The 144,179-nt window shown below is 34.9% G+C and overlaps 1 protein-coding gene across 1 annotated transcript; it reads left to right on the forward strand.

Moving 5' to 3' along the window:
- The first annotated feature begins 494 nt into the window (after nucleotides 1-494).
- On the forward strand, nucleotides 495-65,669 carry LOC138707847 (dynamin-1-like protein). The gene is made up of 13 exons (XM_069837826.1): nucleotides 495-770; nucleotides 9,903-10,047; nucleotides 12,560-12,768; nucleotides 17,828-18,038; nucleotides 19,215-19,315; nucleotides 19,406-19,552; nucleotides 23,270-23,433; nucleotides 34,490-34,640; nucleotides 40,245-40,460; nucleotides 40,535-40,741; nucleotides 53,583-53,832; nucleotides 55,549-55,760; nucleotides 64,346-65,669. The coding sequence occupies exons 1-13, from the start codon at nucleotides 669-671 to the stop codon at nucleotides 64,400-64,402; spliced, it is 2,172 nt and encodes a 723-aa protein (XP_069693927.1). The 5' UTR covers nucleotides 495-668; the 3' UTR covers nucleotides 64,403-65,669.
- The last annotated feature ends 78,510 nt before the right edge of the window (nucleotides 65,670-144,179 follow it).

The following is a 144,179-nucleotide window of genomic DNA, read 5'->3' on the forward strand; positions in this document are numbered from 1 at the left end:
GTGTACTGTACTGTTTGGACGTGACTGTACAAAAACAGGACTGTTCTCATTAAATTTCCCTTCCAAAAAGGAGCATTTAATCGTGAATTAAAATAAGCTTATTCAACTCATATAATTAATTAAATTTCTTTTTGTTGTGATCACATGGTTATGAAAATATTATTTAATACTTTGAATATATTTCGTGGCTGCCTAGTAGCTCAGTTGGTAGAGCAATGACCTACTGTCTATGTAAGTTCCCATGAGGTTGAGGGGATTTTTCTCGTTGCCAAAACCGTCAGAAATGCCCCGAGTTTCAACCTGCTATCAATTAATTGTTTACCCACCACCTCATTCTAGTGCCGAGGTCATGATAGCAGGGAGGAGCTCTCTTTCATGCCCTCCCCCTCCTAAGCGCCTCATGCAATGTAAAAGTAATATTAGTTCCCTTACCTGAATTGTACATACATAACTTCGTTCTTTAAATTATAAAATTCGGGCGTGTGTTGGCAAGCCTGTAACGGACCTGACCGACGACCAGTAGATGAAAGAAGCTAGGATTATGATTAGAATGGTCCTTGTCTGAAATGTTGAGTGGGTTCAAAATTCATAGGAATGAACAAATGATAAATTTGCACTGTTGATTTGGCCATAGTGCTTCATAGAAGTAAATATTTGATTGATCAACTATGGAGGCATTGATACCAGTAATAAATAAATTACAAGATGTATTTAATACTGTTGGTGCAGATGCAATACAGTTGCCGCAAATTATTGTTGTTGGAACTCAGGTAACTGTTGTTATTTACTTACTAATTTACTTTCGATCACAATATGTGTTATATACAATAGCATGTTGTGTATGTATTTCCTCATGTATTAGGTTATGGTGCGACAGACATTACATGATTACAGGAAACACTCTGTGCATGAATTTGAATTTATTGTGAAATTCCTTCGCACTCTCTTCTATAGTCAAATTGATGACATAATTATTAGTATAATTTGCAAAACATACGTTTTTGACATTACAGAATTTTTAGTTTTCTTCCAGGAAAGTAGACTATTAGGTGCTCGTCATGGCATGATTTTCATCGAGATATTATGGTAGTGGTAAAGTAAAATTAATATGTAGTGACATTTTGTGGATATTTATTGAAAATATTATTCAATGTTTAGCTGTATTAACTGGGTTCAGAATAATAAATCACGTAATGTAAAAATGAAATTTAAAGTACACTATCCAACTAGTCTAGTTTAAGTGCGCTGGAATCAGAGTTATTCAGTCATAGATTCATTCGACATGTAGCAAAGGTTAACTACAGTGGTTTTATCAATATTTGCACAGATCGATATGCATATGTTACATTTTAATGTACCCAGTTTGATTATTTCTGTGAATTACAATATGAAATATATCCCAGCTCTAACACACAAGGACTATTGCTAATGTTACAACGAGACTAAGAATTGGTCCAGGGAAAATACTTGTCTTTATTTATTGAAGGTTGTAAAGAAGGAAATGTCTAAAGACAATGTTGCCAGCATTTTAGTAGTTGTTTCCTTATTTGTATACAGGTTTTCATTATTAAAAAGGGGAATAGGCCTAGACGTAACAAATTTCACAAGATTGGAAAATTTTGGAACAATTGCTTTGCGGAATAACTTCACCCATTTGTTGTCGGTATTGCTTTCTGACCTCTTCTGCAACACTAATGATGATAACCAACACGTTAGGATTGTTGGAGTTTCTTTTGGTCTATTACTGTAATGCCAAAAATTTAACCTCGAAGAAAGTTAATGGAGGTTAGAAATGGACAGATTCCAAAGTGAAATAACTTTTTATAGGAAAAGAGATTTGTTTTCAAAATTTAATTAAAATACGTGCGTTCATGTTATATAGGGTTTCGAGCGCCCCCAATACATAATTACTGGCCATTTTCTGTTTGTTTTTTTTTGTGTACTTTTCACTCTATGATTAAACGGCAGTATTAAGAGTGTAATTAAATTCCGTCACTGCTTCATCTCGTTTTAAATTATAACAAATGTTCGAAATTATGTCCGTCTGCTCTGAGACAAGCTTTTGATTAATCCAGAGCTGCACTTGGGCATTTGGTTGATTTCTGCTTGGGCTGATTACCTGGTTTGTTTTTTTCCGAGGTTTTCTCCAACTGCAAGACGAATTAGAAGTAATCTGAAGTGAATACACAGCCTCATCTCGCTATATATCATCTTGCTATGACGAAATACTTTGACGATAAATAACCTAGTAGTTGATGTAGCGTCGTTAAATAACCAAATAAAAAAAAGTTTGCATTAATGAATAGATTGTTGAACACAAGGCCCAGTGTTCCTTGTGTAATAGGCCTATTATGAAGAACATTACGAATGTCATGTGCTGGCCATGGCTTGGTGGGGGCTAGACCCAGAGCGGGTCCTTGTACTTAGGCATACGTTGGCCCATGTCCAAGTCCGATAGGTGGCTTGGGTGGTATTTGTGAATCCGTCACTGACAGATGGGCCATCCTGTCATCTCCTGACAGAGTCAGGTCCCATTCTCAAACAAATAGCCTGATAAGCCCCAAGCCTGGAGCCCCAAGCTCTTCCTACATCAGCATCAGAAACAAGTACTACCCCCACTACTTCACTGCAGACTATTTTTAAATTTTGCAGATGAAATGAGTGGAAGGTGGAGTGAGTTTGTGGAATGAGAGAGGGAAATGGGAATATCCCGAGAAAGGCTCTCTCCAACCTCTGCTTTGTCCACCACAAATTTCATCACGACATGGCCGAGTATCGAATCCAGACAGCCTGGATGGAAGATTAATGCTTGAGACATAGATGCGGCCATGTAATGTGCACTCATGTAACTCATGAGATGCTTCCAAACTTTGGTAAACACTTATCTTGGAAATTCGCACATTCTGATAATGTTACCATGCTTCTTCAGTAAATAAATATCAGTTCTGAGTTCACAACCAGTTAAGATACAGGAATTAATTTTAGCATTTCTATCGAGATTAGTCAATCTTCAAATGACTAAAATCTTATACAATCATAATTCCAATAATTCTGTTGCTGTATGTGCAGATCCATGTGAAACTGAACACTGATCTCCTAGACGATTGAGAGATTTCTTTGGACTTCTTTCTAATTATGATGTAATTTCGTTTAATTTCTCTTGTTACAACAGCCCTTCTGTTCACTTTCTTGTCCAACACGTAATCAGTAGTGCTGAAGTCTTATGAAATCCACATCATTGACTTGCTTTTGCATTTACACCAAGAAAATTTGTCACAAATTTAAATCTTCATTCATGATATGAGCCATATTTAGCAAAAGTGTTCTCTAATAATTCCCTGCCCCACACTCTACTTCATATTTTGAAGCTTGTCTCGACCTCCAATCAACTGGACTGCAATAACCACAGCTGATCGTCTGAAAGAGTAGCAAGTATCATGTGATAAGTGCAATGTCAATCTGATTGCCTGAGTAATAGGAATTGTGTGTGGAAGTGCTGTAGTTTGCAACTCAACATAAAAAATATTTCAATTAACAATGGAAGGCATGTAATGTTGCAAACGTTTCTTTGAGCATCTCAATCATACCGCTGGATTTTTGTCGTTCAATGGCTAAATAAGAATTCATTGAACAATTTAATTAATTTATTTTACTATTAAGTCACGTAGGACCTGTGGCAACACTAGACAATATAATTTCTCATTCACATCATTGAGCCATGAAATTGTATAGTTCACTGGAAGAATTTACAGTTTCATCTTCATCGCTTAGGAAAAAAGCAGAATTAAAGATTGTATTATCTCGCAGAGAACTATCATGTCATTGGTCTTTTCACCTAATTAAGTTTCATTTTTTTAACTGTTGTGAAAAATGTATGACAATATTAGTAACACTAGAATAGGACCATCATCATATGTGAACATATCTGGTCTACTAATTGCGTCCTACACAGATTGCCTGTGTGAGCTCAGAATAATGTCTAAATTGATGTAAGATTATGTTAATTTCCTGTATTCATTATTCTATTCACGGGATGATGATTAAAGTTGCGTTCACATTGTAACAATACTACAGTTAATTTAATATCGGTATTACAAAGTGTGGATATGAACGATAGTAAGGCGATGCTCAATGTGAGTCTCATGGCAACTGACACATTTTTGCGAATCGTTGTCTACAGTCACATTGCATCTTGTAGTAGTTCCTGTAGGAATTAAATTATTTTGTGTATATTTATGTACAAACCCGGAAATAAAATTTGGGCCACCTGAATTTTTCAAGTTCCAGTTATAACATGCATGCCCAGTATGTTATAACTGGAACTTTGGAAATTTCCGGTGGCCTGAATTTTTTTTTCTGGGTCTGTATAGCTGTCAAAAGAAAAAGTGGCCGCTCTCTAGATACTAAGTTCTCTTCAGGTATCTCCACTACAATTCGGAGACAGGCGATGTTACATGTTATTGGACCACAATGCCTGCTATATACAATTATAATTAAAGTATTCTATGTGTTACACTTGTAGTGTAATGGTAGCGTTTCGGGCTGGTAGACGTGAGGTCATGCATTCGAACACCACCGAGTGCTTTTTATGTTTTTTTGTTTTTAAGATAGAGAGAAAATATAATTGCTGCTCTCTCTTTTATGACTGTTTTAGTAGGTATAATTAACATCAGGTTCATGAATGCATTATGCCATGACTTTATCAATTTATTATGACATTATGGCTGCAAATGGACAGAAAGAAAAATTTTATACTCAAAAAAATATCTTTCGTGGCATAAACAAAACAAGCATACTGGCATCTGCCTTAGAAAATTCAAACAATGAAATGACGATTCAATATTTAGTCCATCTTCCTCCAATCTCAATCACATTTTGCAGTCGAGTGGACATATCCTGGACGAGCTTCCACAAATCATGAGGACGTCTTGGAGGGGGATTGGGCCAGTTTTTCCGCATATTATTATGCTTCTTTACTTGTGCCCCTGTGGCTCAGTTGGAAGAACGTCTGAATTCAGATGTCAACATCTCAGGCCAACAATATAATAAATATGTCATGCATTATGGAATTTTAGTATTGATTAATCATACCTGGAACAGTTTTAGTTCACACATAGTAGGTCTACAGTATCATTTGGTCTGTTGTTTATATCTAACACGACACTCTAATTTGTTCATCAAGTTCTCAATGTTTCACTCTGTTCTTGAACATCACTCACTCAAAACATGAACAAGTGTAATATCGGAGATTTTACCCTGGAGAACAGTCTTGGTTTTGTTCATCATCATCATCATCATCACTGGCATGACAGCCCTCTGTGGGCCTTGGTCTTCTGAAGAAATTTTTTCCATTCTTCCCTATTTAGTGCCGAGCTCCTCCAGTTCTTAATTCCAATTATCTTTACATCCTCTCTCGCATCTTCTTCGCATCTTAACGTAGGTCTTCCAACTTTCCTGGCTCCTACTGGCACTGCATTAAATATCCTCTTTATCATTCTGTCATTGGCACGAAGTACATGTCCTGCCCACTCCAGCCTTCTAATCTTCGTACATCTAACAATGTCTGGTTCATTATATAAGTTATATAATTCATGATTGTATCTCCTTCTTCAGACCCCTTTTTCTGCCACTGGCCCAAAATTATGTATCAGGATACTTTTTTCAAATATGCCAAGTTGCCTCTCATCAGATTTCAGTAATGTTAAAGTCTCAGCATCATATGTTAATACTGTACTTATTAATAATTTATACATCATAACTTTAGTTTTCCTGAACAGCAATTTGGACTTCAAATATTTTTGAGGCCATGATAACATTTGTAACAGACATTATCCACTTTTGGATTTTGGAACTAACATTGTTCTTGGCATTAACTTCTGATCCAAGGTAGGTAAAGCTACATACAACTTCAAGATTATACGAGCCAATTTTAATAGAGGAGGACTCATTGGAATATTCTCTCTTGGTTACAGGCATGTACTTAGTTTTTCCCTCATTAATCTGTAAATTTATCTTTCTTGCTGCTTTTTCAAAACTTTTGAATGCTTCTTTCATTACTCTTGATGTTCTTGCAGTTATGTCAATATCTTCTGCATTATGCCAAAATCTGGATTAATTTATATAGGATGGTTTCTCTTGTGTTGATCTTTGATAACCTTCTCCAGTGCTGTGTTAAACAAAAGGCAGGATAATGAATCTCCTTGTCTAACCCCATTCTTGGTAATTACAGTACTTAATAATCTATTCTGTATCTGATTTGACTTCGAGTGTTTCATGGTAGCTTTCACTAAGGCAATCAGTTTCTTGGGGATCTCTAATTCTGTCATTGCAATATAAAGATTACTTCTGTCATTGCTATCATAAGCTGATCTAAAATAAATGAAAAGATGGTGTGTCTTGTTCTTGTTCATCACACTAAAAATGTGCTCTCACATATGTGATACCAAACATGGCCATAAGTCGACACCCAAAATTCCAACTGTTTGAAAATTATGTTTCTAGTAGCTGTAAATAGAGTTGCATTCCGAAATCTCTTGCTTAGCTTTAAAAGGCTCATAGATAAAGGGACTTATGGACAGTATACATTCCTTTTCCATTGATGTCAATTCACTAATTTTGTCACTAAATTCTTTCAGAGTTGTTTTATGACCAACTTGTACTTCACTCTAATCTTTTAATTAATCATCTGTTTTCATTAGGTACCAGCTTTAAAGATGGGAAGTGGTATAAATTATTATTTTCTATCTGATGAGTGAACTGTTTTAATTTACCCATGAATGTTCTTACAGACTAAAGCAGGGGCGGGAAACTCGTATTGTAAATAGAGCACTCTGCATAACAGCAACTAAGACAAGGGGAGAAGCTAAGCTCTCTGAGAGTGGTTGTTTCCCGGCCCTGTTCTAAAGCATATTAATTATGCTATTGTCCTTTCCTTGCAACAGACATTTAGATGGTTAAGGTGACCAGTCAAATCCGTTAAAAGACCAAGATCACAAAGCTGTCTGGGATCAGTCAGCTCTGGAAGTCTCTAACTCTTCTTTTTCCTGAAAGCAAATGATTTCCTCACGTAATACAAGGAACCTCTGTAACATTCTGTCTGCACTCCGCCATCTTACTTTGATGCAATAAGGAAGATTTATAATCCTAATTCTTGTCCCTGAGAAATTCCTGAAATTTACCAAAAGTCTCAAAGCATGATCTCTGATTAGGTTGACAGTTTTCACTGTGACATTCATCAAATTATTCAAAATGGCTTCTTTGGCATAGCTCCACGATGTATGATGCAGTGTATGACTATAAAGGTACGGTCACACATCGCTACATTTACAGCGCTGCAGTACAAAAAACTGCGCAACTCTTGTACTGCGACGTGTGAACAACGGTGCAACCTGAAAAGTAGCGGCTGCTGAACCTGCTTCCTGCTACTTTTTCGTGCTGTGCGCAGCTTAAAAGTAGCGACGTGTGAACAAGGTTCTCAGGGTTGCAGCCGCAGCATTTTTGACATCGGTTTTGTTGAAACTTTTGCTGCAGTTGGAACCAGTGTTGCCACCCAAATGTGCCAATGATACTTTTATTGTTTGGATATATTTTAATGTTAGATGTGATGAAAATAAATGATTTGTAACAGTTACTAAATGTACAACCAATCTTGAGTATATTTTCTGACGATATAATTCATTTTTTTAATTTTCCGTAGCATAGTTTCAAACAGGAAAGTTGCCAACATTGATTATGTGAATATGCTTTTGGTTATCATTTAAGTATATAGGTGTTTTTAATAGCTTTATATTAAAAATAATGCCAATTTCTGAATACTAGTTAGGACAGAAAAGCAAATAATAGATAAGTAAGCTATCGCATGAGTTTCATAATAATGCGAACATAACCACAAAAAGTATATTGAAAAGTCAACTTGGAGATGGAAACCTGCACCTAGACTGCGGCTGCAAAAGTAGCTCCTTGTGTGTGAACAGACTCCCAACCTCCAGTTGCAACTTTTGCAGTGCTCAGGTTGCGCAGCACGAAAAGTAGCGTGCAGCATGCTACTTCCAATTAATCCAGTTTCATGTCCTTTTATAGCACCATCTGTGGCTACCGAAATAAGTTTTTCCAATTTAACTCAAATTTTGTCATAGTTTTGACCAAAGCTTCAAAAATATTTTCTCCTGATGTGCGATACTTTAATAATAATAATAATAATAATAATAATAATAATAATAATAATAATAATGATTTATTTAACCTGGCAGAGTTAAGACCATACGGCCTTCTCTAACACTCAACCAGGATAGCAATAAAACATTGGATAACTCTTCATTTATATTAAATTTAGAATCGATGCTCCCCACAAATATAGTTAACTGTGCTATGTCGCAGTCGTTGCTTTCATTGATGGCAAGGAAGAACCAAATGAGAGATTTTAGTTTCTGTATTAGTCGTTTCTTCAAATCTTTTCCCATTTGTTGTATGCATTTGATTACAGTTCGCCATGATAAGGATATAGATTTGAACTTATCGAGTACATGGTTTGATTAATTCACCATCTAACAATGATTTAGAGCTTGTAACAATAAGGTTAGGAATTCTAAAGTTAGCAGAAACTGAGTCTTTTGGGTTTAGTATATTACAGTATTCTGCTTCCAATTTGAACTGCACTTTTCTTTTAATTCTTACAAAACTTTTTCCCGAACTGTGCCAGAGAGTTTGTCTGCACATACAGAGAGTTCCTATGCAGACTGGTTCCAGATAGTAATGTTCTTCAGCTTAATAACAGTTGTGAGAAGTGCCTGTTCTGAGGAAGCTAAGTGGTAAGGGGTAGAGTGGGACCAGTCTGTGTTGGGAAGTGTGCACGGACCTGTCCTAATGCTGGCATACGACTGCTGCCACTCAACAACAGATTTTGATAGTAGAGATTGAAATGGGATCGGTCCGCATAGGAACTCTTTGTATTTGCGACTTGAGTTCATTAAAGTGCACCTTTTCTAAGAGCAACTTTATGTGGTTGTATCTTCCTATCATTTGCACTATATGACCAATTCATATTGAGTGTTGCAGTTTTCCATTATTGAGAAACACAGCTTTTAAACTTAATTTTGAAGAACAGCCTTCATTCTTCTGAGACATATATAATATCTATTGCTTTTATCTACCCAACAATATTTTTACAATATGAGAGCAACCCATCCATCATAAAGTAAGGTACTGATAACAGATTATGTTGTTATGAACAATACATGGATATTAGAGTGTAGACTTTCACGGCTGGCGTCATTATAATTGGTATTATCCGGGCTAGAGGGCCGTGGTCTGTTGGCAATGCAACCAAACGTTTCGTCCACTACTTCGGTGCACATCTTCAGTGGTGTGGTACACGGGAGCGGAGAGATCTGCTGTGTGTACCAGTGACTGGTATTGGGACTGGTAGCACGTCAATATTTAAGGTGTGGGAGTGTTGTGGCTGGTCGTCGCCATGGTCCGCATTGGTGGCTTCAGTGTTCTGATTGGCTATAGTAGTGTCCAATTGTCGGAGAAAGGGTTTGGTGTGTGTGCTTCTCAGGGCCGAGTACCTTGTTGACCTTGCATCCTGACTATTATAGTTGTTTTTATGTTTGTATATTTCAATCGCCTCCCAATGTAACCTGGCATAGAAGTGTGGCGTACCACTTAGGATGTTGGTGTCCTTGAACTTGATTTTGTGATCCCTCTCTTTAAATGCTTGCTCGGCTACAGCTGACTTATCCACATGACCTAGATGACAGTTTCTTCTATGCTCGGTGGTTTGGGTCTTGAAACTATGCTGTGTTGTACCTATGTACACTGATCCACAGGAGAATGGGACCCTTTCATTTGCAAAGAAAATTTTTTTACTGTTTTCAGTGTTATTTGACTTGGTTATGTTTCAGAGTTCCGGAAAAAGTTCGGTGATAGAGAGTTTGGTTGGACGCTCATTTTTACCACGAGGCACAGGCATTGTAACTCGACGTCCATTGGTGTTGCAATTAGTGTATTGTCCCAAGGAAGACAGAGAACACAGATCAGCTGAAGAAGGTAAGAATTTGTTTATTGATCGATATTAATATGAAATGGGTGATTAAGTATGAACCAGTATTTTGTAAAAAAAAATATAATGTTGAACAGCTAATATGTTCCACCAGGAAGAGTGGATCATTAGGTGAAAATAAGGACTTGTTTTATGATGGCATGGAAGACAGTAGACCTACACCGAGAAGATTCACACTAACATCTTTATTAGTCATCACAAATTCCGCTCTAATGTCTGTGGAACTTAATCCTTTGTGTGATTAATACTTAAAACTTAAATTTAAACTCTGAACTTACATTCATAAACAATTTCTAATACTAACATTCATACTGTCTGAGAAATTTATTTTATAGAGTCATGGTAGAACTTAAATTGAACATGAATGTAATTAATTTGGTGAATTATCTTGTTTTAACTTGTGAGAAACTAGAACTTCATCTACTTGTATACTCACATAAACACACATATGCACACACAAATATGCTAATGGTGTATCAGTGTAGTAAAAATAATGCTATGAATTAAATTGGTTGTCTCCAGAATGCCTACTGCAGGCAGTAGTTCACACGGAAGATACAGTTTTGGTGATCTACTAGGGAACTGCACTGTAATTGCTGCGCTAATATTTTAGTGAAATTTCTAAAATGAAACTTTAAATTACTTCCATAATAAGGAATACATACAAGGGAACTGTTAGTGAGAGTTTTGTCAGAAGAGAGCATATTTCGACATATTTAACAATCTCTCTTATTGCCACTGGCACTGAAAATGCTTCATTGCTAGTGCTGTCTAGGCCTCCCCACTTTCCAGAAATTTGCACCTCAACAGGCATTAAAAATGTTTTCTTGCGGATGTAGTCCAGGGCTTGGAACACCCACTATTCAGAAAAAATTTGCACCAGGACTTCTTGAGCAAACTTAAGTACTACTTAAAATTACATGTCTCATCAGCACGTGCCATTATGGTGGTGATTCATCCATTAATTAGTACGTACAGCAAATGAATAATTTCAGGTTAGTCTGTGGAAAGTGGTGTTGGAAAGTAAAGTCACATGTTTAGTACTTTGTACTATTCATAGTACGCAATTTGTTAAAAAAGAAAATTAGCCTCCTTTGGTCTAGTTCTTCTGTAGAATTACCACATTTTGTTTAGTTAGAATACGTTACATCAACATACACCACTTCTAACTTAACTCTTTTAATCCTGTGATAAATTTATAGAGAGTTTTTACTGCAGACAGTAAGCAGAATCTAATTTTTAATATTACATACTTTTTATTTGTGCATTATTTTCGTCTGTTACATCCAACTTACAGAGCAATCATAGAACTTTCTGGCTTTTGTAAATCGTGCATTTTTGGGGGGGGTGGGGCATAATTGAATTTATTATTTTTTTTTTATTTATTTATTTTTTTTATTTTTTTGTTATAGCATCATCACACACACTCTCATTACAAGAGCTCATTTTGTATTGTAAATAGTTGTGACCTATAAATTGTCAGATAGCTTAATATACGTAATAGTAATTTATGCAGATATTTTACACATTAAATGAAATATTGCAATTTATACAGGGTGTTAAAAAAGTATCCAATATTTTAGGAGGTGATAGTATGCATCAAAACAAGAAAAAAATGTCTAATAAACATGGGTCCTACAGCACATACTTTCTGAGATCTGAACACTTGTTCATAGGAGGTGCTCAATGTGATGTCCATTTATGACAATACATTTCTCTGCCCTACAATACAGCAGGCTACCAGATAATCATACCATAGTTGACACCCCTGGCATGGAATACTGATACGCCACAAGGAATACTGAAAAGAAAAGTTTGGTTTCGGATATGAGCGGGGTTCAGCAGAGATGGTGTTGTGAATTTTCGTAATCAGCATATGTGGGCTGATGAAAATTCCCATGCACTTGAAGGAATAAGGCATCAGCACCGATTCTCAATCAACGTATGGTCAGGCATTCTTGGTGATAGATTAAGGGCCATACGTGCTACCATAGAGATTAACTGGGGCTCGTTATCAGGACTTTCTTATTAACATATTGCCTACCTTGCTGAGTATGTGGCATGTCAGCAAAGACTACAGATGTGGTTCATGCATAATGACACACCAGCACATTTTTTCTGCAATGAGCGTGAACACCTGACACTGACATTTCAAGACTGCTGGATTGAATGGGGAGGCCCCACACCTTGACCTGCATGTTCCTCAAATCTAAACCCCTAGACTTTTGGTTATCAAGAACAACCGGGTCAATTTTAAAGAGTGCGTGATTCTTTATGCCGAAGGGCAGAGGAATGCATTGCCATGAATGGACGTCACAGTGAGCACCTCCTATGAACAAGTGTTCAGATCTCAGAAAAGTATGTGTTGTAGGACCCATGTTTATTAGAAAATTTTTTTCTTGTTTTGATGCATACTAGTACCTCCTAAAATATTGGATACTTTTTTTTTAACACCCTATATATAACAGAATGAATACTAATATTTGTCTCATATTTCAGGGACTCTGGACTTGGAAGAATGGGGAAAATTCTTGCACACGAAGGGTAAAATTTACACCGACTTCAATGAAGTGAGAACTGAGATTGACAGAGAAACTGAGAGGATGGCGGGCCATAACAAGGGCATTTGTCCAGAGCCAATCAGCTTCAAGATTTTCTCAACGAAGGTTGTGAACCTGACATTGGTGGATTTGCCTGGAATTACAAAGGTAATTACATCTTAGGGAACTGCACTGTAATTGCTGCGCTAATGTTTTAGTGAAATTTCTGAAGATGAAACTTTAAATTACTTCCATAATCAGAAATACGTACAAGGGAACTGTTAGTGTTCACTCAGCTGGAGCAGAACGTTGAGTTCACAACCTTAACTCGCATTTCACATGGTAGGGTAGTGATTCACGTATTTAGTATTAGTATTTATTTATTTAACCTGGTAGAGATAAGGCCGTCAGGCCTTCTCTGCCCCTCTACCAGGGGATTACAACACGTAGTATGACAGCTCAGCTGCTCTACAACAGGGCTGGGCAAACTACTGCCTGCTGGTCAAATATGGCCCTTCATTGAGTTCATTATGGCCCATGGGATAAATAACTTTCCAATTGAGAATTTTTAATATGAAATATGCAAATGTTAGAAGTTAGCAAGAGGCAAAGTTAATGGTAAGTTAAGGACAAATTTCACCCTTTTTGTCTGTCTTAAATAATAATCGTGGAATAGTTATTGAAAAACACAAGAAGAAGACATACGTTTCTATTTCAGTTCCATATGATTGGTATCAGTTGATTCATACAGTGGGGAAGAAGAAGAAGAAATTCAGAGTGGTCGAGCTGAAGCATGCTGATTGTCATAATTTTTCGTTGTTTTTATGTACTGCATTAGTGCTTAAAAAAAAAGAATAAGCAGAATGAGATATTTCGTTGGCTTCAAGTTTAAATGGCCGAGGTATCATAGAGACGAACCTAGAAAGATTCTTTACGAAACAAGCCTGAATGAAGATGAAGAATTTAAGATCCTGAACCTCTTTCGTCAGGAAAATTCAAATCTCAAACTATCACCATCACATCACTAAGAAAGACTTCTCCCTATCTCAAAAGAGAAAAAGGACCTCATGAATCTCCTACCACTCATTATTCTCTTGTTCCCATGAGTTCTATTGTGCTCTTCAGTCTGATGATATTCAGAAGAAGATCCAGATCTTGTTGACAGTGGAGATGAGAATTAACTTTCAAGTTAAATGATAGTCACTCAGTGATTATTTCATGACTTTTGTGCCTATTTTTATTAATACAAATTAATCCTGGAGTGAATTAAAAAAAATAATCACAGCAAAGCGATCATTGTTATTCAAATCAATATTACATTGTTGCTTTTGTGTCTGTTCATATTAATGTAAACTAATTCTAGTATGACTTAATTATTATTTTCTTGACGTTTGCAGCTGTTCTTATTAATGCAAATTAATCCTGAAGTGATTAAAAAATTTAATACTATATCGAAGTCACTATTGTTATTCACATCAACATTATAACATGTCATTTCTTTCTTTCTGTGCCTGTTCTTTTTAATCTAAACTAATCCTGAAGTGACTTTAAAAATTAAAATCACACCATGAAATGATTGTACATATTCAAATCAACATTACATTGTGATGAAAATCATAAAAGTATGTGTTTACTTTCATAATTTACATATAATTACGTAAGTTTGCTTAAAAAATATTAATAGAATTAACTGAAGAAAATAGTATAAGTTGATAAATCTGTTTGATCAAAATAGTGTAAGTCCTTAAAATCGGCGTAAATATTAAAATAGGCCTAATGAATTTTTATTGATTTAGTTGAATTCAGCAGCCTTAAAATATTCAGGAATGAATTCAGTTCAGTAAAAAACATTACCCCATGATCTGACATAGTTCTCTAAACTTTTAAATGCTTGTATCTCAAAATATACTTTTAGTGAGTTATACTTTGCCCTGGCACCATAGATATATGAATGCTGGTAACTGTCAACCATTCATATTCTTAATAAAAATCACCATGCTTTGGTTTTCACATCTCCACTATATTATACAAAGTGTAAACTTGCACACAAACTTGTAATACATCTACTGTACGCCTTAACCAGATTTCCTGTAATGGAGCAATATTACAACTAATAAAAATCCTCTTCGTGGGATTCGTAACTGTGATATTAAACTGTACATTGACATAAACGAAAGAAATGTAGGCAAAAGTTCTTATTTTGTAAAGAATTTGAAATAATAATGTGTTCAAAAGTTATCTTTTGTTAACTCCAGGATAAGGACGTCAGAATTTACCAGGAATTTCATTATAACTTAAAAGGATGAACAAAATATATTCATGTCAAATAGGATGAAACCAATAGTAATCATTCTGAGTTAAAAACCAGGAACTTGTTCCACATTGTAAATTTGAAATGCTCTGATTTTGAGAAGTTTCCTTGCTCCGTCCACTCTTTGCACACCATTTTGAACTACTGTTGTACATTCAAACAATACAATTACTCTGACACACTTGGACAAAACATTTTCTGGCATCGAATATCCTATTAGTTATGAAGCTAAAACACTAACGGATTGCCTGAGAAAGAAATGCATTTTTAGCTCAAGGGATTTTGTTTTATGGGCTGTGCTGTTAAATATTTTCATTTGTTTCATTTGCAGTGCTCGTGTAAGAAATTAATTCTTGTTCTAAAAATCCTGAGCTGCATGTAACGAAGACACATGCACTTCGTCTCTCATTAGCATATACACTATAGTCAATATTTATTTTCTCCGAAAATGTTTTCTCTTTTTTTCTCAACAGAAGGTTTAAGTGATCTTGGTCCTTACATTGTGTAGATATAACAAAAATATGCTTCCATAATTACTTTTATCTGTTGTGTTACAATTCAGTTTCTGTTTATACTCTGTGCATTATAGAGATCGATTTTAATTGAGTCATGTAACTGACAAAGGGAGTCCACATTATTTCAGACAATGTGTTTTGGAACTTTCGTGAGGTTATTTTACATAAATGTTAAAGTAATACCCATCTGAAATTTTACCTTCTGAATTTTCATATAGATTTTGTAAGCCAAAGTGTAAGGAGATTTAGCTTGAAGCATTCGCAAAGCTTAGTGGATAATGAGCTGGACTACTAGTAATCGTAGCCATTCATTCCTACCAAGTCTGGTGTATGTATGTCCTCGTCATGAGCCCTGGATAATGCTAAGACATGCAAGGGCGAAAAGTGAGTTTCTGACGCTATAATTGGGACCCATCAGCTAAGGAAGAAAACCCTAACAGAAAAATCATGGCCATCCAGGATTGCTGGCTGGTTGAACTTGGGGCTGACAATCCTAACTTGTAAAAAAAAAAAACGAAGGGTTCAGAATCATAGTGGGCCAAGTGCCATTTAATAAAACCGTAGAAAAGAAGGGTTAACATGAAGTTATTACCATAATTCAATGGAAACATATAGCAAGTAATATAAAGTATACCCATTAAAACTAAATGATATGCCAATCTTCATTAAACTATGAATTCACTTAATTTTAACACTTGCTTTCTCCGTTTTTTTTAATAAATGGCTCTTGGCCCACTATGGCTCTGAACCCTTATTGTTACGATATCCAAAGAAGTAATAGCCAGACAGAATGATCTACGAAGACCAAGGAAACGAAATAAGGATATGATTATTGGAACATGGAATGTACGCTCACTATACAGATCAAGAGCCTTAAATATGTTACTGAAACAACTTAGAGTATATAAAGCTGACATTGTATGTATATAAGAAATACGATGGAGTGTGGAAGGAATTATCGAAAAGAAGGATCACACCATATTTTATAGCTGCCACATCAAAGAACATAAATTGGGAGTAGGCTTCATCTTCAATAATATAATGAAATCAAATATATTAAAATTTGAAGCAGTAATTATAGATTATGCTGGATAAGAGTCGAGGAAAGATGGTTCAATTATAGCACCATAAATATTCATGCACCCAAGGAAGAGAAAGAAGAACGAGAGAAAGATAGTTTTTACCAAGTACTTGCTGATATATATGACAAATGCCCCAGACGTGACATTGAAATCGTCATTGGTGATGCCAATGCCCAAGTAGGAAGAGAGGAAGAATATCGAGACATAGTAGGCAGATATGGCCTACATGATATAACAAATAATAATTGAGAAAGACTTGTAAACTTTGCCGCCTCTAGAAATATGCAAATAGGATCTACAACCTTTAAACATAAAGATGTACACCTGGCCACCTGGAGTACACCAGACAAACAGCACTTCAATCAAATCGACCACGTCTTAATTGACGAGACATGCCTCGAATTTGATGGATGTGAGAACATTCAGAACATTTGTGACGTCACAAGTCTCTGCTCTTGTGCTCTTCGAGAGGGGTAGCATAGGTGAAAGAGCAAAGTAAGGGGAGTGGCAGTGGAAGGGATATAGATGTTTAAATAGTGGAGACACAACATTATCCTTCCTCATATGCTCTTCAAGATCTGCTCCTAGAGGGGAAACACGCTCGAACATCACAGGTTGGCCAGTTGGGAATGACTGACCGAAGATATAACTAGAGTTTGTAATACCTGCATGGTCAACAATTTCTCTTTATTCAATGCCAATGGCAGACGCAAATAATCGATACGAACATGTCAACACTTGTGTCAGCTATGGATGCTGAATTATTTCATAATTTACTTCTTACAATTTATAATGCTAAGATGCCATGCAGTGTTGTATCCAACTTGTGGATAATCTTATTATGACACTCTTGAAAATTGTCGTACTCAATATTGTTTGTGACAAACATTCACTCGTGCCGTGATTATCAAGATTATCCACTTGTTGTATAAATAACTATTATAACTATTGAATTAGTAATACCTTCATTTATTATATATTTTAATGCAGTGTATTTCATAAATATATTTCCATTATTTTGAAAAATATATGCATTTTTACCATGATATTAACATGCTGTTCTGAAACTAAACGAAATCAAAAAGATGCCACTTACTCTCAGTGAGACAGTAGTGAAAGGAGGAACATTGTACTGGTTTTCCATTTGCTGAAGTCCAAAATGCTTTAGGCTTGACTTGGCATATAGTATTGCAAAATTTGTGCTCTCCAAATATGTTCGTCACCTCTTGTTTTCTTTCTTTTCTTTCTCAGAACGTGTTTTTAAGCATAAACATTTTTGTGTACTTGATTTTTGTACATAAATCTACTCTTATGTTCAGGTACCTGTCGGTGATCAACCAGAAGATATTGAGGCTCAGATTCGTGAACTTGTGCTGAAGTATATTAGCAATCCAAATTCTATCATACTGGCAGTTGTGACTGCTAACACAGACATGGCCACCAGTGAGAGCTTGAAAATGGCCAAAGAATGTGACCCTGATGGCAGGAGGACTTTGGCTGTTGTTACAAAACTAGACCTCATGGATGCAGGTCTGTTGGTCTTTTGAGATAGTTTTAGCATAATACTAATTATACACATTATTTTATTGTTTTACCCATTACTCTCATCGTGTGAACAATATGGAATGTGAACCACCAGCATAGCTCAGGTGGCGGGCTTGCCTGCTGATCCGGGGCTGTGCTTGTGCATGGTTTCAATTCCCGCTTGGGCCGATTACCTGGTTGGGTTCTTTCCGAGGTTTTTCCCAACCATAAGATGAATGTCAGGTAATGTATGGTGAATATTCGACCTCACCTCGCCAAATAACATCTCACTATCACCAGTCCCATTGACACTAAATACCCTAGTAGTTAATACAGCATCATTACCAAGTTAAAAAAATATGGGAAGTGAACTAATGTAGTGCATATCATTCATATATTTAAATAAATACATAGAAATGTTTAAATATTAGAGGTTATTGACATTCTGTTTGAGTGTTTAACAGGATCATAATATTTCCTACACCCTTTGTGACCAGCATTTGTAAAAGACTCGTAAATTAATTTTAATATAATTTATTTCTAGAGAAAGTCAAGTGGGGTTGTACTAGTACTACACTTAAAAGTTGCACAATAAATTTACAAAGTTTTAATTCCGTTCCACTTGACATGTGAAGTTGAAAATAATTGTCTCTCTATTAAAAAAAAAATTAACATACTTCCTCAACCATCTTGTTGCTGTCTTGATACATATCCTGGATAGAAGACCCTATACAAAAAAATCAGTATTTCATATTTCGTGGGAACAGATTTTATTTCAGGAAAATGTGTTTCTTGTAACGAAATTTTGAATATACATTAAAAAATTGTAATTTGTATGTGATATTATATGTAAATTTTAGGATTGACAAATCTTTAAAAATGGTGAGTCAATTTAAAATGTTGCAGTAAAATGGAATATATGAAAATAGCATAAACTTGTGAAAGCATGGAAGTAAATTTAATTTACAGACAACTTTCTTGGTAAATTTTACTATACACGAACTTTTCTTATAAGTAGGCTTTGGAAACTAATAAATTCATTATAAATCATAATGTGAAGGGACATAAAAGATTCATAGACTTATACATTATTTAATTAAAGGATGAGTCTTTAATATATGGATAACTTACTATGGTTTCTTATGTAGTATATTGACATAATGTTCTCTGTCCTTGCTATAGGTACTGATGCCATAGATATTTTATGTGGCCGTGTGATTCCAGTAAAACTTGGAATAATTGGAATTGTAAACCGATCACAACAGGACATAATGGATAATAAGGTATATAGTTGAATATTGTTACTTCATTATTTCAAAATATTTGCACCCACGAATCTGTCTGATACAAAATAAAGCTTTTTTGTTTTATAGTCTATTGCAGATGCCCTGAAAGATGAAGCAGCTTTTCTACAGAGGAAATATCCAACATTAGCCAATAGAAATGGTACTCCATACCTCGCCAAAACTTTAAACAGACTACTGATGCATCACATTCGTGATTGTTTACCAGATTTGAAGGTAAAGTTTGTGATACTTCCAATTTCATGTAATTAATATAATCTTTGTTTCTAATAAAAGGTCTGTGATAAAACATACGAAACTCTGAAATAAGTGTAAATTTTGAGTACACAAGAGAACTTGCAAATTAAGTCTATGGATAGCAGAAGAAAGGAGTATCTCATGATTTACTCAGGGTGTTAACTGATATGTAGGAAAATTTTGGGGAATGGATAGAGAACCTCAAATCGATAAAAAAATTTCAAGTATATATGTCAATTTCGCTTTGTTTTTTAATTAAAAGTAGCCTACCAGTACTTTTATGTTTATACACGTTTGCTTATTGAAACATTATTTTTATATCTTAGTTTACAAAGTCCATTTATAATTCTACAGAGAGTACACAAAATGGACATCATGAGTTCTAATACAGACTTCTAAGCACCACCTCATGTACTGTCTTACCCTTCCCATATTCCGGGCGTCTGTAGTATCTGCCGATATTCTTCTTCAACATGCTGGCAAGGAATTTCAGTGTTCTTAATAGATCTTGAATACTCAGTTGCTTTTAATGTCCCTATAAGTAGAAATCCAATGGATTGAGCTCAGGGGAACGAAAAGGCCAGGATATTTGTCCTGCATGACATATTCATTATTATTAAGAAATCTATGACTTAGTCATTCTAGCAGCGAAAGAAAAATGAGGCAGTGCCCTGTCATGCGTGATCTACATACGGCAAATTAAAAGTAGTGGAACATCTTCTAGCAGAACATTTAAATGTTACATTAAAAATTCACAGCACGATACTCCTGTGAATGTTGCATAACTTGAATGTTCAAGGTAAAAAAAAAAATTCTGTACTGTATCTGGGTTACTGGTACATGAAATATGTCGCCCAATTTCGGGATTGAAACTACTACAATTATGTTAGTTTGAATGTTTATTTTTCTTCTTTTTCTTTTGGTTTACAAATTGAGAGTATGGCAAGAGAAGTAATTAATTAAGGGCATTTAATATATCTTCTCTCTATATGAAGCAATATTCCGAAATTAGTCCAAGTTCACAACAAAATTTTTTATTGTGATTTACTCAGAGTGTATAATATTTTCCTATATTATCACTTTAATATTGCATAACTTGTGATTACAAATCAAACAAGTGGTCGCACTGTTCTATCATTCCTCTCAGTGCCAAGATATTATTGAGAAAGTGTGCCTGGCATGGCTAATTTTATAACCAAAGTCACTGGTTTTGGCGCGTGAAGTAATGGGAACCTGGCTTTCTTCTTAATGAGGTGTTCTGGTGCTCAGTGACCTTTTCTTCTGTATGAGGTGTTCAGGTGCTCAGTTGGCTTTCTTCTGAATGAGGTGTTCAGGTGCTCAGTTGGCTTTCTTCTGAATGAAGTGTTCAGGTGCTCAGGGGCCTTTTCTTCTGAATGGTGTGTTCTGGTGCTCAATTGGCTTTCTACTGAATGAGGTGTTCTGGTGCTCAGTTGGCTTTCTTCTGAATGAGGTGTTCTGGTGCTCAGTGACCTTTTCTTCTGTATGAGGTGTTCAGGTGCTCAGTTGGCTTTCTTCTGAATGAGGTGTTCAGGTAGGTGCTCAGTTGGCTTTCTTCTGAATGAAGTGTTCAGGTGCTCAGGGGCCTTTTCTTCTGAATGAGGTGTTCTGGTGCTCAGTTGGCTTTCTTCTGAATGAGGTGTTCTGGTGCTCAGTTGGCTTTCTTCTGAATGAAGTGTTCAGGTGCTCAGGGGCCTTTTCTTCTGAATGAGGTGTTCTGGTGCTCAGTTGGCTTTCTTCTGAATGAAGTGTTCAGGTGCTCAGGGGCCTTTTCTTCTGAATGAGGTGTTCTGGTGCTCAGTTGGCTTTCTTCTGAATGAGGTGTTCTGGTGCTCAGGGGCCTTTTCTTCTGAATGAGGTGTTCTGGTGCTCAGTTGGCTTTCTTCTGAATGAGGTGTTCTGGTGCTCAGTTGGCTTTCTTCTGAATGAGATGTTCTGGTGCTCAGTTGGCTTTCTTCTGAATGAGGTGTTCTGGTGCTCAGTTGGCTTTCTTCTGAATGAGATGTTCTGGTGCTCAGTTGGCTTTCTTCTGAATGAGGTGTTCTGGTGCTCAGTTGGCTTTCTTCTGAATGAGATGTTCTGGTGCTCAGTTGGCTTTCTTCTGAATGAGGTGTTCTGGTGCTCAGGGGCCTTTTCTTCTGAATGAGGTGTTCTAGTGCTCAGTTGGCTTCCACGATCTGAAATTCTTTTTGCAAAATTGCCTCTTTCCACAAGTGAGTCGTGTATTATCTGAAAGGTCTTGCTGGGTAAACGGAAACTATTTAGCGTACAAAATGCCTTGTTTCATTCGCATTGCAATTAGCACGCCCATACATGAGGTGCATATCTGCCATTTTCTGATTAGATTACTTTTTGACCCCAAGTGCAGTAATAAAAAAAATACAAATCTCAGTAGAAAGTAACAAGCCTCGAAGTTTCTACTATCCCTTGTTTTCAGTTGCCAATGGCAATAATGGGTAAATATATTTTTTTTTTACAGGGTCTAATGGTTTAATAAACACGATCCATTAATGTAAGAACTAAATCGCATAGAAAATAAGTATTTGTAATTAAATAGGAAAGCGAAAATTCATTGACTATGAATTTACATTAACTCTTCTGCTTGTAATTAGGTCCTCTATCCATTCCCTAAAGATTTCTCGCATATTTGTTAACACCTTCTACAAGAGAGATTGTTGTGTTTTGTTGTTATTATTATTGTTATTATTATTATTATTATTATTATTATTATTATTAGTATTATTATTATTATTATTATTATTATTATTGTTGTAGTTATTGTTATTAATACTGCTTATTTTGATATTATTTGGAAACAGGAAGTCACATCATTTTACTAAAGTATGTGTACTTTGGTGTTAGATAAAAAATAATATTCTCCTTGATTTTCTTAAAATGATATTTAAGTTTTACCACCTCGGTAGCTCAGTTGGAAAGCACTGTCTTATGACTGCAGACCCAGATTCAAATCATGGTGATGACAGGCTAGTATTTGTGGTGGACAAACCAAAAGTTTTCCTCGAGGTTCTCCCATTCCTCTTGATAATTTCACCGTCACTCTCCATTTCAGTATTCATCATCATAATTTCATTAGTAACTACCAGAAGTCCACACCTGTGGAGTAACGGTTAGCATGTCTGGCCGCAAAACCAGGTGGCCCGGGTTCGATTCCCAGTTGGAACAAGTTACTTGGTTGAGGTTTTTTTTGGGGTTTTTCCCTCAACCCAATATGACCAAATGCGGGGTAACTTTCGGTGCTGGATGCTGGATTCATTTCACCGGCATTATCACCATCTCATTCAGACGCTAAATAACCTAAGATGTTGATAAAGTGTCGTAAAATAACTTACTAAAATAAAAATAAAATAACCTACTAAAAAAAATAAGACTCAGGCTGCAGTGCAAGCCTTCTGGCCTCTCCTCCACATAAAGGAAAAGAAATTTACCTTTTGTCTAACATGATGATAGTATTGAAGGAGACGTTTGAGGTTTACTCAGGTTTGTAATATTTGGAAACACAATTTGTTTGATCTGAGGTATCTTAAAAAGACGTGCACAAACATGTATTAATTCAGGACAAGTCTTCGGTCCCTTTTCTTGTTTACAGTTTCAGTAGTTGAACAGTAAGCATATACAACATGAATATTTTGACATGTTTTATCATATTTTCTTTTCTAGACTAGAGTGAATTTGATGGTGTCACAGTTTCAAACACTGCTCAATTCTTATGGGGATGATGTAACAGATAAAAGCCAAACATTACTTCAGATAATTACCAAATTTGCTGCAGCTTATTGCTCTACTATAGAAGGAACAGCAAGGAATATTGAAACAACAGAACTGTAAGTTTGTGTACCTTACCTTGTTAAATAATAAGAAGTTCAGATTGTTATTTGTATATGTTCAAAGGAAGTTGTTTATGAGTGAATTCTTTTAGCTAAGAACATATAAGTGGAATTTAATTCCAAGGAAAGTAAGAATTTTTCCCCAATTCATTTCTGTGTTGTAAGTAACTGATGCATTGTGAGAATGGTGAAAGGCCAATGTAATCAACATTGCATGAACAAGTTATTGTAATCCTTCGCACAGTTCATCATGTTTCCAAGTACAGTGAAACCTCTGTTAATCATTTTTAAAGGGACTTCAATGGATGGAAACTATAGTTGTAGGGAAGTATTAAAATCCATGAAGCATAATAAAACAAAGTAATAATATTATAGATTTAAAGAGCATGCTTGCGAAACAGGAGAAGTGCATTTTTCCTACTCTATAAATACGAAATTTACATGGTTGTTTACAAACATAATATGAAATAAACGACATATGCGAGCTATTGATTTTTGTGGTGAATGCCTTAGACTGGCTCCAATTTCATCCAGTTTTTCCTCTGTTAAAACTGTTCATGTTTGGGTTTCAATTTCTGTTCTTCCGTAGTAAGATATATCTTCTGTTTTACTTCTTGTAGCCTTCTTTGTAGCGAAATCTCTTTTGCTGTTTGTAGAACTTTAATATGTTCAATCCTGGTTGGGGCAAGTTACCTGGTTGAGGTTTTTTCCGGGGTTTTCCCTCAACCCAATATGAGCAAATGCTGGGTAACTTTCGGTGATGGACCCCGGACTCATTTCACCGGCATTATCATCTTCATCTCATTCAGACGCTAAATAACCTAAGATGTTGATAAAGCATCTTAAAATAACCTACTAAAATAAAAAAAAAATATATGTTCAATTTTGAAATAAAACTACTTTCCACTTTAAAAAAAGTCTTTTTCATCATACAGAACTGATGCATCGTCTGTAGAATTTTAATATGTTTAATTTTGAAATAAAACTATTTTCCATTAAAAATGGTGTAGTGCTTTCTCTTGTCTTTTTGCTAGCACTGTTTGCGAGGTTATGGTGTCAGATGGTCCAAAGACCGATTTAATATAATTCATAAATAATGATTTTGTTGGCGTTTATGTATGCCATTCTGCTGTCTGTGAACTTAGATGCTTGGAGGATCATATAAGGTGCAGAAAAAAATGGAAAATCTGGTTGTTTTGTGGTTGGTTGCTAATAATGTACTGGCAGTTGGATGCTCTCCATTTGCAGCCTTGCATCCCATTAGTATGACGTTAGCTGAATCTGGTGATTCCCGAGCACTGGGGATGGTGGATATTCATGATGAAGTTATCCTTGCACAGCATGCAAGGCCGTGATGAATATACATAAACATATTGCCAATCTGTTGAGATGAGCAGCCAGGCAGTCATGCCCAGTGTATAATCTGAACAGTGCGATAGTTGCTTTCCTGGGAAGATCCGGAATTATTTTTGTTTTTAGTAAAATATTCAATTTTTTTTTTTTTTTGTTACTTCTCCTTTGAAATTATTCTCTTTATGACTTTCTGAATAAGTAGTTTTGATGGATGTAAATTGATGGCTGTGTTATTGAGTTGTCTAATCCGAAAAAGAAACTAAATATTGAAAAGCTAAAATCTCTCAAAGTAATTCCCATTCAAAGGGGGTTTTCTTTTTTTCCATACAACTAATTTACCTGATAAAATTTCAAGAAAATGTTCTCCTGAACACTGTGTACTCACCATGAGTCTCTTAGCATAGTAACTTGCAGAGCTTTCTTTTTCGGTAATCAAATTCTACAATTTTCCAGCAACCGAACAACTAGCTGTTGCAAGCATAATTAAATTAATGGATTTACTGTACTGGAATTGCAGGAATTTGGTAAGAGTGTGAATATGAAAGAATTCTTGAATGAACAGTCAAAACTGTTGTTTTAATTTGAACAACCATTGAAATGTTTTGTCACATCATCCATAAATGAATAATGGAGAAACTGAGAAATTATGTTCGTAACTCTAATAATAGAAAAATCTCTAATGCGCCCATTTCCTCCCCCCTTCGGTTTTAAATAACTAGTTCAATTAGATTGCAGTCTCAGCCAGAAGGAACAAAGAAAAAAATGACAACACATAAGATTTTCCTAGAATAAGCTTATTAGCTTCTGCACTAGTGTTATAAGTCTCAAGTTGTATTTCCTAATGACTTCATTACATATTGTTGCCACATAACTCAGAATTATTAAATGTCAATTCTTTGGAAAACCTAACCTTGGACCGAAATGTTGACAGGAGTATTTTTCACTCAGTTTTGGACAATAGTCAATGTCAATTTGGAAAATTTAACCTTGGACCAAAATATTGACGAGAATATTTTCCACTCAGTTTTGGACAGTGTTTCCTTGTGTGAATTACTAACCATGTGTATTTGCAGGTGCAGGTCTGCATGCATGAGTGTGCATTTGCATGTGGGTGCATGTTTGTTTGTTTTTTTTTTTTAAACAAAATTATAAAGTGCGATCATTTGGCAAAAATGTCATTCTTAGAACAGGAGTGGTAAGCATAACAAGCCTCAGGCTGAGGTGCAAGCCTTCGAGCCCCTTAAAAGAGGAAAGAATAAATATATACAGTAAATTCTGGATATAGTGAACCTCTGTGGACTTGCATATTTCGTTCACTATATGCAAAGTTCACTGAATTCGGAGTGTCTCTCCCCTAACCTTAAATGACAGGAATGAATGAAATTGTGAACAAGAAAATAAAATACTATACAATAATTAAAATATTTCATTTATGTGGAATGGATTACACTGAATACTGTATACTGTTACTCACAGTTGATTTACTTAAACTATGCTGTTGACCCATGTCCGCTTGCGAAAGACCACGTTCAATGTCACTTATAATATTCGCCTATCTTCCAAAGAAAACACTTTACACTTCGACATTTTTATACAGTACCTTCCCTGTTTGGACGCTAGAAACAGACTGAAGAGGCAGAAATGACAAATGCTGTTACAGTGTGACTGCGTACTAAGCCTTGGAATTTTCCGGTCACTTAATGGAAACTGAGAGGGGTTGATAAGAGATTGAAAACCATCGGAATCTTGCCTTCATTTATGCTCTGGATATAATGTCCGTCCCCTTATTAATGAAAGAAGGCAATTTCATTTTCCGTTGTTTCGATGCTATCCTTCATAATGGAAATGTTTCTGAGAACAAAAGGCAACCCTTTGACGGTGGAGGATTACATATAACAGTAGAGTAGTGTGTCTGAGAACAGAATGGAAACCCTTCGATGGTGGAGTGAGGCAAGGTCGTCACATATTACCTGGATTTACAGTACAGCTCCTTATCTAGAAATTGCTAATCCTACCTTTGTCTTTTCACTAAAGGAGTAAGAAACATAGAATGTTGTTCTCAATTCATTCCTTCAATTTTATACAAGAAGGTCTGACCTCAAATAAGAATTTGTTGGGATACAACTCTTGTAACTTCAATTTTTAAGGTTCACTATAATCAAAGCGAGGGTTCAGTATAAAGGAAAATATCAATGTACTTTTTAAATCATGTGCGTCAAGACCAACGATTTAGGTTCACTATAGCCGAATGTTCACTGTAACTGAGTTCACTATATCCAGATTTGACTTTAGTACTATACATGAAAATTTATTGTAACACATTCCTTCCAAACATAAAACAGGAGTGCAACTTCGTGTCAAAAGAGAATGAAGAAATTAGGTAGTGATATGAAACAATTTTCACTTGTATTTTATCACATCTCTCACTTTCATGTTGTAGAGTGATAGTTGTGTTGTGATGATGCACAGTCACGCCTGCCTAGCTTATCAAGAAATAAAGTTTTGTCAAGTGTATATGTATCACTGTCCTTCGAAATTGTTGCCATAGGAATACGATTTAGCATGATTTCAAGGACTTTATTTTTCGACATTGCAATGATTAGGGTAAAATAAGTTGCATGATTAGGCTTTGGCTTGCTGAGTTCGTTTTCTGTTAAACTTCATTCTCATTATGAAAACGAAAAATATGTTATGATTATTACCTAACTTTTCACTGTTTTATCTCTGGTATTTGCAGCTAGTCTAACTAAAATAGAATATATATGCTTGCTTTGACATTGAAATAAGTTCTTTAGAACTTAGATCTGTACATGCTTCTCATACAAGTTGTAGTCATTCCATCCTCAGATGCGCATCTAAAACAAAATGTTCAGTAGCAATAAATGTTTTACAGCTCCTGCATTGGAAACTGTTCTACCATAAATTAAATGTATGAGATATCCTAAAAAAATGCTTGAAAGGGCTCTTTCTCAATTTAGTCGAACTTACCCTGATCATTTGTTTGCTGGCGAAGGACCCCTGTATAGTTTTCACAATTTTCTGATCTCAATGCCCTCAGTTTTTGCTTTGAGTTACTGCAGACAGCTTGAATATGCCACACCAGTGTGTTAAATATTGTGTGTGATTATTGTTGGTGGATGTTACTGCATTTAGAATACTGCTGGACTTTCCGAATATGTTGTTATTAATGTAACGTAGTGCCAGTACATAAGTTTTAACCTGGCAAACACTATAACTCCACTGATGCAAGCAGTGGGTGTAGCAGGGAGTACCTGGTACTTGTCAGCCAACAGAAATGCAGGGAAATTATGCTGGGACTTGCCATACATGGTGGAAGGGAACCAATGCACCCAAATTTAAGAGGTGATTGTACATGTAAAATGTAACAAAACTTTTATTACTATTTTTTTCAATGAAGCACCATTAAGCAGGAAAAAATAGTCTTTGCCCAATGTTTGCAGTTCTAGTTCGGTATTGGCCCAAGAGAAACAGCTGATTGCTATACAAGCAGATAGATAAAAATAATGTGAACAGTTAATGTCTTGAATATTTCTTGCATATGAACCTGTTTAGTTATGAATTTAAATTTAATAATTGTGAAAATTGTTAAACACATCTTGCAACGCAGTACACTGTCACACGTCACCAACTGAGTGCAGCAGAGGAGGAGGGGAGGGTAAGGAGTGCAGGCCGCACTTAGTGGAGTTACTGCAGTAGCTGTGATGTTGCCAAATGCTTCATAGAGACAACGATTTTCTCTGAAACAGTGAATGTTAGAGAAAAACTAATGTAGATTTTTCAAATCTCTCCTCATGATCTATCACCAGTTTCATTTTGGTTCAGAGGTTACCATCCATCCTGTATTCTTTCCGTATTTTTCATTTGAAAATTATATTACAATTTAAAAAAAAAAATTGTGATTTTTTTTTTTTTTTATTGTAATGTATCAACATTTTTGGATAGACTCTGATTGCAGAGCCATTCTGTAATTCTCCACTGAAGAAGTGAGAAGCTGGTAAATATTACTACATATTTATGAGTGTGATATTTTAGTACTGCCTTCGAAGAAAATGGGGTATTTGAGATGTACATTAGAATGACCAAGTGATATTGAGTTAATGATGTTCTTGAAATGTCTTTCTCTTACACCAGATTTCATTTTAAAATTATAATGTTGGAGTGCATTAATCTTGATTAAGAGCATAGTAACTATGGGTTATGAAGCCACTGTTAAAAAGTAATAGTAATTAAATGTAATTTCTGTGCACCATTCATAATCACTTGTTACTTACACCATGGTTAGTTCACACCTCATTTAACCAGGGTAAAGTCTGTCATGGTATACTATTTCTACAAAGTGACAAAAGGGAAATATCCATACCAAAATTGATAGTCAGTGTCTAAATACGACAAAAACAATTGTGCTTATTACATTCTACTGATATGTACAGTTACCCTTAAAAGGAATGAGACGACTCTTGGTTGTCGGAAGTTAAAGTTCTACAGCGCGGTTCACTCGATATCAACGTAACGATACGTAACATGTCAAATACAGCAAGAATTGTTACGAGGACCACAACAAGGACAAGGACCAAAATAATAATCACGAAGAAGACAGCCATTTAAGGCCACGATTTCACAACATAGCTCGGGTCACAAACTATCATCGCTTCTCTGTACCGAATGGAAAATGCCTGCTATGGGATCTACATTCTAGACTGCTGTTGTCACTGTCTTGTCTCGGTAGCTCATATAGTAGCGTGTCGGTTCCACTGGTTAACCGAAACTTCTCGTGTTCGATCCCAGGTAAAACTTTTTTTTTTATTGAGGTGTAATTAATTTCTTCAGAGTTCCTAGACTGTCTAATTTGTCGAAAAATATGAATAATTTATGCCCAATTTCTGGGCCTTACAAGTGGGCTGAACCTCGTCAAAAAAATAAATTTACTTGGAAGTTAAGAGTATTCTTCCTCAAACAAACATCATAAGAAACAAAAAGAGACCTGCCAACTTAAAATCTTGTCCACATGCCATCAACTTCTATTACAGCTCTAAGTCGGCCCGGCATGGATGTCACGAGATTGTGGAATAAATTCTAATCCCCGGCGAGATCTTTCCAGGTTTTAACAACTTGATCCCACAATTCGTCTCGATTTCGAGGGCGTAGGTGGGCATAGGTGGCTATCCTTCTCTTTTTCAATTCCGCCCATAAATTTTCGATGACATTCAAATCAGGTGACTTTGGAGGCCAATTAATGATTTTGATCTCGGGTCTCCTTTGAAACCATCTTTGAATGCTTGCGGCATAGTGCACGGGATGGTTATCGTGTTGGAACAGCAATGTTCCTTCGGGAAAACATTCTAGGGGCGGAAGGAAGGAATATATTTTCCAGAATATGCTCGTAAGTTCCCGCATTAAACCGGCCATCGATGTGTTCTATAACACCAGGTCCATCGTAAGACATCCACCCCAACACGATATCACAGTCTACTATGTACAGTCACGAAGCTTGAGTTTTGAGGGTGCTAGAAACAATAGACTGTGACGGTACTATTTTGCATTGCCTGTAATGAGGTGATATTAGCAATCCTAATGGTGAGCAACTATCTAATGTTTGCATATTTACTACGTATTGAGCTTCGCGAGTGTATATACTAGGCTGTGACGATATGCTAAAGTGCCCCGATCTTTCACGTCGGTGCACATAGCACTGATCATGTCGTAGACCATCCTCACAATACACACGGACAGGACTTTCGTAGTCACTCGAGATGGTTGTTTCGTCTGAGAAAATTACATTTCTCCAATCGAAATCCACTCAATTGGTAGCAAAGGCAAGACGATCGACAGCTTGTGCTTCCCCCAATATTTCCATTTGTGCTGCCCTGCGGCTCCTAATACCACGGTTCCTTAACCTGCTGATCACAGTCTGTGAAGAACCAGGAAAGTTAGATGCTGCTCTTATTTCGTTAGCAGTCCGAAAGGGGTCCTGTGGAACTGCCTCGAATAAGAGAGCATCCTCTTCCAATGAAGAAATCCGGGGATGCCCAGGAATAGGGCGATTTTCGACCTCCCTTGAATTTTGGTAACGATGAACCCACCTCTCGGCTGTACTTCCAGGAACACCGACCAAACGGCCAGCAGATCTAGCACCATATCCAGCCTCAACTAGAGCTATAACTCGCTGTCTCATGTCACGTCTGTTCACTATTAAGATGAAAAATGAGGGATGATGATAACACTTTAATGTAGACAACGACTATTTAACGTGATAAAGAATTATTGAAATAAGGGTCATCTTGCACAATAAGAGTTAATAAATCAGCTCTAACTTAAATATTTAAATAACAGGATATAACAGGAAGTCCAATTGTTGCAAAGCTAATCAAATTAAATCTAATTACATTAAGTAAACAAACCCAAAGTTATGACATCACATTCCTACAGCTAAATTGTAGGTTATTAACATAAGCATTGAATAGATCCGTGCTTATGCGTTGGACGACAAAACCAAACATCGAAATATTCGAATCTTGCCGAGGAATGTAACTTCTTGCTTTTTATAATGTAAATCAGACTTCTAACTACAATCATTCATATTTCTTAATATTTATTAATATTTATAACCAATATTGAATTTGTAAAGAAAAGACGTTAGAAATCTCATATGGAATTTGTGATCTGTAGTGACATAAACATAGATTACCTCTCGGAACTTTTCCATAAAAGTAAATTAAATTCACTCCTTGAAACTGGAAACCTTAGTCGTAGACTCATTTTCCCACCAGCATACAAGCTGAAGTAGCACAGCCATTGATAAAAGTTTTGTACACTGAATTAGACTGAATTCCTATTCGACAGCACCTATAATCAATGGCTTGTATGAACATGATAAATCCTAAGTGTTTCCAATGTCACTGAACAATTTCAAAATATTAATTTAAAAACTAAAAAAGTATCGTAAATGCTGTATCTAGTGATTATTTACATTTATGTCTACAAAATGAATCTTGGAAAAACGTATATGTTACTGGTACTGCTGATATTAAGAGTAAATGTATTGTATTTTTCACTTCATTTCAGAATCACTTCAGTGGATGTTCTCCACTCAATGTTGTGAAAAAATTAAAAAATAAAAACATGTAGATAATGCAGGGACTTAAAAATTTCATGTATTAAAAAGAAGAATCTATATGTAATGAGCTGCAATGTAACTATCCTCGTATTCTTAAATACTACAAGAAGTACAGTGCAGTTTATCAAAATTAATGAAAGAGGGAAATAGAACACATTTGAATAGAAAAGCACAAAATCCAGATAATGCAATTAAAGCTATTCGGAATATTATTAAAGTTAAACTTGTAGATATCCTAAGAAAGAAAATATTTTTTCATTAAAATTAGTGATTATAAAGTAGAGGATCCCAACTCTATTGCAAATTCTTTTAACGTCTTATAGTATATAGTACAGAAATATTATTGACAACTTAAACATTCAAGATTTTGCAAAAGATACTGCAATTAGTTACTTAACACATGCATTTAATAGTTAGTATTAATATATGTAATTAATCAATAACTGCAACAGTGCTTATTCATTCAGTCATAACATGAATGGAATTGAATGCACATTAAATTAAACACTATTGAAAACACGTAGATAAAATAGTTAAAATCAGCTGAAGGGGTGAGAATGAAATAATCCAAAGCCACACTTTTAACAAAAATCGTTTTGTGCGAGTGCATTTATTACACATATGAAGGGTACACGGGAAAAACGATCAAGGTCCATCAAAAATCGAAATTGAGTTAATAATGCTATCTTACAGTGGAAAGGAAGTACTATCATGTGGACTAGCTAGTAATAAGAAATCATCGTTCTTGACATTCCACTACGTCAATTTCTATTAAATACACACATAACAAAGTATTAAGTGCTTAAACTTTAAAATTCGTTTTTCTCGCAACTTTCTAAAATGGACCTTGATCGTTATTCCCGTGTACCCTTCATATGGGAAAGCTACTAATAAAATATTGTAATAATTACTCAACAAATGACATAGCCTAAGGACTCTAAACCTTTGTAAACGTTTGTCTGTGTGTCTTAGGAATATTTTTTTAATTTCATTTTAATTGTTAGTTTTTAATATATATATATATATATATATATATATATATATATATATATGCATTTACATTGTATGTATGTGTGTGTGTGTGTGTGTGTGTGTGTGTGTGTATAAATGCATTCATTAGATTAACGTTTATAATATTATAACTTGTAATTTTGTAATTTCTGTGATCATAACACTTAATCTGAGGACTTTGTAAAACTCTATTTCAACGTTATTTAGAAAAAAAAAATCGTTGATATAGACTAAGAATCGAACTTGCTCTCTTCTACACAACACGCAGAGATCTTAGCATCTGAGCTATTGCAACAACACGAAAGCTTTACTTTCTGTGCGGAGTGTCGATCTAGTCATGAAGGTCCATTGTCGATTTAACTACACGATTTACGTATATATTTATCTTTTATTTACGTAATATCATATTTTTTGCAGTTTTTGAAGTGAATTCTGGAACGATACTATTAACAAACCAAATAGCTTGAATCTAAGTAACTCAACATTTGTTATCTTGTGTATCAGTGCTCTGGTCTCTGATCATGCGCAGTGTTTTACATCTGAGACTTAGGAATATTCAATTGTCTCATTCCTTTTCAGGGAAACTGTACATCTGTTATAAGGTAGTACATACGACGATATATTTTAAGAGAAAGAACAATTGTTTGTATGCATCTGAAGTCTGATTAGTGTAATATATAACTAGTCAGCGATGTATGCAATAGAGGGGGGGGGGAAAGGAACTGGCCAACCTACCCCATTATCTCGTGGCCTTGTCTCATTCGTAGTGCTATGTTGGTATCACTTGTGGGGTTCAGAGCTGTCTTCTGACAGTTGACTAAACAACAATAGAAAAAAGATTGATGGAATATCCATAAAGGAAAAGAATGAAGCATAGACCACTTGGAGATTAATGCGAATATGTGTACAATCCAGGATCCCAGTTATACCGAGGAACTGCAATATTTAAAAATCCATCCATAATCTCTCTTTGTTCAGTCTGTGACATAGGAAAGGAGATTCTGTGTTCACTCTCAAAATACTGAAAATCAGCTGCACAGAATCATAATGTTGTAAGCAGCTGGTTAATAAGAAAAATAGGCCTGTTTCTGTTTGTTGGTTATTGCAAGTGATTCATCTGTTGCAGCAGAAATGACACTGTAGATTTCAATGTATGAAACTATTCTGAAATTTTCTGTTAACTAATTCCCCTTAAGAATTCTCTCTTTCTACTACCATAACTTCACCCTCACAATCATTCTTACCCAAGTAATTGTAATACACTAATAATCGTCTTCAAAATCATCACCTGTGAATCTGGCTACTATTTTATATTACTAGGTCTACTAATCACTGGTTATCTCCATTAGCCATTGAAATGTGATCAGTTAGAGATTACCATGATTAACCTCATGTTCAAGTCCTAGACATGGTCGATGCATCATAAAAATGCTTCACCAGGGTTAGGTGGCAATTTTAACCTTTGGTTACATTAACCGACATTGATATATGTGGTCATTATTCTGCTTTAAATTATGGGTGAGAGGAAAGTAATGATGCGATTTTTGTTTTAAGGTGTGGTGGAGCTAGAATATGCTACATATTCCATGAAACTTTTGGGAGAACCTTAGACTCAATCCATCCTCTTGCTGGTCTTACAAAAATGGATATTTTAACTGCAATTAGAAATGCTACAGGACCACGACCAGCATTGTTTGTTCCTGAGGTAAGAGATAATTATTACATGAATAATGTTGTGGGTAAGTTATATATTTTCTTCCTGTTCTGAATGCACCACTGCTCGAAGGTTTATTGTGCTTGTCAGAGGAATTGGCGTTAGTGAGATGGTATTTTAGCATGATCAGTCTAAGGATTTGCTACGGAAATACCTGGTATTCGCCTTAAAGTTCGTAAAAACCCCAGAAAATCCCCAACCAGATAATTTGCCTAAGCATGAATTGAACCAATACCTGAATGCAGCAGTATATTTATTCGTGGTTTTGTGGAGTATGATAAGGTTGGTTATTACAGCGCTGTGCTCAGAACCTTTACTTTCTGTTACCTCTCTGTGATCTCTGCAATATCTGAGGTTACTATACAAGATCAGGATTGGTAGTGGAGCCTGTATGGTGTGGCTATGTTGCAGTTTTTTCAATATTCTAATCTACTAGTATTTAGCAATTCTTTGACTTCTAAATCATCGGCTGTGAATCTGGTTGCCATTTTATTTACTACTAATCACTGGTTATCCCCTTTAATCACTTGAGTGTGACCAGTTAGAGATTACCATGTTAACCTCCTGTTGTAAGTCCTAACCATGGTTGATGCTCCGTGAAAGTACTTAACTAGGGTTTAGGTGGTAATTTTAACCAGTGGTTACAATAACCGACATTGTTGCACATGACCATTAACCTTGTTTCACATAGATGATGAAGAGGTAATTGAAATGAGCTATGTTTCGAAAAAATTAATTATTTCATATAAAATTATTGCTACATTTCATTGCGGATTTCCCTAACTCCAGCAAGTCCCGGGAAGTTCAAGCTAGACTGTCACTACTCACAGTGAAGAGCACCTCATTGACATAGGATTAGCATCTTTTGTCTTGAAAATATTTCTTGTATGTGATTGCACGAAATCAAAGTGTAATATAGTTTAAGTTTTACCTTAAAATGCCTATTTTTCTAAATATAAAAATATAATAGTTGTTATCATATACATATGACTATTTTAATTAAAGATTCTGTTATCTTGAAATGGGTATTCATAATAAAGATTTTGTTTAGAAAAATATAACAGTGAAACCACATGTTTCTAGGATGCTCCGCTCTCAGCACGCATCAATAACTGGTACTTCATCCCTCCCAAGATTAGCTGAGATTCACCTACTGTTAATTGTACTCAACCCGTGATTACTCACGCTTATTGTTGTCATAAGATAACTCCCGTGTTTTCTAACAAACTTAATTTTTTCCTTAGTTTATATTTGCATTAATAGATATATTGCTACGAAAGAAGTCTTTACGTTATTGTATCTATGTTTTTAATTATGTACATGTAATAAATACAACATTTTTAATAATTTTATCATCTACAGGTTTGTAATTAAATCTTGGATAAGATAAGGAACATCATTTCAAATCATATTATGTCCAAAAAACAAAATTTTGCAGGAAGAACGAAAAACTTATTACTCTTAATCTGTATGATTTTTCACTAAGTGAAAAATGTGAAGTTATTATGCTTGAGGAGTACTTCAAGGAATTGAAAAAATGAAATAAAATCACTTTTAAATTCTGTTCTTAAAATTGAAGAAAAATGTGTTGCACATAATATGGTTTGATCCAATAATTGTACAGCAGTTCGTAATTAAAAACCCTTAATGAGGCAAATGCATAAAATAACCAATCATTATTATTATTAAAGATAAACATTAGCTGTTAATATAAAATTACAATTTCCATATTAAACATTTTGATATATAGAGTGTACATAACTTCTTTCTGCTTTAATGTCTTTAATGAGATAAATGAATGCATAAAAACCATTATTATTGTTAATATTAAATAAAACATTATTTTGTTAATACAAAAAAATATATATACCCATTAAACAAATTTTTATGTAGGCCTACAGGGAACATCCATCCGGCTGGATTCATGATGTTAGAATCTTTTTCACATTTTTTTCGAACCCTCCTCCTTGTACTAAGCAGCCACAAGTTGCCATACTACCATCATCCTTATTGCCAGTTACCACAGTAACTGCATCGATAATGTTAGCATAGAAATGTAAAGCTTCGCACAATTGCGTTTCTTTAACTATTCCTTTCTGCCATAAGTTACTATAGGTCATGGAAAGAAATGAAAATTCGAGGGTAGTTTTGAGCCCATTTCTCTTCTCCGACATCAACTCCCCCCCCCCCCCATGAATTAGTAAATACCCTGATGTGTAAGAAAGAGGTAAAAACCTGAAGATTTGAATGTTGACTTAGTATTGTATTAAATTAAATTAAAATTGTAGAATTTTTACATTCATTAAAATATTGCTGGGGTGTGATAAATGTTTGTAGAGAGTCTCACAATTCATGCATTCTTCATTAAAATCTATTTTTTACGTACCTAGCCTAGCCTCAGATTTCAGTTTATGTGCATGTTTTGCTTCCTTTTACTTCTTTCGGCACCCTCCTGAACTGTCAACTACAATAGTTTCTTGTTCCATACTGGAAACAACTTCCATCACACACAGCTCACAAGGAAAAGACTGTATTGTCCATATTGAATATGTGGCATTGTCGAGAAAAGTGCGCCAGATTGTCAGCATAACAAACATAAGAAAGTAGTCCTAATTAAATAATTTCATTGATACCAATTCTATAACATGAATATTTGATGTAATACAATATGAAACAGACACTATAAAGGACTGAATACGATTTGAAGCAGCCATTTACACTGTTAGGGAATACAATTTGATACAATCAGATTTTACAGCGTGAAAGATCGCATCCGAAACTATACGAAAATGTATTAAACTCAATTTTGTCCATCAGTGGACATAATACAATTTGAAACGATGCTCCTCAGATAATCGCAACAATGAAAATAGAGGTATAAAAAAGGCATTGTTGGAGTAACAGCTCTACATCTATAACAATGATTAAGATTGTTAGATTTTATCTAATAGTACGAGCAATAGCGGGTTAGTTCAGTTTTCATGGCTGTGTCACTTGTTCTGTATTATTTTCAGGGTTGTGAAGTTCATGCACTATAGAGTAGTATTGCTGTTTTGTATATATATATAGCTGTGCCCTCATACGCATCTGTATATGGCAAAATTACATCAACTATATTTTGGTGGGTGTAGCATACATTAAGATTGAGAAAGCGTGGTTTTACAATGTTACAAAGTTCAAATCTTCCAGTTTTTATCTGATACTATCTAAGGGAGGCAAGTAGTCACCTATTGAACTGCGTGCCGAGCGTATTACATGTGCAAGTTACCATTACGGTGATTATCAAGAGATGCTGCACTTAAATTTGTTTTGTCTTCTTTAAAGGTTTCTGTGATTGGGCATAATATGCATTGCTTCCCACACACAGCTAAGTATCCAGAAATATCTGATATCAGATGTATATGAGAGCATTGTTAAATATGTTCCAAGTAGCAATACTACTCTATAGTGAATGAACTTCACAACTCTGATTATTTTATACGTGTGTGTGCTGGTCTATCGGAAATGTCTCGATGTTGTGTTACTGGGTGCTTAAAAACTACAAACACAGACCTTGGAAGAAGCATTCATGGATTTCCTAATCAGGAAAAATCACCAGGTAAATTCAAATCATCGTTCAGTCCAATAAATCGACATAATTTAAACCTACCCAGAATTCCGTCATTTGTTTTGAACACTTCGTAAACAAGGCATTAGATTGTGTGAATGGGTTAAGCATTGAACTGGAGGAAGGTCTTTATGTGGCCAAAATGTTCCATGATGTATCGCTCCAGTGGACCATCCTGAGTCACTGGACCTGTAAAGAGCTGCTCTTTCTCAAGATTCAAGGATCTTTAAAGGTGGTAATATCTTTGTCCAATAAAAACTTCTGATACGTATATTGCTATCAAATATTTAATACTCGAGATACTTTGTACAAAAGTCATTCGTGTTTTGCTATCAAACATATTAGTTAAAACTTTGAATTTATTTTAAAAAATCTCATTATTAGAAGATTTTGTAATAGATTAATAGTCCCCCCCCCCCCAATCGACTAACAGTGCAATAAATATTCGAAGATATATTTGAGAGGTAAAGTTATTAAAAACTTCTAAAAAGAAGGGACATTTGGTAATATTTTAAAATAGCTCTATTACTATAAGATATGAAGACCGTAGTTCTTTTTCTTAAAGGTTATGAGTGATGGTTGAAAGAAATCAGTAATAATGATTGACTATATATGTTTCTAATCTAAACCAATTTACAGTTCTGGTTCTTTTTATTATTGTATTTTCAATTATTGACATAATTTATTACTATTGTCTTAAATCTATTTTCACTGTTGAAATTTATGTATGTATATATGGTCCTAGTTACTTGTTATCCTGTGTCGATATGGTGAGCTCAGCTATGAGTTAAGACTGTGAGAACAAAATAAAAAACTAAATTTTCCTTTCCAGCAGTTTGAAAGTGTCTGCTTGTTGTTAGGCTCAGGGTATTATTCACGATTTTTATTAATTATGTCTTCTGTCCTCTTTCAATGGGGTTCCAAGAATTAATACAGTAAATAGTCTCTAAGAGTAGTTACAAAGTATGTATGTGCCTTTTGTTTTGGCAGTGTTCAGTGTGTTTCTGTTTAGTACAAATTATAAAATATAATGCACTCAGCACTTCACTTCTCATCTCTTATCATGACAATTTCACAACAGCAGGAGCAATGCTGATGAGTTGCTGAAGGAACACATACACCGCAGACATGCCAGTCTGTGGTTCCTTGACTGTGTATGCTTACTGGTTTATTTCCATATTCTTATAATATGAACTCTTCTGGGCTCTAATTGATACCCTATGCTTAATGCTGGCCACAACGTGTGAAAATAATTACTATCATATATGTTGCAACACCAAGCACTTGAATTAGGAAAGCCATACTGACCACTGATGCAGCAAACAAGCTTAGCGGATCTGGATGTGTGATGTCACTACTCCAACTCCTGCAACTTTTAAACGTGGATTACGAATGTTCTATTAATTGTACAACATTCGGATTTTCACATAAACTAATCTCTACACGCTTTCTTATCATTTTATAAGTTAACAGGGCCTTTAAATGTGTAAAAATTAATTATGTACCTATGTAAAATGTAGAATTTATGAATAAAATGAAATATCTTAATTTTGGAAATAATAGAGAATGTGTGCAATCCAGAGAAAGAACGTTAATTTCAGTTTGATATATCTTGAATAAATTTTCGGGAAAATGATGTGTGAACAGTCATATTATTTGCAACATGATAAAGGAAGTCTATTAATGCAAAATGCGCAAAGTGTATAATGAGATTATGTTTCACTTTCATGACAATAATTTTGTTAGCAATATGATGGGTAATTTCGATGCCAAAACATGTTTGAAATATCTGCGTAGATTATAATGGGAGACATGAGTATTTTTACCAAAAGAGCAGTGTCACACCATGATATCTGTCAGACATATTGTGTTAATAACTTTAGTCCAAAATGAAACAATACTACACAATTCATTACAATCTACATGAAGTAGAAATTTTATGAATAGTTCCTTGTTTTGTAGATTGTAATGGAAATATGCAATTTCAGGTTTCATTTGAATTGTTGGTTAAAAGACAAATCCGTCGCTTGGAGGAGCCTTCTCTTCGATGTGTGGAGTTGGTTCATGAAGAGATGCAACGTATCATTCAGCATTGTGGCACGGAAGTACAGCAAGAAATTCTGCGCTTTCCTAAACTGCATGAGCGGATTATTGATGTTGTGACTCATCTGCTCAGGAAACGGCTGCCTACAACAAATTCAATGGTAAGAGTCATACACTAATTTAAATTTATGTACCAAATCTTGGTTCAGATATACTCTTGAGTTCATTATTACAGGTGGAGAATATAGTAGCTATTGAGTTGGCATACATCAACACAAAACATCCCGACTTTCACAAGGAAGCAGCTCTTGTGTCTTCACTTCTTAAAACAATAGATGAGGATGAACGAGTTGCAAGACCTGCTAGCAGAAGACACAATCCACCAATACCTTTGAATCAGTCATCTCCTGTTACAGGAGATAATGAGAAAGATGTTCCCAAGGTAAGGTTAATTTAATTGACTGATTGTAGTGTAGACCATTTATCTTTTCGTGACTTGTATTTTTTACTCTGAACTTGAGGTAGCGAGCAGAGAAATGGAATCAGAAACAGGAGCTTATGTACCCTGTAATGATGTAATTACGAAAAATGTTCTTGCCAGTTAGGTGGAATTTATTATAAATATTAATGATCTCATCTGGTATACATGGTAGAGAAAATGAGATGATATCTGATAACATAAAAAACGAGGAAAAAAAATCCATTAATTGTAATGTTAGAGATGGCCAAAAACAGGTAGGAAAGGCCAATAAGAATGGTGCCTGAACCTGAAAGTAATTTGGAATTGAAAAGGAGAGGACCTCAGCTCAGGATGCTCAACCCCAATGTTGGTTTGCCACCATTGTGGTTATAATTCTAGTCCTCAGTGCTTGCTTCTCAAGATAATTTGCCTCAGATTTGAGAAGGAAACCTAATTTATAATGCTCAAGCCTAAAGGTGTTTTGCCACTAATGTGGGAAGACTCATGATGCTCGAACTCGAAAAAAAATTGCCATCAATTAGAGAGATGAGTATTAGAATATTATCCATGATGCTCGAATCTGAAATCTACTTACCAATGACTTGTGGAACTAGAAGGTAAAACAGAAAAGGTCGCAAAGTGGAATCTGTGTCCCCATGAGGAGAATTTGAGGAATTTTTTTTAGTGTATGAGGATGGCATTTAGTGATAATCTCTTTAAAAATTACTAATCGTCTTATGTTTGCTAACAAATGATATTATGGCCTGGTAAACCATTTCAAATCAAGTATGTTGTCCAGAAAAATAAAAATTCTGTTACATAAATATTAGTAAGATATATATTGGAAATTAATATCTTTTTTGGGAAGTAAAAAAAAAAAAAAACTACGAAGTGATCAGTTCAAAATAAGCATTGACACCCTCAAAGTTCACAAGCGACAAACATTTTTATTTTTCACTTTTAAAAGTGGTGCTACTCAAAATCCTTACTGGTTTTCGAGTTTTGGGGAGTTAAACATAGGAGTGCTTGGCGGACTTCCATATGCAGAGAGACTAAACTTTTGTCTGTTAAAACTGTGGATTCTCATAGAAATAATCGCACTAATTTCAAATTTGTTTTCAAAATGTTTCCATTGCTTAAGGTTTTCGAGTTAATCGTGAGTTTTTAAATTTAAGGATGTACTGGAAGGAATGGTGATCAGAAGAAAAGTTCAGGACAGAAAAAAGTATCAGATGATAGACAATATTAAGATTTTTTAATTGTATGTGGAGACCAAGAGGAAGGCGAAAAATAGGAAATTGGAAAATGCTTGGTTTGTAGTGAAAGGCCTGCCCTTGAACAGAAAACTATGAAAATTGAAAGTGGAATTTTTTGCTAATGATAAATAATATAATTTAATTCATTCATTCAGTATTCTGGCCAAGGGCAGATCTTTCACTGCAAACCCAGCTTTCTCCAATCTTTCCTATTTTCTGCCTTTTTGTCTCCTCATATGACCCATCTTCGCCCAGTCTTTCCAACACAACTTCATTTCATATTCTGTCTGTCCACTTCACATGTTCCATTCTTCTCCATATCCACATTTCAAATGATTCTAGTCGCTTTTCTTCACTTCGTCGTAATGTCCAAGTTTCTGCCCCATACACACCACACAAAGCACTTCACTAGTCCCTTCCTTAGTTCTTTTTCCATAGGTCTGTAGGAGATGATCCTTTTTCTATTAAAAGCTTCGTTTGCCATTGCTATCCTTCTTTTGACTTCCTGGTAGCAGCTCATGTTACTGCTTATAGTACACCACAAGTGTCTGAAGCTGTCCAGTCGCTGTATTGCCTCATTTAGAATTCGCAAGTTTACCTTCATTATTGTTCTTCCTATGACCATGGTCTTCTTCTTATTCGCATTTATCTTCATCCCATATTGCTATAATTTAATTATAGTACATTATTCGTATTAGATGTAATTGTTACCTGAGAGATACTACCAACTCTCTTCAGTAGTAAATGGTTGCTTACGAGTATGTACTGTATGTGAAATTTTAGATTTTGCTAGGGTCGAGATATAATTGAAAGTTGACTGAGACATCATTAAATATTCGTACAATCTATCTGGAAATGTCTTTAGTTGTTGACACAAGTGACACAGTTCACCAAGTGTGGTGTGTTTCTTACAACCCATATATTAATGTTTATTACGTTGTGTTCTCTGAAAAGAACTAAGTAACTGATTGAATTTTTCCCACCATATTAAACAGTGAGAAGCATGGCGAAGTGAACTGCTTCACTATGTTCTGCTGCTGCGAGATGCCTGGCGAGGTGTGCTACTCGGAGAGGCGAGATGAACAACTCCAACATGTTTTTACCCTAAAAATACGCTTTTGTTACTTGAGGTAGTTCATTCATCATGATCGCGAAGAGGCAGGTTGCATGCTCCACAAATTTTAATACTTAAATTATTTTAACAAAACATTATGGTCCTCTTTTTTTTTTTTTTTTTTTTTTTTTTTTTTTTTTTTTTTTTTTACTAAATCTTTATGAACACTGCCAGATTCTTTGTAAACATACTCAAACTTTCGGCATTATTACATATCCCGAGAAGTTGAAAACTGACGATATTTTGTTGATTTTTCATGCTTTCTTATCTTTTCCTGAAGGTGTTTTAAGTCTCACATCCCTTCCTTCTCCAGCAGTCATCACCTCCAAACAATAAACATACAGAACAGTACAGACAGTGTTTCTCGTCGCAGCCACACAAGCAGTAAGCCCTGTCTTACATAACAGTATCAAATTTGCACGTAAATGCACCTTCGATAAAAGCAGGTTGTATTTTCCCAGTATCTTGTTCAGGCATTTGGTGACCACTGTCTTTTATTTCAGTTCTTTGTGGTAAGCTCAAAGAGCTAAACACAGCTTGTTTTAATTCAGCTACTTTAATATTTCCATACTCCGTAACACACATTGTTTTGATTCACTTCAGCACTAAACCCGAGCATGGAGCTCAGAGTAGGGAGAGCCTAGAGCGACCATACACTGCAGCTTGCTGTAGTACTGTTGTCACGCCAGGAGAAGGCGGCTGAAGTAATTAGACGGGGCCGAGGGGAAACAGTCGCGCATGCGCACCGCGCTGTTCGCTGCAATATTCCTGTTTCACAAACATCTACTACACGTGTCTATGAGCCTTTGCAATGTGAAAATAATAGTGCGGTTTTTATTGTAGTGTTTTATTAGTTTCAACAAGACAATTATTTTCAGTATACCGCAAATCTTTGTATTGCTTTAGTTATCCTTTGCTTTTCGTGTTAATAATAATATAGTTAATAGAATTTATTGTATACTGTTATTTAGGTTTATAGCAGTTTTTTGTTTATTGTAAATATATCGACAAAGAGGAAACAAGGATTGACAATCTATAGCGAAGAAAGGAATATTATTAGAAGTGCAAAATAATTCTGCGATGAAGAAAAAGAACAACAGTGCCTTTGCATTCCTCTTACGAAACCTACAGAAAAGGTAGAAAAGTACTCTAATCTATCCACAAGAACAATACAGCGTATAAGGAATGAAATGAAAGACTGCACAGAAGAAAGTGCGTTGTCGACACCTGAGGGAGAAAAAAAAACGGAAACGTCCAGACTAGCGAAACGCAAATGGAGATGACTTCGACGGGAGATTGAAAAAAAAGATATAATTGAGAATTTTTATTTGAAAAAGAAAGAGGGCCATCGGCGTAGCTCAGGAGGTAGCGCGTATCCCTGCTGATCTGCAGTTGCGCTCGGGAGTGAGTTCGATTCCCGCTTGCGCTGACTACCTGGTTGGGTTTTTTCCGAGGTTTTCCCAAGCGAATGTCAGATAATCTATGACGAATCCTTGGTTTCATTTCGCCAAATACCATCTCGCCATCATCAATTCAATCGACACTGAAGAAGCTAGTAGTTATTACAGTGTCGTTATATAACAAGTAAAAAAAAAATAGTACCAAGCTGCAACAAACTTCTACCCTTTTACAAGATAAAATTGATTTGAAATGAAAGACGAATATTGAAGAAAAAGGATTTCAGGTGGAAAAAGTGTGCAGAAAAAAAACTGAGGAAAACACTGTAAATTAGAATACGTGAAGATATCTACAGCAAATAAGAAAGCTTAGGAAAGTGGAAAAACCGATTTTGTATCTGGACGAAATGCGGATAGATAGGCCTACCAATTTAACGTTTCCCAAGTGCTGGCACGATAAAAATATTACGGGAGTTTTGACTACCGTGAATGTGTCCAGGACACACATTGTTGTCCATGAGGATGGGGGCGGTGGGGCTAATGGCTTTGTTGAGAGATTCGAATTAATATACACGGCTGGAACATAAACAGACGATTGTCATGGACAGATCATTCTCCAGCAATTTTGAAAAATGTGATGATAGTCATAGCGACAACACCGAAGATGCGGAATCTTTTATGTCTGACTCCGTTCCCATGTGGCCAAGTAAGTGGACGTAGTTTTCAGGTCAGAGTGTAGCGTAAAGTTCCCCCGTCCCGCCTATCTACTCCCCGCGCCAACTCGTAGCGTGAAGACAGTATGTAGTGGGGAAAGTGTTGCTATTGTTGCTATGACAACCATGCGTTCTTTGGGCTTAGGAGAAACTGAGCCCCTACAAACATCAGTACATGTCACACTGACTGTGTAAAGCGCTGTACAATGTGGTCCTGCATTAGCTAATAATCAGGCATTTACAGTGTACAGAGTATTACATAGTAGTTATTACTCATTAAGGAATGTAATATATATATATATATATATATATATATATATATATATATACACACACACACACACACACACACATATACATACATACATACAACTTACCAGATAGTAAAAACAACAGGGAGTTCAGAGCCCCAAGGCCTATAGGCAAGGGCCACCCCTATATTTAACCATCCAGACAGATGAAACTTCCAATATATGATGCATGTACAGTTACTTACGTTACTCATATATTGTTGCTATATGTGGCTTTTAGTGTCCTTGTTGAGAGAATCATTTCTTTTCTCTGCATTCATAATCGAACTGCAGATGGTTTAACATTGGTTCTGAAACAAGAATTAGAACTGTACAAGCTAGAAGAGAAGTTGTGGGTTATAGGTTTCCTTGCTTCTGCCATGTTGTCTTGGTTTGTAGAAGTTGACGTTTTGACCATCTTAAGGCTCATTCACAATGAAAATTAAACATAACTTAAGCTTTAACTTAAGAATATAAACATTACTGTAAAATCAAGACGTCATACGATCATTCACGATGGGAACATAAACATAACCGCAAACATACTTGGTAACCATGGAAACATAACGACATTTCCTCATATTCTGTCATATACTTCAGCGCTCCACGATCGTGTTCTGTTTGCAAATCACGTAAGCATAAGCATGAAAGTTTGGAGTTTGCAAACTTTCATGCTAACGTCTTACGGTAATGTTTATGTCAATGCTTATGTGAATCATTGTGAATGATCCCATTTGGTAGCCTGGGCGCTAACTTCTGTGTTTATGTTACGCTTATGTTTAATTTTCATTGTGAATGGGCCTTTACTGTGGATAAGTTCTGATCCATTCACAAGGGTGTTACATAGCTGCTCCTGGTTTCCTGCCAGTTGCTGATTGGTTGGTTGGTTGGTTGGTTGGTTGGTTGGTTGGTTGGTTGGTTGATTCTCTCTCTCGTGATTGGTTCGTTGGTCATCCATTCTCTGTGCGTATTCCATAGCGTTGTAGTAAAGCAAGGTGAGCAAGCCGTTTTTGCTTCCTTGAACCATCATCCTTGTCTGCTGAATGTTGCATTATGGCCGATTCTTTATGAGGGGAAATACGGGGTCCAGGTTATAATAAGAGACTGCACTGTCAACGCCCATCAGCTGAACTTTGTTAGTGTGCTCCACTTTCAAATCATAAGGACGCTCTTCCAGAGTGTTTTGAAGATGGTTGGGATAATGTTGCAATTAGAGAGGCAATTGGGCTGCCTAACTTTCTGACTTAGGAATTCCTATATTTTCTCTTATTTTCTAATTCCATTCTTATACAAATTGAGACTTTGTGCAAGACAATAAAGAAATAGTCAACCAGTGCCCTAAATATTCGTACTGCTATTCAGCATTTGGAAATTGCAGTAAATGACATCAGTAGGAATTTACCTGACTTTGAACAAAATTCCCAATACCCAACAAAATGTGTGCAAGAAGAAGTGAACCTAAGTGCCGAAGTTAAGGAATATTCATAGCACAAAAAATTGCTTTTTCGAGTGAACTTTTAACCAGTGCATTGAAATATTATCCCATGCTTATGAAGGATAATTTAGACAGTGAGCTCACTGCACTTTATAGGAATGATACATTTACGAGTGTAAAGAGTGTGCTTTCCCTTTGGATTCTAATAAAGGAAAACAGTCTGGAAACAATTCTCTCAGAAGTACACAGAGTGACAGAAATTGTACTCACAACCTCAATTTCAGCCGCAATATTACAGCATTATTTTAGTACTTTAAAACAACTTCAGACTTATCTGAGGAACTCACTGGGCCAAGAACTATTAAATACATTAGCTGTGCTTAGAATTCATAAGGAAGTCATTGCAGAGATTTCGGAATTTAACCGGAAAGTGACTGATTAGTTTACATTGCAATAGAATAGACGAGCGCATTTCCTTTATAATGTTTATAATTTTAAAAATATATTACTCTTAGCTTCAATTAGAATCAAGCAACTCTACTTATACTGTCGATAAAAATGTAACAACAAGATTTTATATGCGAGTATATACTAGAACAGCAACATTAATAATAATAATAATAATAATAATAATAATAATAATAATAATAATAATAATAATATACTCATATTAACCCCACCTGCCACTTAAGTCACTAGCTGCTACTGACATATACTATAATAATGAAACTATATACAGTACGAAATGGAAATATAAAAATTGGAAATTTATCCTTAGATGAGGTGGAAAAATTCAAATATCTTGGAGCAACAGTAACAAATATACATGACACTCGAGAGGAAATTGAACTCCGAATAAATATGGGAAATGCCTGCTATTATTCAGTTGAGAAACTTTTGTCATCCAGTCTGCTCTCAAAATAGCTGAAAGGTAGAATTTATAAAACAGTTATATTACCAGTTGTTCTGTATGATTGTTGCACTTGGACTCTCACTTTGAGAGAGGAACAGAGGTTAAGGATGTTTGAAAATAAGGTGCTTAGGAAAATATTTGGGGCTAAGAGGAATGAAGTTCCAGGAGAATGGAGAAAGTTACACAACACAGAACTGCATGCATTGTATTCTTCACCTGACGTAATTAAAAACATTAAATCCAGACGTTTGAGATTGGCAGGACATGTAACACATATGAACAAATCCAGAAATTCATATAGAGTATTAGTTGGGAAGTCTGAGGGAAAAAGATCTTTGGGGAGGCCGAGACATAGACGAGAGGATAATATTAAAATGGATTTCAAGGAGGTGAGATATGATGGTAGAGACTGGATTAATCTTGCTCAGGATAGGGACCAATGGCGGGCTTATGTGACAGTGGCAATGAACCTCCATGTTCTCTAAAAGCCATAAGTAAGTATTGAAACTATATACGACATTAGTGAGTTTAGTTTTCATGAAATAATGTAATTTTTGTGTTATTTGGATACAGGTAAATAGATTACTTTAATGTTTTATAATAAAATTTCCTGCTTCCATATTTTGAAAATGAATCCATTGTTAGAACCACTAATTGCTTACATTGCTTTCATTTCACTTAATAACTAACAAAAACTTTCTGCATACACACTCCAAAACATGCAAACTGAGGCATAAAATGTGGGTGCGTATTGAAGTAATTTTATACTCATACATTATAGAAGATACTGAACATGTGCAGCATATCTGGGGAAGAATGACTGAAATATTAAAACAGCATGTTTGTAACATTTGTACTGCAATTAGATTTGATCAAAGCTTCATTACTGATCAACAATGTCCAGAAATATGGACAAATTTGTAATGCAGTTCCTTTGAAAACATAGGGAATGCATCCTTGAAATCATATTCTCAATCGACGTATACTAATTTGCTTATCTTCAGAAGACGAAGTCATGGCGTCCATCTGTAGAGAAACTGTTGGATTAATTTCCAGTGTTAAGATGTATCATCTCCTTGAACAGCAGTTAATGGATTCTACATGTGTCCTGATGTTTGGAATGTTTCTTGGTCAGGAAAGTTGAGGCAAGCAGGCTCTGCATGTTCTGCATTGACTTATTAGCAAATCTGGTACAAAACTTGCATTTATATGCACGAATTTTTAAACATATTATACCATATATTGTACTTTGTGGGATGTGATACGTTAGGTTTTCACAGTAGTTTAATTTTTTTGGAGATTTATTTATTCATGTGTTGTGCAGAGAATTTCTTTAGTTTTTCACAACTTGTTACATTTTCCAGCTTCAGGGAGAATTAAATTATTAATATTCACTTGACGTGACTGAAAAGATTAATATTTTTCATGTGATCAGATATTAGATTTCCAAGACTAACTTTCATTATTGTAGTCGATGCTGAGCTCGTGATTTGTCAGTGGTACCAGTATTGCAGTAATGTGATAACATAATGGCTGGTGAGACGTTTACAGGACACAGCTATTCCTCTATGAAAAGAACATATTTACACCAGTCTAACATCTGAGCCAATTCAGAATCAGAATCCGAACTCACTGTTCCGCTTCTAGATGATGAGAAATCATCACACCTATGCTCAAAAAAATGAATATACTATCAATAACATAAGGCACATTGCTATTCTTATCTCATTATTCGTTCTCTAGTTTTCCTACATCTCTATAATATCCCTATCAGTTTGCTCTAGTAACCTCACAAATAGACTTAATTGTAATTTCTCAGCTTACTATGGGATAAATCTCCAGTTACGTTGTTTTCTCATACCACTCGTTTTACTTTCGCCCATGCGAGCTCTAAAGGAGTTAGGTTGCACATATAGGGTGGCAAGCAAATGGCAGTGTGATCCAGGGACTGGAAGTGTGCGTCAATTCACGAACATTTTTATTTTGGTTTGACAGTTCCAGTTCATTAATAATTGAATGTTTTATCATGCATTCCTCATATTCACTTGCTTCATTTCCTTACCGAGTTACCATGGATGATTTGATTGCATTTTGAGAAGGTATCCATCTGTATGTACAGAGTGATATAGAGCAGTGTCTAACACTGTAATGGATGAGGGAGGAAGAGTGAAAGCAAATTTTTAATGAGTCCAATTTTCAAAGTTCCCCTTCATTTATCATCATTAATATTTGTTACTGTACTTTATACAAGAAGAGTGTGTTCCAGAAATCAATTCGCACTGCCAGCATAGACTACTATTAGCCAAATTACACTTCTTTGCACTTCTATTTCATTATATCCTGCCAACTCTTTTCAGAGTTCAAATTATTATCCACAAAATCTCGTCCAGGTTAAAAAAAAGTTTATTTTGTCTACTATGAGTTCTGTATTGTTATTATTGTTGTTATTATTATTGTTGTTATTATTATTATTATTATTATTATTATTATTATTATTAAATAGTAGTAGTAGTAGTAGTAGTAGTAATAATAATAATAATAATAATATGGTTTTCAATGAGCACTTTTCTTGTTCGGAAATTTTTTCCAATTCAAACCCATATTCATCACTCTTGACAATATACGTATTGTTGGATCTCATTTTTCATATGCTTAAAATGTATTTATTATGAGATGAGACATGATATGATATGATATGATATGATATGATATGATATGATATGATATGATATGATATGATATGATATGATATGATATGATATATGATATTATATATGATATGATATGATGTATGATATGATATGATATATTTATTTATTTGTCAGCCAACTTTACAATTCACAGTTATGATGGACCATCACATTTCTGCTTTTCGATCCACCATCTGTTTAATCCATACCACTCTTTTCTATTAATATATTCATTTGCGAAGTATTTCTTGATTACTTCCTATTCATCTGTTTTAACTGAATTGCTATCTATCCTCTCTCCTCTTCTATTCTCTCTCATACCTACCATCTCCCTCCCATTTTTCGCTTTTGTATTAAATATTGCATATTGCTTTCCTTAATAATTCACATTATTTATCATTTTCTTCTCTATTCTTAAATCTACCTACTCTTAATCATTCTTTTCCAGGTATTTTCTCCTGAATTAATTGTTTACATTTCTCTATTTAACAACATTTACATAATTTTTTTTTACTATTCTGTCCTCTTTTTATTTACGTATTTATCTCTTTCTCTTTGCTTCACTCTTAAATTTCCTATTTTATTATCTCTTTCCATATATTTATTTTTGTAACACTCTACAGTTATAGTACCCCTGATACTACTCCCAACTCACAACATTGAAAAACATAAAATATCTAATTCACTTACACTTCCAATTTCTCTCTCTTCTACTTCACATTTGTTCAGATGTTTTTTCACTTTAATTTTCTTTTATTCATTGTTTGTATGTATATCTTCCTACACCCTTACACTATCTTCTTACACTTAACACTTTCTTCTCTATTCCTATTCTATCACTTTTGCCAAACCTGACTTTCTTGCACTCACTTTTTAACACTCTCCTTCCATGCTAATTCCATCCTCCTCACTATTCTGTCCTCCATTTCGCCATTTAATAACCTCTCAAAAGCCCTATCTATTCTGTCCTCATAATCACTAATATCTGGTAGTCGCGTTATTCCTTCGCTCGTTCTTATCATGTCTTCTCTTGTCTTATATTATGAGATGTATTACTTGCTTATTAACCGAAGTATATTCAGGTCTGGTTTTCCTTCCTCCCTTCCCAGGAGTGGGCAAAACTTACTTTTATCTTGATCAATCAACAATCTTTTATGACTACCATTTCTTTTCACAAATATCTCTGAAACTCCATCGTAATATGCGACACTTTTAGTGGCCTGACTCACAGTTTGTTTCCTAATGCCTCTTCACAGCACTTCTCTATAATATTAGTAATAATGTTACGCCCTTCAGAATTCACAACTGTTCTACACGTTTTTCTAGACATGGTAGTATAGAAACTTGCTTTAAGATACAACTAAACTCTGTCTACACACATTGCTGTGACTGACTGCATCCGAGAATGAGAATGAAAGGAATGTTCAATAAGTTACGAAATGAGATATTTTTTGTGACAGTTATTATCAAGCTGTTACACATGAATTGTTTTTTCATGCTCTTTTCCTCTTCTCATCCCCATAGTCTCAATAGTCACGAGGCCAGCATATGACAGTAAAGTAATTTGCTGTTTTCTTTAGTTCTTAGACCATGACCACATTTTCTAAATTCAACTTTCTTTCCAAAACAACACTAGTGTTGAGAAAACTGTTGTTGAAAATATTGGTTATTAATTAAAAAGCATAAACGAATGAACAGATGGATCGATTGATGGATGGATGGATGGATGGATGGATGAATGAATGAATGAATGAATGAATGAATTAATTTATTAATTAATTAATTACCTGCTTGATATGATTTTGTGACAACTGCATAACATGTAATGCATTTTAAGTCCTCTGTCCCTGAAGATGGAACTGGTATTAAGTTCATTGACACAACATGTGTCCAATGTCCAAAACTCACCATATTTCAAGAGGACTTTCGAGCTATTGATCTGCTCTTAGCACTGCATTCTGGATCTTTTTGTTGCTGAATTTTATTACGATTCAGTGGCCTTCATTATTTTTCTGCATTACAGATTACTTCACAGATTGTTTCTCTTCACGAGTTGACCTTTCAAATAGAAAGTTTTTCACCATTTCGTCCTCATGAACTACAATTGAATGCATGCCACTTAAGTTTTGGTTCTGAAAATCAGCTTTCTGTAGTTAACTAGTATGGATATAATGCGATATGAATTCATCTCACATGTGTACTCTCTTCTGAATTGGAGTATGTAAGGCATAACTCTACTTAGTAAACTTTGCATGTCCACATCATTATTGCTTTTCATATTATAATCATTCTTCCCCAAACACTGTTTTGCTATGCAACAATTTGATTTTGAAATGCCACGGGAATTCACGTTTTAATCTACATATTAATCAATCAATAACATTGGTATATAATTATATTCATCTTGTACAGTGTCATTGTTTGAAATAATATCAGACGGGTCTAGTTTCAATATTTCACATTTAATTCAAGATTTTGAGTTCTCCAGAATTATAACACATTAATTTTACATAGTTATACGAAATAGAAATATCAGTTATTAAAACTCCAGCGACCTTATTTTCATTTTGTTTTGAGATTGTTTGCCCTGTTATCTCTTTATATATCATATTTCATTTGTGAATTTAATTATTCTAGTGTTAATTTTTATATGATAAACGTTCAGAATTTATTTTCATTGGCCTTTCATGTAAAAGGATACACATTTTATGCTACTTTTGTAAAATATGTGAGACATTTGACAGAGAAAACCTAGATAAGTAGACAATTTTCAAATTCTTACATAATAAATAATTTTGTACGAGAAGTATGTGTGGGGGGGGGGGGAAAGAAAGAAAGAAAAGAAAAAAAAAGAAAGAAAATTTAACATGTTTGTTGACATTCTTTCAGAATTTGTATCACTTTTATTCTTTACTGATTTTTGTGTATTGTTGCTAATATTGATATGTAAAATGGAGGGATTAATGTTTTGGGATGTGTGTATACAGATAGATTTTTTAAAATGGCTTCTTGCAGAATCATGCAATTAATCGATACAACAACGAACCGGTTACAAATGCAGTGGCTTGGTTTACGAACTATTTGCCAACTGCTAGACAAGAAAAAGAAGCATCCACAGAAAACTCTCCTTCTGTGACACCGACACATCAAAATGATGGAAAGGGTGCCCTTAGCCCTCAGAAACCTGTGAATTTGTTGCCGGAGGTTCCAATTCAAACAAGCAGAAAACTCTCGGAAAAAGAACAAAGGGATTGTGATGTCATAGGTATGTTAAACCTATATTTATTATTGATTTTCTGGTAGTCATGGATTACTTTGATATTATGCAGTTGACTTATAATCTGTGTTTTTATTTCCAGCTATATTGTATGAGAATGTCTATTAATCTCTTATAATTTTAATGTACATAAGATTTGTAGGGTAACTTATTAAGATAAACAGAGAAAGTAGTTGCCAGTTCTTGTTGGGAGGAGGACTCAAAATTAACTGAATGGTTAGCACTTTTTTTTAAGAACAAAAAGTAATGGTTTGCTTAATGAGAAATGACCACGAAAGTTCCAGAATATTTGTTCATTTATTGTCCTGTCGCTTTCTGTTTTTATTTACACTATAACTATTATAACTAGAGACGAAAATTTCATGCACTATAAAATCCCAAAATATGCATGCATTCTTGCACTATCAAATGACGAAACATGCACGATCAAGCAAAAAATACTTTAAAATATGCAGTTTTATTTTTGTTCCAAATTTCTTATTTCACGGTTTTTTTTTTTTGGCACAGTTAACAACTAGCAACATTTCTAAATTGGTTTCTGTGAGGTTCCTGTGCTTGTCAGTCAATATGTTTTTGTATTCTTGCAATATGTGAAGCAGATGCGACATGCTGGTAGATTTGAAATTTTTCAGTACATTTTATCTGAAATTATAACAGACCTTACGGTTACCTAGATATGATTAAAAATAGACATTGTAATTTAATTAATTATTTTAAAGAAGTTTTGTAATGTTTTACGAAGAACAACTGGCATAGAAAATATTTGGAAACAGAATAGCAGTGCTTACCTCTTTCTGCAACAATCGCAGAATACGACATCCCCATCTGATCTAATAAAATCCTTTCCTTTAATCCACTGTGCAAAGAGTACACTTTTGGAAGCTTTAATTGGAGGCATAGTAGAACCACATTAACACACGCAAACAGAATAAACCAACACATTAACCGCTTATGAGGTTCACACACTGCAAAGACAGTTTAGCGAATGATTCCAATTTTAGAAGAATCTAAATTGTTATTAGTGCTGGAAAAGGGAGAGAATTTACAACCTCCCTGAAAGAGGGTGTTTTGGACCTAAATTATTTGTCGGCAGTTTCCTTGAAAACTCTATATTTTCTCTCTACTATTCTCAAAATATCCAACATAATAAATCCATTTATGAGATGCAGTCTGTAGAGGTTCGTTGGTAATGTATTGTAAAAGTGAACTTTCGTCCAGGGAAAGATCTTCTAACGTCTTATTGTGAAAATCTTAACATTTTATTTCATTTTTCTGTTATTTAGTTTTTTTTTTTTTTTCTTTTTCTTCAATCCTGATTCCTGAAGCTAAAATAAGGGACATAAAAATCGAGAAACTGAGGTATCCAGTCAAAACCATTAAAACATGCATTTAAACTGAATATAATGCATATTATATGCATGATTAAGCTAAAGATTGCTTAAATATACATTATACATGTTTTTATCCCTCAGAAGGTCAAAACATGCAAATATGCATGGAAAAAGTACACGTTTGGAACCAGAAAGTAATGAAATGGATAAGTAAAAAATTTGAGCTATGTCCTATGTTCCTATAAAAACATGCATTTGCATGGGATTCTTGTCTCTAGTTATAACATTGTATCAATGAGTGAGAGAACTTGAGGTAAGTGACATTTTATAGATGTGTTATAACCTGTATATTTTTTTGTGCTTGTGTTCACAGAGCGATTGATCAAATCATACTTCTATATTGTAAGGAAGTCAATCCAGGATAGTGTACCCAAGGCTGTGATGCACTTCTTGGTCAACTACGTGAAAGACAATCTCCAGTCAGAACTTGTCACTCACTTGTATAAATCTGACCAAGCAGAGGAACTTCTAAATGAGTCAGAACACATCGCACAAAGACGCAAGGAAGCTGCTGATATGCTCAAGGTCAGTGATATGAGAATATTTAGTGGTAATTGTAGTCATACTACTGATTTTACCATCCTTTAAAATCCATTATGCTTGGCTATCATGGTAACCACTAAGAATGACTCAACATATTCACTTTTGGTCTTGTAAGAAACAGGAAGTGTCACATTGTCCAATTAAGATATTCTGGTAAAATTATCAACTTCCCACTTATTGGTTTCGGACTTCAGTAATGTTGTGTAAGAATCTCCTGTATTTGTCATTATGTTGTGATTTCCACGAGCTGAGGTTTTCCAATTGGTCCACAGAATAATGTATCAGATGTCTGCATTTGCATCCTGGGTTATGTATAATTTCATAATTAAATGACATTTACATTCGGAATCATTGTATCTGAGCTGTTAATTCTTCATTAGGTTTTTTACTTAGCACTGTGCAAAGAGGGTGATGATCTGTTTGAATTAGCCTACGAAGGACAACCTATCAACACAAGCCCAAGTAACAGTAAGGGCTTCCCTCTCAATATTTGAATATCTCTATTCAGTACTGGTATCTGTAAAGGTACGGTCACACGTCGCTACTTTTGCTGCGCAACTTTTGTATTGCAGCTGCAAAAGTTGCATGTCGTGTTCACATGTAATCCAAAAGTTGTGCGCTGCATGCTACTTTTCGTGCTGCACAACCTGAGTGCCGCAAAAGTTGCAACTGGAAGTTGCGAGCCTGTTCACACACAAGGCACTACTTTTGCAGCCGCAGTCTTGCTGCAGGTTTTCATCTCCTTGTTACTTTTCAATATACTTTTTGTGGTTATGTTCGGATTATTATGAAACTCATACAATAGCTTACTTTTGTATTATTTGCTTTTCTGTCCTAACTAATGTTCAGAAATTGGCATTATTTTTACTATAAAGCTATTAAAAACGCCTATATACTTAAATGATAACCAACACCATATTCACGTAATCAATGTTGGTAACTCTTCTGTTTGAAATTACACTATGGAAAATTAAAAAAATGAATTATATCGTCATCAAATATACACTGATTATGTTGTACATTTAGTAACTGTTATAAATCATTTATTTTCATCACATCTAACATTAAAATATATCCAAACAATAAAAGTATCATTGGCACATTTGGGTGACAACACTGGTCGCAACTGCAACAAAAGTTTCAACAAAACCGATATCAAAAATGCTGCGGCTGCAACCCTGAGAACCCTGTTCACACGTCTCTACTTTTAAGCTGCACACAACATGAAAAAGTAGTGGTCAGCAGGTTCGGCAGCTGCTATTTTTCAGGTTGCACCGTTGTTCACATGTTGCAGTATGAGAGTTGCACAGTTTTTTGTACTACAGCACTACAAAAGTAGCAACGTGTGACTGTACCTTAAGAGTTTGCAAATCATATATTACAGGTTTCCAGTCAGCTGAATCCAACTTTTGTTCTAATATTACTCCTAAACCAATGGTACTCGAATCAGCTGATACTCTAGTTTCTCTGTAATGATTGTAAAATATCGAAACTTGATCGGAGTATAATAGAGCTTTACTGTTCTCAAATATTTTCTCGTGAGTCATATCCCAGTACTATTCAACGTCATTTCATAGGAATTTCCGTAAAGGATCTGTCATTGTTGCTGTTTGAGGGGAAAATTTCATATGGTGATTTACCTTGCCCAAAAATCGACGACATTCTATTACGTTACTAGGACTTCATTTTTACAATGACCTTCACCCTATAATGTGACCTACAAATTTCAATGCAGAAACTCCAAACTCACATTTTTCCTTATTCAAAGCAACTTCTTCCTCTTCCAACTGACTTAAAACGAGATGAAGTGTAATGTTATGTTGGTCTAGCTTATTACCATAAATTAATGTCATCCAGTAGTATAAAAATATCCTCATAGCTATCAAGAGTTTTTGTTATTTTTCTGCGAAAATCCTCTGGTGCACCTGTAACACTCATTGGTAATATTTGTAAAAATGTCTTCCAAACGGTGTTATAAAACTTGTACAGTTGAACCCCGATTATCTGTCATAATGAAGGGTAGAGGAAGAACAGTTACTCGATAAAGATGGATAATCCGTTCTGTTTGTTTTTATCTTATACTTATGTTCTTTTAAAGAAGTCTATTATATTTTTCTCAACTTCATTACATGCACTAATTTTCTGATGTCCATTTTAATTCTCCGAAATAAACAGTGTCCAGGAATGAAATGTCATCTTCTTGCTCCTAAAATCTCATGGGAATCTCAGTGTTTCAAATGCAGTTTGTAATGGGACACTCAATTCAAGCACTATCGCTTCTTTTGCTCCATTTTCCTCATTGTCACACTTGTAACTTCATATGCAAGGTCAGCATTAATGTCATCATCTCATTTTATTTCGTGCCTGGAATGCGCCAACTATGTATCTAGCCACTGAATTGATGTTTTATTCATTCACATAAAAGAATTGGTAATTTTCCTCCACCAAATTTGTAATGTCCCCCATTAATATGGTGTATTCTTCCATTGTTCTTCCATTGTCATCATTTTCTTCAAACCCTTGAAATTCATTTGGAAGTTCCTATTTTTCAAGTTTATAGCCCTTGCATTGGAATGTGAGGAGTGAGTGAGGGTGTCAACTGCTGTGGATGGCAACAGAATGTCAAAGGAAGAGGTAGTTGTACACTCTTCTATTTTGACGTCCTGCAGCGCAAGTTTCTTGCTAGAGCTTTTATATTGAATAATACATATCGAATTTTAGCTACAATTATTTCGTGATGAATTAGATGGAAAAAAGCAGGAAGACTGTCAGATAATCCAATGATCGGTTAATCAAGGGATGGATGATCGAGTTTCTACTGTAAATTCTTGTCATTCAGAACTTAAAGAAATTCGATAATAACCTGATCGACAATAAATTTAGAAAAATATTTTACCCCTCTGAGCTTCAAAAGAATTACATCAACTGTTGGCAAAATTAATCTTTTTCTCTGTTAATAGAACAGTTGAAATGTGTATACATTCATTCATATGTAGCAGTACAGCCCATAAAGGGCCTGGGCTTCCTCAATCAACTGAAACCATTCGTCTCTGTCTTGTGCCCGTTGTCTCCATCTCCTACATCCAACTCTGCAGGTCATCCTCCACGTCCTGAAGCCATCTCAACTTTGGTCATCCTCTTCTCCTTGCTCCTCCTGGGTGTCCTTATAATGCTCGTTTGGGTAATCTGTTTTGGCATACGCTCAAGATGTCCCAGCCATCTGAGTCTGCCTCTCTTAATAAAGGAAACTATGCTCGGCTCCTCATGCATAATTCTTTATTGGTTCTATTTCTGAATTGACCATTTTCGAAATGAGGGCCATATATCTTTCTGAGAACTTTCCTCTTCCAAACTGCTGAAATATTTTCATTATTTGTTGTTAGAACCCAAGCTTCACTGGCATACATGACTACCGACATTATAATGGTTTGGTAAATGATTTTCTTTTTTTTTTTCAGATAGTGAGCTAAATTTCAATAGTTTTCCGAGCCCAAATAGACATCTACTGTATTATCTTCCATTATTCTTGTTTTATTTCTGTCGTTATGTCTTTATGATTTATTATCATTGTGCCTAAATATTTGAAACTTGTGCTTCTCTACCAATCTTCTAGAAGTTTTCTTATATTTAGTTTCAATTTAATTTATTTCCAAACCTAACTTTCTTGCTTCTTCTTCAAATTCTTGTAATGATCCTGCTAACACTGCCTTTGTTCTTGCAATTGAGGCAATATTGTCTGCATATGCTATGTGCTGGGTTAAACAGTTATAAATCGTGCCTCCAGAATTTGTTTTGATGGCTGTAATTTCTTTTTCAAGAACTAAATTGAATACAACTGGGGAGAGTGGATCACCTTGATGTACTCCATTATATACCACAAAGTCTTCCGATAGTTCTTTTCCCATTTTCACTTGACATATAGAATCCTTCCATATCATTTTTATTAACCTTATTAACTTTTCAGATATTTCCAGCCAGTTCATTGTTTCCAGGGCCTCTTATCTTATAATGGTGTCATATGCTTGTCTAAATTCTATATATAGATGATGTGGGTCTATATCATTTTCATAACATTTCTCTAGAACTATTCGAAGGTTAAACATGTGATCAATTGTGGATCTCCCTGGTCTAAATCCACTTTGGTATTCTCCAATAGTTTTTTCGGCTCATTTAATTAATCTGTCAAATATCTCTATTGACAGTATTTTGTATGCTACCGAAAGCAATGCAATTCCTCTGTAGTTATTACAGATAATTTTATCTCCTTTCTTTCTGTATATTGGACATACCATAGCTTTAAACCATTCACAAGGCATTACTTCTTTTTCCCATATTGCCGAAATCCATGTATACCTTCTACTACTTTTTGTCCTCCAGATTAAAAAATTTCTGCTGAGATATTATCCAATCCAGGTGATTGGTTATTTTTCAGGCATACTATAGTCACTTCGATTTCTTCTCTTTTTGGGAGCTGGGTTTCTTTCTTCATCTTCACCATTCTCAAGATTTATCCACCTCATTTCACTAATTCTACTTCTCTCGTTATTAAGTTTTTCACGAAAGTATTCTGCCCATCTATCTAGCATTTCCTTTTGACCTGTCACAATATTTTCTTCCTTATCCTTTATAATGTTCATTGTACTTTGGAAACCTGTCTTTATCTGTTTTATTTACTTGTAGAACTTGTGTTTTTAGCCTCATAATGATGATGTACTTCTTTCAATTTATCTAGCTCATATTGTCTCTTTTACTTTCTACATATTTTCTTTGCTATACTCCTTTTCTGTGAGTGTTCTTCTGATGTTGACGTAGTAGTTCTTTGTGGAATTTTCATCTGAGCTTGATTCCTCTCTTCTGTGGCTTGTTTACATTCTGAATCGTGTCATTCATTCCTCTCTTCCCTCTGTTTCCAGCCTAATACTTCTTCTGCAGTTTGTTGCATTACTACTTTCAAATCTTTCCATTTTCCTTCAATATCACTACCATTCTTTTCTCTTATTCTATCACTTATTTTCTCCTTGAACTGTTCCTTAATTTCTTCATCTTCTAACCTTCCTATATTATAAGTATTGATTTTCTCCTTTGTACAATTTGTATTTGTTGTTAACTTCTATCAATAGGCCGCTCTTACTAAATAATGGTCAGATCCACATTTTGCTCCTCTGTAACTCCTTACATCAATTATGTCCATTGCCTGTCTCTTGTCTATAATTAAATGATCAAATTTGATTTCTATTGTTCCCATCCAGAGATACCCAAGTTTCTTTATGTATTCCTTTATGATCGAAATATGTGGTACTTACTACCATGTTTCTTGTAGCGGCAAAATCAACCATTCTAATCCCATTTTCATTTGTCATGTCATGTTTACTATGCATCCCTATTATTGGTCGGAGTGAGTCTTCTTTGCCAATTTTTGCATTGAAGTCTCCTAATACCATTTTCACATCATGTTTTTGTGTCCGATCATATGTTCTTTCAACGTCTCCAAAGGAATTATTCTTTACTTCTTCAGAGCTGTCTTCAGTTGGGGCATGTATGCTAATTAGGGTTATATTGAAAAATTTCCCCTTTAATCTAAGTACACATATTCTATCGCTGATTGGTTTGTATCCTGTTACTGAACTTCTGAATCTGTTTCTAATTAAAAAACCTGTGCCTCTCCTATTATCTTTACTATCACTATTGAATAGTACTGTATATATTCCTTTAATTTTACTACTTCTATAGTTCTCCACCTTATTTCTTGTAAAGCCACTACGTCCACCTTGTATTTAATTAATTGTTCAAGGCTTCTGCTTGCCCCTGGCTGAAGTAAACTTCTTATATTCCATATTGCCATTTGCATTAATACTTTCCCATTCCTAGGTCGTTTCCATTTATCTGTCCAGCTTCTTCTTTGTTGAGGATTCATAACCTTTTTGTTTTCCAATATAGAGGAGTCGACCCTATGATCAACCCCCAACATGGAGGACCAGGTTATTTTTTATCAGGGTTTTCTTCCCCTAGCCTTAGTAGAACTAACTACTAACTGCAAGGCAGCAGTGCTGATTTTGGTCCACCCCGTGTATTTTATTTTCCCGGTACATGCCATGTCTGGTGAGCATTCTCCTATCCATCACCTGGGGAGACGCCCGATAGGAAATCAACTCCACATGGATGAAATATGTATTATCAACACAAATTCTAACATCACATTAGGTTTAGGCACAACTACCATTCCAACAACCCATTCTTTTGGTTTATTTTGTTGCCTTATTTTACCATACTAAGTCCTTTTAACTTCATTTCGGAGAGGTAAAGGAATACGTTTTGGGAAGTTAATGGCATGTGGTTCCGTAAAGAAAAGGAAATATGATATTTCTCTTTCATTTTCCCTATACCATCAAATAACTTTGGATATTTATCGGAGATAAATTCCACATCCATCAAATTACCAACTTTTTAAGCAATGATAATTTGTCAATAGCTGGCCTCCTCAACAAAAGCTTCTGTCTGCCTGCAATCACAAAAACTTCTTCATAAACTGTTTTATCTCCATCTTGCATTTCAGCAGGAAACTTCTCTATTCACTTAATTGGTTTCCTGGCCAGTCCAAACATTTTAGCAGCAGTTTGAAGCATTCTAATATGAGAAAACCATTCTTTTCTTTTTAATTTTTGCAAGGAAAAACAATTACGTCAGCTCCTGTGTCAATTTTGAATTCTATCGGCCCCTAGGAAACTTCAGTCTATATTCTCCAAGGTTTATGGACTCCGTCATTTAACTTTAATTTCTCTTAATAATAGTTTACCTGCTCTGCCTCTGTGTGTATAAAATACTTCGTCCAAATTTGAGAGGCTGCATTCTGAAAAACAGGCACATTTATCACATTAATTATTTTTTACTTTATTACCACTGAAAGATTTTTTTTGATCTTATGTTCAACGTTGTTATGTTTCTAAATGCAAAATAAATGTATGTTAATAAGACGTTTTTGTTTCATTTGGTAAATCATCTCGCTACTCCCCCCCCCCCCCCAGCTCTTTACATGACCCCCACTTTGGGAACTATTGCCTTAGACCATGACAGGACACAGTAAAAGCCTCCACTGAACTACTGAAGTTCATACACAACACCATGTTTCCTTTGCGGATATAAGATTACAATTCCCAATTTTCCAAATCACGTCATGCAACTAGCAGTATGCCATTCACACACAAACGAAAATTAGAATAAGGAAATAGTTAATAAATTGAGTTTCAGCATGCAATTTTGGGAACTTAGGACCTATAACTAGGGCTAAGAGTTGTATGCCTTTACATTGTGCTTCATGCGCCTCTGACTTTAGGTACTGGTGCATAATTCTGTTGGGGTGGGGGATTTCATGTGTTTCGTTCAGCAGTGAACTTAGTTAATCGGTTAAATTACGACCGAATACTGCTATTCATAACAGGCAACATTCAACGTCCTGTAAAGAAGAATAATAGCAAGATGCCGAGGACGAAATTTGTGACTTAATTTCAAATGAGGAAATTTGTAATAATGATAAGATTTTGAGATAAATAATCCTTGTGCAAAATATTTCAAATATTCCCGCATTGTTTCTGCAGAAGTGGAACAAAGTTTTTCTAGATGTAAGGCTGTTTTTTTATTTTTTTTTCTTAACAACAGGCAATCATTCTCCTTTGAAAATTTGAAAATGTGGTTTGTTATTCACTGCGACAATATCTGAAATGAAAAATTACGTAAAACAAAAACGTAATACACTATCATATTAACATAGTGAAATAATAAGGCTGATACTTGTCATTGGCATATTAGGTGTATTTTCTAAGATATAAAATAGCGTGTAGTCAATGATATTGTGACGAACCAAATAGTTGGAACACGAAACAGGGAAAAATGTAGCAAACAAGATGAAAAAAATACTGGATAAACATTATGGATATTGAGCTCTATGTAAAATTTGTGACAATTTCAAATGAGGAAATTTATAATAATGATACAGATTTTGAGATAGATAATGCTTGTGTAAAATATTTCAAATATGTCCTCATTGTTTCTGCAGAAGTGGAACGAAGTTTTCCTAGATGTAAGGCTGTTTTTTCTAGATGCAGGCGATCATTCTCCTTTGAAAATTTGAAAATGCTGTTTGTTATTCATTGCAACAATATATGAAATGAAAAATTATGTAAAACAAAAATGTAACACACCATCATATTAACAAAGTGAAATAATAAGGCTGATACTTGTCAATTTTTATTTTGTTTATTTTTTACAGACAGAAAATAAAATGTCTTTAAAGTAGTGCAATTTTTCTTTGACAAAGAAAATGGTGTCTTTAAATTTTTCTTTAGCAGGTAGTTGTGTTCAAAGTCAAAGGAGTGGCTTTCAACCACCCAAATGCTGAGGACTAACTTGCAGTAATTATAAGCATAAGTTCAAACGAACTAAAGACACTGCGTTAACTCACCCCAACTCTGAGACATACTCAAAGTCAGAGGCGCACGAAGTGCACTGGTAGTATAATGGCATGTATTTCTCAGGCCTACTTATGAACTTCAACTGTTTTGTTTTAATTTCAGGCATTACAGCAAGCTGGACACATTATCGGTGAAATCCGTGAGACACACATGTGGTGAGACATGTCTGAGGGCGACATCCCGCTCTCTCGACCTTGAGAAGTATTCCTAAGAAAAGATGGAACTTTTCCACTATTTATATTACTTTAAACCAGAAAATTTGTGTAAATGTCTGGGAGAATAGTAATAAATTATTGATGGACTACATAGGAATATGCAAAATTTACGTGAAGTTTAAATATACTTTACTTCTATAAATAAGCAGTGAAACTGACAGGCATTTGAGGCTTACCTTAGACGTTTGGTAATAGCCTCTGTTAGGTATTCTTTATGTTTACTATAATAATTTGAAATACGATCATGCAAGAGGAGAATGAAAACTGAACAAACCAAGTTTATTTTTATATGAAAAATATAATTTTGAATGCATTTGGGTGTTGATTTTCCATCTGCCCACCTAATTTTATAAAAGAAATACGTTGCTTATTAATTGGTATATGGACTTAAATCCATACGCGACTGTGCGGCATTTGCACCCTTTGTAAAAGAGCTTGTTCACATTCTAGTCACAGATACAGAGCCAAGCGAGTCCTCCCAACGAGATGGCACACAGATTCTTGGTGCTGATGTGTGATGTAGCTGATGTGTAGTGGACCATTAGGTTGTTGATTAGGTCCTAGATACGAGAAAAATTCTTAAGCTGTAGCGAGTGTTTCACTTAGAGCATTCCTTAGACTCTCCACACTCTTTGTTGCCAAATTTAATATTGCGTTTGAAAGTTTGATAGAAGTAATGAATAATTGTTACATAGTCTGTACTTAATTTAAATATTTGTGTGTGCGCAGTTTCTGGTTTCATGACAATTTGTACTGAATCAAATTTGCACAGTCTTACTAATTGTAAAGTATTTTACATTCATTTTTTTTTTTTTTGTTTAATATAGATTTCTTATGCCTGAGTGTAAAAAAACATGTATTTAGCTATATGAATGTGTATTAGGAGAATTAAAAGTTTAATATCATCAAATATTTGCACAGATATTTCCCATGAATACTCCTTCAAATTTTCTCTACAATGAAGAACTACAAAGGAATTCCCTTGACATTTTAAAACATGTTATTCTTTCACATTGTTCATGTAAAAATGTATTTAATGAAAACTACTAATGTTACAATGTGTTTCTTTCAACCCAACAGTACGTATTTGCTCTTAATTAGGTAACCCATTTTTCACTACTAAATCTATACTTTTAAGGTACTTGTAAATATGAACATTTAAAATATACAGGTTTCTATTTGAAAAGAAATACATATACATTTAACTGTTACGACTCTGAGGTTTCGTTTTTTTCCCAGATCATGACACATACTTGTGGAATACTGCCTTTTCTCCTGTCCTGTGTCTAGTTCATTAAAGGTGAACACAACACAAAATATAAAATTTTATTGAAGGAATGTACTCGTCCTTCAAAGCACCAATGCAATAGTTTTAACTTCTGGCTTGCCACCATTAGCGTAGGAGAATGAGTTCTCAGAATTAGTGTGACGTTAGTTAGCGGGGGTCAAGCGGTAGTGGAATGCATGTCACAGTGAATTTCTTCATGTTCTGTGCAATTCAGTCATTAACAAACACTTATGGATATACAGGCAAGGACAGAAATGAGAGAACATTTTTCTACTCATTTCTGAAAGGAGACCAGTGTTCAAAATTGCATTCAGCATGGGTGCAGTTTTGTAGGAGAAAATAATTCGTCCCAACATCTGATGCTGTTATTTGCTCTAGGCATTTTGTACCGTCTGATTACCATGGAATCTGAGGTTATGAAGTTCAAATTAATGTAGGAGGTTTGGGTGATGTTTTAATTTACAGATTTTTATAAGGTGTTTCTATCATAAGTGTTTTTGAATGTGTGGGAGGTTATTATGTTACACCAAAATGAAAATAATATGTAGGGGTTGTTATTCAGATTCCATTGGAATGTTAACTAGTAACTCATACAAATGGAATACATAATAAACAGAATACTGTCTAAAGGTGCAAAACAAATTATCAATATTAGGTGGGAGGTCCGGGATTCGATCCCAAGTGGTGACAGGATTTTTCTCGTTGCCAAACTTCCAGAACGGCCCCGAGGTTCACTCAGCCTCCTTTCCCGGGGGTAAAAGGCGGTCAGAGTGTGGTGCTGACCACATCACCTCATTCTAGTGCCGAGGTCATGGAAAGCATGGAGTGCTACCTCCATGCCCTCCAAGTGCCTTCATGGTGTGTGACGGGGATACCTTTACCTTTTTTAGAAGAGTTCTGTTCCATACTCTTTAGTTAACTCTGTTCATTGTTAATAACTCTGTTCATTGTTAAAAAGAGTTGAGTATATGGAGAGAAAACACTTAAATAACTACACAAATCTTCATGGTGCGTGTATTTTTTCAAACTTTGTTTTTGTTGCAGCTTAAAATTAAGAAACTGAGGGTTATCATTATGTTGTCCCGCCTCCTTCATAATCTACCAGTAAAAACAAAGAATGCATCCAAGAAACGAAGTTTTCAATCTAAAGAATCAAGTAACAAATTATGGCGCAATATTTCACATAACCAGTTCACTTCGTAAGTTAACTCTTGGATTTCTATCGTGAAAAACAATAGATTTAAAATTCCTTCCTGTACTGTCTCCAAAATATGAGAACGATTTACGAGGGCTTTCGTCCTCTTTCGTTGAGGCCACAGTGATATTACAAGGTAAGATTCAGGACAGGGACATGTTTCCCTGTTTATAACCATTGTTAACTTATACCCAGGCCATTGTAACCTTGCACCTAACAGCTTTGTGTAATATTGGTAGTGAGAGATGCGATGCTACCACAGTGATCACCTTGCAGCAGTACCAACCATAAGAGATCCGAATACACTGAAGGCACAAAATAAGAAACCACAAAATTTATGATATGAGCCAAAGCGAGGAAGAAAAATATCTCCAAACTTCTTCAAACACCATGTCCTTCTACGTGTGATGTAAAATTTCATCACAATATCCATTCTCTGTTGAAGAAGCAATTAATATGGATAAACTTCAGTGCAAAATGGTAACTGAAATTTTTATATAATACTGTATTGACGAAAATTCTGACAATAATAGTGACGACCCAAGTGAAAATTCCGAAAGTGATAGTGACCTTGAGGAAAATGATAGTGAAGAGAGAAATAATGAAACTTGTATTAATGCAATGTTGTTCTGATATTATGGAGTCATTTGGAAAAACTATTTAAATTTTGTTCAAGTTGTGCATCACATGTAGCAAGAGTGAGTCATTACACTAAAGACAATCTTGTGTGTTATGGTACAGCTATTTGTGAAGAGGGTCATAATGTAGGCCTACAGTGGTATTCACAAGTATTGCAAGGATGTCGAAGAGGGTAATGTGTTAATTGCATTGGCATTAATGTTATCTGAGTGAACTGTGACTAGAACAACAATAAATTTTATAACCTCTCTTGTTTAGAGAGAATATATGGGTTTGCAGTGGTGGTCAGTTTCACTCACCAGGCTTTAGTGCAAAGTATGTAACATACACAATAATGGATATAAGTACAGGTATTGTAATAGACTTTAAAATTCTTCAAAAGGTATTGTGAAAAGGAAACTGGAAAGACAGGCTTCCCAAATGCTGCTATACTAAAAGCCAGGTTATGAACCGACGAAACAGGAAGTAGTTGGATGGGCGAGAGGAAAGTGCGGGTTAGAGGGGTAGCCTGTGCAGTGATGACACGTTGAGTGTGGGGGATGGAGGGGAGAACGAGAACGGAGCTTTTCATTGGACCTCGTGTGAAAATGTCGTCTGCTAACGAAAATCTGGCAACGGAATCACGGAGACAGTGTAGCCAGTTCATTTGCAGTACCACGTGCATTACGAGTCTCATTTCGTACCAGCGTCATTAGCTCGTGCTTTCTTAAAAACAGTAATTTAAATTACTAATATTGTTGATAGTGTTATCGGGAACTATATACAGTAGTTATTTTAAACATATTGGTGACAAACGCTCAACACGCTTTGCATCTCTCCCCACTATGTGGCAACAGAGCTCAGAAAGAGACCAACAGAACGTTGTTTCCGGTTTAGTCGGTTCATAACCTGGCTTTTAGTATAGACAATTTAGTTAAAACTAGTGCTGTTGATCGATCAAAATATTTAATCGATTAATCGAGTTGAAAAAACGTTTTAATAAACTGTAATACACAATTGTTAAATTTAACTTGTGTTCGGTGATAAGCATAAGTATTAAATTAATGTTGTATATCTGTATATATTGTATCGTTATATTACAAAATAACTATTTTAATTAGTTACTAACATATTTATTATGAGGCTTATAATTTATTGTATCAATTTCTCCAGGAATTTTTCAGACAAACATAACTAACAAAAAGTATGAAGACTCATCTAGTTAATACTGCTTCATCCATGATTTTAAACATGTGAGTGCATTTACATGCTCCAAATTAAGTGTCGCTCTATGTTTAGTAACAATGTTTCCTGCATCACTAAACACAAAAAAACTTCTTTTTCTGTCAAGAACTTCTCAATGATCGTTCAATTTAAATCCAAACGTTTCACCAAGTTTACCTCTCAAATTCTCATATGACATAATGGAGTTTACACTTTTTACAAACCACAGAAAACTGATTTTTTCTTTGTCAAACTAAACACACAACCTTCATATACAAACTCAGTATAGAAACTGCAACTTCTGCAAAAGTAGAATGGTCGAAACAGAAAACTGGCCCCTATTGTAATCGAATTACCAGATTTTAGAAAGAGAAGGAGGTAGTTACGCTCTCAATTGCACACAGTGTAGACATGGCTATTTTATAAGGGATGAGAGGGACGAATCCCAGAAAAGTATGTATTTCATATGCTAGAAAGATGAGCTGAAAACAAGGTGGAAGTTTTCATGGAAAACCATAAAACTTAATAAGGGTTTCGCATTGTGTTTTAACTTTCAATAGAGGTAGACTAGGTCACTCTCCTCATATCTCCATCTCTTTCTGAAGTGTTTGTGCAAAGATTTTCCCTACGCTACCTCGTTTACAGTTAGAAAATAACAGTACTATTGTGCTTTTAAGTAAGCAATTTCCGACAGAGAGATATTGTCGGAATTTTTAGTTTGTGTTTGTATTAACAAAATAATAATATAAACTACAACCGATTAATTTAAATTGACTCGATTAAATATTTTTGATCGATTAATCTTACAACAGAAATTGATCGATTAATTGATTAAATCCCACAACACTGAAGATTTGCTTATAAAATTATTTCTTACTGATAGACATTCAGGTATTCGAAACCTTATGAAAAATGTGTATCGAAATGTAGACCATGAATTTGATGTGTGGCATTTATTGTATTCTATAGATCTTACATTAGCATTGAAGCTTTAAGACCTGGATCAAGTCAAGATTTTACAAGATTACAGAGTATAATTAATCATATATGATGGTCAGCAGAGAAGTGCCAAGGAAACTGAAGTTTTAGTAAAGAAATTTACTTCAACTTTGTACCATGTAAAAAATGTCCATGATGGAGACGAAATAATGAATTGCACACATGAAAAACTTTCTGAAAATGGAAAAAAAAAAAGTCAGTTGCAAATTCTGACTCATTTAAAGCTCTGAATGAAAGTTATAACTAATCCTAGATTTTTAAAGGATCTTGAGCATGCAAGTCATTTACTGGGAAACTAGAGTCTTATCACAATCTGCGACTGAAATAAACGCCTGAAGGGGGCTGTTATATCAATTATAAGGTTTGCATGTAATGTAGAGACTACTGATGTAATTAATGAGATTAATTGTATTGGCATACTTGGTAATACTATACAATACTTTATAGAAAGCTTAAATGTATGATATAGGACATATTTGGTTGGCCAGTTATCAGATAATGGTCATAAAGCTCTCAGATTACCACATATCATCCAGATTTAAGCCCATTCATCAGTTAACCTAGGAGGATGTCGAGCAGTGATTGGCAAGTAGAAAAACCACTTTCACACTTCAGGTCGTAGTGCAATTGAGTCTCAAAAAGAAAAAAAAAAACTGCGGAAGTTGGTCAAGCAGAATGGGAAAAAATATGTCATGTTGAAATTAAAAACCATTATTATCAAAAGAGCAAAGTAGTTGAATAAACCGTCGAAACAATCATCATTCAGGAGATTGGTGCTGAAAGCAAGCCACACTATGACAAGGCAAGTGAGAAGAGCAACATAACAGAAGATGAAAGCAATGGAAGAATTAGGAAGTAATAAGAAGTAATACTGTAAGTGTTTTTTAATTTGTTTTTTTCTTTATTGCCATTCATGTAAAAGATAAAATAAAGTATATATTATTTATTGGGCATTGATGTAAACATAGCGAGTAAGAACTGCATAATATTTGGTAGTGACTGTACAGTGCACAGTGGGTCAAAATGCAATTCTACTTGAAAAAAAAAATTAACGAATGAACTTGAAAACTTACTGGTTTTTTCTCACATACCCTTCAGAGATATTTAAAGGTGAAGAATTCTAACCCCTGGCGATGAAATATAAACAACATCTGGATCTAATCTTAGCCACACTCCACGCCTTCTTGAGGGAAGTTGTTCCTTCTTGCTTGTTGTGCTTTGACAATGAAGTTAGAAGATTGGTGATTTCGTGATTTTTCAATAATGTGCACATTGAGGACATAAAAATGGAAGATTCAGGTATGTACTTTCCTATTATGGCTACCAAAACTAATTTGTTTTAATATTTTGACACTCGACGTCTTTATTAAGTAGTGTAAAGTAAGCAGAAGGTTCTTATTTTCTCAATTTTGCTTAGGATTGTAAAATGTAGGCCTATATAAATGTGATTTTCTTTCTTATATCGAAGTTTAGGTAAATCCATGTAGATTTGTAAGAATGTTTCCATAGGCAGTTCTCTTGTGCTCCTTTTAGATATTCCATTTCATTTGCAGACATGCGTGAGCTACTCCATCCAGCCATAACACATAGGAAGTTTTATGATATGAGTGACAAAACAAAGACTCGTGATCATTTGCTGTCTCATGTTATAGATAAATTGAATATTAGTGATTGCTCTAATGATATTTTAAAGAGCATCAAAATGACACTAAGCACATTTAAATGCCAATTACGTGACAGATGGAGAGCAAGTTCGAAAATACAAACTCAAGTTTCCAACAAACCAATCTAATTGGTTGGAAAAAGAATATTTTCAGAAAATGTCTGTAGGACAGTAAAATCTAAAACCCAAGATAATGTTGCAGTTTAATCCATTCCAAAAGTAGGAAGACTGAGGAAACTTTTTGAAGATTATGGTTTAAAAACCAAACAGGAAAGATTACATTCTCTGATTAGAGAACATTCGGAACAGGAGCTAACTGTGACTTCTCAAATGTCTCTTCGAATATCTGGGAAACGAGACCCTGCAAAAATAGTCAGGGAAATTATTGAAATTACCCCTTGCAAAAAGACAAAAAAAAAAAAACATACGAAACACTCCATTCATTGCCAATTTCGTAGTCCCCACAAGAATCTCTGGCTTTTTTTTTTTTTTTTTTTTTTGTAGAACAAAATTTAAATAAAGGAGTGTATACAACTTAATAATATATGTAGGGGAGCTATAGAAAGGAAGAGTAACATATATCCCCATTATAATCACTGACACCTATTCAAGAGAAGTAGGTGAAGGCCACCTTCACCCCTTTATTCCTGCTTTAGTAAAATGATTATATTTTATCAATAAATTAAGCCTTTTCAGTCCCATGGTGGGCAGCATCCGACACATTTCTTGCGCAGAGTGACTGTGGTATTTAAATCCATCTGCAAAGGGTTAAAATAAAATGCATTCCTCACCAAACCATATTTTGCTCTACTTTTTAATCTGTCTTGTTCAGCTTAATCCACTCAGTTAACCTCCTTCTGGAGTACTTCAGAACCCCCCCCCCCCCCCACACCAGTCAGGCCACATGACTAGCAGACTAGGTAGTGAGGGATTTATTTGAATGCTGGAGGTCTGAATGAGACTTTTTTTTTTTTTCGCCTTCAGTAAACAAACCCTGTTGCCATGACAAGAGTTGCTTACTGTGAACTGTCAGCCCTTAATGCGAGGCTGTTATGAAGGTCTGGTAAAGAGGCATTCACCAAGAATCGCTCTCGTACAAACATTGGACCAGGGAAAACTGTAATATTCTGTAACTAAATAAGAAAACAAAATATTGTTTAAAGAAATTAAATATTCTTTAAATATAAGATATAACATATATTTCGGTATTTTTTTTAATGTTAGCATCTCTTGGATATTATGTTTTGTGTAGATTTTGAAATATGTTATGTAGTGCTGTTGATCGAACAAAATATTTAATTGATTAACTATTTGAATTTAATCGATTAATCAATCGAGTTTTGATCGAGTTGAAAAAATGTTTTAATATACTGTAATACACAATTATTGTTAAATTTAACTTGTGTTCGGTGATAAGCATAAGTATTAAATGTTGTGTATCTTTATATATTATATCATTATATTACAAAACTATTTTAATTACTTATTAACATATTTATTATGAGGCGTATAATTTATTGTGTCAATTTCTACGAGAATTTTGAGACAAATAACAAAAAGTATGAAGACTCACCTAGTTAATACTGCTTCGTCCATGATTTTAAACATGTGAGTGCATTTACATGCTCCAAATTAAGTGCCGCTCTATGTTTAGTAACAATGTTTCCTGCATCACTAAACACAAAAAAAACTTCTTTTTCTGTCAAGAACTTCTCAATGATCGTTCAATTTAAATCCAAACATTTCACCAAGTTTACCTCTCAAATTCTCATATGACATAATGGAGTTTACACTTTTTACAAACCACAGAAAGCTGATTTTTTCTTTGTCAAACTAAACATACAACCTTCATATACAAACTCAGTATAGAAACTGCAACTTCTGCAAAAGTAGAATGGTCGAAACAGAAAACTGGCCCCTATTGTAATCGAATTACCAGATTTTAGAAAGAGAAGGAGGTAGTTACGCTCTCAATTGCACACAGTGTAGACATGGCTATTTTATAAGGGATGAGAGGGACGAATCCCAGAAAAGTATGTATTTCATATGCTAGAAAGATGAGCTGAAAACAAGGTGGAAGTTTTCTTGGAAAACCATAAAACTTAATAAGGGTTTCACATTGTGTTTCAACTTTCAATAGAGGTAGACTAGGTCACTCTCCTCATATCTCCATCTCTTTCTGAAGTGTTTGTGCAAAGATTTTCCCTACGCTACCTCGTTTACAGTTAGAAAATAACAGTACTATTGTGCTTTTAAGTAAGCAATTTCCGACAGAGAGATATTGTCGGAATTTTGTTTGTGTTTGTATTAACAAAATAATAATATCAACTACAACCGATTAATTTTAATCGACTGGATTATTCGATTAAATATTTTTGATCGATTAATCTTACAACAGAAATTAATCGATTAAATCCTACAACACTAATTTTAAGTACTATGTGATAAAGAAATTTGGCATAAAATTTGAAAGCATCTTGTAACATCTCTCACCTGCACTGACCAACGACTTCATTTTAGTCTATACAGTATGCATTCTTTGTTATGACAAGTGCAGTGAATTGTTACGGTTTTAGCAAGTGTATTAATACGCAGGGGCGTAGCATGAAATTTTGAGCAGGGGAAGCTAACTCAAATTGTCTTCCATGTACAGTAGTGGCAAAAAAAAAAAACCGGACCGACCCTTGTAGCTGATTTCAGAACCTTGTTCACTCCAGAGCACGATAGACTGGTAACTAAGACTTTCGTGGTTCGAATCCTGCCTGAGAAGGGAACTTTTTTTTTGTTCCTTATTCAAATTTATTCCCAATACTTTTCGATTTCAGCGATATTTTACTACTTAATTAACTTATTATTCCAAGAACATGAATTTTACCAGCAATCGAAAAGTATTGGGAATAAATTTGAATAAGGGAAAAAAAAAAAAGTTTCCTACCCAGACAGGATTCGAACAACGAAAGTCTTAGTTACCAGTCTATCGTGCTCTGGAGTGAACAAGGCTCTGAAATCAGCTACAAGGGTTGGTCCAGTTTTTTTTTTTTTTTTGGCACTACTGTACATATGAGAAAACGTATTGCAAAAATATAGTCTTAAAATAAATAGTAGTCAATGTCAACAGTCCGAAGATTGGTTGGAACCTCGTAAGTAACACTGATAAGACATGACCTCAAATAGTACGTAGTAAATTATGATTTCATGGTTTACACATATCTCTAACAAATAGACACCTATAGGTATAATTTAACATTAGCTTACTCCCTGTCATATATTTTAGAGAAAGCACAATATTAACGGTCAATAAATACAGTATTAGTAATTATTACATAAGTATGCATCTGTCTTGGTTGTGTCCTTCACTGATAGCAAGGGAGTCGGTCGTTTTTTAAATCACGCTTTTGTTCGTAAGTCATTCTTGAAAATGTAATTGTCTTAAACATTCAAGTAAATTGGTGTCAGAAACTGTTATTTCACTCATTATTTATTATATCAGCCACAATGCACACTAACACTTCAACTAAACACAACTCACAAAAGGGATAACTCGGAAACTAAATTCTTTTCAATGTTAAAGCTAGCTTCTTGCAAGCCTTGCGACCAGGGTAGTTTTGTTAGAAAGAGATGGAAAATCTGCGGGGTGGGTTACACAGAAGAATGAGGGGATTGGAAGCTAGTGTGTGCAGGCTTCATGTTTACTGCTGCATCACAAATCATCCTAAGCTGCCACATCACAATATTTAATGCGTAAATATAAATTGTATTAAAATTAATCAATAATTTTGTTCATAAACTGCAGGTTTGTTATGAAATTATTATTAACTGGGGAAGCTGAGCTTTTTAGCTTACATTGACGCTACACCACTGTCAATACGATGAAAACATGAATCAGTTAAACGATTTAATGTGTAATTTTTGGAGATACCGTTCTCTCATTATTCTGCAGAAGATAAACAAGATATTTTGAAATACGACAGACCACCACCTTACATTAACATAACTGTGGAGCAAAGTGTAAGGTAAAAGATTTGAAAGTGATCTGAGAAACGTAATTTTGTCCCTATGGATTTATTTGTGGTTAATTTTTTTAAGGCAATGCATCAGTGAAACTCCTAAAATTTGTATTTATTGACTTACAGAATTCACATGTTTACCAAATAATGAAAATGCAATGTTAATACAACACACCAAATTGCATTGCTGTATAATGTACCATTCCTGAGATATTAAATTGTAATTAAACTCTTAATCACTAAATTTATATTTCATCACTATGCACCATGTGATGAATGGTTTGAAATTCATATCTATAAATGTAATATTTGCCCCACAAGACCAATATAAAATAACTGATTTGGGATTTTTAAGAAATTGTTACTTTTCTATTAAAAAAATTGTTTAAATATTGATATGATTTTGCTTTCGCATTTTATATTATTTGCCAAAGATTTTTTTTAATTATATGATCATTTTAGCACTATGAAAAAAAGCCCAAATCGGATTCTTAGTTCAATATTTATACACAATTCCTGAAAATTTCAAGACAGTTGAATGAAAAGTGTATATCAAGTAGTGGATTTTGAATCCAACAAAATGCTGTAAAAAATTTTAGAGAAAAATTAATGTGAAAAACTGTACATTACTACCATCCTGTTGTCCTAGAACTTTTCAAAAGAAAGCGCCATATTAAAATAGAAAGTTTATTCATAATAAAATATTGATAAACTAAAAAACGTATTTTTCCATTTTTTATCAAAATTTCACCTTAAGTTTTCTATTCAACAGAATATTGCGTTGATTTATGTATAGCTGCATGATTTTACTATATATTGGAAGTCGCATGTTCTGAAGTTGATTTAAAATATCAATAGCTACAGTTTATGAATATTATTATGATTTTTAATTTTGTTCATTTCTTGTGTAGATACTCTTTTAATTTGATGTGTTGTAGGCCTATAAAATATTGTGTTAGATTTTTGTCTTTTTATATTATGTGAACTTGTGGTATATATCGTGTGAAAATTTTGTTGGGACAGTGAATTCTTCAGGGTTAAGGGGGGTGTAACCTCAGAAAATGTTGCATATTTGTATGTACAGTAGAACCTCTATTATCCGTGTTAATGAAGGGGATGGACTGAACGGTTGATCGAAAAAATCGGATAATCCGTACAATGAAATGTTTCGTTATTTCCTCTATGATCCTGTATTTAACTCGCTAGGTAGTGGATTAGAAGTTCACTAATTTAAGTCTGGTTGTCAACGACGGGTTTTTAAAGAGCAAGGAAGCCCTTTGTAATGACTGTCTCAGGAAAGATAGGAATACAGGAGGTCTCATGTTGTAGATTTACATAATTTTTTACACTTTATTCTTGTTTTTTTATTAAATCGCGCAGTTGTAACTCCAATCTCGTATTCTGATGCGAGATGAGCCACAGTTTCTCTTTCCCAAACCATTCAATTATTTCCATTTTTTTCGATACTTTGCACAACACGTTTTTTGTTACCATCCGTGGAAGACATTTGATATACATGTTGTTTTATAGAACGGCAGTTTGAACAGTAGACAATGTTGTGTAATGATAAAGGCTTGTAATAACACTCTCTAGCAAAAACATGTAGAAGCTACTTGCACGAAACAGTACTTCATATAAGTTATTTATTTCTGAAGAAAAAGAAGAGCGAAAAATAGACAGTCGGATAATCCGCCAATCGGTTAATAGGGTGACGGATAATTGGGGTTCTACTATGTTATATACTATGATTTTTATGAAATTTAAGAAAATGGTGAAGATGTTGCATGAATCCCATATAGCCACTGTATAGCTTACAAAATCATTCACAACACCATCAGTGATGTTACAGTCATCCATCGATTCCAGGAAATTACCTAGAATTCTGTTGTACTTCACCTAATTTATCTGGCACGAGCCGCCATTGATTATAATAAAGGCGCACAAGCGAAGTTAGAATGCTATCAGCCAAAAGAGAAAACTAAAGTAACAGAAATTTCAGGTGAAATATATTTACTGTGACGTTTGGATCTCAGTGTTCCAATACTTGTGATTGTCTAGAAAGACGTGCTTGAGAATATAATTAAGACTCCAGAAATATCTGCATGGTCTACAAATGGGGCTGTGGTCGCAGTAGTGGGCACAGCTAATATAATAACAAATTTTCTGAAACTGATAAGGACAGCTATAGTGATTAAGATACTTTTCTCATTTCTCTAGTTCCAGTAAAATTATATTGCATGTGTTCAGGATAAAAACAATGTTTGTGGCATAATCCCAGACCCTCCTTCACTTTGGTTTTGTAAGCCGATTAAGATACTATTTAAGAAGGAAACAGATAAGCTATTTCGAAAGGAAGTGAATGCAGTTGGAAGACAAATTGAAAATCTAGTGCCTACGAAAGTAACATTAAGTTCTGGTGACACTCAAATAGCACACAAGTTAGTTTTGACTGTGGTGGATGAAAAAATTTGTAATACCCTCACAAATACTTCCTCTCAAAAATGTTTTCTATGTGGCAGCACTCCAAAAGAAAAAGGAAAAGAAACAACAGCATTAACACTCTGGACACCAGTGAAAGTGACTTTATATATTATTCTTTCGGACTTTCCATCTTGCATGCGTGGATTTTGTTTCTTGACTATATTCATTCATTCATTCATTCATTCATTCATTCATTCATTCATTCATTCATTCGTAGTGTTCTGCCCAAGGGCAGGTCTACAAAATTAAAATGAAGAAATGGGAAGCAAGAAGTCTCGAAAATAAGATTGCTGTTTCAGAGAGGAAGCACAGTATAATCCAGTCATTTAAATCTAAAATGGGATTAAATATTGATGAACCAAGACCTGGAGGTAGTGGCACATTTAATGATGGCAACACAGCTTGCTGGGTCTTCGACAAGTGCACATTTCTGCAGAAATTACGGAAGTCAAGTTAATCTTATCAGACATTTTTATGTCATATTAAGAATTGTCAAGTGGTCACGAAATCAATGTAGATACTTTCAGTAAGAATTGTATGGACACACCATAATTATATTATATCGATAGGTACCCGTAGTTTTATATGCTCATACATTGCACAAGATATTGATACATGGTACCACAGTGATGAAAGTCACGATATTGCCAATGGGATGTTATCAGGAGAAACCCAAGAGTGCAAGGAATAAATGCTTTAGGGAGTATAGAGAAATCAATGCCAGTAAGTTTTCGCGCCAAACTACCATACAGGATGTCACTTTTGTTCCTATTATCTGACATCTGGTGAGACTTCAACAGAAGAGGAAGGAATCTCTACCATTGGAAGTCTGCTTATGTTGATGGAATCTGAAATATGAAGTGTAGTATCAAGAAGGGAAAGGTATGGTGATCGTGCTGTTGCTTTTTTCCTGGTGATGATGATGATGATGATGGTTATGATAACGGCAATGACGTCGACGATGACGATGATGATAATCATTATCATGATGACTCATTTGACAGTTCAAGTGTCCTAGAATTTGAGGAGAATTGTGAGTAGTTAAGATTATATTGTTTATTTAAAATTAATTTTAGATGTTTTAACACCATTAAACACTGGGGTCTTTTCTGCCTTCTACAATACATTTTTATGTTTGTGTTGCCTTATTTAATCATACAAGTGTTCATTCAAATAATAATTCAAATGAAATCGTTTTTTCTCGCTAGATTCGTATTTTGACCTACTGTGCAGTGTAGGCAGTTGAATTCTGACACAACACTCCACTTGCGATAAGGAGACACAAGCACAACATGATTCATTGGTAAGTAATTATCTTTCAGTCTTTCATTAAGAAATTACACGAATCAAGAATGTTTACTGTACTTATATATGTCAAATGGGTCTCTCACTTTGAACACTGCAAGATTGCAGCTGTCATAACAAGCTGATTCATCTGTTTGAGTTACATGTGAGTTGGTCAGGGATAATACGTTACTTCATGGATGAGCCATACAGTATGTTTGTTAATAAGGCAATAACAATCTAACAATTTTAGAGTATATGAAAATAAAAGATTACTCTAATGTATTGTTTGAAAAAATCAGTATACATATAAATTCTTTGCTTGATAAAATCTTGAATAATGATGGTAATGTTTCTGAGAAACTGAACATAACCTTAAATTATGATAGAATATGTCAGCGAAACATTATTAAAAATATGTATAAAAGGGAAAACACAAAATTAAAATGGAAGTCTAAACCATGTGATCAACATTTTGCACACATATGTCATACATATTATTATTTTGAAGCATTCTGTTATAAAAAGGCAAAAAACATGAGTATAGTAATATGTTTTCAAATTAAGAAAAGAGGTATCACATTGCAGTGCAACTACCTGGCATGCCCTAACACTGTTTATTTAAACTTTGCCCACTCCATCAGAATCCACAGGCGAGATACTGCATCACAGCGTGTTTTACTGACCTCCGCAGCTCACAAGCAAACATTCTGATGGGAAATAATTCTGCCAGGGGCTGTTAAAAGAAAGAAAACACAATTTCATTGGAAAAAATTATTGAAACAGTTGAGCTATTTTTCAACATATTCTCCACCGAAATTGAGACATTTGTCATATTATCATGGGATCGACAGAGAGGTGCAGACGACTGTCAAACGCTGGTTCCGATTCCAGACGGCTGACTTCTACGACACAGGGATACAAAAATTGATCCTGTGGTATGACAAATGTCTCAATTCTAGTGTGGGATATGTTGACAAATGGCGCAAAAATTGCTGTATCTCTTTCAATAAATCTTTCCACGCAATTATGCTTTTTTTCTGTAAACGGTTCCAGGGAAAATCACTTTCTGGACGGCTTCGTAATAGCGATCGAGTGGTCAAAATTTGTATAAGTAGTTCTTTTGACATTATTAACATGGTGAAAGAAAAAAATTAACTTTTTTATCTCCTCCATCAGAATGTTTACTTGTCAACTCAGACCATAAAATCTTAAATCTAGTTCTTGTAGCCTATACATACTTAACAAACGCGCAAAACGTCCCTGCAGGAATATAAAACTGATTGTTAACATTTATTGAGAAATGAGAATGTATGTTTTAATCAAATGAAGGCACTGGGATTTCAATTCCTACAACAAAAGTATTTAAATTCCGGCGCCAAAATGTTAAAAGTTACTGGTACAAATCATACAATATTCAGAAAAACAACACAACAAAAATGAACAGTGTACCCCATGTACAGCTAACAATGGAAGAAAATGAAAGTCCTCAAAAACTTAACCAGTGTGACCACGAGATAAATATAATACTTAGTACTACTCGATACCTATTATTAATGAAATTATCTCGCTTTCTCTTTTAGATAGCAAATTATGATAAAACTCGCCATTTTGAAAAAATTCTCATATTTCATTTTCAATTTACTACTGTAGTTTGCAGGTTTAGCTCGTTTCTGATAGCGCAATCCGATTCCCCTGATAAAAACCATATGAATACATAAGAATCTCGAAATCGAGTTTTGTAAATACGCCCCTTAATTATACCACGACAAAAAGTTCCATAAATCAAAGGACAAGGCATTAATTACATGCTGTACGTGACGTTATTTTACGACGCTTTATCAACTGCTGGTTATCTAGCGTCTGAATGATATGAAGGTGATAATGTCAGCGAAATAATTCCAGAGTCCAGCACCGAAAGTTACCCAGTATATGGGGTCTCTTATCCAGTGGCGTAGCGTGGCAATATAGTCTGGGTAGGCTGTATTAAAAAAAAAAGGTTAGATTTTTTTATATTGTTTCCTATTAGAGCCTGTCAATTTTGTTACCTTGATGCTTAATACAGTAACAAGTTTACAGTAAATACGGAAATTTGAATTGACTAGTTGTAGATATCATCATCATCATCATCATCATCAAGTGGTCGTAGATTTTATAATAGAATATTAATAGGATTGTGTATATTATGATTTTACAAAATGATTAATTTGTTTGAAAGTAAGAGAATGTGGTAGGTCTACTCACTTATATTTTCTTACTTAATAACTGTTTTTCAATTGCTAACTTTCCTAAACAAGACAGTCTATTATTTGACATTGAACTTCTTACGTAAATTTTAATTATTTTCAGAGTGCCCATACTACGTTCACTATTGCTGGTTGCGACAGGCAGTGTCAACATTAATCGCAAGAGTATAGAGATCTCTGTGTATACGTCATCTAAGCTATTGTCCACCAAATAACACAAAAGCAGAGAAGGTGACAGGGCTTTTCAATATCTCCGTAAACATTTGCTAATTCGCCCTCAAGTTTTTCAGTATTGAAGAATGGATACTGTTCAGTAAATTTAATTAATTTCATTTTTGGAAATTGGGTGCTATATTGTGGATATAAATTTTCATTCAAAAATTTAAGCTCGGCAAATCCTGAAATCTTGTTTCTAATTGAACAACTGGAAAGTCAAATATTTCAAAGGACAGGAGTTGGAAATTTGATTTGTCAAATTCACTGTACACTAGTTTTTCATTTAGTTCCTTGCTTTTATTAATGCAATCGATTATGGTGTCCTCCTCCCTGAGTTTCTGTATATTTAATATTGTGAATTTGATTTGATTTTGAAAAACCAAAATATTTGAAGTAGTTTTGCATTCTAGCACATTAAACAAAATGTCAACAAAAACGAAGATCATTTTATACAGATAAAGAAGATGCACAAATTTAGAATCATCCGAGCGCCTTTTCAATCCAGTAGCACAGTTGAATGACTCTGGATCCCATTGACTATCCGGATCGTCAATAATTTCTTTGAATATTTCATATAATTCTTCAAAATGTGTTGTTATTGTCGACACAGCTCTTGAATGAAAATTCCAACGTTTGCATGAGGTACTCTAAAACCCTTTTCTATTAAAAGAGCCGTGGACTTAGATGATTTGCTGAAGAAGCTATGAAATGCCACAAGGTCATAAATTAATATGCGCACATCCTTAATGGTCTTAGAACCATGCAATACACAAGATTTAATTGATACGCATAACAGTGTAGGAAGAGAGCATTCGAGCAAACTTCCCTCCCTTCTCGGCAGCCATTACTGCAGCACCATCGTATGTTTGACTGACCAATTTCTAATTAATATCCCATTCTTTCAAAACACATAAAATTATTTCAGACAAACATTTAGCAGATTTCCTGTAGATACAGAAAAAAACCTATAAACTCTCCTCTACTCTTGTCGCCCTGAGTGGCACAGTTGGTATAGCGCTAGCCTTCTGTGCCCGAGGTTGCGGGATCGATCCCGGTCCACGTGGATGGCATTTAAGTGTGCTTAAATGCGACAGGCTCATGTCACTAGGTTTAGTGGCAGGTAAAAGAACTCCTGCGGGATAAAATTTCGGCACACTGGCGACGCTGATATAACCTCGGCAGTTGCGAGAGTCGTTAAATAAACCATTCTAATTTAATTTCTCGTCTACTCCGTCAGCTACGAAATATCGGAATATGATACTTAACTGACTCTTGGATGAGACATCCAATGTTTTGTTCGCTTGTACAGATACAAAGCAAGCTTCTTTAATTTCTCTCTGAATTTGTTCATTTAGAACTGACGTCATAATCTCAATCAGTTCATTCTGGATGTCTGGCGAAGTGACTTTGAAACAAGAAGAAGAAGAAGAAGAAGAAGAAGAAGAAGAAGAAGAAGAAGAAGAAAGTGGTCCTTCATAAATTGTACTTCCTGTGCAGTATAGTATACTTGAAGCAAGTAAAGCGACAGGTTTGGAAGTAAATCCCGAAAATACAAAGTATATGATTATGTCTCGTGACCAGAATATTGTACGAAATGGAAATATAAAAATTGGAGATTTATCCTGCGAAGAGGTGGAAAAATTCAAATATTTTGGAGCAACAGTAACAAATATAAGTGACACTCGGGAGGAAATTAAACACAGAATAAATATGGGAAATGCCTGTTATTATTCGGTTGAGAAGCTTTTATCATTTAGTCTGCTGTCAAAAAAATTTGAAAGTTAGAATTTATAAAACAGTTATATTACCGGTTGTTCTGTATGGTTGTGAAACTTGGACTCTCACTTTGAGAGAGGAACAGAGATTAGGGGTGTTTGAAAATAAGGTTCTTAGGAAAATATTTGGGGCTAAGAGGGATGAAGTTACAATAGAATGGAGAAGTTACACAACACAGAATTGCACGCATTGTATTCTTCACCTGACATAATTAGGAACATTAAATCCAGACGTTTGAGATGGGCAGGGCATGTAGCACGTATGAGCGAATCCAGAAATGCAAATAGTGTGTTAGTTGGGAGACCAGGGGGAAAAAGGATTTTTGGGGAGGCCGAGACGTAGATGGGAGGATAATATTAAAATGGATTTCAGGGAGGTGGTGTATGATGATAGAAAGTGGATTAATCTTGCACAGGATAGTGACCGATGGCGGGCTTATGTGAGGTCAGCAATGAACCTGCGGGCTCCTCAAAAGCCATTTGTAAGTAAGTGCAGTATAGTCTAACAATTCTAAAAAAAATTCCCTTATTGTTCGACTCCGACCCTTCTCTGTGTCCCCTGATAGCTAGTTATTGTTTTCCTAAGAACGCTGCAGCTTGAACAAGACGGCCCAGACTCTTTTACATTGTGTTTAATGGCAAACAAACGTGCATCTTCAGATAAGTTCAATTTGTGTACCCCTACCCAGTAGTTGAAACGATTTCCTATTATGAATATATTCATGTTTGCATGCTTTCCTTTCAATATTCTTTCCACTTGGTATTCCTTCTTCACTCCACACTTTTTCTCTCCCAAACAATAGACATACAAAGCAATACAACTTATTTTGAGGATGACTGCCGGTTAACCAATTAAATTAGTCATACCGTCGCGCGGGGTGACTTTGTGCCATGAGGGTGACTTTGTGCCATTCGCGCATTTCATAAAAAAACGTAAGGAAGTAGTCTTTGAAACCGTCACAAGGTTTTAAAGACTACTAAACGTAAGGAAGTAGACTTTAAAACCTTGTCACGGTCTTAAAGAATACTTACATACGTTTTTCGCGAATGGCACAAAGTCACCCTTATGGCACAAAGTCACCCCGCGCGACGGTACCACAATGTTTCAAACGTTCGCTTTTGTCTCTTCTCATGCAAGATAATGTCAAGTTTACGAGTTGATCTTTTATTTTTTAATTCTTATTTTCTTTCGTAAGACAGTGTCGAAAACGGTGTTTTTAATAAATAGTCAACCAAATTAATAGAATCGTCCATACTTCCAAAACAATTAAAAATTCAAAATATTTATTTAATACTTGTGCCACTGTAAAAGACCACACATAGTAACAACACACGGAACACTACTAAGCTTATCAATGAGTGAGAGATATTGGCGTATTCAGACGATCGTTCCCCACCCCCATTGTCACTTCGAGAGAGCAGACCATCAGAAACAGCATCCAGTCTAAGACGCTGCGTCTTATGCCATTTACTTACTTACTTACTGGCTTTTAAGGAACCCGTAGGTTCATTGCCGCCCTCACATAAGCCCGCCAATGGTCCCTATCCTGAGCAAGATTAATCCAGTCTCTACCATCATATCCTACCTCCCTCAAATCCATTTTAATATTATCTTCCCATCTACGTCTCGGCCTCCCCAAAGGTCTTTTTCCCTCCGGCCTCCCAACTAACACTCTATATGCATTTTTGGATTCGCCCATACGTGCTACATGTCCTGCCCATCTCAAACGTCTGGATTTTATGTTCCTAATTATGTCAGGTGAAGTATACAATGCGTGCAGCTCTGCGTTGTGTAACTTTCTCCATTCTCCTGTAACTTCATCCATGCCATTTATGGAAAATAAATAAACTCTGTCTTCCTTCAGCGGGCAGGTCAAAATTCAATGGAAAAAGCTATATACTCACACTTGTACGAGACTTGAAAATTCCAGTCTTTACTCGACTGTATATTTTTAAGACTGCCTAATCACATGGTACATGAGTTGGACATTATCATAGTTTTATTTATTGAATAATTTTTATTTTATTTTATATTTTTCGGTCGGTAGACTCAGTCTCAAAGTCTTCCCCACTGCTGTTATCTTTATCTGCACTATTAACTCTCCCTCCTTCCTTATCTGTTTCAGTATAACTAAATAGATGTGGAATTAATTAACTTAATTTATCATCTTCATACAATTATGTATTCACTGGAAATTATGTTACAACAGAAATAATTCACGCGTTGCGATAACCTCTGACTGCTTGGTCAACATAAAATTGCTTTAGAACAGTTTATTCCAACAGAATTCTCTGTGAAGTCATAGAGCACTTCTCTTTTTTTCACTGAGTAACAAATGCAGTCGTCCTCTGTGGTCCAATGGCTACCATGCTTTGGATATAAGGATCGCGGGTTCAAAACCGGACGAGGGTCATGAATATTGAAATTATTAGCCCTATTATTATTATTATTATTATTATTATTATTATTATTATTATTATTATTATTATTATCCTTCGGAAAGAAAGTAATATTGATAATTTCCTGTCATAGTCGATTTACGACCTGGGACCTCTTTCACAATGTTTACACTTATTGTAAATTATAAATTTTGTTTCTGTGCAAATGAAGTAAAACCTTTACAAATGAAATTTTGCATAATTTATAGACTATATATTCTCACAATGAAGGAATGATTTTACAAATGTGTAAATTTTACTTGTAAAGCTACCACACTCTCTATAAATTGCCCTTAGGTGTGTAGAGTTTGAAAATGCGACAAATTATTCATGAAGGACATGCACATAACATGTATGTATTACATTTATTCCATCAGTAACTAAGAACTTTATTAAGACCTCTTGGAATAACTGTGTTTACAGGGACGAAATCAATGTTTCCGTGGCTAGAACCTCGAGTTTCATTTTTTTTTCTCTTGGACGGAGGAGGGACCCGAAGGCTTGCACTGCAGCCTAAGGCTTATTGTGCTTACCACTCCTATTCTGTGAATGATTGGGTAGCCGAACGTCCACGCTCTTGACCAGTACAGCACACCACACCGTGAACTGAACCCGAGCTATATTGTATGGATGATGATGATGATGATGATGATGATGAGTCCGAGGTCCAACGCCGAAAGTTACCCAGCTATTCTGCTCCAATTGGTTGAGAGGAAATGCCGGAAAGTAACCTCAACCAGGTAGGCTAACTTGTCCCTACTAGAATTTGAACTCGGGCCCTCTCATTTCATGGCCAGACGTGCTAACCAATACTCCACAGCGGTGGACTCGAGTTTCACTGTTCATTAGTCAGTAATAAAATACATAGTCTACCGGTAATATATGTAGTTTTACGATTTTGACGCATGTACTTTAATTGCTATATAAAATTATAAATCATATTGAATTTGTCATCAGTTTCGAAACCGAGCAAGATATATTCGACACTTATCACATGTGTGGGTTGTTTGCAGGTCACTTATCACATGTGTGGGTTTTTGCACGTGTATTTTCCAGACGAAACAATGGCGTGAGTCGCAACGGTTGAATTATTTCTAGCGCGCCCACATGACATACACCTGCCAGGGTTGCCAGTGCTGCAGTATCTTCGTATTAGACCTAAAACTTTTTGGAATTTTCTAGCGGACAAATACTTTTTGCGAAAATATATTACCATTTTACCGAGATTATATTAATAAAAACATTATGAATACATTCTTCGTAGACAAATATAATAAAGTTGCAATAACAATCCTACTAATACTACTATTGCTACTACTTCTACTACTGTTGCTTCTACTTCTATTATTAATACTAACACGTAGTAATAATATTAATATAATGATTTACATAAGGACATGGATTTATTTTATTCTCTTTTATCGTATAATGTTTGAAAAGGGATTTATATTAAGATTTTTTGTTGTTTCTACTATCCAGTGGCGGTTCGTGGCATAATCTATAGAAGATTCCGATAGTTAGAAGGATGGCAGGGGAATTGCCACATCTCGTTGGAAATTAATGTATGTCACTGTTAAATGAATCGCTGCTCAGAAATGATTAATTAAAAGCTATTGCGAGAAGTAACAAATATGGATGTGCAAACCTGCAACCAAGCCAGAAATCGCCACTGGTACTATCACAAGAACCTCTGTGCTGTGCATGATTTCGTGACTGAATAACTTGACAAGTGTCTTTGAAATTGCGAATGGGTCGAGTGTATAGTGGCTATTGCGTAGCTCTTAAAATATATTTTCGTAATCGATTTATAAATGAAATAAGTCATGTTTTGTGTAGTTTATAGTACCTTAATATAGAAAAATTTCAGTAAAACTCTGAAAACAAGTTTCGTACTGCAGTGTTTATCAGACTTGTAACGTCACCGCTCTAAAGCATAATTTTGACTCTTGTCCCTAAACTTTTGCGAAACCTTATGATTTTATACACCGAAAATATGCCCGTGAAAAACTTTTTTTTTATCATAAACCCTATCTCTCTATAATTAAAACTACATATTGTATAACGATTTTTCTGTTACGAAAACACTTAAAATATATTTTAAGGAAAAAATTACATTTATCCACTCATAGTTTTCTGCTCAAAGCCAGGTCTTTCACTGCAAACCCAACATTCTCCAATCTTCCCTATTTTCAGCCTTCCTCTTAGTCTCCGTTTATGATCCATATATCTTAATATGTCTATTATCTGACATTTTCTTCTGTCCCCGAACTTTTCTGTCATTCACCATTCCTTCCAGTGCATCCCTTCAGTAGGCATTTTCTTCTTAGCCAGTGACCCAGCTAATTCCTTTTTCTCTTCCTAATCATATTCAGCATTATTGTTTCTTCACTCATTCTTTCTAGCACAGCTTCATTTCTTATTTTGTCTGTCCATTTCACATGCTCCATTCTTTTCCATATCCAGATTTCAAATGCTTCTAACCTTTTCTCTTCACTTCGTCGTAATGTCCATGTTTTGCTCCACACAGTGCCACACTCTGCACAAAGCACTTCACCATTCTCATCCTTAGTTCTTTTTCCAGAGGTCCGCAGAAGGTTCTCCTTTTTCTATTAAAAGCTTCCTTTGCCATTGCTATTCTTCTGATAACCATGGTCTTTTACTTGTTTGCACTTACCTTTTTCCCCATACTGCTCAGGACCTATAAATGAGTACGGCTACACTAATGAATTTTAGCATGTAGGTAGATATGCCTTTATGCTGTTATTAGATTATTCACGGAGAGTATAAATTAGAAAGGCATTGTTTGCTCGTTTTTATTCTTATTTAATTTATTTTGCCTGAATTTGAATTCCACAGCATTTTTAGATCACACACTCAGGAGTTGGTAAACTTATTAAACAGTTCATTCCCGTCATTTTTAGTCTTCATTTGTGGATTGTTGCTAGAAGTAAAAAAAAAAAAATACGAAAGAAAATTCTTCTGATTTTGTCTCTTCTAACCAGTCTGTCACAATTTTCTTTTTAAATAAAAACTGATAATAGCACAATGAACCTTTCAGTAATATCTACCTACATGCCAAAATACATTGATAATACAACTGATCACAGTGCCAATGATAAGTTCTTCATTTTGACGGTACTTATTTTAAATTTTAATTACATTTTCGCATATTTTTTTTCATTATCATAATGACAGATAACACTGTCTTTTTAATGAGGTACGCTTTGCCATGCATTATGCAATCAAATTCACCGACTACAATTTTCTTAGAGCTGCTTATGTATTTCTTTCGTGTAGACTTAATTTTTTCGGTAATTATTTGCTAATTTTGACTCTCCTAGTACACTATTTTGCAAATCGTGGATTCAACTTTCGAGTAGCAGCAGCCGTTGTGCAGCACGGGATACTTTAATTTTCCGCTTGGCTTTTTCTTCGTCAAAAAACCATATTTCCGATTATTTCGCGGCCTTCACTATGGATGATAAGTATTTCGTCGGTTTAGAGTGTAAACTGCTAACTAACAAACAGGTAATTTTACAGCGGAAACAAAAAACTGAGTATAAATTAACCCTGGCACTTTAGGAACAAATCCAAAGTACAGATGGTATTATCACTCACTTGTACTTTGGATTTGGCCCTAAAAAGTTTCAGGGTAAATTTATACTCAGTTTTTTGTTTCCCCTGTAAAATTTCCTTTTTGTTAGCAGGTTTACATTCTAAGCCGACGATTTGCTGATGTTATGTTCGCTTTTGAAGCTCTCACAGCATTAACACGAGTGAATCGCATGCTAGAAAGAAGAATATTTATACAGACCGTACACTGGCGTTCAAAGAATCTAACCTATGATTTTCTGAGAGTGTAAGCGAACTTTTTATCCACGGGATAAGTCAGAACCAAAGTTATAAACAATTGAAATAGTTCCGCTAGTTCTCAATAGGTGACATTATTGGGACGGGTAAAAATGTGTTGGGGAAAATGGTGATGCAGATTAAATATAAATTATTCTCATAATTGACAGTATTAGCGGTTTCCCACTAAATGTAGTACCTTTTACAATCAATAGAGGGAGATGAAATTTGAATTCTATAATGCTAGTATATTTATGTACTATTGGCGACATTGACTATTATCTTGGGCATCTATTCATAGAAGCCACACGTACATGAACAAATTATTGATCACTACCGTATCGATTAGCAGGGTTAAGGTATATTTGAACGCCAGTGTACACTAGGGATGCATAAGAATTAGCGCGCGAACGATCTTAGATTCTTTCGCGTGCTACCTGGCAGCGGTTTATGTTTATATGCTGTTCAAATAGGAGCAACTAAAAGACAAGGGTGAACAAAATTAGCATTGTGAAATCGAGATGCGATAATTCTTTATATACTATTGTTTACACATTTTAAATAAATGCAATACAATTATTTCACAGCAGATGTTAATAATTTGTATTACGTACGATTTTGAATAACTAGCAAACGTTCCTTGTACATTACAATACGGATCGAATAATTTAAAAATAACTGCGTTCATGTGTACAAATTTAGAAACTACTGGAGTATTACATCATTTTCGTTATAATAGCAATACTGTTATGTGACTAAAAATGAACCTTTTAAGAAAAACAAATTTCGCCAGATTCTCTTCTTCGATTTCCGCCTCAAACCAGCCTTATTTCGTCTAGCAGAATATTGTTCAAAGAAGCAAATCTAAGCATAGAGCACTTATTATGATGGAATAAGCTTGGCCTTTAATTTTGACTTTGTTAAATTTATGAAAACCTACCGGTAGGTATGTGCTTCTGAAAAGCGTAACATTCTAATTTTCGCTGCTAATTTACGAATCCTCGGACACAGTTAATAGTTTAAGGAATTGTAAAAGCTAAAGAAGTCCTTTTCATTATACGTACATTTCAGTAAAGTGCAGTATATGAGAGATGAATTAATTTCAGCTGGAACTCTGAAGACAAATTTCCTAATGCAATGTTTTCCACATATTAAGGACAGTATGTATCCTTCTTGTTCTATACATCGCTGTTCTCCATAACATATGCATGGACAACCTTTGCACCGCTACCCCTCTTTCGGTGCGTTTTAGTAGGGGAAGAATGTTAACCCGCGCGCAGAGCAATCTGCACGCCGAGAGCTTCAATCCGTACGGGCTTGAATTTGCACCGCTACCGTACACCACTACCTTGCCCGTACAAGAGATGAGCTACCCAATTCTCAATCTCAGCCACTCGCATTGCAGACTGCTGTGGCTAGTTAACAAATTTTCCGCGTATTTTATTAACCTTACAAGCATCAGTGCCAGAAGTAAGGTATAAACAAGAATAATATTAGCCTACCGGTCCACCGCTGTGGAGTAACGGTCAGCATATCTGACCCTGAAACGAACGTGTATGGGTTCAAATACTTGTAGACACAAGTTACCTGGTTGAGGTTTTCTTCATGCTTTTTCCTCAACCCGTTAAATGCAGGGTAATTTTCGGCGCTGGACCCTGGACTCATTTCGCTGGCATTATCACCTTCATTTCATTCAGACGCTAGATAACCATAGCAGTTGATGGAGCTTCGCAAAATAAACGAATTTAAAAAATAAGATAACATGAATTTCCTTGAGTGAACGTTTCACGAAATGAAGAAAATTTGCAATGGGGGGCCATGGCGTCTTTACTCACTAGTTAGTGTATGTCCTTGAATATTGAATGCTGAAAAGCGCTAATCGTCAGATCGGGCACCTGGAAGAGGTGAGCCTCAAATAACATGGCTCCAAGCCTAGTAGTTGACCTATGATCTGATTCCGTGTTGAGACTAACTATGGAGTGACGTAAGCGAACATTAGCAGCCAACGCTTTTATGTTTCTGTCTAGGGGTCGCCCAGGTCGTATGTGTCATATTACGGGTATGTTCTAGAAGGGCTGAATGGTTGCGCAACTGACAATCTCAGGTTTATTCCATAGAAATAGAATGTAATATTAATACATTCAAATTTGCTTGGAACTAATATAAATACAAATAATTGTTCGACAAACGTTTCTTGTTCATTTGTGTTACATTCAGTATTACGATTTTTACTTAAAAGTGATTTAACGTTGTTCTTTTTCACAAAATTATAAAGCAATACTGGTTAACCTGTCTGGAGACGGACAGGAAATGTGATGTCAGACACAGTGCAGAGCTCCTATTACATAATGATCACGTCAGGAACAGTATTCTTCTCATCGTATTCCACCACAAATAGAGATTGCCTATATTTCACAAACCGTTATTTTGTCACAGGTACGTGGCTGTCATTTATAAATCTGTGACTGATGACGCGAAATATCTGTAACGAAATATCTCTATCGAAATCTGCTCCGTGATTGAAAAAGTATTGAATATTAAGTACTCTGTAACTGATATTTCTATCACTTGTGATCGAAGAGTATTATTCAGTACCCTTATCTCTTCGGGTGACGTTCTCACAACTTTCTCCTCTACGACCCTTCGTATTAATATAGCGGTCTTTCGATTAACTCTCCACTTCACACTTTCTGTTACTTATATTTCAACTTTCGTGGCACGAGAATAACTTGTAAATTATTAGTTCGTATATTTATGGAAGAGGCCCTTGGTCGACATCAATTTTGCGTGGTGAAATTAGTAAAGCATACGCCTCCTTTATTATCGTTAAATTGTTTATTCTGAAGTTTGAACCATGCCTGCTGCAAATATGGGAAGAATATTTTCACAACTCACGATGTGTAGAATGCAATTAACGTAAAATGAATTTAATACGTATAATGTTTGGGTAAATTTTCCATATTTCATAAAAAAACCTTCACCTTTTTCACATGTTGAAAGATTTTTCCTCCCCTCTTCCTTAATATTTCTTTAACTACAAGTGAACCGGACGTTATAAGCAGACAGCGGATTTTCGGTCCCTTGACGTATCGAGGAAGCTTAGCAATGAATTCAATGTTCTCCCTGCAACTGACGTACACCTAACATTCAATATCGGAACCGAAAATCCGCTGTATGGTTATAAGTAGGGACCGGATTTGTAGGTTTTTACCTATTTTTTTTCCTTGCTTCTGAACTCCTAATTTCTTTAATACTTTTCCGAATCGTGATCGTAGGAGTCGTATATTTGAATTCAGTTGAACCTAAAAAACCTAAATTGGACCTTAGTACCTAAATAGAACCTAAATCATTGTTGAGAAGCGTTATCCTGTGTTTACTGTGCTATATATTGTTTTTTTTTTATTTTGACAGAAATATCAATATATTTCGAGAGAGAGAGAGAGAGACAGACAGACAGACAGGGGAAACAACTCTCTCCACGTGGAGGAAGCTGCCGCAATCCCTGAGGCAAAATCTGTACTTAACAGTGACATCAATGACTCCCTTGTTTTTCTCAAGGCATATTTCAGTGACTCCAAATTATATTGTGTACTTGAAATCTTCGTTGCTACAACTGAAAGATGCAATTGGTGTCATTGACTCGCTTCTACAGAAACAAATACCAGGACCCATGGGTGAAGCCGTCACATTAAAACTGAAGAAAGTATTGCAGAAGAATCCAGGGTTTGAAGAAATGACAAGAGTGTGCTCCAGTCTCCAGGAGGAAAGCTTCAATTGTCAGTTATCTTGGGTACCTGCTGCAGTGACAGCGATGAAATTTGCATCTATGACGTCAAAAGAATCTTTTCATTCTTCGGATGTAATTTGAGAGACAATAGAAAAATCTTCTCAGTCGAGAATTTTGAAAAGTATTTGGTTATATATTGCAACCAGGAACAGTACCAGTAAATAATGTCGTTTTGTTTATTTGTTTGTTTGTTTCTTTGTTACTTTTAAAAATAATTTTTGATCAAGTTTGAACAAATTTAATTCAAAAGTTGTGTGTGTACTGTACCTTTCATCTATTGAAAATTGAAATTTATGTAGTTATATCAAGGCAAATTATATAATATAAAATGTTAATTGTTACAATAATTTATTCAAACTACAAAACATGTTGAAGAGGAAGGAGCAAAAATTTCGAATTTTATAAATTTTGATAAATAGTTTGGTTCTTGAAAATGTCAGTTTCGTAATCCATGTTGCCTTAATTAATACATATTTATTTTTTTAAGAATAACTGTAAGGATACATTCTTAACGATTGGGCAGTTTTTACAATCCCTTTCACAGGTTGGACATAAAATCTAACAAAACCTATTTCACCTATTTCAAAAACCTAAAATGGTATTTTTAAAACCTAAAAATCCGGTCCTAGTTATGAGTTATAAGGTGACAATAGAGTTACTTTTCAGAAAACGCATGAAAAAGCCAAAGCCATCCAATTAACCAGCATTGCGGGATTCATATCTTTCAGTATTTCAGGAAAGAATATTTAAACTACTTTGAACGAATGTATAGTCACAGTAATCATGTTTCATAACAATGGATTAGAGAGAAAAATAATAGAGATATGCATGCCATCTTTTGCCACAGTAAAGATGCCATCAGGGTGCACAAGATATCGCAAAATCTCATTTTTGCCAAATTTGACATATCAACTTGCCTCAGAATCACAGAATTATTGAACTCGTAGCTTCAGTGAATTCGAGAAACCAGAGCAAAATAATGGTTACTAATCCACTTTTGATCATTTTTCTCTAATCCAGTGAAGCGATCATTTTCATCGTTCAAAACATTATTGTCTGACAGTGAGTGTGGTCCAAGAGAGTTCTATTCTAGCCCTCTTGGTGTAATCCTTTGTTAGTATTGTAGCCAGTGTTGAGTACTAGCGTCGTGCATTAAAGGCGCTGCGCTGTGTTCGGTTCAAGTTTGTCGAGAATGGCGAACTTCGATATTTTCAGAAGACTTGTCGTGTTTGTTCCATTTTGTTAAAGATGCGTACACACGTAGCGAACGAACAACGAGCGCATGATGAAGAAAAACTTCGTTGTTCGTTCGCTGTTCGAAGCAACATACAAATCATCAGTAAGTGGTCAGAGAACATTCGCGTTCGCTGATTATCCGCAGTAATAGCAGACGAAGATATAATTATAGCAAGTGTAGCCGTTGTTATTATTATAGGCAGTTTAACAAAAAGAAAGTTAACAAACAGAAGGCGATGGTGGCAGACGCCACTCTACGAAAGACGCAATCGATTATATGGAGACACTGACTTCCTTCATGATTTACGTCGAATTGAATCGGGATAGTTTCACAACTTCTGTCGCATTTCAGAAACAGACTTCGAAATATTACTGTGCAAAATATAGCCATAAAATTTCCTGCTCCCTATATACATCAATAAGTTTGATGACAGCTGCTTCAGTTCACTCGAGTTTCGAAATTCTGTTGGTGAAATTAAACTAACTGCTGTGTTCTGCTACGAACTGCAAACAAGTGGCAAATCCCGTCCACAACGAGTACCAACTTCCTTTGATGTACCGACAAGCGACGGATCACTACCGAAGGCAAATCAAACGATCGGTTTGCCTTTGTTGCGTCGCCCACACGTTCCGATTTCAATCGGCGAATGCATTCGTTTGTCGTTCGTTCGTTCGTTGTTCGTTCGCTACGTGTGTACGCACCTTTTACAAAAATATTCTCTGTCCTCCACTCTAACCCCTTCATGTTTTAAACGCTTAAAAATTTTAGCGCAGACCTTGCGATACTTTCTCATATGAAATAAGACGAAGTTTGTAATGTCTAGGTTGCCTCTCTGTCTCTCAAGTTCGAACATTGCAGGACACTATTGAGTAGAGCTAATGTAAGAAGTATTCTTTTCTTCAGTATAAAAATTGAGTCACCTATTTCTTGCATTCAGGTAAGGGTATGACGATGCTAAAAAATTATTCAATTATTCCGATTTATTGTGCTTTTTCAATTATTCCGATTTATTGTGCTTTATTTGATATCATGTGAAATATAGACAAAACTATTACACTTCAGAATTATACTCATATTCGTACATCGAAATGTCAATATCTAAAAAAAAAAAAAAAGAGTATTATGTTCGCTGTTTACTTGATATTATTTGATCTACTTATAAATGCATTAATATTGTGCGTACAGGAAGCTAGTTGTGTTGTCATTAGTTGAAGCAAGGTATTCCAGATCTGCCGCATACCAATTTGAGGCAAAAATACAATTACGTAAGCACAATCTCTCTATATGAAAATATATGAAAATTCTGTATAATAACTACAATCATGGCAGTTATAATAATAATAATAATAATAATAATAATAATAATAATAATAATAATAATAATTTATTTACTAATATTTTAGTGTGCTGTACAACACCCAGAGACCAATAATAATAATAATAATAATAATAATAATAATAATAATAATAATATAATAATAATAACAATGTCTTTAACAAATTATTATTATTATTATTATTATTATTATTATTATTATTATTATTTATTTATTTACTAATATTTTATTGTGCTGTACAACAGCCAGAGACCAATAATAATAATAATAATAATAATAATAATAATAATAGTCTAGATGATGTGGCCTTTGTAATTTTCTAGTTTACAGGCTTAACAACACATATGAGTACCTAGAGGGTCTAATATGTGAAGTTAAAAATATCCTAATGGAACTATAAGAAATTCAGGAAACTACTACGCTTTGTCTTTCATGATCTTCCTTAACCAGATATCTCCACGCCATTTTATTTTATTGAAGATTTTTCATCTGCTCAACAATTGCTTTATTTCGTACAAATGTGTGCTGATTTATTGGTATAGTTACCATTGATATTTATTTGATCTTTTCAACAATGATACCCATAATAAATTATAATTAAACTACAAATACACTATTATCTCGCTAATCTGGCCCCCAGTAATCCTACTTCCTATCACTTCTACTGTAACACAGGGTGGATCCGTTTGTATATAGATACAATAGAAACATTTACTACTGAACTTTATTTGTTGAAACTTTGTGGATACAACACTGAAAGATGGGAGATTCCTCAGAGCTCAATATAATTCCCATTGCGCACCCTGCACAACTTATAATGGTGATATAATTCAGCCCATGTCCGTTGTAATATAAGAGGGGTGATTTTTTGAAAAGCTTGAGTAATTTTTACTCTCAGATCATCAATGTTCTTAGGTTTCTGTGAATAGACAATGTCTTTAACAAAACCCTACACGAAGAAGTCAGGAGAGGTTAGATCTGGGGAATTTGGGGACCAAGCCAAGAGATAGCTGCTTCTCGTACTGGGTTTTGCCTGCGACTTCCTGCATGTTTTTTAAACACAGAACCTGTTTTTACAAATGTTCGATACCACAACATTATGGAATCGTATTTAGGTACATTACGCACACCATACTCACGTCGATATTCCCTTTGAACTCTTTCAACACTCTCAAATTTAACATACCAAAGAACACATTGTGCTCGCTGTTGATTTGTAGTAACCATTTTAATCATCATCCTTTCAGATTATGCATTGTTGTTTGTCATGCAGTAGGACTCCAATTTAGAGGAGAGCGGCATTCACCTTGCAAGCAGGGTTGGTTCAGTTCATACGACGCTGCTGTCGTGTACACAACGAGTACTCGATACGTGACAAAGAACAAGATTTAGCCAAGAAAAAAATTGCATGTTATTGCTGCAATGGTAAATGGTGAACAAATAAGCAAAATTGCTAAGCGATGTAATCTAAGCTTATCTGTTGTTAACAGGATAAACAGTGACAATGAAAAGATAAAAGCTTTTGCAGAAGAACTGAAAAACAAAGAGGATAATGTAAAGAAAAGAAAATCTATGAGACTTCCTGATAACCAGCAATTAGAGAATGAAATTTTTGAATGGTTTAAGCTAAGGAGAAGTGAGGGAATTCCTGTGTCAGGTGAAATACTGCGTGTGAAAGCCTGTGAAATTAACAACAAACTTGGTGGTGATACAACATTTAAAGCCAGCAATGGGCGGTTAAGGAATTTTAAAGCACGTCATGGCATTCGCCAGATCTCAATACAAGGCGAACAACGAAGTGCTGATACATCACCTGTTTCTCAATTTGTGAAGTGTCGATATCGAAAACTATTTATTCAGTGCATGATAAGAGAAGATTCAAATAGAAATGTCTGTGGGTTCTCAAAGAAATACGTGGTGTGTCTAAAAAGTTCGGTGAATGGTGTCATATCTGAACTGCAACTTGGCGCATGTGCTTGCGCATGCGCATGGTTCTTCAGACACTTGGGGAGAATCGATACACAGCATGCAATGCATGTGACTGGCAGTGTAAACAGACTGCGACCAGTTGAACGTAGTCAGTGTGAGAGGAAGTGTCACAGCGCAATGGAGCAAAGTGTAAACATCAAGTTCTGCTACAAAATGGGGAAGACTGCAACGGAGACATATGGAATGTTGGTGCAGGTGTACGGGAGGGAAGCCGTGAGCAGAAAATGTGTTTACGAATGGTTTAAACGCTTCCGTGAAGGGAAGGAAACAACTGAGGATGAGCCACGTTCAGGTCGGTCATCGACAAGCAGAAACCCAGAAATGATCGAGAAAGTGCGACAAATGCTGGCACAAGATCGATTGCGGGGGAATTGGACATTAGCAAGGACACGGTGCACACCATCGTCCGCGATGGTTTGGGTAAGCGGAAGATCTGCTCCCGATTTGTGCCGCACAAGCTCACAGACGAGCAGAAAGCAAAACGGATGGAAACTTCTGGTGATTTCATTTCCATGTGTGACCAGGATCCATTACTTCTGAAAACCATCGTCACTGGAGATGAGACCTGGTGCTACCAGTTCGATCCGGAATCAAAACGGCAATCGATGTCATGGTGTTCACCGACTTCCCAGCGACAAAAAAAAAAGCAGTCTGCAAAAATCCAAGGTGAAAACACTGTTGATCGCCTTCTTCGACAACAACGGCATCATCCACAAGGAATTTGTTCCTGCAGGTCAAACCCTTAATGCTGCATTTTACCAGTCCATTTTGAACCGATTACTACAGCGTCTCCGGCGGATTCGGCCAGAGTTGCACAGGACTGGAAAATGGATGCTGCTCCATGACAATGCCCCTGCACACTGTGCGATCCGTGTGCGCCAATTCCTGGCTCAGAAGATGGTAACTGTTCTTGAACATCCTCCGTACTCCCCTGGTCGGGCTCCTGCGGACTTCTTCCTGTTTCCCCGCTTGTAGGCGGCCATGAAAGGTGAATGTTTTGCGGACGTGAATACCATCAAAGATCGTGTGACAGCCATTCTGCGATCGATTCCACAGGAGGCCTTTGCTGATAGTTTCCAAATCGCAGTCACCTTTCATGGCCGCCTACAAGCGGGGAAACAGGAAGAAGTCCGCAGGAGCCCGACCAGGGGAGTACGGAGGGTGTTCAAGAACAGTTACCATCTTCTGAGCCAGGAATTGGCGCACACGGATCGCACAGTGTGCAGGGGCATTGTCATGGAGCAGCATCCATTTTCCAGTCCTGTGCAACTCTGGCCGAATCTGCCGGAGACGCTGTAGCAATCGGTTCAAAACGGACTGGTAAAATGCAGCATTAAGGGTTTGACCTGCAGGAACAAATTCCTTGTGGATGATGCCGTTGTTGTCGAAGAAGGCGATCAACAGTGTTTTCACCTTGGATTTTTGCAGATGGCTTTTTTTTTTGTCGCTGGGAAGTCGGTGAACACCATGACATCGATTGCCGTTTTGATTCCGGATCGAATTGGTAGCACCAGGTCTCATCTCCCGTGACGATGGTTTTCAGAAGTAATGGATCCTGGTCACACATGGAAATGAAATCACCAGAAGTTTCCATCCGTTTTGCTTTCTGCTCGTCTGTGAGCTTGTGCGGCACAAATCGGGAGCAGATCTTCCGCTTACCCAAATCATCGCGGACGATGGTGTGCACCGTGTCCTTGCTAATGTCCAATTCCCCCGCAATCGATCTTGTGCCAGCGTTTGTCGCACTTTCTCGATCATTTCTGGGGTTCTGCTTGTCGATGGCCGACCTGAACGTGGCTCATCCTCAATTGTTTCCTTCCCTTCACGGAAGCGTTTAAACCATTCGTAAACACATTTTCTGCTCACGGCTTCCCTCCCGTACACCTGCACCAACATTCCATGTGTCTCCGTTGCAGTCTTCCACATTTTGTAGCAGAACTTGATGTTTACACGTTGCTCCATTGCGCTGTGACACTTCCTCTCACACTGATTACGTTCAACTGGTCGCAGTCTGTTTACACTGCCAGTCACATGCATTGCATGCTGTGTATCGATTCTCCCCAAGTGTCTGAAGAACCATGCGCATGCGCAAGCACATGCGCCAAGTTGCAGTTCAGATATGACACCATTCACCGAACTTTTTAGACACACCACGTATTTCTACTATGTACATTTCTTCAGGTATTGTGAAAGTAATTTTCTTATTTTTGTATGGAGTGTGGTATTGTGTGGGGCAGAAACGTGGAAATTACGACGAAGTGAAGGGAAACGAATAGATGCATTTGAAATATGAATAAGGAGAAGAATGGAACGTGTTAAGTGGACAGACAATAAGAATTGAAACCGTGTTGGAAAGAGTGGGTGAAGAAAGAATGATGCTGAAACTGATTAGGAAGAGGAAAAGGAATTGTTTGGGTCACTGGCTGAGAAGATACTGCTTACTGAAGGATGCAATGGAAGGAATGGTGAACAGGAGTGAATGGTGAAGAGTTCGGAGCAGAAGAAGTTATCAGATGATAGACATGAAGATATATGGGTCATACGAGAAGACAAACAGGAAGGCAGAAGATATGAAATATTGAAGAATGCTGGGTTTGCAGTGAAAGATCTGACTTTGGGCAGAACACTTAATGAGTGATGAATATATTATTTGTATGCTAAAGTTCAGTTAAGTTCAATAAATTGCTTGAAAGATGTCATTATAAGACAACAACCCATTCTTTAAAATTATTTTATTGGGTTATTTTACGACGCTGTATCAACATCCAGGTTATTTAGCGTCTGAATGATATGAAGGTGATAATGCCGGTGAAATGAGTCCGGCGTCCAGCACCGAAAGTTACCCAGCATTTGCTCTTATTGGGTTGAGGGAAAACCCCGGAAAAAACCTCAACCAGGTAACTTGCCCCGACCGGGATTCGAACCCGGGCCACCTGGTTTCGCGGCCAGACGCGCTGACCGTTACTCCACAGGTGTGGACATTCTTTAAGATTTGACAACATAATGACCTAGCGTTACCATATGGTAACGCCCTGTAATTCCACATATTCGCTTCAACAATTGAAAACAAAAGCATTGTTGTGTTCAATTACATCCATTTAATTAGTCTATAACGAAATAAACGAAAAACTTGACGAAAAATAATTCAGGCCTTTAAGGGTTAAGTGTGCTTAAATTCGACAGGCTCATGTCAGTAGATTTACTGGCATGTAAAAGAACTCCTGCGGGACAAAATTCCGGCACACCGGCGACGCTGATATAACCTCTGCAGTTGCGAGCGTCGTTAAATAAACCATTTTTTTCTTTTTTACAACGTGTAACTGCATATCATGAATAAACAGTAATGTCAGTTCCCAATAGATTTAAATCAGACGCAAGAAAAGGTTTCACGCTATCTACTATACTTGAAGGGTGAGATTTCTGTAAATATGTTATTTCCACATTAATCAAGTTTGCAATAAATTACTAAACATTGTTACATATTGAATGAGTGAAATTATTTAAATATTGACGCATTAATAAATATTTATTGCAGCCTAATACACCCCCACGTCTTCTATGGCGCCGAATTATGGGGTTTTGCTACAATGAATAATTTAGACTGTATCCTAAAGAAACAAAAGAAAACCTAAAGGTACATCTTTAATCCAAAAAGAAAACAATGATTCAAATAATATTTCTTTCTGCATATGGTATCATGAATGTGATGTCTTTGCGCATTTGTAAGCCAATATTATTAATAAGGCCAGATACGGGCTTTAGTGTAAAGAAAAATTATATACTTCGACATAAGATTCAAAATGACAAAGTGTTAATAAAGATATTAGTGATAATAACCCTTATATAATCTTGTAGAATAATCTGCCAAATTACATTTAATAATTGGAAGGGGATATTTAAAAATGAATTAAAGAAACACTTATCAAACAAAGCTCTACATCAGTGGTCGTCAGCACTCGCTGAAATGGGTAACGGGTAAGGAGTGTATCAGGATATGCACCGCGTCGTGCAGACGGGAGAGGGAGGAAGCATACCTGCTAGCAGCGACGATGCACGCTAGTGCATCTTTTATCCGCGGGTAAGAGACTAACCCGAGGGTGTACTGTCCTGATGACCGCTGCTCTACACTGTCTATCCTATCCTACGGGTATATGCAAGAATATGCACTGGACACATACATTGTAAATGATTTTACCTGTATTATTATTATTATTATTATTATTATTATTATTATACAATTTGATTCCTTCTTCGTTGGCTATATTATTTCTATATAATATTTTCTTTGTATGTAATTGCTGTATCTCATATTTGCGAGACTATTTATTGTTTAGTACTAACTAGGGTGACCAGATTCACATCGATATAAAAGAAGACACAAAGCTTCAAAAAGGAGGGCATTGTTCGAAAAAAAAACAGGACAGAAAATACTTACATTTAGGCTTATTACATATGTAGTTTAAATTCCGTCAATATCTATTTTATTACAAAATATTTACAGTATAGATTTAGGCTTATATCATACTAGACGTACCCGTGCGCTCCGCTGCGCCCGTTAGAAATAAATATAAAGTAATTGAATAATTAAAATAGAACATTTGATCCAGTGAACATTCGTGTTTGATAGAAGGATAAATCGTTTAATATGTTACTTAATTTAAATTGCATCCAAATAATTAAAATGCGATCATTTTTGTCCAGAGACCACTCATTTGGTGCAATGACAATTCCTTTAACATGTTTCTTAATTTTTATTACATGCAACCATAGTTTAATGAACATTGACATCATTTAGATTTAAAATGTGTATACTTTATTTTACTTGTTATATGTTTCCATTTAATTATGGTAATAACTTCATTTTAACCCTTGTTTTCTACGTATTCAGTAAATGGCGCTTGGCCCACTATGGTTCTGAACCCTTCAAGTAACTTAAATTATATTATATAATATTAGTTTAGGAAATTGTATATTTATTATGTAGAACTACATTTGTATATAGATCTTTTGTTAAATTATTAAGTTTTGTACTTTTGTGAACAATATCAATAAAGCTATCTATCTATCTATCTATCTATCTATCTATCTATCTATCTATCTATCTATCTATCTATCTATCTATCTATCTATCTATCTATCTATCTATCTATCTATCTATCTATCTATCTATCTATCTATATTATATAATATTACATTACATTATAAATTATATTATATTATATTATATTATATTATATTATATTATATTACATTATATTATATTATATCAGAAGTTACTGTAATAACATTATAGCATTATGTCCATCTAGAGAAACTACACTTTCCAATGGTGAAATAATAATTAATTATACAAATCGGTTAATTTAGCTTCCGATATTACTTCATACAAACACAGAAACATTCTCTGTAGGCTATCTTTCATAGCTTTCGATTGTTGCTGTCCAAGGCCCCTTATAGACGAAGTCATTTGTTTTTTATTTCATTACAAGGCCTTAGATGGTAGTTATTTTAATTTTAAAACTCATGTATCTCATTAAATATTAGTCCTATCAAAATTTTTCAAGGAATAAAACTTATCGCAAATTATTTTTAAAGAAACGTTTGTTATGTAACATTTTTCACAAAAATCAATAATAAGCGAGATATTTCGATTTATTTCATTCAGGCCCCCTTATAACCCCCCCCTTTTAAATAATGTATTTTTAATGCCATATAGCCTAAAATCTAAGCTACAACGAACTTAATTTATATTCCAATTTTCATGGAAATCCGTTCAGCCATTATCGCGTGAAAAATCGATTTTCGGTTTCAGGGTGGTTAATTATGTTATGTTAGGACCAATTATTTTTGGAAAATCGAAAATTACCAGAAAAATTTCGGCTACAGATTTATTATTAGTATAGATTACTTAAGAGTATATTAATAACTATTTTGTTACAAAATAATTATGAAAGAATAATGATTTTACAGTTAGCTACATATCAAAGTCAAGGGAACTGTAATTGAATCGATCATTTAGAAAACGTAACATGTGACATTTTCGCACATGTTACTTTTTTAACCAGAGTGCTCTTTACTCTTTCCTATAACATATTGTTGTTGAAAATCATAAAGTAAGTCAAATATTTCATCTATAGAAATGGATAAGAAATGAAATTTTAGTTTTGTTAATGTAATAAATGCTACTGAACAGTAGCCCTGAACAGTACATGTTACATTTTCGAAATAACCGTTATTAAAGAGGACAGATAATATCTATTTAGATTTAGGCTCAGGCCTATATTATACTTAAAATTATGTCAATATATATTTTATTACAGCATAGGTCTACTTATGACAAAACTTAGGCCTAATAATATGAAATGATTTTACAGTTAGCTACATGTATGAAAGCAACGACAATAAGAAATAGGAGCAAAGAGAGTTGTAATCGTTGGAAAAGAGTATATTCCGTCGTTGCTGCTGCCACCTACAGGCAAATTACTTGAGAAAGGCGTCAAATCAGATAATTTCAAAATATCAGGCATTCAAGTTACGAAAAGGATGACATTTCTTGATTTTTTAAAAATCCGCCCGGACCCCGGAAGAAGATGTGAAAAGGAGAACATGTCCGGACAAAAGAGGACGTCTGGTCACCCTAATATTACTCGACCAAGGCCAGTGGAGTCCTGCAGCCCGGAGCCGTGGCGCTACTGCTCCTGCGTTCGTAACGCCGCATCCCGGTAGTTCACATTACGCCTGCGACTCCACTCGCCTCGGTCGAGTAATACTAGCATTTGTACCTTTTACTTGTTTTTATCCTGTACTTTTGATGTAAACTACATGACGCGTTCCTATAACATGTTGTAAAGTCTCTGAAATGAAATGAAACATGGAGAGTAAGGACATTATATACAGTATGTACAGACGTGGACAAATTATTAGACAAAATTATTTATATGTGCAACGAAGCTGTATTTATCGGCAGAAATAATTAACAAAAATGTATTTTGCACAGAAATAATGAACAGAAAATTGAGTCTTGAGGTTACTAATATTTTGTGAACATTTCCTTATTCTTTATTAACACGTTGATTTGGTCATGGATGTTGGAAACCAAAATTTGACACTTTCTTTGAATATCAGCATCATTTAGCCAGATATCAGACAGTGCTTAAATGAGTCCATGTTTTGTTGTAAGCCTCTTTTTGTTCACTTTCTCCTTCAGTATAGATCACAGATTTCCAATTTTGTTCATATCCGGTCTTCTTGTAGGCCATGGGAGAACAGACTGTTGAATATATTCTGCAGTATACAATTAAAACACCAGTAGTACCAACACAGACAGATAAAATATACTTAACCATGGAAAAATATACCAGAAGATGTAAACAATCACATTTACAACAATAGAGACTCTGTGAATTATACTGATAGTTGATATGACGAATTATATTATGTTTCCAAGAAAAACATTTTAGTCTAATAATTTGTCCACGTCTGTATATTAACCGTTCTTATGATGCCAATAAATATTCGAACACTCTCCGAATCCTCACTTCCAACAATATTAAGAAACCACTTCAAAAGTAAAGCGAGGCATTGCTGGAAAAGCTAACGGAAATTGTTGAAAAAAAAGTTTAAACATTATTCTTTATATACATTTGTGTAGCTAGTATGCATTGCGTCATTTTATGACCGGTTAATCTCACTGTTTCGGTGGTATCAATCAGTGTGGCCGTTCCCATCTTCGTGCAGGGTAAACATCGTCAGTTAATGCCATTCCGAACTAGCAGTGCGTTAAGTTTTCAATTGCGTACAGTTGTAGTTATTTTAGTTTCTGGAATCCAATCGCGTATAAACTAACCTACTACTTGCTATTCTTGGTCATAGCCCGATTGCTACAAGGTGTAACCAAGTGACTATTGTAATATGTGTCGGTGTACTGTTGGCAACTTGAAAAATTGATCGTTACGCTATTGTTTTGTAAAGGTGCGTCCAGACTTGCAACAGAACATCGTAGCGCAACAGCGCTGCGATCCTATCTGGACAGCGAACGATACTTCGCAACATCGGCGCGTAGCGTGAGCCCGCAATCTGAGCGTTACGGACCTAGAGGCGCTGAGTTGCACCACTTGTCGTTTATTCCAAGGAAAAATCAAAGGATCCAGGGGCCCGTTTCACAATCCTTACAAATTACAAATTAACAATTTACAGATAACAAGTAAAAGATTACAAATGCTTGTAAATTGTGTTTCACAATGCTATTTTATTAGTTTGTAAAGTCTGACGAACTTTACAAAATCAGCTAAAGAAATTTACAAATACGCATTATTGATTACACAATATCGCCAACGAAAGTTTACAAAAATCACAAAGGAACAGAGCTAAAGTCGCTGTATTTTTACTACTATCGATACATATGTTTATATTTTGTACTAAAATAGATTATTCTAAGCTTGCTGATTCATATTTCACCAACAGAAAATATAAAATATTGATTTAAAAAATTAAAAGTATTTAGATTTTTATATATTGGCGACAATGGAGTTTCATGTGATGTGATTGGTCGAATATACCAATACGTCTATTACTTAAATGACCAAAGTTAGCACAAAATTCAGTCAAATAAGTAAATAACAGATTTGGTCTACGTACAAATATGCAATTGACAAAAAAATAATTACGATGTCTAAACACAAAATCAGGTTAATTTTTTGTGTTGATCCATCAGTATTTATTAATGTTTCATTCCTAACCTCACAAACATTAGTGAACCCATCAGCAGCATAAAAATTCTTTGCTATAGTAAATAACATTTTGGTGATCAAAAACCTGCCCCGAATTTAACTCTTTTAACAACATCAACTACCATGTGCGCACTTTTGCACACTGATATCTTAGAAATTCCGTGCTTATCTGCTAACCCACGGAACTGACTGCATCCAATGCAAAACAATACAGTTCTCGCTTTGAGGTTAGGGCATCACTTTTCTCTTTTGGATGTTGGATATATGATGTCCCATATCTTGTAGGAGAGATTCCAGAGAAACGGGACTCGAAACGACTTCAGAATACCGCGTAAGTAATGTCGCTATTGCATTATTGAATTATTTATTTTTTGTGCAGGGAACTTCTTTATTAAGTGCGAGTATTTATTAAATACAGTCTTCGTATATAAATACTTACGCGTTATTCTGAAATATAGCGCGGGACTCATTCGAAACCTTTCATTAAATTTATACAGTGATACGAACGTGCTATTAATTCTTGGCCGGAGAATTTTACGGATACATCATCGTTTGATTAGGCCTAAATTCAATATCTTCGTGAGTCACTAGAACTCCTTAATAACATCAAAACTGCTATAGTTTAATTCTTAATATTATCCAGTTACTCAAAAATTAATTTAATAAGTATTTCTTTATTGTATTTATTCATAATTTGTTGCAATATCAAACTTTACACATCTCAGAGGTAATGTAGAAAATGTGCTAATTTTACAAGTAAAATTTACATGTTTGTAAAATTACTCTTCATTGTGAAACAGAATACTTGTAAAGTGAGCAAAATTTAATTTGTAAAGATTTGATTTCCTTTGTGAAGTTCAACATTACAAACAACGATTGTGAAACAGAAGTTTACAATTTACAAGCAAAGTTTACAATTTACAAAGATTGTAAACATTGTCAAACAGGCCCCAGAGCGTTGAAGTTGCAGTAAGTGTGGACGTACATGGAAGCTGGACATTTAACACCTATTCGTGCCGCATGTGTGGCTACAGTGCTAGTGCACTGGCCTTCCATGAAGACGGTCCGAGTTCGGTCTGCGTAGAATGTATGATGGTAAAATAGATGTTGCATAAGGGTTTTCTCGGGGTACTCTGTTTCCCTCTTTCATTCCAACTTCTCCTTCATTTCATCTCTCGGAACAACTGGATAAGGCGGACCGCACAGCAGCGCCGACTATGCTCGCCACTAGTGACCTGGCCGTACCGAAATAAGACAATCGAAATTTCGCTAGTAAATTCGCGACTATATTCTTTAAGCATTATTGAAATGCAAGGTTTACGGAGTATAACGGCGGTCTTTTGAATGCACTAGAAGAAAATACAGATTTAGTAAGATATTATATCAGGTTATTACAGCTAAATGAAGGAGAAATATGACGTTCTTTAGGAAATATCACTGACATCACGAAATCAAATTTCGTGGCAATCGCCTTCAAGCGCTCGCTAGGCTACGTAATTATTACCGCATTGGCATTATATTTTTGGTTCAGAGAAAATAGCTCGTCTTTACGAAAGAAACGTTCAGCTCCCATAAAATTAATTATTGCTTTCATAACATTGCTTATCAATTTTACGAAAAAAAGAATTATCATCAGAACCATGGGCGACTAGAAACATCAATAGCGTCCACCGCTGTGGAGTAACGGTTAGCTTGCCTGACCGTGAAACGAGCGGGCACGGTTCAAATCCTGGTTGAGGTTTTTTCGGGATTTTACGTCAACCCATTAAGAGCAATTGCTTGGTAACTTTCGGCACTGGACCCTGGACTCATTTCGCTGTCATTATCACCTTCATAGCATTCAGACGCTAGATAACCATAGAAGCTGATCGTCTGGCCGCGAAACCAGGTGGCCCGGGTTCGAATCCCGGTCGGGACACGTTACCTGGTTGAGGTTTAGTCCGGGGTTTTCCCTAAACCGATACGAGCAAATGCTGTTTTTTCGGTGCTGGACCCCGGACTCATTTCACCGGCATTATCACCTTCATTTCATTCAGACGCTAAATAACCTAGATGTTGATAAAACGTCGTAAAAACCCACTACAAAAAATACATCACTAGCCAAGCGAAAAGCACATTCGACCATATTGAAACAAAAGAAAATGCGAGCGGGGTTTTAGTTCGTACGTAGTATAGGCTATATGTATTTACCGTTGCTTACGTGATTACACAAGCTGGCGCATAGCACGATCGAGAGTAGGTCTCTGTGAGTCATGACAATTTCTGCCGCTAGGTTCGCCTCTCTGCCCTATGAAATGATGAATAGTACCATTACAAAGCATTGTGCATCGTGAAAATAGTTCGATTAATTGTGCATTACTCATTGAGTACGAATATTACAAATATGCCAAGCATATTACAGTGTTATTTGAAGTTTGTTCAGCTAAGTTATATTCAAAAATTTTCTGTGTTTTGCTATGTGAAGAACTCTGTACCAACAGGTCGTATATTTATAGGTTAAGGTAAATGTCAAAGTTCTCTCATATAACAAGCAATGCTATGTTAAAAGTGGCGAATTGCATTTTCCGACTCTCGAATGATGTAAAACAATTTCATGCATTGTTTCACTTACCAAGCATTACTGATATAGGCCTAATGAAAATGTGAACGACGTGATGTAAACATTGAAGATAATGTTGTTACTGTTTTCCCTTTCTCTTTTAGAAAATACCGACAAAAGTAATGAATTATCTTCATGCTGTACTTATTAGGTAATTAATGTGTATTTGTCTGTATTTTAGACCTGTGTATTGTTACGTAATTATCAGTGAATTAGGTAAGAGAACTTAACAAGGTTAGTATGAGATTAGGTAATGCACCTCAAACTGGTACAGTAACTAATGGCTGCTGCGAAATAGGCTGAGGTGGTTATCGTGTGAATCAAATTATATCTAGAATATCTAGTTTTATTATATACGGATACGTAAAGTTTTTTTTTTTTTTTTGTTTTAGCATGTGTTTGTAATTTTGTGACGTTATGTCTAGCCTAATTTCTTTTTATTCTTGTATCATTACCAATACATTAATTTATATTATATTCATTTCAGGTGTTACGGAGGTGTTACATCTATGGTGGCAACTCTACTTATGTTAGGATATGAAGTAACAGTATATATTCAACTTCATCATTTGCTAAAAATTAAAGAAAAGTGTATGTCTTCGACTCATTCCATCGTAATTTCTTCTTATGTATTTGAACCACGTTCATTCTAAAAGTGCTACATTAAATGAACACTATAGACAACCTGATGGAACAATTTACAAGTTACTGTTAAAGTGCTCAACATTTTCAAGTGGTGCTATACCCATTGTTTCAAAATGTACATACATATTTTTACATTTCTATAAGTGGTGTCATAAATTATTTCAGCATATTTGTAAATTCTTCAAAATTAATTCTTCTAATTAAGACCATAAAGTAATGAAATAATATAGCCTAGTCCTATATGTGATTTTATACTACCGGTATTGATGTTGATCTTGGTAAATTAATCCAATTTCACAGTGTTGTCTTTTGTATTGTGGTTCATAACAATTATAACAGTATGTACGTGGAAATGTTTTTAAAATAATAAATTCTAGCTCATGATTTTAAGTGGTAGTTTCAATTTTTTTTTTTTTTCATTTATTTATTTTATTCCATAGATCTTACATGAGCAATGAAGCTTTAAGATGTGGAACATGTCAACATTTTACAATATTACAATTACAATTTTTACAAATTTTTATAGTTTTACAATTTAGTAATTTTCTACAATTTTTACAATTTTGTACAATTTTTTTACATTTTTCTACATTTTTTTACATTTTTTTACATTTTGGCGAGATGTAGTGAGATGAGATGAGGTCCGAGGATTCGCCAAAATATTACCCGGCATTTGCCTTTTCGGTGGGGGAAACCTCGGAAAAACCCAACCAGGTAATCAAATCAAAGGGGGTAATCAAATCAAAGGGGTTGATGTCAAGGACTCGCCATAGACCATCCGGCTTCAGTCCCACGGCTGGGGAAAACCTCCGAAGAAACCAAAGTCCAAAGGGGGGTCCAACCCAAGCCCGAACGCAGCTCCGGATCAGCAGCCCAGCGAGTCTGTCGACTGACCAACATCGATGGCTCTACTAAAAGTATACAATACATAGCCAATCAGATTATTAAATTTACAAACGCAAACGATCATTCTTAAGTTGAGCTATATTATAATACAAAACAATTTTATTAAATTTAAGGCATAAACAATTCAACCAGTTGTGATATACAGAAATTGATAATACATATCATGCAAACTACTTCAAATTACAAACACAAACAATTTATCAGTAGAGCTATATAGATTACTATTCAATATAAAGCATATACAATTCATCGGCCAAATCTATACAAATATATACAATACAAAGTAGCATACTTTCATTAAGCTATACAAATTTGTGCAATTAATATCAAGTAGATTAATTCAATTTATAATCATAAACAATTCATCAGTTGAGCTATACATATTACCATTCAATTTACAGTAGGTCTGTATACAATTCATCAGTAGAGCTACACTGACTAGTAATCATTTAAGAACATATACAATTCATCAGCCAAACTATACAAACATATACAATCAAATTAATTCAATTTACAAACTTATTTTCGTTAAGCTATACAATTCATATGAAGTAGATTAATTCAATTTATAAGCTTAAACAATTCATCAGTTGACCTATACAGTATACTATTCAATTTACAGTACATACAATTCATCAGTTATGCTAAACAAAAAATACAATACATAGTAAACAGATTAAGTCAATATAAAAACATATTTTAGTTGAGCTATATAAAATTGTACATGTCATTTAAGTAGAATAATTCAATTCACAAGCATAAACAATTCATCAATTGTGTAGAAGGTATGAGTATGTAGAAATTTGGTTAATTCTTTTCTGAACCTTTTCTCGTTGTTCTTCAAATCTTTAAGATAATTAGGCAGTGCATTGAAGACTGTTATACATGAATAGCGAACTCCTTTTTTAAAACAGCTTAGACTAACAGAGGGTAGATGAAGATCTGATTTATGTCTTGTATTAAAATGATGAATGTCTTCATTAGTACTGAATTTATCTTGGTTCTTAATATACAGCATCATTAGGGAAAGAATGTATTCACAAGGTAAAGTCAAGATTTCTAAGTTTCGGAAAATATTTTTACATGAGGTCCTTTTATGCACACCGGCCATTATTCTTATAGCTTTCTTTTGTAAAACAAAAACGTGTTTAGCTTCAGACGAGTTACCCCAGAGTATTAATCCATATTTCATTACAGAGTGAAAATATGCAAAGTATGACATTTTAAGTAAGTTTATATCACCAATAGTAGATAAGGATCTTAATGCATAACAGGCAGAGCTCAATTTACGAGTAATACATTCTATATGCGTTTTCCAGTTCAAGTGATTATCCAATTCTAAACCAAGAAACTTTGTGCTTATAGATTCTTTGAGATGAGTTCCATTTAATCGAATACTGTAGGAAACCTGAGCACTATTGTGTGTACTAAATTTGACTGCACTGGTTTTATCAACATTAAGTGCTAGTTTATTTGCATGGAACCATTCATTCATTAGATTCAGCACTGTATTAGAAGTGTTTATAAAATGATCGTATTGTTTGCTTGAAATAATTACACTTGTATCATCTGCAAATAAAATTACATGGGATGAATTGTTTATGGTCAAGGCTAAATCATTAATATAAACTAGAAACAACAATGGACCTAAAATTGACCCCTGCGGAACACCATGTTTAATATTTCTAAATTCTGAATAAGTAACTTTATGACTATTTGGTACATTTATTTCTACTTTTTGTTTTCTATTTGATAAGTACGATGTAAACCAACCCAACATCTCATCTTTAATGCCATAAAATTTCAATTTTTTTACTAATATACTATGGTCTACACAATCAAATGCTTTAGCCAAGTCACAAAAAATCCCACCTACATGTAGTTTCGAATTTAATGAATTTAGTATTTCATCCACCAAACTAAAAGCAGCATTCTCTGTCGATTTTTGTTTTCTAAATCCAAACTGTTCTAAAACTAATATATTGTTGGACTCCAGGTAATGATATAATCTATTATACATAACTTTCTCAAACACTTTTGAAAATGTTGTTAATAATGATATGGGTCTGTAATTAGCAATAGTACATTTATCTCCCTTTTTGTATATTGGTTTTACTATTGAATATTTGAGTCTTTCTGGAAAAATACCACATTGCATTGACAAATTGCATAGATAGCTTAACGGAGGGGATAATATTTCAGAACAAGCTTTCAGAACTTTACTTGGAATTTCATCATATCCAGAGGAATATTTTGTTTTTAGTTGTTTTATCACATGCATGATTTCTGCTGCGGTAGTGGGAATAAATTTGAGACCTAAAAACTCAGTGTTAAATGCATCAGTTAGGTAACCAAGTGCAGCATCTTCTGCACAATCTTGAATGTTTAAGTTCTGAATAATATTTATATAGAAGTCGTTAAAATGATTTGCAATTGATTTTGGGTTATCTATTTTACTATCATTGATTTTAATGCAAGTAATATTTTCACTCTTTGAATATCGATTAGTTTCATTTTTAATAATATCCCAAATAGTTTTAATCTTATTATCTGAATTTTGTATTTTTTCATTCAGATACATTTTCTTTGCATCTTTTATAACTTTTGTCAAAGTTTTACAGTAATTCTTGTAGTAATTAAGAACATGAGGATCATCACTATTCCTACTCATTAAATATAGATTCCTTTTTCTAGCACATGATATTTTAATTCCCTGAGTTATCCACGTGTTTTTACTTTTACATTTTTTCACCACCTTGACTGGAAAACATTCATTGAAATAATTCGTAAATGTAGTGAAAAATGCATTAAATTTAGTATTAATATCAATGGTATCGGTACTATATACATTTTCCCAAGATTCATTTTGTAGACATGTATTTAAATGATGAAGAGATTCAGCATTTATAATCCTTTTTTTTTATTTTTAGATTAACACTTTGGAATTTTTCACTCATATTGAAAACACTTAGAATTTGTGCATCGTGATCAGACAGGCCATTGACTAATGGTACTGTTGAATAGGAATTCAATCTACTTTTATCTATAAATATATTATCAATGGCAGTACTACTTCCAGCTTGTGTTCTGGTTGGAAAACTTACTGTGTGACTAAGATTATAAGTTTCAAGAAGTGAGTTTAATTTTCTTTTACGTGAGCTTTCTGATAGATAATCTATGTTTATGTCACCACAGATTACAAATTCGGTATGTGGTTTATAAAGTCTTTTCAATAATGAATCTAAGTTAGTTGTAAATTTCTTATAATCTCCCATTGGCGCCCTATAAACACATAAGATAATTAAATTTGATATCTCATAACCAATGGGAGGTTATATTAGAAAGATGATCACAAATGGATAATTTACTGCAAGATACAAGAACTGAATATAAGTGAGTGTTCCGTTGAAAGTGAAAGTGAAAATTTCGTTTTCCAAGAGCTAAGTAGGCGTAATATTTATTTTAGAAATTATTTGAAAGCTACAGAATATGAAGAATAGACCTGTAACCATAGAAATCAACTGCGAATGGTGAGTGGCCAGGTTTCATTAATAATTGAAAGGAAGTAAAAATTATTTTCTTCTTATCATCCTGTTTTCAATATTTAAATTTAAGCACCTTTCTCTTCCTTGTTATTTCGTGAGAGATTACTTCATACTATCACATAAGCTAAATTTTTTCTGTACAGATAATAAAAATTACATACATAAGTAGGCTACTTGAATACTGACGATACAAACTTCATATACATACCTCATCAGGTATATTCAAGAAGACATCTAATGTACTGTAACCAGCACATGATTAAAATACTGATCAGATGTCCAACAGTTTCTTACTGCACTCTTCACTTCAAAAGTTTGGCACATAGTTAATGAAAATCTTGATCAGGAAATCATTCATAAAAAAGTTAAATGTACACGTTTAAAACTTTCCTATAACATAGGGCATCCTCATTGTTACTTTTAAATTTTAGGAATGTACGCTTATAACTGTATCACAATCTGAAATAATCATAATATTTATAACACGAGGTCCTTGTAGATAGTCAGTTCCAGTGTTCTATATGTAATTAAGAAATGGCCCAGTTTATTGCACTTTCAGCACTTTTCTATTTAGGGGCTTCTGATTGTTTCCTAATCACTTCGTATTGACTGGAAATATCTTTGGCAATATTGTCCAGTAGTGCTTCATAAGTTTTCCCAAAAGAAAGAGGGACATTTCCTCATCTTTACATGTGTCGCACTTCAGTTCTTGCGAAAATCTTGGCTTCAGAAAAGAATACTACAGCGTTTACTATTACTATGCTCAATAGATTAATCAGTAGGACTATAGAAATGTTTTCACCACTGCAAGAAAAAATTGCGTAATAATTATACTTCTCAATTATTGTGACGTTCGTATTTTTTTTTAAAGAGAGGGAAAAGTTACGCCTTCTTGCAAATGCTTAATTATGAATTCAAGGAAATTAAAGATAATGCAGTACCTTAATTAGTTGCAATATCTTATTTAATAACAATATTAATAATATTAGGTGAAAAGGGTAGGCTATAGTGCGTATATGTAAGATGTCAAGTTAATTTATTTCCGGAAATGTTTGGTGTATGAACTGAAGTACAGAGCAGACAGTCCCTCAGTTTATATGTAATATGTTTTAATATCAAGAATGACAGCCTTTTATTGTAATATAATTGAGGAGTAGAAGTTTGGAAATTACGTCTATTGTCCATAAAATATTGTACGAAGCATTTAATAAGCAATGGTGAGTTCTTTAAATGTCCCAAATGTCAATGTCTTTTAAGTGTTCTGCTATGAATATATAGGGCAGAACAGCGCTCCGAGCGGCGGAATTGGCATTACGAGGGAACCACTTCAGACTCGTTTTTCAAGCTCTATGCGCCAGCTTGTGTAATCTCGTAAGCAACGGTATTTACACTGCAAGTGGGCAAGCACCCGGTGGCAATGGTAACCTAGAGCTCGCGCAAGAAACGATTACCGAAAACCAATGGTGGCGTTGCTGTCTATTTTGACGTGTGTATGTAGGCACGTCGAGGGGGGAGAGGTGCGAACCGATGGAAGTACTGTCTCTTCCAAGAAGATGAACGGATGAGGACATCGCTGTGGAAATAAAGAACGTAGCATGAGAAAAATTCGAAGCTAATTAAACGCGCAACATATGTTTACGAATGAAATAATAATACCGTGCGATACAAGACACGTATTCACATTCAATGGAACAAACTAACGTCGTAATGTATAGCTCCCGCAAAAAACGATTACAGGAAACCAATGGTGGCGTTGCGTCTGTTTTGACGTATGTACGCACGCCGAGGGGGGAGAGGCACGAGCCGTTGGAAGTACTGTCTCTTCCAAGAAGATGAACAAATGAGGACATCGCTGTGGAAATAAAGAACGTAGCATGAGAAAAATTCGAAGCTAATTAAACGCGCAACATATGTTTACAAATGAAATAATAATACCGTGCCATACAAGACACGTATTCACATGCAATGGAACAAACCAAATTCGTAATGTAACTATCACAACGCTAGACTGATTCTATCGATGTCATTTCTCTTCCGACTGTACTTTTGAATATCATTCAAGTTATCTCATGACCTTTCCTCTCGCCCGCTCTTCCTTATCTCAGTGTTTGATTCGCATTCCTTCCGTCGGTAATCCGTACTTACGAGACATATATACACAATATAAGCAATACACAATTAAATTACAATACACAATACAATTATGCAATACAAATACAATAAAATACAAATACAATAAAATGTCCCCTCTCACATTATTTATCCCCTCATCTAATCCACTCCAACCTTGTCGCATTCCTCGGCCTTATGTCGCTTATCTATCCCCTCATCTAATCCATGAAACCTTTTAACTCGCAATATGTACGCAAATAAGTTGCGTTGCAAAATGATTCAACCCCCATACTTATGGCAAGTACGGGTTTCCGATGTTAATCTAGGTTCTAAGGGTTTGAGTCTCCAGGTTCTATTCGGGCTCCTCAGTAGATGATGGAACCTTACCTGCAGGGTCAAGGAAGGATAACCCACCTGTTAGCGTAGGATTAATGTCAATCAATCAATCAATCAATCAATCAATCAATCAACCAATGAATCAACACCCATTCGTCTGTCTGTGTGGACAGTGAACATGGAATGGACCGAGCAAAACACGTTGCACTTTATGAAATTATACGGAGGTAAAGAAATTTTGTGAAATGTCAAACACAAGGAATTTTAACAAAAGTTTAAGGAACGAAGCTTGGGAGCAGCTGTGACCTTCATGTTACGACCTAGCGTTGCGGGCCGGGACGCGCAGCGACCCATCGCTTGTCGGTTTTTCTGCGTAACAATCAAAGGATCCTGAACTCTCTAGTTGCAGTATGTGTTAACGCTGACACAAATACGTTGGTCAGCGCATGCTGACGTCACACTGGGATGTTAATGATTGTAATTTGAATTTTATTGTTTCCGAATTATTATTAAATTCAGCAAACCATGCTGCACCAGTACCATGTTCATACTTTATACTTATTTATGTTTATTTTATGTTCAACTTCATTATTATTATTATTATTATTATTATTATTATTATTATTAGCATCATCATTATCATCATTTATATTCATACGACTATTTTATTGACTCTGATTATTTCCTGATATATTGTAGTATTCAATGAGATCCAAAATTGTAACATCTATGTTAATTCACATTCGGAAACCAAAATCACTGTCCATATACAAAATATTACTTCAATAATACGAATAATCAGCAAGTATGAAGTTATTGGCATGTAAAAATATCTCAATAATATATTACTATACTAGCAAGTATAAATAATAATTATTATTTGTATACATACTGCTAATGTCTACACTTCGCTCAAACACACGCCATAATGAATTACTTATCAAAAATTAAATACACGCAAACACTAAAAAGTAATTAACACTTCTTAGGAACACAAAATTGAAGTTACTCTCAATTTCTCAATTGTTAATTGAACATAATTCAATACACCGATACGAACTGAGTTTTTTAATCACCGCCAATTACGGTGGTCAACTCCCTAGATTTTAACTTATTAAACAATAAAGTACTACAATAATTAGGCATATCATATTTCTTCTGTCTGTGACTTTCTATTCTTACAGTTCTGCATTACGTGTATTAAAATCATGACAATTTACTCGTAATATTTTATTATATTCAGTTTCGTCATGCGTAAACAGCATTAAACATTTATAAATAGAAGTATAGGCTATACAAAGAAATACCAAGATTCTGTATTCCTAAAAAAGGAAAAAATTACAAGGTTTTGTACTTTAATTAACAAAATCATTCTAATAACTTGTTTCTGAGCAATAAAGACTCTGTTAATATTTACAGCATTTCTCCTTGAAAGGTACCATGGTTAAAATGAGAATAATATATAGATAAGAAAGAATGTACATTCAACGTAGACCTAAGCTGTAAAAATAGCAAAATTTACAGTATTTAGCTTTTTTTTTAAATAAAATCAATATAGGCCTACCATTGTAAAGTGTTGTCGACAAAAAATTAAAGAAACCTAATATTATCCACAGATGTAATATAACAATTATTAAAATTGATAGATGGATAGACGGACAGGCAGACAGACAGACATATTTATTCGTTCCTTAATATCTTACAGTTACTTTAGAGTATAGAATAAAGAACATGTCAAATTCTTTCGTTTAAAATATAAAAATGAAAATATGAAATATATACAGAATTAATACCTTAATGACAATAACATATTATACAATAGAATATATTTACCATTTCATAGTATTAAAATATTTACACTACCAATATGTGAAATGTCAAGAATTCATCTACAGAATAGAAAGTGTGAGATATTAAGTACGGTCATTTTTAGTTCTACTTTAAATAATGCAGGATTTTGATTATGACTCAATGTCTTGAAGACTACTAAAATTTTTATTGTCATGCAAGGTACTCCCTTTGATAGCATGATAAGTTTGATGGTGGCGTTTGAAAATCATTCTTTCTGCAGATATTTATACATGTATGGCTAAATTAGTCGGAAAATTTCTTTATTACATTAGAGGAAATTTATTGAAGAGTATAATGTACTGATTTGTTGAAGTCAGAATCTCTAATTAAAAAAAAATGGTCTACACGATTCTATTGCCTTTGCTGCAACTATTATTCTAATTTCTCTTTTTGTAATAATATATTTTTACTATCCCCAAAATATTATTTCGTAGAACATAATGAAATAAATATAGGCAAATATATTGTCTTTAAGATACTCCTATTTACGAATTGTTGTAACGACCTAATTGCGAAGCATGCTGAGCTACGTTTAGGGGTTATTTCATTAATATGATGGTTGCAGATTGATGTAGATCTATTATTAATATGCAAACCAATACATTTCGTTGTTGATGTTTCTAGTAGATGTATATTGTTGATAGTTGTGTCTCATGTTTCAGAGATTAAATTTGAAGAGGATTTAAATTGAATTATGTTATTTTTATTAATGTTTAAAGCTAGTTTATCGGTTGTAAACCAGTCATAAATTTTAAGGAAAAGTGTTTCTGTTTTATATTTGAATGTGGCAAAGTTGCTGTCTGTAATTATGATACTTGTGTCACCTGTAAATAGTGTAGGATAATCTGTTCCTTTTATTAAGAGGCCAAGATCATTTATAAAAATTAGAAAAAAAGAAGTCCTAATAGAGATCTTTGCGTGACCCCTGTATGAACATTTCCCCATGTTGAAGTAGGTGTAAAGGTGTCACTGAATGTGTTTATTTCAACTTTTCTTTTCTGAAATGGAGATATGATTCAAACCACTGTTATGCTATGCCTTTAATAACATAGTATTCTAATTTTTAAAGTAGAATTTTATGATTAATACAATCGAAAGCTTTGGAGAGATCACAAAATATCCCTCATACTTGTAATTTCCTATTAATCGCTTCCAGAATTTTATCAGTTAAATTAAACGAAGCTTGCTCACTTGATGTATTCTTTCTGAATCCACATTATTATTCTGAAATGAGAATGTTGCAGCAATTAAGATGTTGATATACTCTTTTATATACAGAGTGAACAATAAGTATGGAATATTGCTAAGAACTTCTTAAATTTTACAAAAAAAAAGTTTTATACAAAAAGCTGTTGGAGATAAACCATACAATATGATACCAGTGTTCGAAAAAAGTTAGATATTCAGATATAACGGGTGTGACAGTAAAGTTAATTTTTTTAATGATACTCTATATTAAAATTTACATATTCAGATTCTCCATTAAATGTTATGTATGAATGCATACAAATTTTACCCACCGAGTTAGTTCTGTGGTAGTAAGTTCTACATCCAGACTAGTCGGTCCGGGTTCGATTCCCGGCGGGGTCAGAAATTTTCATGTAAATAGTGATAGTGATTCGTCCGTCAGGTGGGGACGTTAAGCCTGGTGGCCATCTTGGTGCTACTCGGCAGAGTAGGCTACGTGCCGGCACCGGGTTTCCCCTTCTTCCTTCCTCAACATCATCATCCTCACCCATTCCCTACACTACACTTACACATACACTCACCCTAGTAGCCTACACGACATAATTCTTCATAGATACACATCATGCATAACGTGGCCCGCCGAAGTGGTGTGCAATTTGAAAGTGGGCAGTCCTGCCATCTATGTGCAGTATGCATAACCCGAATCACGCAAGTGAAGAGAGTAACCATTAGATACACAGATTATATTAAAATGGATTTGAGGGAGGTGGGATATGATGGTAGAGACTGGATTAATCTTGCTCAGCATAGGGACCAATGGTGGGCTTATGTGAGAGTGGCAATGAACCTCCGGGTTCCTTAAAGGCCAGTAAGTAAGTAAGTAAGTAAGTAAGTAAGTAAGTAAGTAAGTAAGTAACTAAGTAAGTAAGTAATGTTCCTAGTTGGTTTGATTTTATTAGTCAAGTTTAGAATAAATTGTTAAAGTAAAGTCATTTGACTTTTAAGATTACTTTGTGTTTCATTTAACTGATAAAATTCTGGAAGCAATTAATAAAAAAATTACAAGTAGGAGGGGTATTCTGTGATCTCTCCAAAGCTTTCGTTTGTATTAATCATAAAATTGTACTACAAAAATGAGACCTACTGTATTAATTTGCTGTTTCTACTTTATATATATTGAGTTCTCTTTGTTTTGCATGAGATTCTTATGTTTTGTGTAATCCAATTATTTTTAGATGTTTGAGAATTTTTGTGTTTTACAAGAGAATTTAGTTCAAAGATATTTAAGAATGTCTTATGAAACGCATTGAATTTACTATTCATATCTTCATTGACATATACTGATTTCCAGGTTTCATTTTTTAATTTAGCTTCAAAGTCCTTTAAAGATTCCTCATTTATGATTCTTAACCTAATTTTTGTCTTGTGTGTTGATTCAGTAATGTTATTGCATATTATTGTACGGTTGCCAGAAAACGCATCGTCACTGCCACTCTTTCTTGAACTGAATGTGGTATCCTTCTTTGCAACATTAGGCGCCAGCAAATATTTAAAGTCTGTATGTGACATTCTGGTAAAATTTTTATAACGTCCACCAACTGTTTTGAACTTCAAGTCAGCCAGGAAATTTGAATCACCACATTTATTTCTACTTGTATATGATATGTAACTATGTTTGCCACCATTGCCTCTGTTTCCGTTTTCTTTTTGCACACAAAATGCAAATAAATACAGGCTGCTGCAACTACGTCCATGATTGAAAGAGGAGTACCTGAACTGGCGGACGCTGGTAGGTTAGAGCCCAATTTTACCAAACTTCGTTACAATAACGCTAACAGCATGTTAACTAACGTATTGTTAAAAATTAAACATCCTGTTAGTGTAATAGTGTTTCACCAACCATTTGAGGTTGTTTGGTTAGGTAACATGATGTTAAGAGTAATGTAACAGGAATCAAAGAAGCAGTGATTGTATGAAAGTTTACTGAATGTGCCTTTAGTTGGTGTAGTCATTTGTTTTAACGGGGAATTGTATTTTTTACATTATGGAAGTATTGGAGACTAACATAATTACAACGGAAATCGAGAAAAAGAAAGTGTAAGGAGCAGTAATTTTACCTCATATGAGAAATATAATTATTTTAGTATATCTAGCAATTATATGAATGTAATTGAACTCAAACATAGTGATGGAACTTTCATTAGGAAAAAGGAACAAAGATGGGTCTCTTTAACCCAATATTTTCAATCGCCATTTGGATGTGAAAACGCAAACTATGAAACAAATCAATGTTATGAAAATATTAAAAGAAATGCTAAGACGGGTCATGCACAAGATACAGTGGAACATTTGAAAACTGACGGTGGTACTTTCACTCTCAAAGTTGATATTTGTACGAAGATTCTTTCAATTATCCAGGATCAAATAGAACCAATAGAAAATGAAAATAATTCTGATGCTGAATAGGCCTAAGCGTTAACATTATTTTGATATCTTCACACGTTATTAGTCATAATTACATGTGAACTCTTAAATCAGTGAAATAAAGAAATATCGTTTTGAAAATCTGCAATTATATCTGAGTATTAATACGAAATAATAATAATCACAGAAATGCTTACGTTAATAAACACATATCTTATCTTTACTGTGGATGCAGTGCAAATATTCATATGAATAATTTTAGTATTTATGAACATATATATTCTGAATAATTAAAAATGCTGAAGTAGTGATTGCGGCTAATTGTTTTCACTGCAAATATATCTCGATATAATAATGCGGCGTGTAACATATGTTCTCTGGCAGCCATTATTCACGCTGTAACAGAACGTTAAGGATTTAACTGAGGGAGTATGCTATGTTAATTTAACAGTGGGTTTAACATGATGATAGCAGTAACAACAGTTGATGAAACATCACTTCCGTTAAGTTTGCTGTTAAACTGCCTTAACGTAATGTTAAATATTTAACAAGGGTTGGTGCAACCGGGCCGTCGTGTTGCGGACTTCGGCGCGGGTTTAAAAAGTTCATCCCGCAACGTAATAGCGCAACCACCGTGCGTAGCATTGCCCTGGCGCGGGTCGTGGTTGCGCTACGGGTTTCGGCGCGCATATCTGTACGAGGCTTAAAGTACTCGTGGTTGTGTCGAAGAACAATATATTTGTTTTTGTTACTCGGTGATTGTGTAGGTTAATCACGACAAGAAGTGCATCAAGTGGGGTTTGTTTTGCTTTAAGTTCAAAGTATCTCTTTTTACATTAAAAATTGTGTTAAGTGAGAAAGAAGTGAAAATAATTGTATTGAACGGTTTTAAGTTTTGTTTCCACAGAAATATGAAGCACAATGTGGAACGATTGAACTGTTCTAAAACATTTTCTCATTATTCTAATGGGTTAGATGTAATTGAAGCAAATGTGGAATATAATACCATCTAGATGACGACTTCATTTTAATTCATCAAGCAATTAGTAACTGAATCAAGAAGAAAGCGGCAGTGGACAGTTCTGAACAACCGAGACAATTAATCCAGAAGGAAAGGTAAGGATGTCTATGAGCTTAATAAATTATACATTTCATACTTGCGAAAACCTATAGTCTATATCGCTCATGAAGATCATAATATCTATCAACAAATTTGATTAATGCTAAAGATAAATACTGTATATAATTATAATTTCATGTCATAGCAACTTGAAAGTGTTTCGTAAAAAGTGAAAGTGATTTATGTTTGGTAGATAGAATATTTGAGCGCAATGCAAAATACTATTTACACACTTTTCACGATCCACGGGTTGCAAGTGGACATCATATTCGATTACAGTTTTGTTTACTCTATAGAAGCATTTTTATACGTGTTAGTCGTGTTTTTCCTCTCTTAATGATATTTGTAAAATCAGAACGTTAGGTTGCAATCCCGCTTTAATGTTGTGGGTTTTGAGAAAACTATTTATCTTCTTCATTTAGTGTTATCTAATGCTGTAATGAAAGGGTTTCAGTTCCATTCATCGATGAAACTTCGATATCTTCCCACACTACTCACGGGAGAGAAAACCACTTACTTCATTGAACCCTTTTCACATTCCTCTGTCTCAAGTCATTTAGATACCGTATCCACTCAATTAACCCACTAATCTTTCCTCATGTCACTTAGCTATCCCCTCATTTAACCCATCTAAACCATAACGAAACGCAAATCAGGTGTCAGTCCAATGTATGGTGTGAGGAGATATCGAAGATTGGCTCATTTGTCACAGCAATGGTGGCTTCGAAATCACATCAGTAGAATAGAACAGAATGTTTTATTTTCTCTGGCAGAGTTAAGGCCATAAGGCCTTCTCTTCCACTCAACCAGCCTTAATCAATACAATACATATTTAAATTACGAATATTTACACTACCCTTAAAAGATTCTCCGGCAATATTCTTCAGTTAAGTTTTAACGACTAGTACATGTTTATTTAAATTTAGATAAATCTATAAGATAAAGTAGTAACCTAATTTATGAGCTAATTTAATTCAATCAATTATAATTAATTTGTGATAGCTAGCAAAATGATGAGAATTAATTTAATATAAGTTTACCAGAACTTTGTTATAGGGAGAAAAAAATATAAATCTAAAATATATTTATATAATGAGAATATTAATGTAATGACATTTTGCCATTAGAGGTTTTGTATTCTATTTAGAAAATTTAATGATAATAAGAATGGACAGATGTTAGTTTCATTATAAGTAACAAATATTAATCAGTAATTATTCTGTTAAGTAAGAATTTATGTAATTTTGACCTAAATGAAGTTATTGTCCAACAACGCCTTACGTCACTCGGAAGCGAGTTCCAATTTCTAGCAACTGAAACTGTGTAAGATGAAGAATATAAAGATGTCTTGTGGTAGAGTATGATGAGACCTGGTACTTATCTGATAATATGCGGATACATTTTGAAAACGAGAAGCCAAATAGATTGGGCTAGCGGTACGCAGAATTTGAAATAAGAGAATAAGAGAATGCAGGGCTCGTCGGTCACTTAGCCTTAGCCAAGACAGATTTTGGAAAGACGGGGAAACATGATCATACTTACGATATTGCAAATATAACGGACGCACGCATTATGCACACGTCGTAGCCTGCTGCTCAAATTTGCATTTAGGTTACTTAATATAATATCGCAGTAGTCGAAGTGTGGCATCACGAGTGTTTGTACAAGGATTAATTTTAATTTATCAGGAACAATATAGTGATAAAGAAATGGGTCACATATGACACAGTATTTGGCTTACCAAGGCTGAATAAGTTAGTGGTGTCGTAGAGAAATGAATTGTACAATACAATACGGAATTATTTTCTCCATTAACATGTTTTGGCTTAACGTTTATTACGTTGGTTAGTACATCAAGAATCAGTACCTGCTTTGGTTTGTTTGTGTTGTGTTTGTATTAACTATGTTACGATGTTGGCAATAGTGTGTTACAATACAGTGCTCTTAGTAGTACCTACGTTATTTGTAAATTATCTTGTGTTTTTTATGTCTTGAGAGATGTTTTGTGACGATATTTTTCAATTTATGTGATAAGTTGTTGCGATCATAAAATTTGGTTTACCTTCACTTTCAACATATAGGTAAACGTGTATAAACGGAGGCGATCCTAAGGCTTTGTTTGTGTTAAATACGAATATTTTTCCTTGAAAAAAAAAAACGATACTATAAATCTGCGAAGAAAAGCAAGCATTTCCTAAAAGACGATTATTTCTCATGGACCAAAAATGCTATAAAAATGGAATAAAAATTGCTATTTTATCATGGACCAAAACAATGAAAATGGAGCACGTTTGCCTCAATGTAATTAGTGGCATGTACACCTCCGAAGCCTGTGGTGCTGTTTACTTTAGAGCAGGCCTGCAGAACCCATAAGCAGGGGAAATATAATGTCAGCCTCACTCCACTTCTATTGAGGATGATTGACTTCTACGTATAGTTGTTGACATTCTTTGCATGTGAGAAAGTCTATCAGTGGCGGCACTGTAATTAAAAAAATATATATATTGTAATAAAATCATTGTATTTATAATGCGTTATGTCGTTTCAAGGTTTACGATTATGCTAAATTTTCTGTCGGTAGTTTCTTTGAGATTTCTTTGCACCTAGTCTGCTTTAGATTTCCCAAAACTTTCCTCCTTTTATCACCTACGGAAACATAAATTTGTAGCATTTAAGTAATGAACCTTTAAAGTTAATATAAATGTCACTATACATTTCAATACAAAATGAACACAACGAGTGATGTAATTATATTTCTTTGTTTCGAAAATGTAATAATTCGCAGTCTTCTATGTACGGCTGCCATAGGATGAATAAATGTGTTTTTTATTCCTACTGAAAAATTTTATATTTTGCACATAGGAGTTATTGCAGGAACAACGACTACATGTAACTAATGATAGATACCCGTCAGAGACATCACTTTGGTTTTCGCACCAGTAACGTCCTGTAGTGTGGAACGGAGTTTTTCAAAATACAAACTTCCTTTGGGTAATAATCGAAGAAGTTTTCCTTTCGATACTTTAGGAAAATATGTGTTTATTCATTGTAACAGCTCTACAGAAGGTATATAAGCCACAAATAACACAGAATTATTATTGTGCACAATTACACACTATAGATATATTATTTGGTTAATAGTAGTTCTTTCTTTAAAGTTGTACAGTGGAAATTGTCGTATACAATATTATAACTAGTAATGAATTCATGGTTGCGGATCGAGGAGACGGCCTCCAGATATGGAGGGTAGCTGTCAATATATTGAATAAGCAGTCGTGGACAGCCGATGAGGGGTGGTCCTCCAGCTTGGGGGTTGGGCGAAGGGCTAACAACCCTTCACCGTAAAAAACAGCTTGTTACGAATCCTTCAAATAAGCCTCGGAATGGGACTGATTCTCTGGCACGACCACATTAAATCCAGACGTTTGAGATGGGCAGGGCATGTAGCCTGTATGGGCGAATCCAGAAATGCATATAGAGTGTTAGTTGGGAGGCCGGAGGGAAAAAGACCTTTAGGGAGGCCGAGACGTAGATGGGAAAATAATATTAAAATGGATATGAGGGAGGTGGGATATGATGATAGAGGATGGATTAATTTTGCTCAGGATAGGGACCAATGGCGAGCTTATGTGAGGGCGGCAATGAACCTCCGGGTTCCTTAAAAGCCAGTAAGTAAGTAATGAATTCATAATTGGCTATTTTCTTTCCGTGCCCGCCTGTACCTGTGCTCAGCAGAGCACAAACCCCGTAGCGGTAGAGACAACTGCTGTTATTTTATCACTTGGTTTACTTTGGCTTCACAAAAGGTGGACTCGGGATGGGTCCGTACACTTAAGCCTCGTTCACACTTGAAACAATTTGAAGAGTGTGAACGTCACTTGATAACTTGAATTCAAAGGGAAAAACACGGGAATTTAAATTAGCAGCTGTTTTAAGCGCGCTAAATTAACAGCTGATTGTTTTTCTGCTGTACTGGAAAAGTAAAAATAATAGGAAACAATAGTAAGTCGAATAATGACCAAATATTTGAATTTCTGGAGTTGTATAAAATTTTCGTAGGCCTGTGAATTATAAAAACTGCGAAGTATCGTGACAGAAATGCAAACGAAGCTGCCAAGGAAGAGTTCATTGAGGAACTGAACAGCAGAGATTTTAACGCGGACGCAGATAAAGTACGACAAACAATTAAAAACCATTAAACTGTAGATAGAGAAGAAGTGAGGAAGATAGGAGGGATTAAGAAGAGTGTTGTTGCTTCAAGGGATGTTTATCGGTCGAAACTGGCATGGTCCTATGTGGCTGATTGGTTTTTTTGGGGGAACTGTAACAACGTCAAGAAAATCATTTTAAATTATAGTAAATTAGACCTGCTTATTTTATTACATTTACATTAAGAATTATTAATTCGGAATATGTATGGTAAGAATTTCCTGTGTTAAATTTCAACGTACCTCGTTTACATGTTTCGACTTATTTATGGGTCATCTTCAGAACTGGTCGTTGTTGGTCTTGGCGCCACTTGTTCTGTTACCTGTGAGGGTGTGTTCCTGTGGTATAGTGTAGAGTCAAAGAGTGTGCGTGTTTTGAAGTTGAGTTGTGTGTTGAGAATTTCGTTGGGGTGTGTTTTTGTGTGTCTGTATATTTCACATTGTTCTAGTGTGTTTAGTTTCTGGCTTTTTGGTTGGATGTGTAGTATTTCCATGTCTGTGTTGATGTCTCTGTGGGTGTGGTTAGCATTTGTGATGTGTTCTGCATATGTGGAGGGGTTTTGTAATTTTGTTATGGCTGTGATGTGTTCTTTGTAACGTGTTTGAAACGATCTGCCTGTCTGTCCTATGCAGAAGTTGTTGTAGGTGTTACATTTGAGTTTGTATACGCCTGTGTGGTTGTATTTGTTTGTTTGTGTTGTGTGTTGATTTTTTTGTAGAGTGTTATTTGTTCTGTATGCGATGTTGTAATTTAATTTCTCGAATGAGGTTGCAATTTTGTGTGTGTTTTTGTTTTCGTATGTTAGTGTATTAATTCTTGCTTGAAGATTTCACTTATTCTGTTTGTAATGATCAATGATCATTTACTCGCATTCCTCTTACTAATCTAATTCCTAACCCATACTGAACAACGCTTCTTCCATTTCTTCAATATCTTTATCAGTTCCCTGGTACGGAGGCTTGCTACTACAGAAAGTCCTATTTGCACAACTTCCATGGAATCCATTTTATCCTACTTGAAAACAAAATAACTTAAATAACAATTATCTCTGAACTGCAACTTGAATTCAGATTACTTGAAATCACGTGACTTGAATTCAAGTTGGCTTAAGTATGATAAATACGTTTTGAACTGCAGACGTTATCATCGTCGAAAAATGGCAAACTAATTTTGACCGAAGTCCTCTCTTGGTATAGAGTATCATCAATATTCCATAAATATAGAACCACCTCCAATTGAGATTCTGCCTGATATTTATAGTACAGTAGTGGCAAAAAAACCGGACCGACCCTTGTAGCTATTTCAGAGCCCTGTTCACTCCAGAGCACGATAGACTGGTAACTAAGACTTTCGTGGTTCGAATCCTGCCCAGGAAGGAAACTATTTTTTGTTCCTTATTCAAATTTATACACAATACTTTTCGATTGCAGCGATATTTTACTACTTAATTAACTTATTATTCCCAGAAGATGAATTTTACTAGCAATCGAAAAGTATTGGGAATAAATTTGAATAAGGAAAAAAAAAGTTTCCTTCCCAGGCAGGATTCGAACCACCAGTCTATGGTCGGTCCGTTTTTTTTGCCACTACTGTACATATAATATCAGGCAGTACATCTCACTTGAAGATGTGTGTCGGAGGACTAAAAATTGTTGTATAGTACTGTACATCTTACGTCTGATTCGTGAAATATGTTAGTAGTCAGCGATGTCTGCAATGAAGGGTGAAAGGAACTGGCCACCCCACCCTATTATTTCTTGGCTTATTTGCCTCGTGAGTGATACCTTATTGGTGTCACGAGGTTCAAACCTGTCTACGGACAGATTGACTAAACAACAGAAATTATAGAACACACAATCAACATCTTAAAGCCTACTTTCCTCCCATATGAATCCGTGCAATGGTCAAAGACGCAGTAGACTATTATAAAAGACAGCTGATTTTAGGATGTTGCGTAAGAATTGAAATCAAGGCAATCTAGAATGACTGGCTAATAGGTCAATAGAGATATCGATTGTAAAGCCATCTATGGATAAGCACTCTCGAACCTTAAGTATATTTTTCAAAGGAGATCTGCGCAATAAACTGAAACTTTGCTCCGATTGTATATGTGATTTTTGAAATTTAAGGATACAGGGGGAAAAGATCATGGTCACATGGAGGAAATTTTTCAGGAAGCAAATTGAAAATTCGACCCTGTACGTTCTTTGATACAATACTCAAATTTAAACTGCGTGTTTCTCGGACGACAATCGTTTATGCTCATTAATAATATTTGTGCGAGATCGTGCGTATTTGCTTGGTTTCCGCACAAAACCGATCTGCGGTAAGTCTAAAATTCCACATTCAGTATTCCCAACCGAACACACATAACAATTTCCCTCTTCTCACCGCTTAAGTGACATATTGATTTTACTGCTTTAGGCTTTTAACATATTATTTTTAGAGACGTTCAATATAGTAATAATTATAAATTGGAAACTTACCACTGCAATTACACCTAAATTGCACTGTTAATTATTGTTTTTAAATATTTGCAAAAATTAAGTAAACTCTACAACTCCACTAAAGTTACTGCATTTCATGATGCCTGTAACATTAAGGAAGCCGTTTGTTTTAAGTTCTCATTTATAGACTGGGGGGAAAAAAAGACAGACGTATATCACGGCCTGCTGGAGTATAGTAAACACAGAAAACATTTTAAAGCAACAATGTTGAAGATAGATATTTTTGTTTTCCAAACTTGCCGTCATTGAACAGAAACCAAGATGGAGATTTCATTGCAACTAATTAGAAATTCCTCTTTCAGGTATGTAATAAACGATCTTCGCACAAAATAATGTACGATACACGAGCGGTATGTTTTCTTTCAATTCTCGGAAATTAAAAAAGCTCAACTACGTTTCGCTTTTTCAAACTTTTCCTCGAACATGAAAACTTCAACATACCGCTCTTGTAACGCATATTACTATTATCATGATGATGTATTCAATATTAATTACCTATTGGTAGTAATAACTTGTTTTTCGCATTTGGTGGACCCTCATCTTTTTTCCCCCTGTGTCCTTCAATTGTTTTTGCGTGTAAACGACACTGCACTAATTTTAAGTCAACGATATATATTCATGCGAAAGGAATACGTTTCTCACAAGAAGTCCCTGCAGTAGTCACTTCGAGCAAAATGCATGTGCAAATCAGTTTGAAAATTGCATATGCGGGTACTTCAGTGTAAACGATATTTAAGAGACAGTCGTGTACAGCATCACACGTTGCTCTGGCTTGTGTCCGAGTGCTGTTCTGTAACACAAGGAATTTGCGGTTTTACACCGATAAGATGCGTCGTCTCACAGCATTGTGGTCGTCTGCATATGGCCAGTAACCACAGCCACTTCCACTTTCAACTTCCTCGTTCTTAGCACGAGTTTCTTCGGTGTCATCGCGGAACAGCTTCTGACCTATGTTATAAAAATAATATGCCTGCTTCTTCATATTCCAGAAGAGTAACAATTAGTTTTTTTTTTTTTTCATTTCCTCATTAGGGTCTGTATGGAAATAATACAACGTTTAGAAATTGTATACAGATGCACGCTTCGACATAACACAAACACAACTTGTGTTACTTTCAAAACCGCCAATTATTAGTTTTTTTTGTAATTTATGAAAATAAGTATTTAATTTCTTGTGGACAAAAAGAAAAACATACATATTTAATAAAGTTCTAGGGTACCGTATGAATACCCATGAATAGGGACTAGAGATGGGTAGCTGGAACAGTTTTTTTGAAACTGTTTTACAATTGAAACTGTTTCGTATCGAAACACGAAATAGTTTCGTGAAATAATCTGTTCCAACTGTTCCAAAGAGTGTTACACTGCTCCAGTGATCACTTCAACGTCCCACATGGTTCCAAGATATAAACAGTTCAATTTCTAAACAGTTTCCCTCTTCTTTGATGTCTGCAAACACCACGTGTAGCGCTTTCATCGACTTCCAATCGAAAATAGATATAATATCGATGTTCTACACGACCTCCGTGCAACAGCAGCCTATGTAGGACAGCGCGATTTAATTGTACGAATCAAATTCCCTAATAAATGTGATATTATTATTAGCTGCCCTTTGATGGAGAATATGTTCATGGTGCCCAAACATAGTGTTAATTATTAATATACCGCGAAAAATATTATCAGCTAATGTCTTATCGTTATTAAACTCTCCTAGGATTATATGCGTTATTTTTACTAAAATCGATTCATTTTGAATTGTAGTTATTTACTGTAGCCTACTCTTTAACAGCAACCTACGAAAAATGACTTTCGTCGTCATAATACACTGAACAGCTGATTTAAAGACATGTTCCTGAAGCAGATGAGAAGTTGAAACAGTTGGCACTGATGTAAATATATTCTTATGAAACTGTTTCTTTGAAACTGTTATTTTGGAACAGCTTCGTTCATGAAACAATTACAGTCGAAACTGTTTCTTAAAAAGAACAGTTTATCCCATCTCTAATAGGGATCGTATTCTGTCCCAGGCCGTACGGAGATAAGGTTAGCTGTTCATAGACTATATTGGCCTGACGTCATGTTGGCGCGTGGCACAGGTACTATTGTAAGAGAGAACTACAGTAGTTTGTTCTGCAGCTGACGTTTTATTAATGATTCAAAACTTCACCTTGGAGACTGTTGAAAATGCATCCTACTGATACAGATTGATACTACGATGACGTTTCCTACAATTTAAATTATTTTTAAAATTTATTTATTTGCTTTATTCGTATTTTATTAATACTGGGAGAGTTAAGGCCATTAGGCTTTCTCTTCCGCTTAACCAGTATAAAAATACATATAAAATATAAATGACATCATTACAGAAAACAATGGACTAATAGTAGTAGTAGTAGTAATAATGATAATAATAATAATAATAATAATAATAATAATAATAGTAAGAGCAAAATGTAGATATGTTTAGTTACATGTAATTTTAAAGAGTTAAACAAGTACAATTTAGTGTTAAATAAGATAATTTAGATCGAAGGAAAGATTAACATCATGAAGGAAAATAGATATGTAAAAAATAAATATTCTAGAAAAGTAATATTTGAAGAAAGGTCGTATTCTAGAGGGGCTTAGGGGAATTCGTCACAATTTTTTCATCATCGTTACAATTGGTCACACTTAATTCTTAAATATAAATATATGATTTATTTAACGACGCTCCCAACTGCAGAGGTTATATCAGCGTCGCCGATGTGCCGGAATTTTGTCCCGGAGGAGTTCTTTTACATGCCAGTAAAATCTCGAGCATAGAAGACCGGCGCTATACCAACTACACTACCCAGGTCGACCTTAATTATTAACAGATTCATATTCGCCACAGTTGTATATTTGTCGCAGGTGATTTATTGGTAACAGTTTGAATTGGCCACACGTGATTCATTGGTCACAATTTGAATTGGTGAAACTGAATTTCTATTGAATTAATTAACAATAATTCAGTTAGTCACGTAGTAAGTTCCCCGTTGTTTTACTGTAATCTTCCTATTATATTATGACCCATTTCCTGGAGATGGTCCAGAATGTTTCCTTCTTCCTTATTTGTTCGTAATTTAAGACGATGCGAGAATTCCTGCGCTTTCTTTCCTTCAGTACTAGTATAAAAGAGGAGCACCGATTTCGAATGTTCATGTTTATTGTCTAAAGCTGTAGCAGAATTCTTGGTACATATTTATATGTTTCACCCATTATCAAATAATGACTTCTTGATAACTCATTTAGTTGTTTGTCGGTCGCAAAAATTAAAACTTGTCTTCATTTTCTGGTTAAAAATGCAGGAACTATCTATCACCTTGTAAGATTTTGATATACCTTTCGACTATGACGGTGAATTAGTTGATCGTTTTCGGTTCTTGAGGTAGAATTTCACACTTGGTGAGGCGCAATATCTTTTTTACTTCTTTCCTAGCTTTTGTGATCCGTACTGCCTACGTCCTCCTCCACATTTCAGAGACGCCAGCACGTAAACAAAGCGTTTCTGGACATGGGTTTATTAACAAAATATGATCACATAAACGACATTTCATGCAAGTTGAGAGGATGCGAAGGCATTTCTTTCCCCTTCTACTTGCCCTGAGTCCGTCGGTAACAGAGCGGTAGCTGTTACCTCTTATACCTGCACCCCCAAGTTGTCCACACGGGAAAATAAAATATTAAATAAAGTACGTAAATGGATATAAAATGCAGTGACACAGATGTTTGACAATTACATGTTTGAGTATATTTTAGTGTCGTTCTTACAATATTTTCAATTAATAATTAATTAAATTAAGGGGTGTTAGTTTGTATTATGAAGTCAGGGGGGAGTGACACAGTGCAGATCTGTTATTTGTCTATGGTGCAGATCGTCCCATTGTGTATGCTTAGAGTAGCAACTAGCGGTGAAGAAAACATTTATCTTCTGCTGTCAGTAGCTTTTTAATGTGCCAGTTGATATAAACAGCAATGAAATGAAATATAAACGCTTAGTATAGATTTTCGAAATATAGACTACCTGTAAACATTTTCAATAATAAGAATTTTTTACTATGTTCAAAGTCAATTAGTCGAACGTTAGTAAGATATACAGTAGCATCTTCCCCTTCACGGATGGTAAAGAGTGTGAGTAGAGGGGAAAGCCTATCAACCAAACTGAAATGGGGATTAGTACCCATCTACCTACCAAAGAGCCTTGTAACGTAAATATTTTTACACTCTGTGGAAAGGAAAACGTTGTAGAAACTATAGAAACACAATACATTATTGTGCAAATGGAAAAGTTGTAGAAACTATAGGAACACAATATATTATTGTAGAAAGGAAAAAGTTGTAGAAATTGTAGTAACACAATACATTATTGTGGAAAGGAAAAAGTTGTCGAAACTGTAGAAACAATATATTATTGTGGAAAGGAACAAGTTGTAGAAACTGTAGAAACACAATACATTATTGTGGAAAGGAAAAAGTTGTAGAAACTGTAGAAATGCAATATATCATTGTAGAAACTATAGAAATACAATACATTATTGTGCAAAGGGGAAGTTGTAGAAACTATAGAAACAATACGTTATTGTGGAAAGGAAAAAGTTGTAGAAACTGTAGAAACACAATACATTATTGTGGAAAGGAAAAGGTTGTAGAAACTGTAGAAATAATACATTACTGTGGAAAGGAAACAGTTGTAGAAACTGTAGAAACAATACATTATTGTGAAAAGGAAAAATTGTAGAAACTGTAGAAACAATACATCACTGTAGAAAAGAATAAGTTGTAGAATCTGTAGAAACACAATACATTATTGTGGAAAGGAAAAAGTTGTAGAAACTGTAGAAACACAATACATCACTGTGGAAAGGAAAGAGTTGTAGAAACTGAAGAAACACAATACATTATTGTGGAAAGGAAAAATTTGTAGAAACTGTAGAAACACAATTCATTATTGTGAAAAGGAAAAAGTTGTAGAAACTATAGAAACACGATGCCTTATTGTGAAAAGGAAAAAGTTGAAATTGCTATAAAAACACAATATATTATTGTGGAAAGGAAAAAGTTGAAAATACTATAAAAACACAGTACATTATTTTGGGAAGAAGTTGAAAATACATTATGTAACATAAATAATCTGATACTCTATGGTATATGGTGAAATTTTGACTTATTTTCGGTGAATCAACAATGACTATTACGAATTGTAATTGTGTGACGAATTGTAACTGTGACAAATAAATTGTGGCGAGATCCCTCGGATCCCATTTTATAGACGAAAAGCAGTCTTTCTGACAAGCGGCTTTTGAAAGTAACCAATGTTTGACAGTTCCTTACACTATGCACACTAAAATACTCTGTTTTCACTATTACACTATCATAAAATGAAGGCTTGCATGGATAAAACATTATTTATACTATTTTAGTAGGTTATTTTACGACGCTTTATCAACATCTTAGGTTATTTAGCATCTGAATGAGATGAAGGTGATAATGCCTGTGAAATGAGTCCGGAGTCAAGCACCGAAAGTTATCCAGCATTTGCTCGTATTAGGTTGAGGGGAAAACCCCGGAAAAACCTCAACCAGGTAACTTGCCCCGACTGGGAATCGAACCCGGGCCACCTGGTTTCGCGGCCAGACGTGCTAACCGTTAGTCCACAGGTGTGGACTATTTACACTATTGTACACAATTTACAAAATAAGTAGGCTATATTATTCTGAAATATAACACCTTGTATTACAATTAACAACACTGTGCATAAGCTTAATATTGTAAATAATGTTCCATCAATTTAGGCCTACATTCTTTATGATAGTGTGAATAGTAAAAATAGCGTATTCTAGTGTACAGTAATGGCCAAAAAACCAGACCGACGGAATAATCAAAGTCCCCGAAATGCGCAACTGCGCATGCCACGCTCACATTCACAAGAAAGCGAGTAATCTATTGAAATTGTTGTAGTTTTCACTGCTGACGTAGCCCATTTCGAAAGCCATTAGAAAATAAGCTGGTAAAATTCATGTTCTGGGAATAATAAGTTAATTAAGTAGTAAAATATCACTGCAATCGAAAAGTATTGTGAATAAATTTCAATAAGGAACAAAAAAGGTTTCCTTCCCAGGCAGGATTCGAACCACGAAAGTCTTAGTTACCAGTCTACCGACGCTCTGGAGTGAACAAAGCTCTGAAATCAGCTACAAGGGTCGGTCCGGTTTTTTTTTTTGCCACTACTGTACATAGTGTAAATAATTTAAATTGTAAATATTAGTGTATTTATTAAAGTGGTCCATGTTTTGTTCAGCCCCACTTGACGAAGCAAGAGTAGCGTGAGACGTCAGTCAAGTACTTCGCATGCTAGACCCAGGCACTCGTTCACTTAAAAACTCCAATAACATTTAATCTTGGGGCAAAGTACGGTCCCTACCCAAGAAGTACATTTTGAATGTGTATGGAGTGTTTTACTATTAAGAATCACTGTCATTTTTCATTATACGTTTCAGGTATTTCGCAACAGTTCGGTCATTTGTCATGTTGGAAATTCCGTTAACGTTCATAGTTCATAGCTCAGACGGCAGACGAAGCTGATCTCGGACGCGGACCCTCTTGAACGGATTACCGAGATGGAATTTTACCCAGGTTTCCCCCATTTGTGAGATGAATATCAGATCACGTCAAATCCTTAGCCTCATCTTTCCAAATATCAACTTCGTAGATTTTTGCAGCATTATAAATATAATATTTTCTATACTTCGTGTAATGAAAACGTATAAAGAACGTTTCTACTGCCCTTATCTGAACATACTGGAAGCATGTTTGCTGTCTTGTTATTTACAACTGTTTCTCTTTCATACGATAGCTATAACCTAAATGAAGCCCATGACACACAACGGATTTAGTTGTAAAATAGAGGGTGATTCACGAGAATTTGCTGTCCTTTACGGAGTTTATTTCCGAAGACATTCTGAGCAAAAAATGTCATATAAACATTTGTCCTAATCTCAATATTTTCAGAATTACACTAATTTGAAATTGTTTTTAAAATACCATTATTCTTGAGTTTTAAGGGTAAAAGAATATTACACATAAAGAATGAATTATTCAGGAGTATCATTCATTTAATTAGCTAGTATTCTGAAGCTAAAAATGTGTTGTGAATTCCATAGTTGCTTCGTACAGATTTTTTTTTTCGATTTTTGACCACAAAATTACATTTTCTTACGCATTTATCACAATTGTTACAACTCACGCCACTCTTGTAAATTCTTTAAGACTGTACATTAAGATGCATAATTAAAACTGTAAAGAATGAAGTAGCTAAATCGTATGATTTGTAACAATTTTTGTGTCAAGTACGTAAGATTGATGTCATTTTTAGATAAAAATTGAAAAATGAAATCTGTGAAAAGCAATTATCAACACATTTTTAGCTTCAGAACATTAACAAATTAAAGAAATGACACTTCTGAATAGTTAATTCTGTATTTGTAATATTTTGTACCCTTAAAACTGAAAAGGAAAGTATTTTACTAACAACTTCAAATTAATGTAACTTTTAAAATATTGAGATTAGGACAAATGTTTATATGACATTTTTTGCTCAGAATGTCTTCGGAAATAAGCTCCGTAAGTAACGGTTAATCCTCGTGAATCACCCTGTATACCAATAACAACCGCGCTTATCATGCCCTGTATTCATTTTTAATTTGTATATTTCACGACTCTCTTTATCAGCTGCGATGGTTATCTAGCGTCTGAGTGAAATTGAGGTGACTATTACACTTTTACTACGTCATACTACTTTTGACCAATAAAACGATATGGAACGACGTGTTTCAACCAATCATGTATAAATACGGGTTTGCCCAGGGAAAGTGGCGGAATTGCTGTTTCCTAAGAAACGTGTCGCTACTGTTATCATGCATTGTCCTTTAGTATTTCGTAAGCTTGCATACTTAAGAATTGCAGAAAGTTTTGCATTTGATTGAAGAAGCGTACGTGAGACGAAATATTCTACTTTCGCAAATATTTATTTTTGTTTCTGGTTTGTTTAGGCATTATGTTTGTCTGTTAATTCTCTTGAGATAACTTTGTTAACAACAAATTCCCTTTTAATATCCACAGGTACTTTTCCGCCTTTCCACAATAATGAGGCGTTCAGAGCTAAAGTGGATCAAGTCCATGAGCCGTAGTTTTGAGATAATAGGACTTACAGTTAACTTGCTCTAGTGGATTTTCTAATTTCACTAGCAATAATTTTATTGCTCCATTCTCAAATTCTAGATTTATAAAATATAAACAATTGTGATGTTAATTGATGCAACGCTTTGGTGACTTGATGCACTATGGCTCAGAACATTATGGAAAAAATAATCAGAGCCAAAAGTGGCTGGTGTCACCTACCATCGAATGCTTGCAATTAAGACTTGATCCATTACAGCTCGGAAAAGATCCAACTTCAGATAATCAGAAAATGAAATAAACTCAATTCATAAAAATTTGTGACTTGATCCACTTTAGCTCTGAACGCCTCAATTGTTTAACATTTTTATTTCAAATTAAATCTTCAACTTTTTCATACTTAGTTTCCAGATTGTTCTCTGGTACCGGTACCTCTTCTTATAGGCTTACCTCTCTTATTTCTAACGAAGTTTATCATTTTCAGCATTTAATAAATTTTTCCACTCCCACTGCCGTAAATATGCCGTTATTCGCTTGTTTTCAGGAAAGTAAATAATGGATTTTACCGTGATAATGTTGATTGCTATTGACGACGGGACGTAAGTCACATTACTACCCTAGGAAGTAATTGAAATTATATTTCGTTCAACAGTCGTATAGCAACAAACAAAATAATACTCAAAAGTCAACGATCCTCTCAACAGTTCTGGTATCGAATAATGTTAAATTAAAGAATATATTTTTATTACGTAAAATGTGAGAGTGGAAAAACATTATCTGCAGTGCGTGAGTTAAGTAGAATTTGCTAGTCTCGGACTACTTAATTGCAGTCCTCCCTATTGCTCGGACCCAAACTCGTCCTCGACTAATAAAAACTGCTTGCTTACATTAATACATAAATAACTGTTATTTCTCTACATGCTCCTGCTCTATCACAACGAAATATTTTTCTCCTTATTTTCTTTTCCCCACAGATATTCATTTCTTATTTTTCTAGAAACTGAATTCAAGTCTATTGTAATTCCTACTAGTGATAGGTGTGCTGAGTTTATTACTTTCATGTCGGAAATATCAAAATTGAAGGGTTCAGAGCCGTAGTGGGCCAAGCGCCACTTATTTGAAACTGAGAAAGCAAGGGTTAAAGCTAAGTGAATATCATAGTTTAACGTAGATTAACATATCATTTAGTTTTAATATATATATACTTTATATTACTTGCTATATGTTCCATTGAATGATGGTAAGCACTTGATTTTAACCCTTGTTTTCTCTGTTTTTAATATATGGCGTTTGACCCACCATGACTCCGAACCCTTCAATTATTTTCTCTTAGCGGAGTGTTAATTTTCCCTTCTATGTACTTTTCCTGTGTCTCTAATATCATTTTGCTTTTCTCAAGTCGTTCAGTATTGCTTCTCTTCGCGAGGAGTCATATCTTTTACCATTTTAACTCTTCCTACTTCCTTATCTTTCAATTTTTTTTAAGTTCCTCTTATTTTCCAGCCTCTGCTTTAATTTTCTCTAGTCTTTTTTTCTCATATTTCCTTTTTCGCTGTAACCTTTTTTGGTTAGACATACGTTCTTTTCTTTTAGTTACTGAAATTCTATAAAAAAAGCAAGAAATGCAAGTTACTACACATTTACAATATTGTTTTACACTAACAACAATCACACCAGAGCTTAATTCACTTTTTTCTTTTTTTTTACTTTATCAATCTCTGGCTAGCTTTTCTTCCGAGACAAGGGAAGCAACCAAAAGTAATTTCTAATAGTAATCATTATTCTCAAAATTAATTAAAGATAATCCTAATTTTACATCAATAATTGAGGGGTTTGCCGGAAAAAGGGCGTACACGTCAATATGGCGAATTGAGATACATGCAATCTAAGATTTTAAAACGCACCTGCATAAAATGTTATACACGCACGCAGCTCTGTCCTGCAGGTATGTACAGTACAATCAAAAAATTTCGCTACTATAATTAGCGAATTATTCACTACATTTTAAACCGTTTTCCCGAAGAAGGGCGTATAAGTCTATTCGCCTTTCTTCAGACAAAGCCCTCAATTACGAATTACATGTTTGACTATGTAAAAGCAATATTCTGTTAACAGTCTTACCTTATATTTATAATGTAGATCAATTATTCGATTTTTATTTGCGAATACGTCAATAATGTCGCCCTGAAAGCTCTGTGTGGACTGTAATTGAAGGAATCAGAAACATAATGGGCCAAGCGCCATTTACTAAAACCATAGAAAACAAGGCTTAAATTAAGTTATTACCATAATTCAATGGAAACATATAGCAAGTAATATAAAGTATACATATTAAAACTAAATGATATGTCAATCTTCATTGAACTATGGTATTCACTTAACTTTAACCCTTGCTTTCTCCGTTTCTAATAAATGACACTTGCCCACTATGGTTCTGAATCCTTCAATTCGACTAGCATTGACTTCTCAATGCTCATTAAGGCCAGAGATAATAATCTGGCCAGGTTGTGGGAGTTTCTCAAATGGCTCATTCTTTTTAATGTGAAAAATGATCATTCACTTGCTGCATTGGTTGTCGGTATAGTTAGGATTAACTCATAAAGCTTGGATATTTGAGGGAACACAGAGGCCAGTTTTCATGTAAGCTTGTACTGATGTAAGTCATACAGTGTCTTTCAACATATTTGGATCTGAATAGATTACCACAAGTTCTCGTCTCAAAGCTATGGAGTCAAAGAATATCCCTTAATTGAGCTGTCTTTTAGATGTGAAAACGCTTTCTCAGGAAATGACGTTCTATATTCAGAAAAAATATTTTGCATCAAGGAAACTAAAAAAGTAATGTTTCAGTTTCTCAGAAAATCTTTCGGAAACATTCTGGCATACTGTATCAATGATCTCGGTGCGTAGCTCTCTGTATCAACATTGTTTCTTCCCCTGCCATGGAGTCGATTCGATTTCTTTTGGTACGTGATGGAGAGTCAGAATAAGAGGTATCTTCCATTTTAGTCCACAGGTAATCAAAATTTTCCCTCAAGCGTTCTACGTGATCCTTAAAATCGTCTATTTTTACTATAAAATGATATGCCACACCTTTTGGTGTGGAAAATTTTGATGTCAGCAAAAAAATAATGAGAAATCAAGAAAAGAACTTGCAACATGAAAATGAAATCGAAGTCTCTTAAAAGCGAAACAAGACCACGTACAGAAGAAATGTTTCCATATCCCATTAATTTTAATTGTCAAAAATAGAAACAAGACTTTCAATTCCTTCTTCATGGAGTTCCAACTAGGCGACTTTGATGTTGCCAATCAGATGGTGCGACGGATGGAAATCTTTTCATAAGATCCATGTCTAAAGGAATTGAAAATCTAAAATCTTAGTTCTTTTAGCAGATTAGAAAAAGTGTTGCAAAGATCGTGCGTTAGAAGTCAAAAGGAAGTAAGAAGCAAAACATGGATTTTCAGGCTATGGTTGATTCATATAGGCCTATAGTATTTTATGCTTGTTTTGATGTTGATACTTCGAATTGCAGTGTATTTAGATATTGAAAGGAAGTAAGTCATAAAGCTCTATGCGAAGTTGTACATGCATCTCATATCTCAAAATGGAAATTTTGGATTTACTTCCTTCTGGCTTCTGAGATAGGAGCTAAACTGAATAGCAAAGAACACTTTTACTTCATAAATGAAATTAGCAGATTGTGACGGCACTCGATTTAATTTATGTGCTTAAAAATGAATAAGTAAGGCATTTTTGTATTGCTCACTAATTTTTGCTTGTAGTCCACCATGTTACAAGCCATCATTGCAAGGCATGTTTTGTATGTTTGGAAGCACATTTAAACTCGTTTAAAACCTTAACGACATTAACCAGGGAAGTGGCAGAACAGCCATCGCTCACATTTATGAAGCCTAGAAACTTCTATTCAGCATTACAATCAGTTGTGACATACCGTCGCGAGGGGTGACTTTGTGCCACTCGCGAAAAACGTATGGAAGTATTCTTTAAGACCGTGACAAGGTTTTAAAGTCTACTTCCTTACGTTTAGTAGTCTTTAAAACCTTGTGACGGTTTTAAAGACTACTTCCTTACGTCTTTTTATGAAATGCGCGAATGGCACAAAGTCACTCTCATAGCACAAAGTCACCCCGCTCGACGGTAACTTAAGAATAGAAGACATTTGACATATCATAATCATATCTGTAGTCTCGTCAGGGATTAAAACCAAGAGATTACTTTTTGAAATGTATTTTTTATTTTTATTTCAAGAATTTTATTATTAATTCAATACTAGAGTGCACTAACTCATTTTGTATATCAGGAGAACAAGAAAAATGATTAGGTAATTTTGTATTATGGCGTGCCAATATGGTGAGAACCTCAATACAATTGCCTCTATTTACAGATGAACTGTTTTCATTATGATCCCTAAATGCAAGCTCTTCCGATCCCAGTAAACAAACTGCAGTGATTAAACTCCCGACAATTTTTCTATTATTACTTATTGCCTTATTATGCATGTCAATCGTAATTTTATATCGATTACTTAGAGTAAATTCAATCCTTGTATTCTTGCCAAACAACTAAAGTTTTTTTTAAGACAAGCAATATGATGAATATAATTCTGATGCCTCTTGTCCACTTTATAAATATTATTTAGAGCACTATACAGAGTAGTGTTAAAAACATGCTTTTCTTTTGAAAATAGAAGGCATGACCAGCAGAACATTTTGTCAAATTTTTCGCTCTCACACAACCAATGGAGTCCCTCATACAAATTATCATTGAAGTGCCTAATACATGTTTTTATTTTTGTTTCTAGATTAAGAAAGAGTTTAGGGGCACCACCGCTATTATCTTACGTTTATGGCTATAACTCAGTGTACTAAACGGCATTTTCAAAAGTTTGTCAATAACATATCCATGGTCACGCAAGGATGCCATGTTTCAAATTTTACAACACACAGATTTCGTAACACACGAAGCACTATTTATCTAATTTCTCGGTCTTCCACTTACTGGCTTATAATAGATAAACCTTATTGATGCAATACAACCCACATTATTTCACTAAACTTGTCAACTCTCACCCTTATATGTTTCAAGGGGGTTCATTCACACTAATGCAGAGGAAGGGAAGGAACTATACTACAGCTGATGAGTGAGATAAGGAAGATATGACCTGGCTATTCTGGAAAGGATTTATTAGCAACACGACTCTGTTTATCATTTTGGAAATTAGAATTACAATTATATTATAAACTTCGTAAAAAATCAATCATATAAATGACTTGACACCAATTTTTAATAATTTGTTATATTTAAAGTAGGCCTAATTAAAATATTTTAAAATGTATTAATTTTTATTTTTAAGAGCTATGTAAACCTACATTTATTTTCAATTATTGTGTCATAAAATATGTATTACAGTATTCATCGAAACACATACATGAAATTCCTTATAATCTAAAAGTTATATACTATTTACTTCCTTACTGTGTAATCTAAATACAATGTTGCAAAGTAATATAAATAATATATTCTTTCATATTTTCAAAAAATTTATGCTATACATATTCAGTGTTTTCATATACGCACGCACACTCACTCACTCACTCATTCACTCACTCTTGCCATAAGTTCTGTCCCTCGTACAGAGGCGCCTACTGTATACAGAAATTACAACTACAACAAATGTATATCTCTAATTAATTCA

Source organism: Periplaneta americana, chromosome 10, assembly GCF_040183065.1.
Source record: "Periplaneta americana isolate PAMFEO1 chromosome 10, P.americana_PAMFEO1_priV1, whole genome shotgun sequence".
In the NCBI taxonomy this organism is placed as follows: Eukaryota; Metazoa; Arthropoda; class Insecta; order Blattodea; family Blattidae; genus Periplaneta; species Periplaneta americana.

Bases quoted from the DNA above. Each gene is read 5' to 3' on its own strand.
- LOC138707847 (XM_069837826.1), top strand. From the start codon at position 669: ATGGAGGCATTGATACCAGTAATAAATAAATTACAAGATGTATTTAAT. The intron at 18,039-19,214 runs GTCTGTTGGTCT...TCCTTGCTATAG, and splicing joins ACTAGACCTCATGGATGCAG to GTACTGATGCCATAGATATT. The intron at 19,553-23,269 runs GTAAAGTTTGTG...TTTCTTTTCTAG, and splicing joins ATTGTTTACCAGATTTGAAG to ACTAGAGTGAATTTGATGGT.